Genomic DNA, 144,179 nt, shown 5'->3' with positions numbered 1-144,179 from the left:
GCTTTGGGGTTCCAGTTTGTATTCCGGGGGGAATGCATAAGCTGCAGACAATTACAGTCAAATGAAGTGAAAACTGTCTGGTAATGTCTCTGTTCTGTTAAGGTCAAGGGGAGACAAGTAGGCGCCAGTGCATCAGATATGGACACCATAAACCACTTCAGGACTCAGGTTGAAATCATTCTTCTTGACCTTTCCCTCAACCTCATCTCATGGCTCAAACTGTCCACTTGAAGCTTCAGATTTCATCCGTCTTCAGTCTAATCGAGTATCCAGAGGGCAGAGAGGTTGATGACGACATCGCTCATCTGGACCCGCTTCCATGACTTGAAGAGACACTCGGCGACACAACAGGAACATTTATCCTGCAGGATGTGCAGATTACAGGATGGCAGCTCTGAGAGGTTTGATTATTCTGTTATCGTGGCCAATTTAAAAGCTGTCAAGTAACCTTCACATTGTGGTTCACATCACCTCAGGATGAGCAGTAATTTCTCAAATATACTGATCGGCATTGAAAGATAAAGAATATTTAAACTACTACTATAACAAGAAGAAGAAGAGCAATAATAATCATAATTGTATGTATATTCCATTTTTTGGATGTTTTTAATAATAGTAATAGTAATAATAATAATAATAATAATAATAATAATAATAATAATAAGACAAAGAAGAAGAAAATGAAGAACAATAATAATCATAATTGTATGTATATTCCATTTTTAGGATGTTTTTAATAATAGTAATAGTAATAATAATAATGACAAAGAAGAAGAAAATGAAGAACAATAATAATCATAATTGTATGTATATTCCATTTTTAGGATGTTTTTAATAATAGTAATAGTAATAATAATAATGACAAAGAAGAAGAAAATGAAGAACAATAATAATCATAATTGTATGTATATTCCATTTTTAGGATGTTTTTAATAATAGTAATAGTAATAATAATAATAATAATAATAATAATAATAATAAGACAAAGAAGAAGAAAATGAAGAACAATAATAATCATAATTGTATGTATATTCCATTTTTAGGATTTGTTTAATAATAGTAATAGTAATAATAATAATAATAAGACAAAAAAGAAGAAAATGAAGAACAATAATAATCATAATTGTATGTATATTCCATTTTAGGATTTTTTTTTAGTAATAATAATAATAAGATGAAGAAGAAGAAGAAGAAGAAGAAGAAGAAGCTGCAAATCAACAGATGGAAATTAGCCGATGGCTGTAATCTGGCCTGTTTATTTGACTGTATGGTGATGGACATGAACTTACACTGTCCCTTCATGGACCCATATAAGGAGGTGAGTGTTGATGTTGTTCTTCTTCTTCTGTCGGCCGCCTCTTTATTGTTCAGGGTCGCCACTGCAGGGCCAGTATTGAGCCCCACCTTTGGCACAAGTTTTACACCAGATTTCCTTCCTCATGCAACGCCAGTCTTACCTGGAGAAACACACACAGCCCCTGGTCTTCCTAAGAGGTCTCCCTGCTTAGGTTCTGAGATCCAACAGGATCAAGCTTACACAATGCAGAGTGGCTGCTTGTTTGCATTTCTGTGTAGTCCACACAAATATGTTACACTGAGTGTCATGAGGTGAAGTTGAACAAACTAACTGCATTGATACCAGTTAGGTAGAGCAAAGAACAACACTGTTCAACATCATAGTAGTTATATTTAAAAAAAATCTCTTTTTTTCAAAGTATAAATGGCCAAAATAAATTGACTGACTTCTTATTGGGGGTCTTAATTTACAATCCGAGACAGAAAGAGTTGGATGACATGGAAAATGCAAATTAAACAAAACAGTTATTCTTACATTTACTTTGATAGACAGTATGAACCCAAGATATTTCATGTGTTAATATGTTCCATGTTTAAAAGCAATGTTCCTCAAAGAAAGATTGGAGGGGGTTTACATATTTTTCTCTCTACAGTGTGTAAAATCATGAAATGATTCATGAAATCTCGAGGAATTTCAGTGACTAAACTGCATCAAGAACAGTCATTCATCAATAGCTGATATAACCACATGGGCAAGGGAGTACTTTGGGAAACCTTTGCTAAGCACTACATTGCAGAGTTACATTTACAAATGAAACTTAAAAGTTTACTGTGCAAAAAAGAAGCACTATCTTAACCTTGTCCAGATGTAGCATAGACTTTGAAGCAGAGTTTGGAGGCATCTGGGTCTGTCTATCACACTCTGGAAACATGTTCAATGATCAGAGGAATCAGTATTCCACATCATGTTTGGATGAAACAAAGGCCACATTGCTCCAGACCAAAGGCAAAGAGAACCAATCAGACTGTTATCAACAGCAAGTCCAAAAGTCTGGGTCTGTCATGATATGGGGTTGTGTCAGTGCCCTACGTATTTACAGGATTAATGCAGAAATGTAAAATTTTAGTGCAGCATATGTTGCTTTGAAGACGACATTGTTTCCAAGGACATTCATGCATTTTTCAGCAAGACAGTGCAAAACCACATTCTGCACACATTACAAAGACATGGCTGCAGAGGTAGAGCATGCAGATACTGGATACCCTAACAGAGAAGAAAAAAAATACAATTACAACCCCTTGCTGTTGTACATGTTAAGGATTTTATAGGACAAATTAGACAAAATATCACCAGAAATGCTTCATCCTCATCATCATCGAGGCTATCCCTCGGTGGCAAGGAAGATGGTCTCTTGATCAATTCCTGGACAGGATGCTGGGCGTGGAGATGACAGGACAGACCCAGACTTGACGTGCACTGCTTCTGATAGAAGCTTCTGTCGGTCAGGATCTTGCTCTCTCTCCTTCCTCTTTCTCCTCCTTTTTTTGAAGACTTCTCCTCCCTTGTGGATCATTGCTCACCAGCTGGTTTGTGTCCTCATATGTTCTTCCCAGGTCATGAACCAATAACTCACATCACCGACACCCTCCTATTTTTAGAAACTCTGTGAAGTCATGTAAATGATGACTGGAGCCTTTCTGTGGATGAGATACCTGCAGCAGCAGCAGCCTCGATTAATGAAAATGTCACTTTGATGGGTTTTGTCTGGCATGACACTATAATTGATGTCTGGCTCCGATATTAAAGGGCTGGTTAGGAATCACTGTGAATTTGGCTTTCATTGAATGCACTCGGCTGTGGGAATTAGCATATAGAACCCAAACAGAGAAGCAGACGTTTGCAGCCTTAATGAGTCGTAACCTCTCATGCAGGTCATGATGATGAGCTGTAATAAGCTGGGCTACATGCGGAACCTCAGCCGTGCTCGGAGAGCAATCAGAACCTTTGTTGGATGGCAGCACTCATGGCGTAGAGATAGAGTGATGATGGATGAGTTGGTATGAGTTTTACCCAGGAATTCTCGTGTGTTTTTCATAAGCAGCAGAGATGTAACGCTCTGCTCACAGCTCGTCTCCTGGTCTGGTCATCATAAACACCTGACCTTAAGATGATTTCATGCTGACAGATCCATGCATGCACAGACATAGTTTTCCTTTTTTGAAATGATTAATATGAGAGTAAGATTTTACTGTCACCTCCACGAACGCCGAGCAGCTGATGAGAACTGACACGGTGCGACAACGCACAGCGCACTTAGCGATCTGCTTTTTCCACGACCTTGCATGAGTCACCGATATTTTTAAGACTTCATTCTTTTGATTTGTCACAACTTCAAGTTGTGCTTGTCCAGAGAAAGTCTGTCCATCCGGCCAGGTTTCGTATCTTAAAACTCAAGAATTGTAAAACTCCCAATATTGAAATTTTATACATTAATACTAGGAGGTCAAAGCTCTGTGTGTGAAAAATAATCATGCATTTCTGACATTGATAAATTCCTTTTTTACTGAAATTTGGGTTTCTAGACAGAAATGTACCAGAAGCCTTGAAAGTCACACATTGCCCACTAGATGGTGTAATAAATCGTTCAAATGTGTGGCAAGGTCTCGACTGTTTATTCATTTGACAAGTTAACATTTTCTGAAAATAAGATTAACGTACAGTTGTGTCCCTTGACTTACTTGTGTATCAGTGGAAGAGTAGTAAATTATCATATTTTCCAGATTATAAGTCATAGTTTTTCTGGTTTATCTGCTCTTTCATTTAATTTTTTTTTCTTTGCATTATTGTAGTGCCCTTTTTTTGTTATTGTCATTATTCTTTAAAGCTTTACCGCCTTTTAAATTTCACCAAACTGGCTAAATTTTGTTTCTACAGACATCCAAGCATTATAATGTGGGCTCATTTTAATGAAGACAACAAATTTATCTGAGGGAAATTTCATGACCAATATTGTCTTTTTCTTCATGGCCGTCATGCAGAAGGATTGCAGGAGGAAATGCATGTGAGCATACGTGAGGTTTTGAGATGACCTTTGACCTGAGCCACTTGCTTAATGCGCGTTCCCGGGGCATGCACGCCAGCATCCATAAGATGTCTTGAAAATCACTTCAGAGGTGTTATATGGTTACAAAAACAATTTTAGATTAAGAAGTGTTTCTCACTAACCTTTACAAAATATATGAGGAACATCACAGATTTATACAGAGATAAGCTGTTTCTGAATGTTTTCTGCCATCTTGGGTTTTTTTAGCAAGCGAGCGCGCAGCCAGCTGATGTCACACTGTCTTTCTTTATTCTGATTGGTTGTTGCCATGTTGTTCCCAGCATGCTCGGGAAGATTGGGGGAAAACCCCATGTGATCTGTGATGTCGTTGCCAAATGTACGCTGTTGGCATTTTATCACTTGAATTCTCCCCTTCAGGGGTTGAAATTCTAAAGTGTTTCCAGATAGGGTGAATTTTATCATATTGGCAATATATTATGAATCCTTTATTTAAATGCTAAACAATAAAATTATAATGGTGCGAAAGAAAATTCTTCTTGTCACAATTCTGAAAAAACCCAAAGGCAGTACAGCTTTAATTCTAATTGGAGTTTATCTTGTTTTGTGCTTTGATTCCTGGTAAATTATAATAACTATAGTTTATATTTAAGTCCAGTTTGATGTAATTATACACAATGTGAATATTTCCATTTGCCATGGTCACTGCAAATGGGGAATATTTTGACTTGTTAAACAGGATGAACGTATGTTCTAAGACAGGGGTGGCCAAGTTCGGTCCTCGAGAGCTACCTTCCTGACACTCTTAGTTTTCTCCCTGCTTCAACACACCTCCAATGAAATCCAATACAATCAAAGACTCATTAGCAGACTTTTAATGAGCCTTTCATTGGATTCAGGTGTGTTGGAGAAGGGAGACAACTAAGAGTGTCAGGAAGGTAGCTCTCGAGGACCAAACTTGGCCACCCCTGTTCTAAGAGATTTGGTGTTTTAAACAAGCCTTCCCAAGTGGAAATGTTGACATTTCACTCACAAATGAAAAGAGTCGTCCTGTTCAGCTGCAACAAAGGTAAGAGGCTTCAGAATGACAGATTCTGTGCTGAAGCACACGCACACATTTTAGTCATGAGAACTTCAACAAGCCAATGATATGTTCATATTTGGCCAGGGGGAGCTGCAGAATTATTTAAACTGATTCTTCTTCTTCTTTCAGCTGTTCCCGTTAGGGGTCACCACAGCAGATCAGTCATTTCCATCTCACCCTGTCCTCTGTATCTTCCTCTGTCTCACCAACCACCTGCATGTCCTCTCTCAGCACATCCATAAACCTCCTCTTTGTCCTCCCTCTTCTCCTCCTGCCTGGTGGCTCCATCCTCAGCATCCTTCTCCCTATATACCCTGTGTCCCTCCTGTGCACATGTCCAAACCATCTCAGTCTCACCTCTCTGACTTTGTCTCCAAACCGTCCCACCTGAACTGTCCCTCTGATATGTTCATGATATGTTCATTCCTAATCTTGTCCATCCTCATCACTCCCAAAGAGAATCTCAACATCTTCAGCTCCGCCTCCTGTCTTTTTGTTAGTGCCACCATCTCTAAGCCATACAACATAGCTGGTCTCACTACTGTCTTGTAAACTTTCCCCTTCACTCTTGCAGATATTCTTCAGTCACAAATCACTCCTGCCACCTTCAGGGCTGTGAAATGAAAATTTTAAAATCCGAGGAAAATTCGCAGGTGGTCTGGGGGGCACAGCTCCCCAGGAGAGGGGGTCTAGGGCCTGGTGGGGCCCCAGAAACCAAATTAAATTTCATCTACTGATACATTTTCAACATCTCCTGAAAGAACAAATCTCAAATTAGTGCATATTTAAATGATTCTAGATTCAACCATTCATTTGAACCATCAATGATGATGTTGAAATAACAGAATATGACGTGGAAGTAGGACCTGGAATGATTTTCCTTTTAATTGTAAACCAAATTATGCATTAACTCAGAACAATTAAACTACATAAAATTCATGAAGACTGAAAAGACTGTTAAAGTATTTCAAAAACCACAGCTAAAGATTGTAGAATATTTGTTTAAATCAGGGGTAAAATATCAATAACATACCTTATAGTAAAAAGCCACACATTCTTGTGTAAATTCCTGTAAATCCACTCAAGCCACAGTGTCTTTTTTTCCCATGAAAAAAGTCTACATTAATAAAAATTAATTTAGATTCTTTTGTAAATTCATGTAGCCTAAATTCATTCAAAGCCAATGAAAAGAAAGTCTAGATTAATGAAAGAAAAAAAGGCACATAATCTTTTCTGAAATTCTGTTTGAACAGCACAATGTTTATTTTCCAGAGAGAGAAAAAAATTCTTACCAGTTCGCTTTTCCCGTTCATCTTTCAGGTGGTGTTCACGAAGCCAGCAACAATTCCATGGATTCTTGTCCTTATCAGACTTTTTCAAAACCGTCTTTCTCGCCATCTTCGCTCTGTCTGATGTCGCTCCGTGACACAGACATGCTGCAAAATTCTTCTTTTAAAAAACTTGAAAGTTCTAAAAGTGTGCGAAGTCCACATGTTTACGTTTAGCTAGCTTCGCACAGGAGAAACACAGCGTCACCCGCAGCAACCAACCAGTCCCGCTTTACGACAGCTGTCGTAACAGCCAGTTTTGAGTGGCATTTTTCCTCCGTGAATCTCCACGATCCGAAGAAACTGATATGTATCTGTAACACACAGATCAGTGTCCGCGGACTTATAAAACTTCACGATGTTGTAAAAAAAAGAACGCTTTGCGATAAGCATTTTAAAAACTCAGTAATGATCACGATTAAAGAGTACAACACTAACACCCCCCTGAAATCCGCGGAGTTTTCAGAGCCCTGCACTTTTCTCCACCCACTCCACCCTGCCTGCACTCTCTTCTTCATATCTCTACCACACTCTCCATTACTTTGGACAGTTGACCCCAAGTATTTAAACTCATCTACTTTCACCACTTCTACTCTTTGAAACTGCACTATTCCACTGGGCTGACTTTCATTCCCCTTCTCTCCAGAGCATACCTCCACCTCTCCAGGCTACACTCAACTTGATCTCTACTCTTACTACAGATAACAATGTCATTTGTAAGCATCATAATCCATGGAGTCTCCTGTCTGATCTCATCTGTAAATCAGGCAGTGACGGTGGTCATGCCTGCCGGCTCTCTCTCCTGATCAGGAAAGAAATCCAGTGTCTCCTGCGTGGTCATTCTCTGCAATAATTGAGCTGTCGCTTTTACCAGGTTTAACCCTGACACTGTCCGTCACCATTGCAAACAAGAAAGGACTCAGAAAATTTATAATAAGAAAGTGGAATATTGCTTGTTCAGGTTGAAAACTACATTTTATGAAGGAGGGGAAAAAACTGGGAAAGTATTGGCAAGACAAGTTAAAAAGGAGGATTTTTCAAATACTGTTCCTGCCATTAAACAAGGTAACTCTCTGGTGACCTCAGCAAAAGACATAAATGGTGTGTTCAGGCAATATTATGAAATACTATATACGTCAACAGTGTCTGAGGAGGAGAACCAGAGAGACTGTGAACACTTCTTCTCCAAACTCAGTCTACTGTCAGGAAAGATGACTTTAAGCTTGCTTTCAGCTTGTTTTCATCTTGGAATATAATACGTGCCATGGGATTAATGTACATGCTTTTGGATTAAACTGCACAGTGTTTGGTACCTTACAGGAGTAAGTGAGGTCATACTGGACTTTCCACTGCAAATGGGGAGGCCCACGGAATGAACTCAGTGGTGAAGACGATGGAATATGTCTAAAAGATGATTCTAACATGGCAAGTATAAGCAAATGAAGTATTAATGTGTTAAAATTAAGAGTTGATTAGAAAAAGTATGTTACAAATAAGTGAAATGAATGATTATATGAGTTGTTTTTCATAAAGAGTGCAGAGTCAGAGAAAGAAGAGGAAGTGAAGATGATGTCGCAAGCAGGGCAAGAAAAGCTGATGTTAAACAACTGATCAAATGATTAAGATGTTGGTAAAATATGAAATGAATAATAAGGAATGAAAATGTTTGTATATGATCATATGAATTGTTTTTATGTGAAAGAAAGTTGTAATGAAATGATTGAATATGAGTGATGTGATTCTAAAGAAATGATTTAAAAGAATGAATTCTCAGGAAAGCTGAAGTGTTAACAGAAAAGAGGAACTTGAGTAATAAGTTACTGGTAAGGAGCTGCAGAAGTTTCCAGTAAATGGAAGGAGAAGGGAGGAGGTTTTGAGTCAACAGCATCCCCATGGTAACCAAGATCATCTGAAGACAACAAGAGTCAAGCACATATATAACCTGTGAAACACCAGGAAACGGGTTATTCTTCCAGGGAGAGGTGCTGTTGCCACTTCTCTCCTGCTACGAGGAGATCACAAGAGTTGACCATCTTGTGAGCATCAATTGGAATTGTGGAGTGAGAGGATTGGAGCAATAAGATCGTTGAGAGACTTTTCAACTCCCACTCAGGCCGTCCAGATCACGGAGTAGCAGAACATTGGAGAATAATCACTGGCCTTAAGTCTGAGTGGGGAATGTTCAAACGTTTTCTCTCTCAAGGAACATCACAGCATACCAGAAGGATTAGATCAACATTTGGTTGATTGAAGAAGGGAATAAACTCTTATGTGGATTAACTTCCTGAAGGACTACAACATCACACAAGGATCGTGGTCAGCTAACGATTAATAGCTGATGAAGAGAAATCAAGTTCATCGAGCTGGGGACCCTAACCTCAAAACCTCCTTCCCTCACTCCTAGAAAAATTGTTAAGAAGTCAATCCAGTCCCAGTCAAAGTAAGAATCAGTCAGAATTATTGAATTAAAAATAAAAATCTCTGCCATCTTATTCTAATTATACTTGAATTACTGTTATGAAATTATCACCATATAATCTATGTGTGATTATGTTTATTGGCACTTGCAAAACCTGCAATAAATTTCCAGCATGCATTTAAAGTGTTAAGGCTCGGACATTGGATATTGATGCTTCTTAAGGTGTAAAAGTTAAAGTTTATTGGGTGTACAACATCAAAAAAGGGCTCTAAAAAGTTAGTCTGTTTTTTTAATGAAAATAACACATCCTGGGGAACTCGCTGTACGAGTCACTGAATTCAAAATCTAGCAACATTCCAAGAGCCTTGAGCCATAAGAGGAGAGCTGCCTTAACGGCGTGGCCGGTTCGTATCCTGGTTCCAGAGAAGGCTAGTCGACGGGTGCGAGATCAGCTTCAGCGGGGTGGACGTCCGGATGGAGGCAGTGAGCAGCTAGACGAATCTCCTCGCCACCAGCTTGAACAGCCTTTGTGCAGCCCTGCCGTTCTTCATCTGATAACATTAGGAAACTGTTGCACCTGATTGTGGCTGTGTCAGTCAAAGATGAGCCTGTAGCTGCCCTCTCCTTAGACGTGGAGAAGGCCTTTGATAAAGTTGAATGGGGCTTTCTTTTCTCAGCCTTGTTAAACTTTGGCTTTGGACCACATTTTATTAATTGGGTTAAAATACTATATAAGGACCCAAAGGCTGCAGTTATAACCAATGGGATTATTTCACCTTTTTTGGCCTATCACGTGGGACCCGACAAGGGTGTTTCTCTCAGCCCTTTGTTTTTATAGAAAGTTTAGCAGTGAGTATTAGAACAAACAAGGATATCAAAGGGATATTCAGGGGACCACAAGAAACACAAGCTGCTTCTTTACACAGATGATATTTTAGTACTTATCATTAATCCGCTTTTATCTTTAATATTCAAAGTTTCGGGTTACACAATTAATTGGACTAAGTCTGAGGCCATGCCATTGTCGGGTCTTTGTTATTCACATATGGTGGAAAAATTCAAATTAAGTGGAAACCTAAAGGCATGAAATATTTGGGATTACATTACGTCAACATTTGGAGGAATTACCCTTATTAAATTTCAACCCAGTGTTGTCAAAAATTAAAACAAATTTTGAAAAGTGGGAAACATTGAAACTGACATTGTGGGGCAAGATTAATATTATTAAAATGATTACAGCCCCGCAGTTTAATTATGTGGTTATGATGTTACCCATTACAATCCCATTGGATATTTTTAAAAGGTATGAAAAACTGATTAACAGTTCTTGTGGGGGGGGTAAAAGAGCAAGAATAAAACTGATCAATTATATGCTCCCAGAGAGAAAGGCAGACTGGACTTCCGGATTCAAAACTTTACTGCTTGTCATTTGAAATGGCTAAATTAGTTAAATATTGGGAGGGGGCTAAGAATAAACAAGATTGGTTAAACATTGAAATGGATATCTGTTTCACCATTTGATCCAAAACACAAATTGTCTCAAAAGATTGATACAACTAACCGGTTCTTATTAACTCTTGCGAGGTTTGGTCAAAGGCTCATAAAATGTTAAAGCTTTCACATCATACTCAGAAGTATGCGTCTCTCTGGAACAACCCTGCTATATGTATTGGTAAAACACCTGTGTTTTGGAGGCAGTGGCATTCACGTGGTATATGCACTATTGAAGATCTGTATAAGATGGACAATTTAGGTCCTATGAAGATTTAACTCATACATTTAAATTGGAAGGCAGAGCAAACGTCTGGAAATATTACAATTGAGACAGTGTGTTACCTCTAAATTTAAACATGCTGTTGAGAATGATACGATATTTTAGGTTATATTAAAATGCCGCATGATTTCCACACTGCCTCTCAGTTTCCTAAATTGCTTAACTATAGTTTAAGTGGTGAATCATCAAATATTAAACTTGTTTGGCAGCGGGATTTAAGAATAGAGTACACAAATGAAAAATGGTTAGACATCTTATCACGTAGTGGTAAATATGTGAAGGAGGCCAGAAGTAAATTTATACAATACAAGGTGCTGCATAGATATTATCACACTCCTACCAGACTGCACAGAATGAAACTAATGTCAGACAATTTGTGTTGGAAATGTAAAGATGACATAGGGACATACTTACACAATCTTTGGGATGCTCGTTGGTTTCACCCTTTTGGACTGAAGTCTTGGAAGTTCTAAGTGACTGGTGTGGATCAGAAGTCCTGCACACCCCAGAATGGTGTTTATTGGGAGACAGATCTCAAATGCCGAATGTTCCAAAGGAGTCCTTTCAGTTGTTATGGTCGGTCTTGTGACAGCATCTAGAATTATCTTAAGACACTGGAAGACCGCTGTGCGCCCTGAAACAAAGAACTGGATTAAATCAATGGCGGACACAGCCTCTTATGAGGCCATGCTCAGCAACTTGAAAGGGAACAGAGACATTGAATGGAATAGCTTTTGGGACACTCTTAAAAGTGGTATATAAGGCCTTTGTGATACTTGCGCTTGAAGGTTTTTGTTTTTTTTCTCTCTCTCCAGTTCATTGCAGATATTTGTTTTTGTAACTGTCTTACTGTAACCTGTATTGTGTGGTTATCCTGAATGGGAAGGGAGGGGGAAGGGGGTGCACCAGCCTTTGTTTCTACTTATGTTTGTTTCTGTTTGTTCATATCTGTTTTGGTAAATGTTGAAAACAATAAAAACTTAAATTACAAAAAAAGAAAGGACTCAGAGCTGATCCTTGGTGTAATCCCACCTCCACCATGAATGAATCTTTCATTCCTACTGCGCATCTCACCGCTGTCACATTATCCTTGCACATGTCTTGCACTATCTCACATACTTCTCTGCCACTCAGGAATTCCTCATACAATACCACAGTTCTTCTCTTGGCACTCTGTCATAAGCTTTCTCTAAATCCATAAACACACAATGTACATCCTTCTGACCATCTGTATACTTCTCCATCAGTATTCTCAGAGCAAATATTGCATCTGTAGTGCCCTTTCTCGGCATGAAACCATATTGCTGCTCACAGATTTGCCTCTGTAGTTATTCCAGCGCTGAACATTACCCTGGTTCTTAAAAATAGGAGCCAGCACTGCACTCCTCAGGCATCCCCTCATTTTCCAAGATTTTATTAAACAGATTGTTTAATCTGGTCATCATCTTCTTCTTTGTCTTTCGGCTGTTCCCGTTAGGGGTCGCCACAGCAGATCAATCGTTTCCATCTCCACCCTGTCCTCTGTATCTTCCTCTGTCACACCAACCACCTGCATGTCCTCTCTCAGCACATCCATGAACCTCCTCTTGGTCTCCCTCTTCTCCTCCTGCCTGGTGGCTCCATCCTCAGCATCCTTCTCCCTATATACCCTGGTCCCTCCTCTGCACATGTCCAAACCAGCTCAATCTCGCCTCTACTGTTTTGTAAACTTTCCCCTTCACTCTTGCTGATATCTTCGGTCACAAATCACTCCTGCCACCTTTTCTCCACCCACTCTCCACCCTGCCTGCACTCTCTTCTTCACCTCTCTACCACACTCTCCATTACGTTGAACAGTTGACCCCAAATATTTAAACTCATCTACTTTCACCACTTCTACTCCTTGTAACTGCACTATTCCACTGGACTGGTTGGGGCTGAGGGAGAGAATCAGGAAAAAGACATGCTGTGGAAGAAAGCAGAGATCAATCACTAATGATTAATGCCTTAATCATTAGTGCAGCCCTAACTATAAGCTTTTTCAAAAAGGAAAGTTTTAAGCCTAAGCTTAAAAGTAGAGAGGGTGTCTGTCTCCCTAATCCGAATTGGGAGCTGGTTCCACCGGAGAGGAGCCTGAAAGCTGAAGGCTCTGCCTCCCATCTACTCTTACAAACCCTAGGAACTACAAGTAAGCCTGCACTCTGAGAGCGAAGCGCTCTTTTGGGGTGATATGGTACTAAGAGGTCCCTAAGATAAGATGGGACCTGATTATTCAAAACCTTATAAGTAAGAAGAAGAATTTTAAATTCTATTCTGGAATTAACAGGAAGCCAATGAAGAGAGGCCAATATGGGTGAAATATGCTCTCTCCTTCTAGTTCCTGTCAGTACTCTAGCTGCAGCATTTTGAATTAACTGAAGGCTTTTCAGGGAACTTTTAGTGTCCTCTGGCTTCATGGATAGATAAAGCTGGGTATCATCTGCGTAACAATAAAAATTTAAGCAATGCTTTCTAACAATACTGCCTAAGGGAAGCATGTATAAAGTGAATAAAATCGGTCCTAGCACAGAACCTTGTGGAACTCCATAATTAACCTTAGTCTGTGAAGAAGACTCTCCATTTACATGAATAAATTGTAATGTAATTAGATAAATATGGTTCAAACCACTGCAGCGCAGTGCCTTTAATACCTATGGCATGCTCTAATCTCTGTAATAAAATTTTATGGTCAACAGTATCAAAGCTGCACTGAGGTCCAACAGGACAAGCACAGATGAGTCCACTGTCTGAGGCCATAAGAAGATCATTTGTAACCTTCACTAATGCTGTTTCTGTACTATGATGAATTCTGAAACCTGACCGAAACTCTTCAAATAGACTATTCCTCTGCAGATGATCAGTTAGCTGTTTTACAACTACCCTTTCAAGAATTTTTGAGAGAAAAGGGAAGGTTTATGTAATGGTTTAATTACTGCCACCTTAAAAGCCTGTGGTACATAGCCAACTAATAAAGATAGATTGATCATATTTAAGATCGAAGCATTAATTAACGGTATGGCTTCCTTGAGCAGCCTGGTAGGAATGGGGTCGAACATAAAGATATGTCTTTGGATGGTTATGAATAATTTTTTCTCTAATAGTTAAAATTTTATTAGCAAGTCATTACTAGTTAAAGTTAAAGGAATACTCGGCTCAATAGAGCTCTAACTCTTTGTCAACCTGGCTGCAGTGCTGAAAAGAAACCTGGGGTTGTTCTTATTTTCTTCAATTAGTGATGAATAGTAAGATGTCCTAGCTTTACGGAGGGCTTTTTTATAGAGCAACAGACTTTTTTCCCAGGCTAAATTAAGATCTTCTAAATTAGTGAGTCTCCATTTCCTCTCCAGCTTACGGGTTATCTGCTTTAAGCTGCAAGTTTGTGGGTTATACCACAGAGTCAGGCACTTCTGATTTAGGCTCTCTTTTTCAGAGGAGATACAGCATCCAAAGTTGTGCTCAATGAGGATGTTAGTTATTGACAAGATAATCTATCTTACTCACAGAGTTTAGGTAGCTACTCTGCACTGTGTTGGTATAAGGCATTGAAGAACATAACAAAGAAGGAATCATATCCTTAAACCTAGTACAGTACAGTAGTTCTTCATTTACAAAAACGTCTAGCTTTAGTATTACAGCAGCAGTTTGTTGCCCCTATAAACAGGTGATAACACACCAGTGTTATCACCTGTTTACACCAGAAGGCCAGTGACCTTGACCTCCGTTTCAAGGTCACCAGTGGTTGCATTTGTTTTGAAGGCTGATGGTGGCGACTTTTTATGGTCACTGTTTGTCACATCCGCTAAATAAATATGCCATCTCCAATTTTTTCATTGTATATCCCAGTTTACATCAAACACATAAGGCTTCAACCAAATACCCACCTCATACAAGTACATATTACTGCATTTTGCATGGAAAATAATACTGCATGCGGGGCATTTTATGATGAATCTGTAGTGTTTTTTTTTTTTTTTTTAAACTCTGAACCAAAACAATACAGTTAAAGTGATTTACGCTCACTTTATTTTTGTTTTTTCAGTTGTACAACAACAAGGTCTTCAACGTGCCATCATTGCAGGGAACAGACCCAACTACCTGTACCGGTACGACAATGTCACTCGTCGTCATCGAAAGGACACAGTTAAAGTTGGACTTAATGCAGTATATCATGAGACAGAATGAGTCTGTGCAGCAGGACATTAAATACATTTAAAATAAAGTTCATATCCGATGACGTTTTTCATCCGATTTTCTGATAAAGTTTAATTATTAACAATTATGTGTTCAACAGACATGAAACTATTTAATTCCACGATGGGTCATGTTCATGTAAGCAGTTTTAATGACCATGATTGAGTCTAATATGGGAGACTTTCTATTAAAAGTGCCCTAATTCAGATTCTGTAAAAATTTAGTGGCTTATGCCCCTTTCACACCGGGGCTGCTCCCAGTTGCTTCCTGTGGCGTCATGACCACGGAGGAATTTCTGCGTCAAGTGCTCGCAGCAGGGGGCAGAGAGGAGGTGAGAACGCAGCCTGCAGGGTTCTCTGCACAGAGAAGTCAGAATGCACAGTTTGGCTGCAGACAGACTGTGCACTCTTGACTTCTCTTCTACTTGTTGTTGTGCAGAGCTGCAGGGCTCCTTCCTCCTTTGACCGCGAGATGCACGTCGTGCGCGAACTAGAGTTCTGGAGTTCTACTTGATGTTGACATGTCCTGTCTCAGGACTTATGTCCTTTTTGTCCTTTTTTTAAACTGTGATGTGAGAGTTTGAGCAGAGAACAAGGAACTAATGCCTGCAGCCAGACTTTTTTTTTTCTTTTAATTGTTCACATGTGCGCGCGTGAACGAACGTCCAAGAGTGGACTAGAAATGTCCGGACCTTTTACTGGATATTCCTGCTGGAACAAAGCAGGAATCATAAATTGGCTTTCGAGTCACGCCGGGTAATGCCTCTTTGCGCTGGGAACCACTTCCTTTCTGCGTAGAGCACAGGACGCCCAAAAAATTAAACGGGTTTATTTTTCGGCGCCCGACTTGCTTCCGTCCTTTGCGCCCCTCGCGCTGTTGTGGCGCCGAGCGGCATCATGTCGGCACTGAGTTGCTTCCAGGCGGCGGCCTGATTACTGTGACTTTACAGTTTTTCTTTCATTCTGGTATGTATCAACATAATGTACCTAAATTCATGCAAAAACATAATATGAGTAGAAGTTTTGTTTTTTGTTTTTTTACTGTGAAAACCACAATGCATTTAACGAACCATTTTTATAACTTAAAATGTAAATATGAATTGTAAATTTCAAAACATGTACAAATGTTGCAGACAACAAAGTTATACACAACTATTTATATTAAATGCAGGAAATGCTTCAGTCGTTTTTTTTTTTCCAACTATTTACAAAACAATCTGATGTCACAATAAGCTTTAGAATGTAGAATTTAGAATTTGTGTCACTCAGAAGAAAAACAAAATTCCTGTCCAGCACAAAACACAGGAGCACATCACAGGCCTGAAACTTTCAGGGTGTTTCCCTCCTCCTGTTGTCCAGCTGGAGGCAGCTTTGGCACCTCAGTTTGCCTTTGGTGGATTTTTGGCCAGGATCTATGACTGGCACAGGAGCAATGTTCTGCTGATCTCACAGTGCAAGATGAATGCATTTGTGGTTGCAATGTCATGGAAGTGCAGCAACACAGTCCTGTACCAGTGAGCAGTTTTTCTATGGGTGGAGTACTACTGGATGAGCTGGTTGGACAGGTGCAGTAGTGTTCAGAATAATAGTAGTGCTATGTGACTAAAAAGATTAATCCAGGTGAAGCGATTTTGAGCGTTTTGCACGTTTGTGGCGCGATATTGCGTCGCCTCACGTCGCGTTGCCCTCCTCCCCAAGTTCAAAAATCTGAACTTTTTCGTCTCGTCGCGCCGCGATGACCAATCAGGGACTGAATATGTAGTGACTTATACGCAGGTGCAAAAAATTATAGGCTGTTCATCTACAATGATCTCCAATGCTTTCAAATGGACAAAAAAAAAAAAAACAGACACGTGGAAGAAAATGGAAAACAACCATCAAAATGGATAGAAGAATAACCAGAATGGCAAAGGCTCACCCATTGATCAGCTCCAGGATGATCAGAGACAGTCTGGAGTTACCTGTAAGTGCTGTGACAGAAGACAGTGTGAAGCTAATTTATTTTCAAGAATCCCCTGCAAAGTCCCTCTGTTAAATAAAAGACATGTGCAGAAGAGGTTACAATTTGTCAAAGAACACATCAACTGGCCTAAAGAGAAATGGAGGAATATTTTGTGGACTGATGAGAGTAAAATTGTTCTATTTGGGTTGGTCTCAAACTGGGTCCCGCAGAGGTGAAAGGACCGCTGAAAGCAGCCGTCACCCACACACAGCTCCTGCAGCAAATAATGATACCTCTGTATTGGGAGCTTTTCACAACAACTCGCTCCGTGTGATCAAGGTCCGTCATGTTAACTTGACTGACAACCAGAGCCAGCGAGCGGAATGGAAGCTCCTCCTATTTGATGACGCACCACGGCGAATTTTCGCAGCGAAAGTCCACCCAAGCAGAGCGACACACCAGGCGAAGGAGTGTGCATATCATGAATGCTTGGTCTTGTTGGATTTGTGAGAATCTACTGAATCTACTGGTGCCTTGTTTCCCATGTAACAATAAGAAATATACTCAAAACCTGGATTAATCTTTTTAGTCTCTGGTGGTTGGCTCTCACTGTGGTATTGTATCACTTCCTGTTCCGGAGCACAGTGGTGTTTTGCTGTATCTGTTCGCTGTTTAATCTGCATAGTTTGATTGATCTAGATAACTAGATAATGATTTGTTTCACAGTGTTCATCTTCACGTGCCTTAACTAAAGCACTCCCTCTGCTGAATCACCTCAATTATTTACACATTATTCACTTTGTGTGTTTTTAGGAATCCGCTAGCTTAGCACAGCTACTAGCTCTTAGCCGGTTTAGCATGGCGGCTTCTCCTGTCTCTCCCGCACTTCTCTGCTCTGGGTGTGAAATGTTTAGTTATTCCTCGGCCTCCTTTAGCAGTAATGGTACTTGTAATAAGTGTAGCTTATTCGTAGCTTTGGAGGCCAGGCTGGGTGAATTGGAGACTCGGCTCCGCACCTTGGAAAATCCTACAGCTAGCCAGGCCCCTGTAGTCGGTGCGGACCAAGGTAGCTTAGCTGCTGTTAGCTGTCCCCCAGCAGATCCCGAGCAGCCGGGAAAGCAGGCTGACTGGGTGACTGTGAGGAGGAAGCGTAGTCCGCGTGGTCATTACTGTGAGTTTCTCTGTGAATTTTCAGACCTTTTGTCTGACTTAGTGCTTAGCTCAGATAAGATAATTATAGTGGGCGATTTTAACATCCACATAGATGCTGAGAATGACAGCCTCAACACTGCATTTAATCTATTATTAGACTCAATTGGCAAAATGTAAATGAGTCCACCCACCACTTTAATCATACTTTAGATCTTGTTTTGACTTATGGTATGGAAATTCTTCAATTTGTGTGATCATTTCTTAATAAGATTTACATTTACTTGAATGGACTACCCAGCAGTGGGGAATAAGTTTCATTACAGTAGTAGTAGCTACCTAAGTAGCCACCTGCAGAGTAGCTACCTAAACTCTGTGAGTGAGATAGATTATCTCGTCAATAGTTTTACATCCTCATTGAGCACAACTTTGGATGCTGTAGCTCCTCTGAAAAAGAGAGCCTTAAATCAGAAGTGCCTGACTTCGTGGTATAACTCACAAACTCGCAGCTTAAAGCAGATAACCCGTAAGTTGGAGAGGAAATGGTGTCTCACTAATTTAGAAGATCTTCACTTAGCCTGAAAAAAGAGTCTGTTGCTCTATAAAAAAAAAAGCCCTCCGTAAAGCTAGGACATCTTACTACTCATCACTAATTGAAGAAAATAAGAACAACCCCAGGTTTCTTTTCAGCACTGTAGCCAGGCTGACAAAAAGTCAGAGCTCTACTGAGCCGAGTATTCCTTTAACTTTAACTAGTAATGACTTCATGACTTTCTTTGCTAATAAAATTTTAACTATTAGAGAAAAAATTACTCATAACCATCCCAAAGACGTATCGTTATCTTTGGCTGCTTTCAGTGATGCCGGTATTTGGTTAGACTCTTTCTCTCTGATTGTTCTGTCTGAGTTATTTTCATTAGTTACTTCATCCAAACCATCAACATGTCTATTAGACCTCATTCCTACCAGGCTGCTCAAGGAAGCCCTACCATTATTTAATGCTTCGATCTTAAATATGATCAATTTATCTTTATTAGTTGGCTATGTACCACAGGCTTTTAAGGTGGCAGTAATTAAACCATTACTTAAAAAGCCATCACTTGACCCAGCTATCTTAGCTAATTATAGGCCAATCTCCAACCTTCCTTTTCTCTCAAAAATTCTTGAAAGGGTAGTTGTAAAACAGCTAACTGATCATCTGCAGAGGAATGGTCTATTTGAAGACTTTCAGTCAGGTTTTAGAATTCATCATAGTACAGAAACAGCATTAGTGAAGGTTACAAATGATTTTCTTATGGCCTCAGACAGTGGACTCATCTCCGTGCTTGTTCTGTTAGACCTCAGTGCTGCTTTTGATACTGTTGACCATAAAATTTTATTACAGAGATTAGAGCATGTTAGACCTCAGTGCTGCTTTTATTACAGAGATTAGAGCATGTTAGACCTCAGTGCTGCTGTGACCACAGTGACCATCGTAACCAACGTGAACTCTGTGACCACAGTGACCACAGTGACCATCGTAACCAACGTGAACTCTGTGACCACAGTGACCACCATGACCACCAGCGCTGCCGGTTCATCTCGACAGTGTTCGTCCCGACAGTGTTCGTCTCGACAGTGTTCGTCCCGACAGTGTTCATCTCGACAGTGTTCGTCCCGACAGTGTTCGTCTCGACAGTTGACACTGACAGTTCACTTCAACCGCCTCTTCTCCTGGCGCTCCTCCATGTCTTTTAGCAACTTTTCCTTGTATTCGTTGGCCTCTTTTACCAGCTTTTCCTTGTACTCCTTGAGCTTTTTTAGCAGCTCTTCCTGGCGCTCCACCTGGTCTTTTAGCAGCTCTTCCTGGCGCTCCTCGTACTCTTTTAACTGCTTTTCCTCATCATCACTTTGTTTGAGGAATTCAGATTTCTGCCTTAACTCGTGACTCTGTTGTCGCTGTTTGTGGCTCTGCTCCTGATCCTTGTTTGTCTCCTTGTTTTGGTTATCAAGCCGCTGTGACCTCCGTGACCACCGGCGCTGCCGGTTCGTCTCAACAGTGTTCGTCTCGACAGTTGACACTGACCGTTCACACTGCTGACACTTCAACTGCATCTTCTCCTGGCGCTCCTTGCTGTCTTTTATCAGCTTTTCCATGTCCTCCTTGACCTTTTTTAGCCACTTTTCCTTGTACTCCTTGAACTCCTTGACAGCGTTCGTCTCGACAGTGTTCGTCTCGACAGTGTTCGTCTCGACAGTGTTCATCTCGACAGTGTTCGTCTCGACACTGTTCATCTCGACAGTGTTCATCTCGTCTCCAATAACACTTCTGTTTTGTGCTGTATTTTCTGAAAGATCCATACATTGAGGTTGAGGAATATTCTCATCCATCATGCTTCGTGATAACGTCTGTTTCTCTGTGATGATAAATATCTTTTCCACTGCTGTCAAATGTCTTCCAGACACTAATCTTTCTTGTTGTTCAGACTAGTCAATAACACATTAAAGGCAGGAGAAAAACATAAAAGTAAAGATCATAAATTAAAGTAAAGATCATATGATCTGTACTTTTATTCTTATTCTAAGATCAATACCAGGCCAAAACATAAAAAAAAGGTCCAAAATTCTAAAACTTGAATACAAAACAGGTAGTGATGTCATAAAGGGGTAGGTTTTTTTTGTTTGTTTGTTTGTTTTTTGTTTGGTCATATATACTGCTTGTAGCAAATTGTGCTCCTGGTAAATGTCAACACAGACACATTTACATATTTAAAAAAATAAACAAATGACTGATTCAATCAGTTACTTGTTTTTGATTCAGTTATCAGTTATTTGTTCACTGAATCAGTTATTTGTGTGTACATTATGTGATCAGTAAATTCCATTTCAGTTCAGTTTATTTTATTTATACTGCACCAAATCAACATTGCTGGCTCAAGGTGCTACACATGCGAGTAAGGCCCAACCTTCCCGATCTCTCAACCCTGAGCAAGCACATAGGTGGAACCTTTAAGGAAAAACTCCCTCTGGTGATAAAGAGGAAGAAACCTCAAGCAGACCAGACTTAGAGCGGTGACCCACTGCTTAGGCCATTCTAACACTTACAAGGTTTTTACAAATTATACAAATTTTACAAATTATCCCCCGGGGAACAAATGAATAGCTGCTCCCCCCCCTCCCCCCCACCAAACACACAATTTCAACATCATTTCTTTTTATTCTTTTAAATGTTAAGCACATTGTAAATACAGTATATTTCTGTTTTTAAGGAACTGTCTCTGCATTTACACATTTTACAGCCTTTGTAAATATTTTAAACAGGTTTTTAAAAATCTTTCTATTCTTTCACACATTTTACACCCTTATCAAACATTTTAAATGTGTTTTTTTTTTAAACTCTCTGTTCCTCTATTTTTACCTTTTGTCATATTTCAAACACATTTCATTGTGGCCATTCTAACACTTACAAGGTTTTTACAAATTTTACAAGAATTTCCTTACAAACAGAAAAACCAGAAAACAAAAACAAACAAACAAACAAACAAAAAACAGAAGAGCAACAAAAACAGAGTCTTTAATTGAAATAAAAACAAGCAGTCCATCATGGTTCTTCAGGAGGTTGAATAGGTAAGTCTTGTGTTTTTAAATGCCTTTGACACAACTAACACATTTTAATACTAGAAGCACTCAGAGAGTGCAAACCTCCGCCAAGGCCATGGGGTCACTGACGCCATAACATCTACACGCCTCATCTGCTGTGACTGGATAGCATGTATCCTTAGTGCTTGGCATCACAGTTTATTGCAACTTGCACCTTTCCCAGAAGCTACTGTCATCTGAGCACTCATATTGATATTGCATGTGCTTATAGACAAAAACAAATAAGAGACAAAATTCAATTTATTATTCAACTAAACTGCAAATATAATTTTTTAACATTTATGAAACACTTCTCTAAACAAGGCCATAGGGTCACTGACCCTAAAGAGATTCCCTCCTTGGCACAGTGATCTATTTCTTTTTGTCTCTTTCTCTAAAATTGTACATAATAATCATTAGATTATTATAATAAACAAAATAAATTTAAGAAATATTACAATTTGAAAACAAATGCACCAGAACGTGATGACAGCTGCAACTGCTTAATGCTAACTTTTAACACTGCAAATGCCATAGACATGCTAATGCGTTAGCATCGGGATCCGGATTGTGATCCGATCACCAAGACACCAAGCAAACCAAGACCCTCCTCTTCTTTTTTGGTTGCCCCAAACTCTGTGTTCTCACTGGTAGATTTACACACAAAAAAAAGTATCCATTTTGCTCCTGGCATGTCAGCTAACAGGCTCAGCGTGACCTTGCTGAAATGCCAGGCAGAGGTCGAAGGTCGGAGGACCTACCCATGTACTGACGAAATGGAAATTTGAGTTCTAAAGTTAGAGCGGGCATTGTTACGTCGATGTGGTCCACGGGTCCGAACGTCTGTATATTATTTGATGGTGTATATTACAACCCCAAACTGAGTTTTAAAGTTCACAAATAAATGTAGTACTTTTAAGTAGTGAACAAACCGGATCCCGTTTTGTTTAATTTACAAAAATAAAACCTCATTCTGATGACACACACCATTAATCACCGTTAATTGTACTGTTGTCTTTAAATCCGCTGAAATAAAAATCAACAAGTAACGGTAATTGACCGTAATTAAATGGGTTTTTTGAATTGTCTCACTTGTTTAACATTACTTCACCTACTTTAGTGCAACATATAGCCGACCATAAATATCAAATCAAATCAAATCAAATCAATTTTATTTATATAGCACCAAATCACAACAAACTGTTGCCCCAAGGCGCTTTATATTGTAAGGCAAGGCCATACAATAATTATGTAAAACCCCAACGGTCAAAACGACCCCCTGTGAGCAAGCACTTGGCAACAGTGGGAAGGAAAAACTCCCTTTTAACAGGAAGAAACCTCCAGCAGAACCAGGCTCAGGGAGGGGCAGTCTTCTGCTGGGACTGGTTGGGGCTGAGGGAGAGAACCAGGAAAAAGACATGCTGTGGAGGGGAGCAGAGATCGATCACTAATGATTAAATGCAGAGTGGTGCATACAGAGCAAAAAGAGAAAGAAACACTCAGTGCATCATGGAACCCCCAGCAGTCTACGTCTATAGCAGCATAACTAAGGGATGGTTCAGGGTCACCTGATCCAGCCCTAACTATAAGCTTTAGCAAAAAGGAAAGTTTTAAGCCTAATCTTAAAAGTAGAGAGGGTGTCTGTCTCCCTGATCTGAATTGGGAGCTGGTTCCACAGGAGAGGAGCCTGAAAGCTGAAGGCTCTGCCTCCCATTCTACTCTTACAAACCCTAGGAACTACAAGTAAGCCTGCAGTCTGAGAGCGAAGCGCTCTAATGGGGTAATATGGTACTATGAGGTCCCTAAGATAAGATGGGACCTGATTATTCAAAACCTTATAAGTAAGAAGAAGAATTTTAAATCCTATTCTAGAATTAACAGGAAGCCAATGAAGAGAGGCCAATATGGGTGAGATGCAATCCTAATTGGCTATTGTTACCATGAAAATTCGCTGGTGTCAGATAATGTGATACTAATTTACAAACATTACCATGGATATTTGCAAGTGTCTCATACCACAATGTTAACTGGCTAACATTATCATAAAAACTCACTAGTGTCACATAATGTGATGCTGTTTGGCTAATGCTATCATGGAAACTCACTAGTGTCACATAATGCGATGTTAACTGATTAATGTTGCAATGCTATTTGGTTACCATGAAAATTTACTAGCACCACATAATGGAAACCTAATTGGCTAATGTTACCATGAAAACATGCTAGTGTCACATATCACAGTATTAACAGGCTAATGTTAGTATGAATTGAGGTCCCAACATACTTCCAACTTCCATAATTCCAACATACTTCAAGTTCAAATTTTGCTTAGAAAAAAATTTTGGTTCCGAAGAAAATGTGACAATCCAACTATGCGTGTTTTTGGGGTTTTTTTTCTTTTTCATTTTTCACCGAACAAACTAAATTAACATGCAACAGACACACAGATTGGGACTCTGGAGAACTGCAGCACAAACTGAAAACATTTTATCAAAAACTAACAGTAAAAGGTCGCAGTGCTTTTGGTACATTTAAAATGGGTGGCATAGTTACAGAAAGTTCTTGTATCGACAGATATAGAAAATTTTGCAGCAGCTGTCAAATTTTAGTTGCAGATCCCTTGAAATTTACCTTTGATGGATATTTTGTTCTGTTGAGTAACAATGTGTGTTTGTGTGTGTGTGTGTGTGTGTGTGTGTGTGTGTGGGGTGTGTGTGTGTGTGTGTGTGTGTGTGGTGTGTGTGCGTGCGTGTGCGCGTGCACAGGCAGATTTACACGTGATGTGCATTTGGGCATGCATGCATGTGCACGTGTGCCTAGGACAGACACTTAAAGTCGTCCATTAGCTCGTCGTGAGGTGTTTCATTTGGCGCATTAAGCTGCTGTTGTTTTTGACTTTGTGGTGGAAAATCTATTTGAGGACATTTTCCCTTTCAAACTGTTGTTGAACCTGCTGCTTATATTTAAGTCCTAGGTGAAGACCAAAGTGTTTATTTAATCATTAACTGAAGGTGACCCTCATACACTCCATACAAAAGTGAATAATGATGGTACAAATGTCATTTAAAAGTGACATTTGATATTTCCCTGCTTCAAAACACACCCCTGCCATATTTATCCATGTAACTCATAACGTCTACAAAAAGCACAACCTGCTTATTTGATCCTATACCAAGAAAACTGTTTAAGGACCTGTGGCCCACTCTTGGGCCGACTGTGCTGGAAATGATTAATTTCTCATCATCTTGTGGATCTGTTCCTAAATGTTTCAAATCTGCAATGATTAAACCATTACTTAGGGCCCTTTCACACAGAGTGCAAATTTGGTTGATTTGCGCATAAAGTGCGCATGAAGCAGGAATCGTGTGCAAAACGTGTACAATCGTAGCTGCCTCGTACACCTGTTGCTACACCTATTTGTGCACATCAATGGCTGAAAGACAAAGTGTGCGCTGTGCGAGCCCATGGATCCCTCTTGCGGCAGGTGTCGGCCAAATTCCAGGTGACACACATGAACATCTAACACCGCACGTTTGGCACTTAGAAAATATGTGGCCATTCGTACTATCATCACGAAAACAGTAAGCAGGCAATCACTGTCGAGGTGGATGTGAAATTTGTCTAAGTTCCCCACAAGTGTGGCTTTGCAAAAACACACACTGACACGTTGGTGGGTGCGCTGAATTGACATGGGGCGTGGCCGCCAACAGACGCAGCTGTGGATCTGGACATACCAGCTGGACAACACGTCCTGGGTTTGGACAGGTATGGACTAACAACTGCCCATTGTGACATGCATGTGTCTGCTTTCTGTCCTTACATGGACATAAATAAAAACATATATGCTGTGACGACGGGCTGCAGCGAGCGAGCGCACACACGGCGTGGACATCGACAGGCTGCTCCCAGGTTGAAACGGACCATCAGATCATAATGCAATGGGCGATCTGAGTGTCACATCACCCACGTGAGCTCTGTTCCACATGATGCGGTGTCTGTCTTGTGGTGCGGCGTCCACAAGACAAGCGTTTCGGACAGAATACGCACGCGTGGCGACTGGACATACTGGACCAGTAGATGTGGACATGAAAAGAGTGAACTGCTTCTCATTTATGTCATTTCATGACTGTAGGTCTCTGATTATGAGTCATCTACAGAGGAACAGACGGATCATATTTGTATTGTCCGCTTGATACGAGGGATTCAATAAAATGTGGTGTTTTTATATAGTGTGCGATTTTATTTATTTTTTAAGCACGTCTATGTCTTTCCTGATATGATACACTTTCTCACAGTGGTTGTAGCTCAGTGGTAAAGTTTCTGACTGGCACTCAGAGCTTTTGGTGCAGGTTCGTTTCCCATGGGTGGCATGTAATTTCTTTTTTTTTTTTTTTCACGCAGCTGCTGTGAAAAGCTGCAGAGTGCACAAAACCATCGCAGCATGTATTTTTAAATTTTTTAGTAATTTTTTTCTTCACAGCAGCTTGTGCAGCTGGTGGCACTGTGTTACCGCGTGCACGCCTGCACAGATGATGCCCCAACTGCTGGCTGCTCGCCAACTCAAGTGCCTCCAATGAACCCTCCTTTTGCCCGATGTCCTCGTTGCCCTCTGACCACACAGATGCCCACTTGCTTGATGTTTCTTCCTCAAATCATCAGAGGGAGTTTTTCATTACCACTGTCGCCTGTGTGTTTGCTCTGGGGGTTGGTAAGATTAAACCTTACTTGTGTGAAGTGCCTTGAGGCAAGTTTGTTGTGAGCTGGCGCTACATTAATGAAAACAAATTGAAATTAAATTGAAATTTAAATGCGGAGTTGTGTCAAGAAGGCATCCGGCATTAAACTTGTGCTAAATCAACAAGCAGATCCTCCCAAGTGAAAACAAGGGAGCAGCCGTGTGTGCGCATGTGGGTGTGTGCGTGTGTGTGTGTGTGTTTTCTCTATGTAATACACACAAACAATCTAAGAGTTTTATTATTTTATGGTGTTTGGTTTCCTCTTAGCTCATTTGTTAAATCTAAATTATCCCTGTAATCCCAGAGGACCTGATCCACTCAGAAAACTTGCAGTGACACTGAATTCAGAGTACAAAGTACGGCAGTGCCACCTTGTGACTATCATAAGTACAGTTAAAGTGAAATTCAGCAGAACTAACACTACAGAACTCGATAACTGTGCTACTTTCAGCCTCATCCTCTGCACTTATTGTAGGTCGGCACGGTAATGTACAATAATCACTGTGACATCAGTGTGACGTCATTAACACACTTTGTTCATCACTCACACACATCCAGCTGTACGCTTTGTTAGTGAGGTAATAAAGCCTCCCTTTTGATTTAAAGCAAAAGGAACAAAAGCAAAGGGAGGCTTTGTACAAATTTTGTTTGTCAAATGCCCCTCATGTCCGCTTCATTACAGAAATGTGACCCTGATTGTGACTTAAAGGGGTGATAATGTCCAACGTTTTATCTTATTTTTATAGTTAAAGCTACAGTATGTAGGATTTAGGGGCGTTTATTAGTAGAAATGGAATACAGCGTTTAGAACCGTCTGTTCATTCATGTTTATCTGCAAAAACTAATCAATGTGTTTTCAAGAGCTTAAAATAAGCCCTCCATGGGAGAACATCTGCATGGTTTTATGGCAGCTTGTTTATCATGAAACAAACAGAAAGAGCCGTTACTATGAGCCAGATCCACATTAATGCTTCCGATTCACCTTTTGATCTCAGTCCTTTGATGCATACTGATCTTAATCTGACTTCATTCCAGCACAAGACACTCGTCTTAAATCAGGACAGTGAATCCTGTTAAAAGACTGTAGAATCTGGAATGTGGCTGACGCCTGAGCCGTGCTGACATTTACAAATCAGTCTTTGAGTTCTGATTACTGGACTGTCTAAACATGACTTCTGACCCACGGCCTCTGCTGGTTACGTGTTTGTTCTGTTGGGGGTGAGATGGTTCACCCCTGTTATTGACACTCAGCATACCATGAGTAAAAGAGATAAGAAATGTTGCCCTTTAAGCCTGCTGATTCAATATTTGTGGAAATGAAAATCAGTAAGTTCCAGTAATTCCCCCATGCATTATTTATTTATTGATTCATTTATATATTCGTCTATTTATTTTCAGAAAGATTTGTGTCAGTGGCCTCACAGTTTTCGCTCTTTTCATCCACACAGAGTTCAAAGATTTACAAGTTAAACTAGATGGACACTCAGAACAGCTCGTGCATGCAGTAAGACCCAGAATTCCAAAATACAGTTTTAACAAGATGCCAGATTTTCACTAAAATTCTCCTTTTAAACTTTAACACAATGTTGACGGCTGTGTGTCAGAGTACACCCCCATGAGATCAGGCAGCAACTAATCTGGACTTGAAAATTGCCAGAACATAAGGTGACATATCCCCCCACCTGGTGCAAAGGACTGCACGTCGCACTTCACCTTACAGTTTGGCTGTTTCCCCTCAGGGAGCCTTGGTGTCCGCTGTCTGCTGGTGCACATTGACAGCTGGGTGCAGATCGGTTGGATGTGCACAGAGTTACGCTGCTGTAAACAACCTGTTTGGTGAAGGTGATAAAGGAAAGAAAACCCTCTGTGTGGTGGATTTGTCAGTCATGCATGAACCCTGGTGTCCTTTAAATAAGTGTACGAGACAGATATTGCAACACGGTATTTGCACAGGCTGCATATCAATCTGCCCCTGCACATCTGCCATAGACTGTTTATTTTGTTACAACAAAGGTCAAAGTTTGCCCAACTCAGGTACTAAAAAACAAAAAGTTTCAGAACAATGTTTTTTTTTTTTATGACTTAAAAAGGTTTTATTAAAGGTTTGTGAACAAATTAAATTTTCATCTACTGATACATTTTCAACATCTCCTGAAAGAACAAATCTCAAAATTAGTGCATATTTAAATGATTCTAGATTCAACCATTCATTTGAACCATCAATGATGATGTTGAAATAACAGAATATGACGTGGAAGTAGCCTGGAATGATTTTCCTTTTAATTGTAAACCAAATTATGCATTAACTCAGAACAATTAAACTACATAAAATTCATGAAGACTGAAAAGACTGTTAAAGTATTTCAAAAACCACAGCTAAAGATTGTAGAATATTTTTTAAATCAGGGTAAAATATCAATAACATACCTTATAGTAAAAAGCCACACATTCTTGTGTAAATTCCTGTAAATCCACTCAAAGCCACAGTGTCTTTTTTTCCATGAAAAAAGTCTACATTAATAAAAATTAATTTAGATTCTTTTGTAAATTCATGTAGCCTAAATTCATTCAAAGCCAATGAAAGAAAGTCTAGATTAATGAAAGAAAAAAAGGCACATAATCTTTTCTGAAATTCTGTTTGAACAGCACAATGTTTATTTTCCAGAGAGAGAAAAAATTCTTACCAGTTCGCTTTTCCCGTTCATCTTTCAGGTGTGTTCACGAAGCCAGCAACAATTCCATGGATTCTTGTCCTTATCAGACTTTTTCAAACCGTCTTTCTCGCCATCTTCGCTCTGTCTGATGTCGCTCCGTGACACAGACATGCTGCAAAATTCTTCTTTTAAAAACTTGAAAGTTCTAAAAGTGTGCGAAGTCCACATGTTACGTTTAGCTAAGCTTCGCACAGGAGAAACACAGCGTCACCGCAGCAACCAACCATCCCGCTTTACGACAGCTGTCGTAACAGCCAGGTTTTGAGTGGCATTTTTCCTCCGTGAATCTCCACGGATCCGAAGAAACTGATATGTATCTGTAACACACAGATCAGTGTCCGCGGACTTATAAAACTTACACGATGTTGTAAAAAAAAGAACGCTTTGCGATAAGCATTTTAAAAACTCAGTAATGATCACGATTAAAGAGTACAACACTAACACCCCCCTGAAATCCGCGGAGTTTTCAGAGCCCTGCACTTTTCTCCCCACACCCTCCACCCTGCCTGCACTCTCTTCTTCATATCTCTACCACACTCTCCATTACTTTGGACAGTTGACCCCAAGTATTTAAACTCATCTACTTTCACCACTTCTACTCTTTGAAACTGCACTATTCCACTGGGCTGACTTTCATTCCCCTTCTCTCCAGAGCATACCTCCACCTCTCCAGGCTACACTCAACTTGATCTCTACTCTTACTACAGATACAATGTCATTTGTAAGCATCATAATCCATGGAGTCTCCTGTCTGATCTCATCTGTAAATCAGGCAGTGACGGTGGTCATGCCTGCCGGCTCTCTCTCCTGATCAGGAAAGAAATCCAGTGTCTCCTGCGTGGTCATTCTCTGCAATAATTTGAGCTGTCGCTTTTACCAGGTTTAACCCTGACACTGTCCGTCACCATTGCAAACAAGAAAGGACTCAGAAAATTTATAATAAGAAAGTGGAATATTGCTTGTTCAGGTTGAAAACTACATTTTATGAAGGAGGGGAAAAAACTGGGAAAGTATTGGCAAGACAAGTTAAAAAGGAGGATTTTTCAAATACTGTTCCTGCCATTAAACAAGGTAACTCTCTGGTGACCTCAGCAAAAGACATAAATGGTGTGTTCAGGCAATATTATGAAATCTATATACGTCAACAGTGTCTGAGGAGAGAACCAGAGAGACTGTGAACACTTCTTCTCCAAACTCAGTCTACTGTCAGGAAAGATGACTTTAAGCTTGCTTTCAGCTTGTTTTCATCTTGGAATATAATACGTGCCATGGGATTAATGTACATGCTTTTGGATTAAACTGCACAGTGTTTGGTACCTTACAGGAGTAAGTGAGGTCATACTGGACTTTTCCACTGCAAATGGGGAGGCCCACGGAATGAACTCAGTGGTGAAGACGATGGAATATGTCTAAAAGATGATTCTAACATGGCAAGTATAAGCAAATGAAGTATTAATGTGTTAAAATTAAGAGTTGATTAGAAAAGTATGTTACAAATAAGTGAAATGAATGATTATATGAGTTGTTTTTCATAAAGAGTGCAGAGTCAGAGAAAGAAGAGGAAGTGAAGATGATGTCGCAAGCAGGGCAAGAAAAGCTGATGTTAAACAACTGATCAAATGATTAAGATGTTGGTAAAATATGAAATGAATAATAAGGAATGAAAATGTTTGTATATGATCATATGAATTGTTTTTATGTGAAAGAAAGTTGTAATGAAATGATTGAATATGAGTGATGTGATTCTAAAGAAATGATTTAAAAGAATGAATTCTCAGGAAAGCTGAAGTGTTAACAGAAAAGAGGAACTTGAGTAATAAGTTACTGGTAAGGAGCTGCAGAAGTTTCCAGTAAATGGAAGGAGAAGGGAGGAGGTTTTGAGTCAACAGCATCCCCATGGTAACCAAGATCATCTGAAGACAACAAGAGTCAAGCACATATATAACCTGTGAAACACCAGGAAACGGGGTTATTCTTCCAGGGAGAGGTGCTGTTGCCACTTCTCTCCTGCTACGAGGAGATCACAAGAGTTGACCATCTTGTGAGCATCAATTGGAATTGTGGAGTGAGAGGATTGGAGCAATAAAGATCGTTTGAGAGACTTTTCAACTCCCACTCAGGCCGTCCAGTCACGGAGTAGCAGAACATTGGAGAATAATCACTGGCCTTAAGTCTGAGTGGGGAATGTTCAACGTTTTCTCTCTCAAGGAACATCACAGCATACCAGAATGGATTAGATCAACATTTGGTTGATTGAAGAAGGAATAAACTCTTATGTGGATTAACTTCCTGAAGGACTACAACATCACACAAGGATCGTGGTCAGCTAACGATTAATAGCTGATGAAGAGGAAATCAAGTTCATCGAGCTGGGGACCCTAACCTCAAAAACCTCCTTCCCTCACTCCTAGAAAAATTGTTAAGAAGTCAATCCAGTCCCAGTCAAAGTAAGATCAGTCAGAATTATTGAATTAAAAATAAAAATCTCTGCCAATCATTATTCTAATTATACTTGAATTACTGTTATGAAATTATCACCATATAATCTATGTTGATTATGTTATTGGCACTTGCAAAACCTGCAATAAATTTCCAAGCATGCATTTAAAGTGTTAAGGCTCGGACATTGGATTATTGATGCTTCTTAAGGTGTAAAAGTTAAAGTTTATTGGGTGTACAACATCAAAAAAGGCTCTAAAAAGTTAGTCTGTTTTTTTAATGAAAATAACACATCCTGGGGACTCGCTGTACGAGTCACTGAATTCAAAATCTAGCAACATTCCAAGAGCCTTGATCCATAAGAGGAGAGCTGCCGTTAACGGGCGTGGCCGGTTCGTATCCTGGTTCCAGAGAAGGCTATTCGACCGGGGTGCGAGATCAGCTTCAGCGGGGTGGACGTCCGGATGGAGGCAGTGAGCAGCTAGACGAATCTCCTCGCCACCAGCTTGAACAGCCTTTGTGCAGCCCTGCCGTTCTTCATCTGATAACATTAGGAAACTGTTGCACCTGATGTGGCTGTGTCAGTCAAAAGATGAGCCTGTAGCTGCCCTCTCCTTAGACGTGGAGAAGGCCTTTGATAAAGTTGAATGGGGCTTTCTTTTCTCAGCCTTGTTAAACTTTGGCTTTGGACCACATTTTATTAATTGGGTTAAAATACTATATAAGGACCCAAAGGCTGCAGTTATAACCAATGGGATTATTTCACCTTTTTTTGGCCTATCACGTGGGACCCGACAAGGGTGTTCTCTCAGCCCTTTGTTTTTATAGAAAGTTTAGCAGTGAGTATTAGAACAAACAAGGATATCAAAGGGATATTCAGGGGACCACAAGAACACAAGCTGCTTCTTTACACAGATGATATTTTAGTACTTATCATTAATCCGCTTTTATCTTTAATATTCAAAAGTTTCGGGTTACACAATTAATTGGACTAAGTCTGAGGCCATGCCATTGTCGGGTCTTTGTTATTCACATATGGTGGAAAAATTCAAATTTAAGTGGAAACCTAAAGGCATGAAATATTTGGGGATTACATTACGTCAACATTTGGAGGAATTACCCTTATTAAATTTCAACCCAGTGTTGTCAAAAATTAAAACAAATTTTGAAAAGTGGGAAACATTGAAACTGACATTGTGGGGCAAGATTAATATTATTAAAATGATTACAGCCCCGCAGTTTAATTATGTGGTTATGATGTTACCCATTACAATCCCATTGGATATTTTTAAAAGGTATGAAAAACTGATTAAACAGTTCTTGTGGGGGGGTAAAAGAGCAAGAATAAAACTAGATCAATTATATGCTCCAGAGAGAAAGGCAGACTGGGACTTCCGGATTCAAAACTTTACTGCTTGTCATTTGAAATGGCTAAATTAGTTAAATATTGGGAGGGGGCTAAGAATAAACAAGATTGGTTAAACATTGAAATGGATATCTGTTCACCATTTGATCCAAAACACAAATTGTCTCAAAAGATTGATACAACTAACCCGGTTCTTATTAACTCTTGCGAGGTTTGGTCAAAGGCTCATAAAATGTTAAAGCTTTCACATCATACTCAGAAGTATGCGTCTCTCTGGAACAACCCTGCTATATGTATTGGTAAAACACCTGTGTTTTGGAGGCAGTGGCATTCACGTGGTATATGCACTATTGAAGATCTGTATAAAGATGGACAATTTAGGTCCTATGAAGATTTAACTCATACATTTAAATTGGAAGGCAGAGCAAACGTCTGGAAATATTTACAATTGAGACAGTGTGTTACCTCTAAATTTAAACATGCTGTTGAGAATGATACGATATTTTAGGTTATATTAAAATGCCGCATGATTTCCACACTGCCTCTCAGTTTTCTAAATTGCTTAACTATAGTTTAAGTGGTGAATCATCAAATATTAAACTTGTTTGGCAGCGGGATTTAAGAATAGAGTACACAAATGAAAAATGGTTAGACATCTTATCACGTAGTGGTAAATATGTGAAGGAGGCCAGAAGTAAATTTATACAATACAAGGTGCTGCATAGATATTATCACACTCCTACCAGACTGCACAGAATGAACTAATGTCAGACAATTTGTGTTGGAAATGTAAAGATGACATAGGGACATACTTACACAATCTTTGGGAATGCTCGTTGGTTTCACCCTTTTGGACTGAAGTCTTGGAAGTTCTAAGTGACTGGTGTGGATCAGAAGTCCTGCACACCCCAGAATGGTGTTTATTGGGAGACAGATCTCAAATGCCGAATGTTTCCAAAGGAGTCCTTTCAGTTGTTATGGTCGGTCTTGTGACAGCATCTAGAATTATCTTAAGACACTGGAAGACCGCTGTGCGCCCTGAAACAAAGAACTGGATTAAATCAATGGCGGACACAGCCTCTTATGAGGCCATGCTCAGCAACTTGAAAGGGACAGAGACATTGAATGGAATAGCTTTTGGGACACTCTTAAAAGTGGTATATAAGGCCTTTGTGATACTTGCGCTTGAAGGTTTTTGTTTTTTTTCTCTCTCTCCAGTTCATTGCAGATATTTGTTTTTGTAACTGTCTTACTGTAACCTGTATTGTGTGGTTATCCTGAATGGGAAGGGAGGGGGAAGGGGGTGCACCAGCCTTTGTTTCTACTTATGTTTGTTTCTGTTTGTTCATATCTGTTTTGGTAAATGTTGAAAACAATAAAAACTTAAATTACAAAAAAAGAAAGGACTCAGAGCTGATCCTTGGTGTAATCCCACCTCCACCATGAATGAATCTTTCATTCCTACTGCGCATCTCACCGCTGTCACATTATCCTTGCACATGTCTTGCACTATCTTCACATACTTCTCTGCCACTCAGGAATTCCTCATACAATACCACAGTTCTTCTCTTGGCACTCTGTCATAAGCTTTCTCTAAATCCATAAACACACAATGTAACTCCTTCTGACCATCTGTATACTTCTCCATCAGTATTCTCAGAGCAAATATTGCATCTGTAGTGCCCTTTCTCGGCATGAAACCATATTGCTGCTCACAGATTTGCCTCTGTAGTTATTCCAGCGCTGAACATTACCCTGGTTCTTAAAAATAGGAGCCAGCACTGCACTCCTCAGGCATCCCCTCATTTTCCAAGATTTTATTAAACAGATTGTTTAATCTGGTCATCATCTTCTTCTTTGTCTTTCGGCTGTTCCCGTTAGGGGTCGCCACAGCAGATCAATCGTTTCCATCTCACCCTGTCCTCTGTATCTTCCTCTGTCACACCAACCACCTGCATGTCCTCTCTCAGCACATCCATGAACCTCCTCTTTGGTCTCCCTCTTCTCCTCCTGCCTGGTGGCTCCATCCTCAGCATCCTTCTCCCTATATACCCTGGGTCCCTCCTCTGCACATGTCCAAACCAGCTCAATCTCGCCTCTACTGTTTTGTAAACTTTCCCCTTCACTCTTGCTGATATTCTTCGGTCACAAATCACTCCTGCCACCTTTCTCCACCCACTCCACCCTGCCTGCACTCTCTTCTTCACCTCTCTACCACACTCTCCATTACGTTGAACAGTTGACCCCAAATATTTAAACTCATCTACTTTCACCACTTCTACTCCTTGTAACTGCACTATTCCACTGGACTGGTTGGGGCTGAGGGAGAGAATCAGGAAAAAACTGCTGTGGAAGAAAGCAGAGATCAATCACTAATGATTAATGCCTTAATCATTAGTGCAGCCCTAACTATAAGCTTTTTCAAAAAGGAAAGTTTTAAGCCTAAGCTTAAAAGTAGAGAGGGTGTCTGTCTCCCTAATCCGAATTGGGAGCTGGTTCCACAGGAGAGGAGCCTGAAAGCTGAAGGCTCTGCCTCCCATTCTACTCTTACAAACCCTAGGAACTACAAGTAAGCCTGCACTCTGAGAGCGAAGCGCTCTTTTGGGGTGATATGGTACTAAGAGGTCCCTAAGATAAGATGGGACCTGATTATTCAAAACCTTATAAGTAAGAAGAAGAATTTTAAATTCTATTCTGGAATTAACAGGAAGCCAATGAAGAGAGGCCAATATGGGTGAAATATGCTCTCTCCTTCTAGTTCCTGTCAGTACTCTAGCTGCAGCATTTTGAATTAACTGAAGGCTTTTCAGGGAACTTTTAGTGTCCTCTGGCTTCATGGATAGATAAAGCTGGGTATCATCTGCGTAACAATAAAAATTTAAGCAATGCTTTCTAACAATACTGCCTAAGGGAAGCATGTATAAGTGAATAAAATCGGTCCTAGCACAGAACCTTGTGGAACTCCATAATTAACCTTAGTCTGTGAAGAGACTCTCCATTTACATGAATAATTGTAATGTAATTAGATAAATATGGTTCAAACCACTGCAGCGCAGTGCCTTTAATACCTATGGCATGCTCTAATCTCTGTAATAAAATTTTATGGTCAACAGTATCAAAAGCTGCACTGAGGTCCAACAGGACAAGCACAGATGAGTCCACTGTCTGAGGCCATAAGAAGATCATTTGTAACCTTCACTAATGCTGTTTCTGTACTATGATGAATTCTGAAACCTGACCGAAACTCTTCAAATAGACTATTCCTCTGCAGATGATCAGTTAGCTGTTTTACAACTACCCTTTCAAGAATTTTTGAGAGAAAAGGAAGGTTTATGTAATGGTTTAATTACTGCCACCTTAAAAGCCTGTGGTACATAGCCAACTAATAAAGATAGATTGATCATATTTAAGATCGAAGCATTAATTAACGGTAGGGCTTCCTTGAGCAGCCTGGTAGGAATGGGGTCGAACATAAAGATATGTCTTTGGGATGGTTATGAATAATTTTTTCTCTAATAGTTAAAATTTTATTAGCAAGTCATTACTAGTTAAAGTTAAAGGAATACTCGGCTCAATAGAGCTCTAACTCTTTGTCAACCTGGCTGCAGTGCTGAAAAGAAACCTGGGGTTGTTCTTATTTTCTTCAATTAGTGATGAATAGTAAGATGTCCTAGCTTTACGGAGGGCTTTTTTATAGAGCAACAGACTTTTTTCCCAGGCTAAATTAAGATCTTCTAAATTAGTGAGTCTCCATTTCCTCTCCAGCTTACGGGTTATCTGCTTTAAGCTGCAAGTTTGTGGGTTATACCACAGAGTCAGGCACTTCTGATTTTAGGCTCTCTTTTTCAGAGGAGATACAGCATCCAAAGTTGTGCTCAATGAGGATGTTAAGTTATTGACAAGATAATCTATCTTACTCACAGAGTTTAGGTAGCTACTCTGCACTGTGTTGGTATAAGGCATTGAAGAACATAACAAAGAAGGAATCATATCCTTAAACCTAGTACAGTACAGTAGTTCTTCATTTACAAAAACGTCTAGCTTTAGTATTACAGCAGCAGTTTGTTGCCCCTATAAACAGGTGATAACACACCAGTGTTATCACCTGTTTACACCAGAAGGCCAGTGACCTTGACCTCCGTTTCAAGGTCACCAGTGGTTGCATTTGTTTTGAAGGCTGATGGTGGCGACTTTTTATGGTCACTGTTTGTCACATCCGCTAAATAAATATGCCATCTCCAATTTTTTCATTGTATATCCCAGTTTACATCAAACACATAAGGCTTCAACCAAATACCCACCTCATACAAGTACATATTACTGCATTTTGCATGGAAAATAATACTGCATGCGGGGCATTTTATGATGAATCTGTAGTGTTTTTTTTTTTTTTTTTAAACTCTTAACCAAAACAATACAGTTAAAGTGATTTACGCTCACTTTATTTTTGTTTTTTCAGTTGTACAACAACAAGGTCTTCAACGTGCCATCATTGCAGGGAACAGACCCAACTACCTGTACCGGTACGACAATGTCACTCGTCGTCATCGAAAGGACACAGTTAAAGTTGGACTTAATGCAGTATATCATGAGACAGAATGAGTCTGTGCAGCAGGACATTAAATACATTTAAAATAAAGTTCATATCCGATGACGTTTTTCATCCGATTTTCTGATAAAGTTTAATTATTAACAATTATGTGTTCAACAGACATGAAACTATTTAATTCCACGATGGGTCATGTTCATGTAAGCAGTTTTAATGACCATGATTGAGTCTAATATGGGAGACTTTCTATTAAAAGTGCCCTAATTCAGATTCTGTAAAAATTTAGTGGCTTATGCCCCTTTCACACCGGGGCTGCTCCCAGTTGCTTCCTGTGGCGTCATGACCACGGAGGAATTTCTGCGTCAAGTGCTCGCAGCAGGGGGCAGAGAGGAGGTGAGAACGCAGCCTGCAGGTTCTCTGCACAGAGAAGTCAGAATGCACAGTTTGGCTGCAGACAGACTGTGCACTCTTGACTTCTCTTCTACTTGTTGTTGTGCAGAGCTGCAGGGCTCCTTCCTCCTTTGACCGCGAGATGCACGTGTGCGCGAACTAGAGTTCTGGAGTTCTACTTGATGTTGACATGTCCTGTCTCAGGACTTATGTCCTTTTTTGTCCTTTTTTTAACTGTGATGTGAGAGTTTGAGCAGAGAACAAGGAACTAATGCCTGCAGCCAGACTTTTTTTTTTCTTTTAATTGTTCACATGTGCGCGCGTGAACGAACGTCCAAGAGTGGACTAGAAATGTCCGGACCTTTTACTGGATATTCCTGCTGGAACAAAGCAGGAATCATAAATTGGCTTTCGAGTCACGCCGGGTAATGCCTCTTTGCGCTGGAACCACTTCCTTTCTGCGTAGAGCACAGGACGCCCAAAAAATTAAACGGGTTTAATTTTTCGGCGCCCGACTTGCTTCCTCCTTTGCGCCCCTCGCGCTGTTGTGGCGCCGAGCTGCATCATGTCGGCACTGAGTTGCTTCCAGGCGGCGGCCTGATTTACTGTGACTTTACAGTTTTTCTTTCATTCTGGTATGTATCAACATAATGTACCTAAATTCATGCAAAAACATAATATGAGTAGAAGTTTTGTTTTTTGTTTTTTTACTGTGAAAACCACAATGCATTTAACGAACCATTTTTATAACTTAAAATGTAAATATGAATTGTAAATTTCAAAAACATGTACAAATGTTGCAGACAACAAAGTTATACACAACTATTTATATTAAATGCAGGAAATGCTTCAGTCGTTTTTTTTTTTCCAACTATTTACAAAACAATCTGATGTCACAATAAGCTTTAGAATGTAGAATTTAGAATTTGTGTCACTCAGAAGAAAAACAAAATTCCTGTCCAGCACAAAACACAGGAGCACATCACAGGCCTGAAACTTTCAGGGTGTTTCCCTCCTCCTGTTGTCCAGCTGGAGGCAGCTTTGGCACCTCAGTTTGCCTTTGGTGGATTTTTGGCCAGGATCTATGACTGGCACAGGAGCAATGTTCTGCTGATCTCACAGTGCAAGATGAATGCATTTGTGGTTGCAATGTCATGGAAGTGCAGCAACACAGTCCTGTACCAGTGAGCAGTTTTTCTATGGGTGGAGTACTACTGGATGAGCTGGTTGGACAGGTGCAGTAGTGTTCAGAATAATAGTAGTGCTATGTGACTAAAAAGATTAATCCAGGTGAAGCGATTTTGAGCGTTTTGCACGTTTGTGGCGCGATATTGCGTCGCCTCACGTCGCGTTGCCCTCCTCCCCAAGTTCAAAAATCTGAACTTTTTCGTCTCGTCGCGCCGCGATGACCAATCAGGGACTGAATATGTAGTGACTTATACGCAGGTGCAAAAAATTATAGGCTGTTCATCTACAATGATCTCCAATGCTTTCAAATGGACAAAAAAAAAAAAAACAGACACGTGGAAGAAAATGGAAAACAACCATCAAAATGGATAGAAGAATAACCAGAATGGCAAAGGCTCACCCATTGATCAGCTCCAGGATGATCAGAGACAGTCTGGAGTTACCTGTAAGTGCTGTGACAGAAGACAGTGTGAAGCTAATTTATTTTCAAGAATCCCCTGCAAAGTCCCTCTGTTAAATAAAAGACATGTGCAGAAGAGGTTACAATTTGTCAAAGAACACATCAACTGGCCTAAAGAGAAATGGAGGAATATTTTGTGGACTGATGAGAGTAAAATTGTTCTATTTGGGTTGGTCTCAAACTGGGTCCCGCAGAGGTGAAAGGACCGCTGAAAGCAGCCGTCACCCACACACAGCTCCTGCAGCAAATAATGATACTCTCTGTATTGGGAGCTTTTCACAACAACTCGCTCCGTGTGATCAAGGTCCGTCATGTTAACTTGACTGACAACCAGAGCCAGCGAGCGGAATGGAAGCTCCTCCTATTTGATGACGCACCACGGCGAATTTTCGCAGCGAAAGTCCACCCAAGCAGAGCGACACACCAGGCGAAGGAGTGTGCATATCATGAATGCTTGGTCTTGTTGGATTTGTGAGAATCTACTGAATCTACTGGTGCCTTGTTTCCCATGTAACAATAAGAAATATACTCAAAACCTGGATTAATCTTTTTAGTCTCTGGTGGTTGGCTCTCACTGTGGTATTGTATCACTTCCTGTTCCGGAGCACAGTGGTGTTTTGCTGTATCTGTTCGCTGTTTAATCTGCATAGTTTGATTGATCTAGATAACTAGATAATGATTTGTTTCACAGTGTTCATCTTCACGTGCCTTAACTAAAGCACTCCCTCTGCTGAATCACCTCAATTATTTACACATTATTCACTTTGTGTGTTTTTAGGAATCCGCTAGCTTAGCACAGCTACTAGCTCTTAGCCGGTTTAGCATGGCGGCTTCTCCTGTCTCTCCCGCACTTCTCTGCTCTGGGTGTGAAATGTTTAGTTATTCCTCGGCCTCCTTTAGCAGTAATGTACTTGTAATAAGTGTAGCTTATTCGTAGCTTTGGAGGCCAGCTGGGTGAATTGGAGACTCGGCTCCGCACCTTGGAAAATCCTACAGCTAGCCAGGCCCCTGTAGTCGGTGCGGACCAAGTAGCTTAGCTGCTGTTAGCTGTCCCCCAGCAGATCCCGAGCAGCCGGGAAAGCAGGCTGACTGGGTGACTGTGAGGAGGAATCGTAGTCCGCGTGGTCATTACTGTGAGTTCTCTGTGAATTTTCAGACCTTTTGTCTGACTTAGTGCTTAGCTCAGATAAGATAATTATAGTGGGCGATTTTAACATCCACATAGATGCTGAGAATGACAGCCTCAACACTGCATTTAATCTATTATTAGACTCAATTGGCAAAATGTAAATGAGTCCACCCACCACTTTAATCATACTTTAGATCTTGTTTTGACTTATGGTATGGAAATTCTTCAATTTGTGTGATCATTTCTTATAAGATTTACATTTACTTGAATGGACTACCCAGCAGTGGGGAATAAGTTTCATTACAGTAGTAGTAGCTACCTAAGTAGCCACCTGCAGAGTAGCTACCTAAACTCTGTGAGTGAGGATAGATTATCTCGTCAATAGTTTTACATCCCATTGAGCACAACTTTGGATGCTGTAGCTCCTCTGAAAAAGAGAGCCTTAAATCAGAAGTGCCTGACTTCGTGGTATAACTCACAAACTCGCAGCTTAAAGCAGATAACCCGTAAGTTGGAGAGGAAATGGTGTCTCACTAATTTAGAAGATCTTCACTTAGCCTGAAAAAGAGTCTGTTGCTCTATAAAAAAAAAAAGCCTCCGTAAAGCTAGGACATCTACTACTCATCACTAATTGAAGAAAATAAGAACAACCCCAGGTTCTTTTCAGCACTGTAGCCAGGCTGACAAAAAGTCAGAGCTCTACTGAGCCGAGTATTCCTTTAACTTTAACTAGTAATGACTTCATGACTTTCTTTGCTAATAAAATTTTAACTATTAGAGAAAAAATTACTCATAACCATCCCAAAGACGTATCGTTATCTTTGGCTGCTTTCAGTGATGCCGGTATTTGGTTAGACTCTTTCTCTCTGATTGTTCTGTCTGAGTTATTTTCATTAGTTACTTCATCCAAAACCATCAACATGTCTATTAGACCTCATTCCTACCAGGCTCTCAAGGAAGCCCTACCATTATTTAATGCTTCGATCTTAAAATATGATCAATTTATCTTTATTAGTTAGCTATGTACCACAGGCTTTTAAGGTGGCAGTAATTAAACCATTACTTAAAAAGCCATCACTTGACCCAGCTATCTAGCTAATTATAAGGCCAATCTCCAACCTTCCTTTTCTCTCAAAAATTCTTGAAAGGGTATTGTAAAACAGCTAACGGATCATCTGCAGAGGAATGGGTCTATTTGAAGACTTCAGTCAGGTTTTAGAATTCATCATAGTACAGAAACAGCATTAGTGAAGGTTACAAATGATTTTCTTATGGCCTCAGACAGTGGACGCATCTCCGTGCTTGTTCTGTTAGACCTCAGTGCTGCTTTTGATACTGTTGACCATAAAATTTTATTACAGAGATTAGAGCATGTTAGACCTCAGTGCTGCTTTTATTACAGAGATTAGAGCATGTTAGACCTCGTGCTGCTGTGACCACAGTGACCATCGTACCAACGTGAACTCTGTGACCACAGTGACCACAGTGACCATCGTAACCAACGTGAACTCTGTGACCACAGTGACCACCATGACCACCAGCGCTGGCCGGTTCATCTCGACAGTGTTCGTCCCGACAGTGTTCGTCTCGACAGTGTTCGTCCCGACAGTGTTCATCTCGACAGTGTTCGTCCCGACAGTGTTCGTCTCGACAGTTGACACTGACATTTCACTTCAACCGCTCTTCTCCTGGCGCTCCTCCTGTCTTTTAGCACTTTCCTTGTATTCGTTGGCCTCTTTTACCAGCTTTTCCTTGTACGTCCTTGAGCTTTTTTAGCAGCTCTTTCCTGGCGCTCCACCTGTCTTTTAGCAGCTCTTCTTCTGGCGCTCCTCGTACTCTTTTAACGCTTTTCCTCATCATCACTTTGTTGAGGAATTCAGATTTCTGCCTTAACTCGTGACTCTGTTGTCGCTGTTTGTGCTCTGCTCCTGATCCTTGTTTGTCCTCCTTGTTTTGTTATCAAGCCGCTGTGACCCTCCGTGACCACCGGCGCTGCCGGTTCGTCTCAACAGTGTTCGTCTCGACAGTTGACACTGACCGTTCACACTGCTGACACTTCAACTGCATCTTCTCCTGGCGCTCCTTGCTGTCTTTTATCAGCTTTTCCATGTCCTCCTTGACCTTTTTAGCCACTTTTCCTGTACTCCTTGAACTCCTTGACAGCGTTCGTCTCGACAGTGTTCGTCTCGACAGTGTTCGTCTCGACAGTGTTCATCTCGACAGTGTTCGTCTCGACACTGTTCATCTCGACAGTGTTCATCTCGTCTCCAATAACACTTCTGTTTTGTGCTGTATTTTCTGAAGAATCCATACATTGAGGTTGAGGAATATTCTCATCCATCATGCTTCGTGATAACGGCTGTTTCTCTGTGATGATAAATATCTTTTCCACTGCTGTCAAATGTCTTCCAGACACTAATCTTTCTTGTTGTTCAGACTAGTCAATAACACATTAAAGGCAGGAGAAAAACATAAAAGTAAAGATCATAAATTAAAGTAAAGATCATATGATCTGTACTTTTATTCTTATTCTAAGATCATACCAGGCCAAAACATAAAAAAAAGGTCCAAAATTCCTAAAACTTGAATACAAAACAGGTAGTGATGTCATAAAGGGGTAGGTTTTTTTTTGTTTGTTTGTTTGTTTTTTGTTTGGTCATATATACTGCTTGTAGCAAATTGTGCTCCTGGTAAATGTCAACACAGACACATTTACATATTTAAAAAAAATAACAAATGACTGATTCAATCAGTTACTTGTTTTTGATTCAGTTATCAGTTATTTGTTCACTGAATCAGTTATTTGTGTGTACATTATGTGATCAGTAAATTCCATTTCAGTTCAGTTTATTTTATTTATACTGCACCAAATCAACATTGCTGGCTCAAGGTGCTACCATGCGAGTAAGGCCCACCTTCCCGATCTCTCAACCCTGAGCAAGCACATAGGTGGAACCTTAAGGAAAAACTCCCTCTGGTGATAAAGAGGAAGAAACCTCAAGCAGACCAGACTTAGAGCGGTGACCCCTGCTTAGGCCATTCTAACACTTACAAGGTTTTTACAAATTATACAATTTTACAAATTATCCCCCGGGGAACAAATGAATAGCTGCTCCCCCCCCCCCCCCCCCACCAAACACACAATTTCAACATCATTTCTTTTTATTCTTTTAAATGTTAAGCACATTGTAATACAGTATATTTCTGTTTTTAAGGAACTGTCTCTGCATTTACACATTTTACAGCCTTTGTAAATATTTTAAACAGGTTTTTAAAAATCTTTCTATTCTTTCACACATTTTACACCCTTATCAACATTTTAAATGTGTTTTTTTTTTAAACTCTCTGTTCCTCTATTTTTACCTTTTGTCATATTTCAAACACATTTCATTGTGGCCATTCTACACTTACAAGGTTTTTACAAATTTTACAAGAATTTCCTTACAAACAGAAAAACCAGAAAACAAAAACAAACAAACAACAAACAAAAAACAGAAGAGCAACAAAAACAGAGTCTTTAATTGAAATAAAAAACAAGCAGTCCATCATGGTTCTTCAGGAGGTTGAATAGGTAAGTCTTGTGTTTTTAAATGCCTTTGACACAACTAACACATTTTAATACTAGAAGCACTCAGAGAGTGCAAACCTCCGCCAAGGCCATGGGGTCACTGACGCCATAACATCTACACGCCTCATCTGCTGTGACTGGATAGCATGTATCCTTAGTGCTTGGCATCACAGTTTATTGCAACTTGCACCTTCCCAGAAGCTACTGTCATCTGAGGCACTGATATTGATATTGCATGTGCTTATAGACAAAAACAAATAAGAGACAAAATTCAATTTATTATTCAACTAAACTGCAAATATATGAATTTTTTAACATTTATGAAACACTTCTCTAAACAAGGCCATAGGGTCACTGACCCTAAAGAGATTCCCTCCTTGGCACAGTGATCTATTTCTTTTGTCTCTTTCTCTAAAATTGTACATAATAATCATTAGATTATTAATATATAAACAAAAATAAATTTAAGAAATATTACAATTTGAAAACAAATGCACCAGAACGTGATGACAGCTGCAACTGCTTAATGCTAACTTTTAACACTGCAAATGCCATAGACATGCTAATGCGTTAGCATCGGGATCCGGATTGTGATCCGGATCACCAAGACACCAAGCAAACCAAGACCCTCCTCTTCTTTTTTGGTTGCCCCAAACTCTGTGTTCTCACTGGTAGATTTACACACAAAAAAAAGTATCCATTTTGCTCCTGGCATGTCAGCTAACAGGCTCAGCGTGACCTTGCTGAAATGCCAGGCAGAGGTCGAAGGTCGGAGGACCTACCCATGTACTGACGAAATGGAAATTTGAGTTCTAAAGTTAGAGCGGGCATTGTTACGTCGATGTGGTCCACGGGTCCGAACGTCTGTATATTATTTGATGGTGTATATTACAACCCCAAACTGAGTTTTAAAGTTCACAAATAAATGTAGTACTTTTAAGTAGTGAACAAACCGGATCCCGTTTTGTTTAATTTACAAAAATAAAACCTCATTCTGATGACACACACCATTATCACCGTTAATTGTACTGTTGTCTTTAAATCCGCTGAAATAAAAATCACAAGTAACGGTAATTGACCGTAATTAAATGGGTTTTTTTGAATTGTCTCACTTGTTTAACATTACTTCACCTACTTTAGTGCAACATATAGCCGACCATAAATATCAAATCAAATCAAATCAAATCAATTTTATTTATATAGCACCAAATCACAACAAACTGTTGCCCCAAGGCGCTTTATATTGTAAGGCAGGCCATACAATAATTATGTAAAACCCCAACGGTCAAAACGACCCCCTGTGAGCAAGCACTTGGCAACAGTGGGAAGGAAAAACTCCCTTTTAACAGGAAGAAACCTCCAGCAGAACCAGGCTCAGGGAGGGGCAGTCTTCTGCTGGGACTGGTTGGGGCTGAGGGAGAGAACCAGGAAAAAGACATGCTGTGGAGGGGAGCAGAGATCAATCACTAATGATTAAATGCAGAGTGGTGCATACAGAGCAAAAAGAGAAAGAAACACTCAGTGCATCATGGGAACCCCCCAGCAGTCTACGTCTATAGCAGCATAACTAAGGGATGGTTCAGGGTCACCTGATCCAGCCCTAACTATAAGCTTTAGCAAAAAGGAAAGTTTTAAGCCTAATCTTAAAAGTAGAGAGGGTGTCTGTCTCCCTGATCTGAATTGGGAGCTGGTTCCACAGGAGAGGAGCCTGAAAGCTGAAGGCTCTGCCTCCCATTCTACTCTTACAAACCCTAGGAACTACAAGTAAGCCTGCAGTCTGAGAGCGAAGCGCTCTAATGGGGTAATATGGTACTATGAGGTCCCTAAGATAAGATGGGACCTGATTATTCAAAACCTTATAAGTAAGAAGAAGAATTTTAAATCCTATTCTAGAATTAACAGGAAGCCAATGAAGAGAGGCCAATATGGGTGAGATGCAATCCTATTGGCTATTGTTTACCATGAAAATTCGCTGGTGTCAGATAATGTGATACTAATTACAAACATTACCATGGATATTTGCAAGTGTCTCATACCACAATGTTAACTGGCTACATTAGCATAAAAAACTCACTAGTGTCACATAATGTGATGCTGTTTGGCTATGCTATCATGGAAACTCACTAGTGTCACATAATGCGATGTTAACTGATTAATGTTGCAATGCTATTTGGTTACCATGAAAATTTACTAGCACCACATAATGGAAAACCTAATTGGCTAATGTTTACCATGAAAACATGCTAGTGTCACATATCACAGTATTAACAGGCTAATGTTAGTATGAATTGAGGTCCCAACATACTTCCAACTTCCATAATTCCAACATACTTCAAGTTCAAATTTTGCTTAGAAAAAAATTTTGGTTCCGAAGAAAATGTGACATCCAACTATGCGTGTTTTTGGGGTTTTTTTTCTTTTCATTTTCACCGAACAAACTAAATTAACATGCAACAGACACCAGATTGGGACTCTGGAGAACTGCAGCACAAACTGAAACATTTTATCAAAAACTAACAGTAAAGGTCGCAGTGCTTTTGGTACATTTAAAATGGGTGGCATAGTTACAGAAAGTTCTTGTATCGACAGATATAGAAAATTTGGCAGCAGCTGTCAAAATTTAGTTGCAGATCCCTTGAAATTACCTTTGATGGATATTTTGTTTCTGTTGAGTAAACAATGTGTTTGTTGTGTGTGTGTGTGTGTGTGTGGTGTGTGTGTGTGTGTGTGTGTGTGTGTGTGTGTGTGTGTGTGTGTGTGTGTGTGTGTGTGTGTGTGTGTGTGCGTGCGTGTGCGCGTGCACAGGCAGATTTACACGTGATGTGCATTTGGGCATGCATGCATGTGCACGTGTGCCTAGGACAGACACTTAAAGTCGTCCATTAGCTCGTCGTGAGGTGTTTCATTTGGCGCATTAAGCTGCTGTTGTTTTTGACTTTGTGGTGGAAAATCTATTTGAGGACATTTTCCCTTTCAAACTGTTGTTGAACCTGCTGCTTATATTTAAGTCCTAGGTGAAGACCAAAGTGTTTATTTAATCATTAACTGAAGGTGACCCTCATACACTCCATACAAAAGTGAATAATGATGGTACAAATGTCATTTAAAAGTGACATTTGATATTTCCCTGCTTCAAAACACACCCCTGCCATATTTATCCATGTAACTCATAACGTCTACAAAAAGCACAACCTGCTTATTTGATCCTATACCAAGAAAACTGTTTAGGACCTGTGGCCCACTCTTGGGCCGACTGTGCTGGAAATGATTAATTTCTCATCATCTTGTGGATCTGTTCCTAAATGTTTCAAATCTGCAATGATTAAACCATTACTTAGGGCCCTTTCACACAGAGTGCAAATTTGGTTGATTTGCGCATAAAGTGCGCATGAAGCAGGAATCGTGTGCAAAACGTGTACAATCGTAGCTGCCTCGTACACCTGTTGCTACACCTATTTGTGCACATCAATGGCTGAAAGACAAAGTGTGCGCTGTGCGAGCCCATGGATCCCTCTTGCGGCAGGTGTCGGCCAAATTCCAGGTGACACACATGAACATCTAACACCGCACGTTTGGCACTTAGAAAATATGTGGCCATTCGTACTATCATCACGAAAACAGTAAGCAGGCAATCACTGTCGAGGTGGATGTGAAATTTGTCTAAGTTCCCCACAAGTGTGGCTTTGCAAAAACACACACTGACACGTTGGTGGGTGCGCTGAATTGACATGGGGCGTGGCCGCCAACAGACGCAGCTGTGGATCTGGACATACCAGCTGGACAACACGTCCTGGGTTTGGACAGGTATGGACTAACACTGCCCATTGTGACATGCATGTGTCTGCTTTCTGTCCTTACATGGACATAAATAAAAACATATATGCTGTGACGACGGGCTGCAGCGAGCGAGCGCACACACGGCGTGGACATCGACAGGCTGCTCCCAGGTTGAAACGGACCATCAGATCATAATGCAATGGGCGATCTGAGTGTCACATCACCCACGTGAGCTCTGTTCCACATGATGCGGTGTCTGTCTTGTGGTGCGGCGTCCACAAGACAAGCGTTTCGGACAGAATACGCACGCGTGGCGACTGGACATACTGGACCAGTAGATGTGGACATGAAAAGAGTGAACTGCTTCTCATTTATGTCATTTCATGACTGTAGGTCTCTGATTATGAGTCATCTACAGAGGAACAGACGGATCATATTTGTATTGTCCGCTTGATACGAGGGATTCAATAAAATGTGGTGTTTTTATATAGTGTGCGATTTTATTTATTTTTTTAAGCACGTCTATGTCTTTCCTGATATGATACACTTTCTCACAGTGGTTGTAGCTCAGTGGTAAAGTTTCTGACTGGCACTCAGAGCTTTTGGTGCAGGTTCGTTTCCCATGGGTGGCATGTAATTTCTTTTTTTTTTTTTTTTCACGCAGCTGCTGTGAAAAGCTGCAGAGTGCACAAAACCATCGCAGCATGTATTTTTAAATTTTTTAGTAATTTTTTCTTCACAGCAGCTTGTGCAGCTGGTGGCACTGTGTTACCGCGTGCACGCCTGCACAGATGATGCCCCAACTGCTGGCTGCTCGCCAACTCAAGTGCCTCCAATGAACCCTCCTTTTGCCCGATGTCCTCGTTGCCCTCTGCTGACCACACAGATGCCCACTTGCTTGATGTTTCTTCCTCAAATCATCAGAGGGAGTTTTTCATTACCACTGTCGCCTGTGTGTTTGCTCTGGGGGTTGGTAAGATTAAACCTTACTTGTGTGAAGTGCCTTGAGGCAAGTTTGTTGTGAGCTGGCGCTACATTAATGAAAACAAATTGAAATTAAATTGAAATTTAAATGCGGAGTTGTGTCAAGAAGGGCATCCGGCATTAAACTTGTGCTAAATCAACAAGCAGATCCTCCCAAGTGAAAACAAGGGAGCAGCCGTGTGTGCGCATGTGGGTGTGTGCGTGTGTGTGTGTGTGTTTTCTCTATGTAATTACACACAAACAATCTAAGAGTTTTATTATTTTATGGTGTTTGGTTTCCTCTTAGCTCATTTGTTAAATCTAAATTATCCCTGTAATCCCAGAGGACCTGATCCACTCAGAAAACTTGCAGTGACACTGAATTCAGAGTACAAAGTACGGCAGTGCCACCTTGTGACTATCATAAGTACAGTTAAAGTGAAATTCAGCAGAACTAACACTACAGAACTCGATAACTGTGCTACTTTCAGCCTCATCTCTCTGCACTTATTGTAGGTCGGCACGGTAATGTACAATAATCACTGTGACATCAGTGTGACGTCATTAACACACTTTGTTCATCACTCACACACATCCAGCTGTACGCTTTGTTAGTGAGGTAATAAAGCCTCCCTTTTGATTTAAAGCAAAAGGAACAAAAGCAAAGGGAGGCTTTGTACAAATTTTGTTTGTCAAATGCCCCTCATGTCCGCTTCATTACAGAAATGTGACCCCGATTGTGACTTAAAGGGGTGATAATGTCCAACGTTTTATCTTATTTTTATAGTTAAAGCTACAGTATGTAGGATTTAGGGGCGTTTATTAGTAGAAATGGAATACAGCGTTTAGAACCGTCTGTTCATTCATGTTTATCTGCAAAAACTAATCAATGTGTTTTCAAGAGCTTAAAATAAGCCCTCCATGGGAGAACATCTGCATGGTTTTATGGCAGCTTGTTTATCATGAAACAAACAGAAAGAGCCGTTACTATGAGCCAGATCCACATTAATGCTTCCGATTCACCTTTTGATCTCAGTCCTTTGATGCATACTGATCTTAATCTGACTTCATTCCAGCACAAGACACTCGTCTTAATCAGGACAGTGAATCCTGTTAAAAGACTGTAGAATCTGGAATGTGGCTGACGCCTGAGCCGTGCTGACATTTACAAATCAGTCTTTGAGTTCTGATTACTGGACTGTCTAAACATGACTTCTGACCCACGGCCTCTGCTGGTTACGTGTTTGTTCTGTTGGGGGTGAGATGGTTCACCCCTGTTATTGACACTCAGCATACCATGAGTAAAAGAGATAAGAAAATGTTGCCCTTTAAGCCTGCTGATTCAATATTTGTGGAAATGAAAATCAGTAAGTTCCAGTAATTCCCCCATGCATTATTTATTTATTGATTCATTTATATATTCGTCTATTTATTTTCAGAAAGATTTGTGTCAGTGGCCTCACAGTTTTCCGCTCTTTTCATCCACACAGAGTTCAAAGATTTACAAGTTAAACTAGATGGACACTCAGAACAGCTCGTGCATGCAGTAAGACCCAGAATTCCAAAATACAGTTTTAACAAGATGCCAGATTTTCACTAAAATTCTCCTTTTAAACTTTAACACAATGTTGACGGCTGTGTGTCAGAGTACACCCCCATGAGATCAGGCAGCAACTAATCTGGACTTGAAAATTGCCAGAACATAAGGTGACATATCCCCCCACCTGGTGCAAAGGACTGCACGTCGCACTTCACCTTACAGTTTGGCTGTTTCCCCTCAGGGAGCCTTGGTGTCCGCTGTCTGCTGGTGCACATTGACAGCTGGGTGCAGATCGGTTGGATGTGCACAGAGTTACGCTGCTGTAAACAACCTGTTTGGTGAAGGTGATAAAGGAAAGAAAACCCTCTGTGTGGTGGATTTGTCAGTCATGCATGAACCCTGGTGTCCTTTAAATAAGTGTACGAGACAGATATTGCAACACGGTATTTGCACAGGCTGCATATCAATCTGCCCCTGCACATCTGCCATAGACTGTTTATTTTGTTACAACAAAGGTCAAAGTTTGCCCAAACTCAGGTACTAAAAAAACAAAAAGTTTCAGAACAATGTTTTTTTTTTTTATGACTTAAAAAGGTTTTATTAAAGGTTTGTGAAATTTCTCATGCACAACACAACAATGTTCCCATTTCCAGTTTATTCCAACTCCACACCATCCGCGCTGACTCCTGTGGCCTTACTTAGTCCTGTGGAATGACACTCACAGAGTTAAAACGTCCACAGGACATAGGTGTCCCAGCCGTTGGACCAGGCTGAGGACCTGTCAATGACCGTGTGTTTGTCAGTCAGTATGCAACGGCATTACCACTTACAAAAAAAAAAGAAAAAAACAGTCAGGCATCTCTAGGTTGACACCCCCCCCCCCCCCCCCCCGATCTTCTGCATTGCGCTGAACACCCACAGTGATCAGCAAAGAGTGATGGAGCAGGACTGTAAGGCGCTGAGCTCTGACCCACCACGGAAGCAGCAAATGTGTGATGTAGTCGTTAGACCCTTGGAAGAAGCAGGACGGTTTTTCAACAGCTTCATCTGCGACTGAGCAGCCCTGTTTAGGATCAGAGAGGACCACCAGAACCATTGGGAGAAATGGAGTAGATAACTGCAACGTCAACAGTACCCTGCTTCTCACAACGTGCACCAAACACAATCTCGACATCACCAACGCCATCGTCGGGCCAAAGCAAAAGTTCAAAGTCTTCTGGCAACACCCGCGCTCAAAGCATTGCCAACTGCTCAACAACACAATCGTCTGAATGTGTGACCAAAAAAATGTCGTATCCACCAAGGCAATGACTAGATGACTACTGTAGACAACTGTTGGACAGATCATCATCCGATCTGTAAAACTTTCAAACGATTCAACATCACCAAGCTTGAAGCCCCAGAAACAAAACCGGTATCAACAGTGCTTGATGAAGAAACTCTCCACTAGGTCCTCTATTTCACCTCCTAAACATTGGGAGGAGCTCAAGATGGCCAAAACAACAGCCTGCCAAGAAGCACTTGGACACCAGAAGAGGAAGCACCAGGAAAGTTTATTACCGTTTATATTTATTATTATTGTGCAGCCGTTTATTATCCTCTTGTGCAGAACAACTAGGCCCAGTCGTTTTTGATATATTTCAAAGGTCAGTCAACGAACAGGGGGTTCCTAATGTTTGGAAACAAAGCACAATAATCCCTGTGGCCAACATCAAATCCCCCAAGGTCTTCAATGACTTTAGACCTGTGGCTCTGTCTTCACTAGTTATGAAATCTTTTGAAAAATTGATGAAGAACGAACTTCTTTCCCAGATAGAGCATTTACTCGACCCTCTTCAGTTTGCTTATAGGGCTGGTCGAGGCGTGGAGGATGCTACTGCCACCCTCTTAAATTTGGTCCTGAAGCATTTAGAAAGTCCTAAGGCACATGCATGTCTTCTTTTTTTAGACTTTTCTTCTGCTTTTAACACTATCCAACCACATATTTTAATAAATAAGCTTGTTAAGGATTTTAAACTGGATTTTACTATGGCAGGTTGGATTTTGAACTTTTTAACAGGGAGATTTCAGTGAGTGAGGGTAAATGGTTGCCTTTCTGATGTTTTGTTTTCCTCAACTGGCTCACCACAGGGTTGTGTGCTGTCCCCTGTCTTGTATATTTTGTATAAAAATGACTGCCGCAGCCACTATAAGAATCCCCATATATTAAAATTTGCAGATGATTCTGTTATAATCAGTCTCCTGCATGGTGATGAAAGGGAACATGGCCCCAGATATGGTTCAGTGGTGTTACGACTCCTTGCAGCTGAATGTTGTCAAGACAAAAGATATGGTTATTGACTTTCGGAAATGGATGATCTCACCCAAAACCACTACAATCAATGGCCAACAGGTGGAGCATGTGGACAACTATAAATACTTGGGAATGCTGATAGATAGCAAGCTGAACTTTGACAATGCAGATCTGCTGTATAAGAAGGGTCAGCAGCATCTGTTTTGTCTTCATAAGTTGTCATGTTTTCAAGTGGACAGGACAATAATGACCCTGTTTTATAAATCTTGTGTTGAATCGGTTTTAACTTTTTCGATGATGTGCTTGTACAGAAACCTCAGCATTAAAGCAAGGAAGCCACTTCACAACATTGTAAAATTGTGCAGCAAGCTCTTGGGGGCCCAGCAGACCTCACTGTCTGACTTGTTTTCCAGACAGATGAGGAGGAAAGCTCAGAGGATCTTCTCTGATCGGCCCACCCTCTCCATGGTTTGGAATTTTGTTATTTTCCATCTGGAGCAAGGCTTAGCTTTCCTACAGTGAGGAGCAACAGATATACAGTAGTGTTCAGAATAATATTAGTGCTATGTGGCTAAAAAGATTAATCCAGGTTTTGAGTATATTTCTTATTGTAACATGGGAAACAAGTAGATTCAATATATTCTCACATATCCAACAAGACCAAGCATTCATGATATGCACACTCTTAAGGCTATGAAATTGGGCTATTAGTAAAAAAAAAAAAAAAAAGAAATTCAATTTCAATTTTCAATTTATTTTCATTTATATAGCACCAAATCACAACAGAGTTGCCTCAAAGTGCTTCACACAGGTAAAGTCTAACCTTACCAACCCCCAGAGCAACAGTGGTAAGGAAAAACTCCCTCTGAGGAAGAAACCTCAAGCAGACCAGACTCAAAGGGGTAACCCTCTGCTTGGGCCATGCTACAAACATAAATTACAGAACAATTCATGGACAAATATACAAGAAATGCTATTGGCGCACAGGACAGGATCGCCAACACGAACACAACTCCCATCTCTGGATGAAGCTGCACCTTAAACATAGAGAAAAAACAGAATCAGGCATCAGAAAGACAAAAAAAACACTGTATAATTTGCCAGCATTAAACAACAAGAAAAACAGGAAATACTAAGGTGATCGCCGGCCACTAGCCCTAAACTTCAATAAAAGACCCAGAATTTAGGTAAAGTTGAGGCCGCGGCCCGCTCCAATTACTAATAAATGAATTAAAAGAGTAAAAAGTGTAAAACAAAACTGTACCAGTATGCTAGTCATATGAAAGTGAAAATAACTGCGTCTTAAGTCTGGACTTGAAAGTCTCCACAGAATCTGACTGTTTTATTGATGCAGGGAGATCATTCCACAGAACAGGGGCACGATAAGAGAAAGCTCTGTGACCCACAGACTTCTTATTCACCTTAGGGACACAAAGTAGTCCTGCACCCTGAGAACGTAAAGCCCGGGCTGGTACGTTAGGTTTAATTAGGTCAGCTAGGTAGGGAGGTGCCAGTCCATGAATAATTTTATAGGTTAGTAGCAGAACCTTAAAATCTGATCTTACTGGGACAGGAAGCCAGTGAAGGGATGCCAAAATGGGTGTAATGTGGTTGAACGTTCTGCTTCGTGTCAAAAGTCTGGCTGCAGCATTTTGAACCAATTGGAGAGCCCTAATGCTAGACTGCGGTAAACCAGAAAATAGAACATTGCAGTAGTCCAATCTAGAAGAGATAAATGCATGGATCAGGGTCTCAGCATCAGCCATAGACAGGATGGGACGAATCTTCGCTATATTTCGCAGGTGGAAGAAAGCAGTCCTAGTAATATTTCTAATGTGGAGTCCAAAGGACAACGAAGGATCAAAAATTACCCCAAGGTGCCTCACTTTGTCAATGTGATGTATGACACACGAGCCAAGGCTGAGCATTAACTGGACCAAGAACCATCATTTCATCATTTGTATAACTGAGTATCATCTGCATAGCAGTGAAAGGTAATCCCAAAACGCCGCAATATGTGGCCAAGGGGTGCTATATAAAGGGAGAAAAGCAGGGGGCCTAAGACAGACCCCTGTGGAACCCCAAATTTCATGTCAGTAAGGTTAGAGGTAGTGTTACTGTACAAAACACAGTGAGAACGACTGGTCAAGTGTGACGTCAGCCATGCAAGGGCACTCCCAGTAATCCCAAAATGATTTTCCAGCCTATCAAGTAGAATATGATGATCCACTGTATCAAATGCAGCACTGAGATCTAACAGCAACAGAATCGTAGTGGTGTCCGAATCCATTGTAAGCAGAAGATCATTCACCACTTTAGTGAGAGCCATCTCTGTGGAATGATATTTTCTAAAAGCAGACTGCAGTGGCTCAAAGAGATTATTCTCAGTAAGATAGTCTACGAGCTGCCGTGACACCACTTTTTCCAGAATTTTAGAGAAAAATGATAGATTTGATATCGGCCGATAGTTTGTCAATACACTAGGGTCAAGATTAGGTTTCTTAAGTAATGGTTTAATCACTGCAGATCTGAAACATTTAGGAACAGATCCAGAAGTTAAAGAAAGATTAATAATTTCCAGCACAGTCGGCCCAAGAGTGGACCACAGGTCCTTAAACAGTTTTGTTGGTATAGGATCAAATAAACAGGTTGTGCTTTTTGTTGACGTTACGAGTTTTGTCAGTATGCCTAGTGAGATACTATCAAATTCTGTAAATCTAGGTAATACCTCAGTAGTGGCGCCCACCTCAATAGCAGGGTGTAGTGGCTGGATTAAGGCATGTTGGGATATGTTTAACCTGATGTCTTCTATTTTCTTCCCAAAGTAATCCAGGAAATCTTGTGCTGTAAAACGAGAGCAAACTACAGGTGGTTGTCCATGCATAAGTGTTGCCACCGTGTTGAACAAGAACTTTGAGTTATGCTTGTTTTTGTTGATCAAATCAGAGTAGTAAGTCTGCTTTGTAGCCAGTAATGCATGCTTATAGTCTAAGATAGCATCACGCCACGCAAGGTGAAATACTTCTAATTTTGAACGACGCCATTTCCGATCTAGACCTCTTGCTTTATGCTTGAGGTCACGCAAATAATCATTGAACCAAGGTGACTGTGATTTGGGGGAGCGTAGTTTTAACACAGGTGGTGCAATCATGTCAAGTGTAGTTTTGAGCACTGAGTTTAAACTATCCACAAGTCTGTCTACTGACTGGGTATTTGTCAAATGCGAAGCTAAGACATCAGGCAGTCTAGCTTTGAGTTCAGTCTTAGTTGAGGAGTTGATGCATTGCCGTAATGATATATAAGGTTGTTGTTCCACTAAACATGGCAGCGAAACTGTAAACTTAATAAGTGAGTGATCAGACACCACTGATGTAAGAGGCATGATGTCAATATTCGTGACAGCAATACCACGTGCGAGAACCAGATCCAGGGTATTTCCACTAATGTGCGTTGAATCCCGAATGCATTGCCGAAATCCTAATGCATCCACAATTTCCATAAATGATTTGCAGAGGGGATCAGAAGGCTTATTTATATGAATGTTAAAGTCACCAATGATCAGAATGTTATCTACACTAGTTGACAAGTTAGAGATGAACGCACCAAATTCATTGAAGAATTCAGAATATGGGCCAGGAGGCCTATATACAGTGACAAAGTAATAAAACTGATTTTTATTCTTCTGACCTTGGCAATGTGTAATATCCTGAGCAGAGTGGAGAATCAGATGCTCAAACGAGTGATATTTGTAACCCCCAACAGCTAATAAGCTAAACCTAGATTTATTAATAAGGGCAACACCCCCGCCTTGCTTCGCATCACGAGGGATGTGAGTAAATGTATAAGCTGGTGGGCAGGCTTCATTTAAGGGGAGGACAGCTGTAGGTTTAAGCCAGGTTTCACATAGCCCAATCATATCTAAGTGATGATCAATAATTAGATCATTGATCAACAATGATTTTGAGGACAATGATCTTATGTTAATGAGACCCAGTCTAAGGACCTCAGTGGGGTTGACAGTTGAACTGTTTTGGTTTAGGGGTGGTTCCAGAGTAGCATATGTAAGATGCCTAGAAGTAGGTTTAAGTTTAAGACATTCCACTCGCGTTGTAGGTAGCAGACACGAAATCTTTGCTATTGCTGGAACAACCACTGGGCCATCCTCAATTTCAACATCATCCAATATAGTAATGGGTATTAAGTTTGAAAAGCATATCCCTCTATGATTTTTATGGACATGACTACGGAAGCAGTACCCTATCTTCCAACATCACGCAGGATTTACGGAGGGTGTAAAGTAGAATTAGTAGTGTATCTGTGTAGGCTCTCAGTTGTCCAGGTGGTTTCCATAGTAGAGAAGCTTGAATCTTCGACTGGACTGGGTTGCTTGACGTGAGGACGTTTCGCTTCAAATCGCAGAAGCTTCCTCAGCTAAAATTCTTGCTCTGGTGGTCTGACTTCTGTCTTGACTCTTGTAGAGAAGAATTTTCTTCAAGCTTCTCTACAATTAGTAGTGTACTTTGTGCACTAAGAAATTCAAGAATGTAGCCAAGCAAACACGAGCTAACCAATAATGGATAAGCTAACCACTCCTAAGGCTCACACAGACGCAAATAAATTTATTAAAATTCACAGCAGTTACACTGAAAAGCTAACAGAAGTATTAAACAGGTAAAAAGCAGCGGCTATAAAATACACTAAACAGTTAATTAACTAACAGGAGTGTAAAAAAATGAAATGAAAAAATGATGATGGGGGTCCGAAATAGCTAACGCAAGCTAACTGCTAGCGAAAATGCTAGCCGCTCCTAAGATTTTACACAGGAGTAAAATAATTACTTAAAATTCACAATAATGTTCACAATAATAGTAGTGTGGCATTCAGTCATTGAGTTTGTCAATTTTGTGGAACAAACAGGTGTTAATCAGGTGTCCCCTATTTAAGGATGAAGCCAGCACCTGTTGAACATGCTTTTCTCTTTGAAAGCCTGAGGAAAATGGGACATTCAAGACATTGTTCAGAAGAACAACGTAGTTTGATTAAAAGTTGAATGAAGAGGGGAAAACTTATACGCAGGTGCAAAAAATTATAGGCTGTTCATCTACAATGATCTCCAATGCTTTAAAATGGACAAAAAAAACAGAGACGCGTGAAAGAAAATGGAAAACAACCATCAAAATGGATAGAAGGATAACCAGAATGGCAAAGGCTCACCCATTGATCAGCTCCAGGATGATCAAAGACAGTCTGGAGTTACCTGTAAGTGCTGTGACAGTTAGAAGACGCCTGTGTGAAGCTAATTTATTTGCAAGAATCCCCCACAAAGTCCCTCTGTTAAATAAAAGACATGTGCAGAAGAGGTTACAATTTGCCAAAGAACACATCAACTGGCCTAAAGAGAAATGGAGGAATATTTTGTGGACTGATGAGAGTAAAATTGTTCTTTTTGGGTCCAAGGGCCGCAGACAGTTTGTGAGACGACCCCCAAACTCTGAATTCAAGCCACAGTTCACAATGAAGACAATGAAGCATGGTGGTGCAAGCATCATGATATGGGCATGTTTCTCCTACTATGGTGTTGGGCCTATATATCACATACCAGGTATCATGGATCAGTTTGGATATGTCAAAATACTTCAAGAGGTCATGTTGCCTTATACTGAAGAGGACATGCCCTTGAAATGAGTGTTTCAACAAGACAATGACCCCAAGCACACTAGTAAACGAGCAAAATCTTGGTTCCAAACAAACAAAATTAATGTTTTGGAGTGGCCTGCCCAATCCCTGGACCTAAATCCAATTGAGAACTTGTTTCTGAAGCAAAACTAAGAAATGTGAGTTGGTTGACTCCATGCCTTGCAGATGTGATGAAATCATGAAAAACTGTGGTTATACAACTAAATACTAGTTTAGTGATTCACAGGATTGCTAAAAACGCAGTTTGAACATAATAGTTTTGAGTTTGTAGCGTCAACAGCAGATGCTACTATTATTGTGAACACCCTGTTTTCTACTTTTTTTTTTTTACTAATAGCTCAATTTCATAGCCTTAAGAGTGTGCATATCATGAATGCTTGGTCTTGTTGGATTTGTGAGAATCTACTGAATCTACTGGTACCTTGTTTCCCATGTAACATTAAGAAATATACTCAAAACCTGGAGTAATCTTTTTAGTCACATAGCACTACTATTATTCTGAACACTACTGTAACCACTCCTTTGTACCTGTGGCTATCTCTGTTCTGAATGCTGACCAGAGGAGAGAAGCAGGTACTTTGGGTTGATGGCAAATCATGTTAGGTAACTCGGTTCCATTTCCATCAATTCAGGTCTGTACTGTGTCTCCCTTGTGTACTGAATGTCTGGTGTGTTTTTCTTTTCTTTTTATTTTGTACTTTTCTGTATACCCATTGCTGTACAGCTCGTTGCTCCTTTGGAGACATTGAATAAATAAAGTGACAGTGAAGTGAGGACCGGTTTGATGAGAATGACCAGGTCCCCCAATGACTCATCAACCAAACGCGAAAAGGTTTCCTCAACCTCCAGAAAAATCAGACCTCGCAAGAGATAAAGTCTTGACTTCAACAATCAAAGCAAAACTCTCAAGCTGAAAAATCCATGGTGGATCTACAAGGCTGCTGAAGTCCAAGCACTTGCCGATAAAATGACAGCAGAGGCTTTTTCAATGCCCCAAAGAAATTGACACCTATATTTGTATATAGCTGGATGCACCAGTGTTAAATGCAAAATCACCAGTGTTAAATTAACACTGGTGATTTTGCTGTGCAGGTGGAAATTCTATTGCAGTAATTTTGTTGTTGTTTATAAACTGGCTGTGTGGAATAGAAATGGTCAGATGTTTAGGATGATGTTTAGGGAGGTTCAGAAAGTCGCACAATCTAGCAACAAAGTCTTTACATTAGCAACACGTGAATCCTGAGTCCTCAGTGTGATGTAACTCGTCATATGACAGCGTGACCAATCATGGCTGGGGGGGAGGAATGTGGCGTAGAAAACAAAGAGCAACAAACAAAGAGCTCTTCATCTCGTGGTCGGACACAGTGAGTTCACACAAATCAGAGAAGCTGCAGCTGAGAAAGTGGAGTTTTTGTTTAGCGGGAATCGCTGTCAGCCTGACATTTGTCGCGATCGACCTCCAAAGAAAGAACTCGACTGCAGAGCAGAAGTCAGCACACAATCCCGATTAATTAGCAGACTGATCAACTGGTGCAGCATTCCTCAGATAGGAGCTTGAAGGTACAGTTGTGTGTGTGTCTGCAGCTGTGGGGGTTAAAGGTTATATTTACCTGAGGACAGAGGGTCAGTGATGATGTGATGATGAGCGAGTGGGTGGACGTCCTGCAGCGAACAGCTGCACGGTATAAAAGCTCGAGTTTCACAAGTCATTCCATTCGGCACCATGAAGCACTTTGTGTTCATGTCCCTGGTGTTAGCGTTGTCTCACGTGCACGTCCACGGCGCACCGGTGGATCAGCCGCAGATGGAGCCGGGTTCATGCAAAGACCCGGTGGTGCTTGGAGCTGCAGAGCAGGCCATGACCAAGATCAACAGCAACCTGGTGGAAGGCTACATCCTGAAACTGCTCCGTGTGTCCAACGTCCACACCACCAAACACGTGAGTCCCAAAGAGACCAGAGTGTCTCAAACCAAAAGACTGAAGAGACTGTCTCAACAAATCTGAGGTCAAGCAATTTGAATCCAGATTGAAGCAACATTTGGAGCTTTTAAAACCAATTATACAATCTTACAGGGTAAAACAGGATCTGCAGTCACATGTGCTCTCATCATAGTGTTAAATCAGCTCCGTCACAATGTTAAATCGGCTCCATCACAGTGTTAAATCAGCTCCATCACAATGTTAAATCGGCTCAATCGCAGTGTTAAATCGGCTCCGTCAGTGTTAAATCCGCTCCATCACAATGTTAAATCGGCTCAATCGCAGTGTTAAATCGGCTCCATCACAGTGTTAAATCAGCTCCATCACAGTGTTAAATCGGCTCCGTCACAATGTTAAATCAGCTCCATCACAGTGTTAAATCGGCTCCATCACAGTGTTAAATCAGCTCCATCACAGTGTTAAATCGGCTCCATCTCAATGTTAAATCAGCTCCGTCACAATGTTAAATCGGCTCCATCGCAGTCTTAAATCAGCTCCTTCACAGTGTTAAATCAGCTCCATCGCAGTCTTAAATCAGCTCCTTCACAGTGTTAAATCAGCTCCTTCGCAATGTTATATCAGCTCCATCGCAGTGTTAAATCGGCTCCATCGCAGTGTTAAATCAGCTCCGTCACAATGTTAAATCGGCTCCGCCACAATGATAAATCGGCTCCGCCACAATATTAAATCTGCTCCATGACAGTGTTAAATCAGCTCCATCACAGTGTTAAATCAGCTCCGTCACAAAGTTAAATCAGCTCCATCACAGTGTTAAATCAGCTCCATCACAGTGTTAAATCCGCTCCATCACAATGTTAAATCGGCTCAATCGCAGTGTTAAATCGGCTCCGTCAGTGTTAAATCCGCTCCATCACAATGTTAAATCGGCTCAATCGCAGTGTTAAATCGGCTCCGCCACAATGATAAATCGGCTCCGCCACAATATTAAATCTGCTCCGTCACAGTGTTAAATCAGCTCCGTCACAGTGTTAAATCAGCTCCGTCACAGTGTTAAATCAGCTCCATCACAGTGTTAAATCCGCTCCGTCACAATGTTAAATCAGCTCCGTCACAGTGTTATATCAGCTCCGTCACAATGTTAAATCAGCTCCATCACAGTATTAAATCAGCTCCATCACAATGTTAAATCGGCTCCATCGCAGTGTTAAATCAGCTCCGTCACAATGTTAAATCGGCTCCATCACAGTGTTAAATCAGCTCCATCACAGTGTTAAATCCGCTCCATCACAATGTTAAATCGGCTCCGTCAGTGTTAAATCAGCTCCGTCACAATGTTAAATCGGCTCCATCGCAGTGTTAAATCAGCTCCTTCACAGTGTTAAATCAGCTACCTCACAGTGTTAAATCAGCTCCGTCACAATGTTAAATCGGCTCTGCCACAATATTAAATCTGCTCCATCACAGTGTTAAATCAGCTCCATCACAGTGTTAAATCAGCGCCGTCACAATGTTAAATCAGCTCCATCACAGTGTTAAATCAGCTCCATCACAGTGTTAAATCAGCTCCTTCGCAATGTTACATCGGCTCCATCACAGTGTTAAACCAGCTCCAACACAGTGTTAAATCAGCTCCACCAGAATGTTAAATCAGCTATGTCCCAGTGTCAAATCAGTTCCATCACAGTGTTAAACCAGCTGCATCATACTATAAAATAAACTCTATAATAGTGGTAAACCAGCTCCATCACAGTATTAAATCAGCTCCATCACAGTGTTAAATCAGTTCGGTCACAATGTTAAATCAGCTCCATCACAGTGTTAAATCAGCTCCGTCACAATGTTAAATCAGCTCAGTCACAGTGTTAAATCGGCTCCGTCACAGTGTTAAATCGGCTCCGTCACAGTGTTAAATTGGCTCCGTCACAGTGTTAAATCATCTCTGTCGCAGTGTTAAATCAGCTTCATCACAGTGTTAAATCATCTCTATCACAGTGTTAAATTAGCTCCATCACAATGTTAAATCAGCTCCATTATACTCTAAAATAAACTCTATAATAGTGTTAAACCAACTCTATCACAGTGTTAAATCAGCTCCATCATACTGTAAAATAAACTCCATAATAGTGTTAAACCAACTCTATCACAGTGTTAAATCAGTTCCATCACAATGTTAAATCAGCTCCATTATACTCTAAAATAAACTCTATAATAGTGTTAAACCAGCTCCAACACAGTGTTAAATCAGCTCCACCAGAATGTTAAATCAGCTATGTCCCAGTGTTAAATCAGTTCCATTACAGTGTTAAACCAGCTGCATCATACTATAAAATAAACTCTATAATAGTGGTAAACCAGCTCTATCACAGTGTTACATCAGCTCCATCATACTGTAACATAAACTCTATAATAGTGTTAAACCAACTCTATCACAGAGTTAAATCAGTGCCATCATACTGTAAAATAAAGTGTATAATAGTGTTAAACCAACTCTATCACAGTGTTAAATTAGCACTATCACAATGTTAAATCAGCTCCATTATACTCTAAAATAAACTCTATAATAGTGTTAAACCAACTCTATCACAGTGTTAAATCAGCTCCATCATACTGTAAAATAAACTCCATAATAGTGTTAAACCAACTCTATCACAGTGTTAAATCAGTTCCATCACAATGTTAAATCAGCTCCATTATACTCTAAAATAAACTCTATAATAGTGTTAAATCGGCTCCATCACAGTGTTAAATCAGCTCCATCACAGTGTTAAATCAGCTCCGTCACAATGTTAAATCAGCTCCGTCACAATGTTAAATCGGCTCAATCGCAGTGTTAAATCGGCTCCATCACAGTGTTAAATCAGCTCCATCACAGTGTTAAATCGGCTCCATCACAATGTTAAATCAGCTCCATCACAGTGTTAAATCGGCTCCATCACAGTGTTAAATCAGCTCCATCACAGTGTTAAATCCGCTCCATCTCAATGTTAAATCAGCTCCGTCACAATGTTAAATCGGCTCCATCGCAGTCTTAAATCAGCTCCTTCACAGTGTTAAATCAGCTCCATCGCAGTCTTAAATCAGCTCCTTCACAGTGTTAAATCAGCTCCTTCGCAATGTTATATCGGCTCCATCGCAGTGTTAAATCGGCTCCATCGCAGTGTTAAATCGGCTCCGTCACAATGTTAAATCGGCTCCATCACAGTGTTAAATCAGCTCCATCACAGTGTTAAATCCGCTCCATCACAATGTTAAATCGGCTCCGTCAGTGTTAAATCAGCTCCGTCACAATGTTAAATCGGCTCCATCGCAGTGTTAAATCAGCTCCTTCACAGTGTTAAATCAGCTACCTCACAGTGTTAAATCAGCTCCGTCACAATGTTAAATCGGCTCCGCCACAATATTAAATCTGCTCCATCACAGTGTTAAATCAGCTCCATCACAGTGTTAAATCAGCGCCGTCACAATGTTAAATCAGCTCCATCACAGTGTTAAATCAGCTCCATCACAGTGTTAAATCAGCTCCTTCGCAATGTTACATCGGCTCCATCACAGTGTTAAACCAGCTCCAACACAGTGTTAAATCAGCTCCACCAGAATGTTAAATCAGCTATGTCCCAGTGTCAAATCAGTTCCATCACAGTGTTAAACCAGCTGCATCATACTATAAAATAAACTCTATAATAGTGGTAAACCAGCTCCATCACAGTATTAAATCAGCTCCATCACAGTGTTAAATCAGTTCGGTCACAATGTTAAATCAGCTCCATCACAGTGTTAAATCAGCTCCGTCACAATGTTAAATCAGCTCAGTCACAGTGTTAAATCAGCTCCGTCACAGTGTTAAATCGGCTCCGTCACAGTGTTAAATTGGCTCCGTCACAGTGTTAAATCATCTCTGTCGCAGTGTTAAATCAGCTCCATCACAGTGTTAAATCATCTCTATCACAGTGTTAAATTAGCTCCATCACAATGTTAAATCAGCTCCATTATACTCTAAAATAAACTCTATAATAGTGTTAAACCAACTCTATCACAGTGTTAAATCAGCTCCATCATACTGTAAAATAAACTCCATAATAGTGTTAAACCAACTCTATCACAGTGTTAAATCAGTTCCATCACAATGTTAAATCAGCTCCATTATACTCTAAAATAAACTCTATAATAGTGTTAAACCAGCTCCAACACAGTGTTAAATCAGCTCCACCAGAATGTTAAATCAGCTATGTCCCAGTGTTAAATCAGTTCCATTACAGTGTTAAACCAGCTGCATCATACTATAAAATAAACTCTATAATAGTGGTAAACCAGCTCTATCACAGTGTTACATCAGCTCCATCATACTGTAACATAAACTCTATAATAGTGTTAAACCAACTCTATCACAGAGTTAAATCAGTGCCATCATACTGTAAAATAAAGTGTATAATAGTGTTAAACCAACTCTATCACAGTGTTAAATTAGCACTATCACAATGTTAAATCAGCTCCATTATACTCTAAAATAAACTCTATAATAGTGTTAAACCAACTCTATCACAGTGTTAAATCAGCTCCATCATACTGTAAAATAAACTCCATAATAGTGTTAAACCAACTCTATCACAGTGTTAAATCAGTTCCATCACAATGTTAAATCAGCTCCATTATACTCTAAAATAAACTCTATAATAGTGTTAAACCAACTCTATCACAGTGTTAAATCAGCTCCATCATACTGTAAAATAAACTCCATAATAGTGTTAAACCAACTCCATCACAGTGTTAAATCAGCGCCGTCACAATGTTAAATCAGCTCCATCACAGTGTTAAATCAGCTCCTTCGCAATGTTACATCGGCTCCATCACAGTGTTAAACCAGCTCCAACACAGTGTTAAATCAGCTCCACCAGAATGTTAAATCAGCTATGTCCCAGTGTCAAATCAGTTCCATCACAGTGTTAAACCAGCTGCATCATACTATAAAATAAACTCTATAATAGTGGTAAACCAGCTCCATCACAGTATTAAATCAGCTCCATCACAGTGTTAAATCAGTTCGGTCACAATGTTAAATCAGCTCCATCACAGTGTTAAATCAGCTCCGTCACAATGTTAAATCAGCTCAGTCACAGTGTTAAATCAGCTCCGTCACAGTGTTAAATCGGCTCCGTCACAGTGTTAAATTGGCTCCGTCACAGTGTTAAATCATCTCTGTCGCAGTGTTAAATCAGCTCCATCACAGTGTTAAATCATCTCTATCACAGTGTTAAATTAGCTCCATCACAATGTTAAATCAGCTCCATTATACTCTAAAATAAACTCTATCACAGTGTTAAATCAGTTCCATCACAATGTTAAATCAGCTCCATTATACTCTAAAATAAACTCTATAATAGTGTTAAACCAGCTCCAACACAGTGTTAAATCAGCTCCACCAGAATGTTAAATCAGCTATGTCCCAGTGTTAAATCAGTTCCATTACAGTGTTAAACCAGCTGCATCATACTATAAAATAAACTCTATAATAGTGGTAAACCAGCTCTATCACAGTGTTACATCAGCTCCATCATACTGTAACATAAACTCTATAATAGTGTTAAACCAACTCTATCACAGAGTTAAATCAGTGCCATCATACTGTAAAATAAAGTGTATAATAGTGTTAAACCAACTCTATCACAGTGTTAAATTAGCACTATCACAATGTTAAATCAGCTCCATTATACTCTAAAATAAACTCTATAATAGTGTTAAATCGGCTCCATCACAGTGTTAAATCAGCTCCATCACAGTGTTAAATCAGCTCCATCACAATGTTAAATCAGCTCCGTCACAATGTTAAATCGGCTCAATCGCAGTGTTAAATCGGCTCCATCACAGTGTTAAATCAGCTCCATCACAGTGTTAAATCGGCTCCATCACAATGTTAAATCAGCTCCATCACAGTGTTAAATCGGCTCCATCACAGTGTTAAATCAGCTCCATCACAGTGTTAAATCCGCTCCATCTCAATGTTAAATCAGCTCCGTCACAATGTTAAATCGGCTCCATCGCAGTCTTAAATCAGCTCCTTCACAGTGTTAAATCAGCTCCATCGCAGTCTTAAATCAGCTCCTTCACAGTGTTAAATCAGCTCCTTCGCAATGTTATATCGGCTCCATCGCAGTGTTAAATCGGCTCCATCGCAGTGTTAAATCAGCTCCGTCACAATGTTAAATCGGCTCCGCCACAATGTTAAATCGGCTCCGCCACAATATTAAATCTGCTCCATCACAGTGTTAAATCAGCTCCATCACAGTGTTAAATCAGCTCCATCACAGTGTTAAATCAGCTCCGTCACAGTGTTAAATCAGCTCCGTCACAGTGTTAAATCCGCTCCGTCACAATGTTAAATCAGCTCCGTCACAGTGTTATATCAGCTCCGTCACAATGTTAAATCAGCTCCATCACAGTATTAAATCAGCTCCATCACAATGTTAAATCGGCTCCATCACAGTGTTAAATCAGCTCCATCACAGTGTTAAATCCGCTCCATCACAATGTTAAATCGGCTCCGTCAGTGTTAAATCAGCTCCGTCACAATGTTAAATCGGCTCCATCGCAGTGTTAAATCAGCTCCTTCACAGTGTTAAATCAGCTCCCTCACAGTGTTAAATCAGCTCCGTCACAATGTTAAATCGGCTCCGCCACAATATTAAATCTGCTCCATCACAGTGTTAAATCAGCTCCATCACAGTGTTAAATCAGCTCCATCACAGTGTTAAATCAGCTCCATCACAGTGTTAAATCAGCTCCTTCGCAATGTTACATCGGCTCCATCACAGTGTTAAATCAGCTCCGTCACAATGTTAAATCGGCTCCTTCGCAATGTTATATCAGCTCCATCGCAGTGTTAAATCGGCTCCATCGCAGTGTTAAATCAGCTCCGTCACAATGTTAAATCGGCTCCGCCACAATGATAAATCGGCTCCGCCACAATGATAAATCGGCTCCGCCACAATATTAAATCTGCTCCATGACAGTGTTAAATCAGCTCCATCACAGTGTTAAATCAGCTCCGTCACAATGTTAAATCAGCTCCATCACAGTGTTAAATCAGCTCCATCACAATGTTAAATCAGCTCCATCACAATGTTAAATCAGCTCCGTCACAATGTTAAATCGGCTCAATCGCAGTGTTAAATCGGCTCCATCACAGTGTTAAATCAGCTCCATCACAGTGTTAAATCGGCTCCATCACAATGTTAAATCAGCTCCATCACAGTGTTAAATCGGCTCCATCACAGTGTTAAATCAGCTCTATCACAGTGTTAAATCAGCTCCATCGCAGTCTTAAATCAGCTCCTTCACAGTGTTAAATCAGCTCCTTCGCAATGTTATATCGGTTCCATCGCAGTGTTAAATCGGCTCCATCGCAGTGTTAAATCAGCTCCGTCACAATGTTAAATCGGCTCCGCCACAATGTTAAATTGGCTCCGCCACAATATTAAATCTGCTCCATCACAGTGTTAAATCAGCTCCATCACAGTGTTAAATCAGCTCCGTCACAATGTTAAATCAGCTCCATCACAGTGTTAAATCAGCTCCGTCACAGTGTTAAATCCGCTCCGTCACAGTGTTATATCAGCTCCGTCACAGTGTTATATCAGCTCCGTCACAATGTTAAATCAGCTCCATCACAGTATTAAATCAGCTCCATCACAATGTTAAATCGGCTCCATCACAGTGTTAAATCAGTTCCATCACAGTGTTAAATCCGCTCCATCACAATGTTAAATCGGCTCCGTCAGTGTTAAATCAGCTCCGTCACAATGTTAAATCGGCTCCATCGCAGTGTTAAATCAGCTCCTTCACAGTGTTAAATCAGCTCCCTCACAGTGTTAAATCAGCTCCGTCACAATGTTAAATCGGCTCCGCCACAATATTAAATCTGCTCCATCACAGTGTTAAATCAGCTCCATCACAGTGTTAAATCAGCGCCGTCACAATGTTAAATCAGCTCCATCACAGTGTTAAATCAGCTCCATCACAGTGTTAAATCAGCTCCTTCGCAATGTTACATCGGCTCCATCACAGTGTTAAATCAGCTCCGTCACAATGTTAAATCGGCTCTGTCACAGTGTTATATCAGCTCCATCACAATGTTAAATCGGCTCCATCACAGTGTTAAATCCGCTCCGTCGCAATGTTAAATCAGCTCCATCACAATGTTAAATCAGCTCCGTCACAGTGTTAAATCGGCTCCATCACAATGTTAAGTCAGCTCAGTCACAATGTTAAATCAGCTCAGTCACAGTGTTAAATCAGCTCTGTCACAGTCTTAAATCAGCTCCGTCACAGTGTTAAATCGGCTCCGTCACAATGTTAAATCGGCTCCGTCACAGTGTTAAATTATCTCTGTCGCAGTGTTAAATCAGCTCCATCATAGTGTTAAATCATCTCTGTTGCAGTGTTAAATCAGCTCCGTCACAATGTTAAATCACCTCCATCACAATGTTAAATCAGTTCTGTCACAGTGTTAAATCAGCTCCATCACAATGTTAAATCAGCTCCATTATACTCTAAAATAAACTCTATAACAGTGTTAAACCAACTCTATCACAGTGTTAAATCAGCTCCATCATACTGTAAAATAAACTCCATAATACTGTTAAACCAACTCTATCACAGTGTTAAATCAGTTCCATCACAATGTTAAATCAGCTCAGTTATACTCTAAAATAAATTCTATAATAGTGTTAAACCAGCTCCAACACAGTGTTAAATCAGCTCCACCAGAATGTTAAATCAGCTATGTCCCAGTGTTAAATCAGTTCCATCACAGTGTTAAACCAGCTGCATCATACTATAAAATAAACTCTATAATAGTGGTAAACCAGCTCCATCACAGTGTTAAATCAGCTCCATCACAGTGTTAAATCAGCTCCGTCACAATGTTAAATCAGCTCCATCACAGTGTTAAATCAGCTCCGTCACAATGTTAAATCAGCTCAGTCACAGTGTTAAATCGGCTCCATCACAGTGTTAAATTGGCTCCGTCACAGTGTTAAATCAGCTCCATCACAATGTTAAATCAGCTCCATTATACTCTAAAATAAACTCTATAACACTGTTAAACCAACTCTATCACAGTGTTAAATCAGCTCCATAATACTGTAAAATAAACTCCATAATAGTGTTAAACCAACTCTATCACAGTGTTAAATCAGTTCCATCACAATGTTAAATCAGCTCAATTATACTCTAAAATAAATTCTATAATAGTGTTAAACCAGCTCCAACACAGTGTTAAATCAGCTCCACCAGAATGTTAAATCAGCTATGTCCCAGTGTCAAATCAGTTCCATCACAGTGTTAAACCAGCTGCATCATACTATAAAATAAACTCTATAATAGTGGTAAACCAGCTCCATCACAGTGTTAAATCAGCTCCATCACAGTGTTAAATCAGCTCCATCACAGTGTTAAATCAGCTCCATCACAGTGTTAAATCAGCTCCGTCACAATGTTAAATCAGCTCAGTCACAGTGTTAAATCAGCTCCGTCACAGTGTTAAATCGGCTCCATCACAGTGTTAAATTGGCTCCGTCACAGTGTTAAATCATCTCTGTCGCAGTGTTAAATCAGCTCCATCACAGTGTTAAATCATCTCTGTCACAGTGTTAAATCAGCTCCATCACAATGTTAAATCACCTCCATCACAATGTAAATCAGTTCTGTCACAGTGTTAAATCAGCTCTATCACAGTGTTAAATTAGCTCCATCACAATGTTAAATCAGCTCCATTATACTCTAAAATAAACTCTATAATAGTGTTAAACCAACTCTATCACAGTGTTAAATCAGCTCCATCATACTGTAAAATAAACTCCATAATAGTGTTAAACCAACTCTATCACAGTGTTAAATCAGTTCCATCACAATGTTAAATCAGCTCCATTATACTCTAAAATAAACTCTATAATAGTGTTAAACCAGCTCCAACACAGTGTTAAATCAGCTCCACCAGAATGTTAAATCAGCTATGTCCCAGTGTTAAATCAGTTCCATCACAGTGTTAAACCAGCTGCATCATACTATAAAATAAACTCTATAATAGTGGTAAACCAGCTCTATCACAGTGTTACATCAGCTCCATCATACTGTAACATAAACTCTATAATAGTGTTAAACCAACTCTATCACAGTGTTAAATCAGCTCTATCATGCTGTAAAATAAACTCTATAATAGTGTTAAACCAACTCTATCACAGAGTTAAATCAGTGCCATCATACTGTAAAATAAAGTGTATAATAGTGTTAAACCAACTCTATCACAGTGTTAAATCAGCTCCATCTATCACTGAAAAAGTGTGTGTGTGTGTGTGTGTGTGTGTGTGTGTGTGTGTGTGTGTGTGTGTGTGTGTGTGTGTGTGTGTGTGTGTGTGTGTGTGTGTGTGTGTGTGTGTGTGTGTGTGTGTGTGTGTGTTGCAGGGGGAGGGTGGTGTGGTTTTCTACTTGAACCTGGACGTTGTGGAGAGCACCTGTCACGTTGTCAGCAAGAAGGACTGGAAGACGTGTGAAACACGATCATTTGCCCAAACAGCGGTACAGTTTGACTGGATTTTTTTCACTAAAAAGTCAAATTATAATTTTCTGATCTTCAATTTCAATTTTAATTTTTACTGTACTGTTGGTGTTTGTACAAATGAAACTGAATTTTTGATATCTTGTGAGAACCGTGTGGGGGGTTTTTTTAAAGCGTGTGTGTGTGTGTGTGTGTGTGTGTGTGTGTGTGTGTGTGTGTGTGTGTGTGTGTGTGTGTGTGTGTGTGTATGTTCAGGTTTATGGACAGTGCAATGCTGTTATCTTCATAAACAAGGTGAAAAGAATGGTGCAACTCTATAAATATGACTGTTCCATCAGACCAGGTACAAGATTTTATGTCACTGTAGTTAAGGTGTAGTAAGTTGCATTGCATTGTGTGTATGTTGTCATCATTAACTTTCATGGAGCAATTTGTGACATTCATGAGACTCAAGTGAATAATTATGAAAAGATGATATGATGTCATATCACTGCAATTAACCTGGCATGCCATACACAGCCGGTACATTTTAATTGAAAAAACATGTGCCTTAACTTGCATGCAGCGTGCGCTGGCCCGTTCGGATTGCAATTAGTGGAGTGCACCCTAGCCAGCTGCTATATAGTAAGTAAAGTGTGATGCTGCTACCTGACCTGAGTGCCACGTGAACTGCAAAAATTAGTGCTGCAGTGAGCGGGGCGTGATGTAATATATAAGGCTGACCATGTGTGTGTGTGTGTGTGTGTGTGTGTGTGTGCGCGCGCGCACGTACTCTTACATATCTAACACACATGCTCTCTGTTTGCAGTTTCAGCAAAAAAGTTGTGGGCAGTGTGTCCGGACTGTCCAAGCTTTCTTGACAAGCAAAGCCCTGAGATTCAGAAAACTATTGATCTGTCTCTGAAGAAGTTCAACACAGAGAACAATTACACCAACTACTTCACTCTGCACCATATCTCCCGCGCCCTCGCTCAGGTCAGCTCTCAGCTCTACACGTACAAATACCAAAACATCAAATCAGCCACTCGGCCACAAGATCCACCTGGCTCGTTGGCTGCTGCTGATCGAATATCTAATGGTGCAGAATTTTTGGTGAAGGGTTTCTTTCTGTGTGTGTCTTCAGTTTGGCATAGCAGAGATTTACATTGCAGAATACATCATCCAAGAGACCACCTGCAAGAAGAGTGCAGAGAACCTGACGGCTGAGAACTGTCCACCTATGGACTGCGAGTTTGCTGTGAGTTACACCGAAGGATTTTGTTCATCACTTAAAGGTCAACAGACAGAATTGTTGCTGTTAATATAATGTTTTGTAAAAGTGAAAGTGGGCTTGTACAACCATAGAACACTTTCTAAAGAAACCTCTGGTGGAAAGTCCTCTGATCATGACAATAAATCTTCTCTGGACGGCTGAACTGCCAAATATGACTTGCTAGATCAACTTAAAAACATGTTCTTAAGGAGTGCCTTAAAATGTTATATTACTGTGTTTTTGGAGTATAAATTTCACCTGTTACAAAATGCAGTGTGAAAAGGAAAAAACATAGTTACACCACAGGGCTGTATATAGGAATGAAAGGGGAAAGGGGGGGTTCAAATCCTTGAGTTGGGGGTCCAGTGGGCCGCAGGGCCCCCGGTGGGGTCAAGGGGCAACGCCATCGTGGGGGGCTCAGGGGGGCAAAGCCCCCCGAAGCAGAAGCTTTTTGAGGATTTCAAGGGGTAAAAAGCTACATAAATTTCATTTGAAACCCAAAATGTATCATTTTAGGAAATACATTTTTATAAAATAGTCCTTGCTTGGGATTGGATCAGTTGCCATAAGAACCACCCAGAAAGAACCAAGATAACATTAATGCAGACTTTATACCTGCCTGTCGGTTGCGAATGACGCAATAACGCATGCGCACGAAGGTTCAAGTTTGGCTGATGCAAGCACACATGATTCAAATCCATATAGTTTTTGCAAAAAATAAAAAGGTCGGATAGTTTTCTAACAGACCTCGTATTTAGCGGTATTAATATTTGCGTTTACATTATGAATATGTACGTATATGTACGTTATGTATTAAAATAGCGATATTTAATTTGGCGACCTTGTTTAACTCGCGAAATTCGCATAATAAATCCCACGCGAATATTTGCACCTTTACAGTATTTGCAAGTCGAAGGAGAAGCTCCCTTTATTTCTCAGCTTATACATACAAACATGTTTTTATAAACCAGACAAGTGTAATTGTGTGTCTACATGGGTATTTAGAAGCCTACTAATCTGTTTGATATCAGAGGAGGATAGGGACCAGGGAGCAAAAATTCTCAACCCCCATGGGAAATTTTATCTAGCAGTTTCCCCTTTCATCACTTAAGGGATTACTCTGGCAGAGGAAATTGAAACTTGAGGGTGTGTGATAATAGCTGTGTAACAGTTAGTGCTTGTTGCTTATTATCAATGAAAAGAAAATACATAACATTGATATCCAGATCAGAAAAAAATCAGCAGAAAAAAATCTGCAGAATTCTCGGGGGGGGGGGGTTCGGGGGTTCCTGAACCCCCTCTATATACAGGCTTGCACCAGAATTTATATCAGGTTTTTTGTTTTTTTTTCTTCTGTATGTGGAACTCATTTTGTAACACAGTGTTTCCCCTGAGGGCAAGTTTAACAATGGACAAAAGCTCAGTTTAGCACTTGTGCACATCACAGCCTGTGTTGTTACTTAACACAAGGACTTTTAAATCCCTAAAATATACAAGAGGAAAAGATAAACATGCAGTGGACAACACATTTTATTGGATGCATTTTAGTAAAAAAGAAATTGCTGGATGGACACAGATTGCTGGTCCACACCAACATGGAGAGGCAACCAGTGAATTTATGAAGGAGGCAACAACCTTTTTGTGTATCTCAACAACCAAGCAACACACATCAAATGTCTGCCTGGATGGCTGCTATCCAGGACCCAAAGCGGTTCCATGGTGTTGTGGGTACGGTGAAGCACAGCACCAGCGCATGTTCACAGACTTTACTTGATTTGAACAACCAAGAAGCCGAGATGGATGAAAGCTGTGTGGAATATTGTTCATATAGAGATGTTGAGGTGATTACATTGTGGAGTAGTTTGGCCAAAAGTCAAATGTCAAAATCGAGGAAAACTTGAACTGAAAAACTTTTTTTTTTTGTATCTCTCAACAACCAAGAAGCCTAGATGGATGATGAAAAGCATACACTGATTAGCAAAATATTTGTGATTGAATGACTTCATGATTGAATGTGTATGAATGAGTTTATAATGAAGTCACACAAAGCTCATAGGATGAAGTCATACATAATCAGCAACTGATGCCTTTCATTGCTTTCAGAAATAACTTTTTAAGCTATACCGACATGCAAGTCTGGCATCTCTGCACTAAAATATTTAATCTCTGGCTGTACACCGTTCATCATCAGTGAACCTGTAACAAGCAAAAAGATATCAAAATTGTGGTATTTCATGTCTTTGGTGTCACTCTACCATGCAGTCAGTTTCATCTCTTTCTTCATAAATAATGCTTCATGTAGGAAAGAGGTGTTGAGCAGGAATAAGTTTAAGAATAGTGCAAACAAGGTCTAATATTTCGAGTTGATATCAATGATAAGCAAGAGATTTTTCTTGCATGTTCATTTTGACTTGTAAATGTCATCATAGCATAATCCCTCTCCGCTCTTGTGTCTTTGTTATTGTGTTTTCCTCTGTGCAGCACAAAGGTTTCTGCAAGGGTTCTCATTACCATCCGCAGTTTCTAGTTGGTCCTGTTGGCATTCATGATAATGATACAGTCAATGTGGAGTGTGAGATCTATGAATCAGAGGTAAACCATATCTTGTCTCTTCAATGTTTACCATGCCTTGATGCAAGTAACATTTTTTGACCAATTTTTTCTAATTTACCTTTGACTAATCTTTGAAATGGCAGAATAGCACAGGGGAGAACATCTTAAAAGGGACTTTTTGTGTCTGGAGTGCTTAGGCTTCCTCAGAAAGACAGAAAGGAGATTCCCCATATGAGGAGAAACCTCACATTCAAGAAGAACAAGAACGAACAAGTGTATATTAAATATCCCCTGTTGGTAATTTACTGCAGCTTAGTGTTGGCTTGGTGACTTGGGTGGTGAGCATCCCATAAAGGTCAACCACTGGGCCTACTGGAGATAAAGAGCCTTGCTTAAGGGCACCTTGGTAGTAGTAATAAGGGTATTACTTTGGTTAAAAGTAAGAAGAAAGTCCTATATAGACCCTGAGGCCCGTTGGTGCTGGTGTTTATTCCTCGGGACAATAGTGTGAAAGGGATAACCCCATCTGGGCAGGATGCTAGTCTGACCCAGGTTACTTCCCCAGCTAAGGCCACTAACCAGTTACAGGTGGGTGGGTTTGGGACAATGCAGATGAAATGTCAAACCAGAACTTGAAGCTTGGTCTATGTATTGGTCCCAACTCCTCATACCTGCTCTGCAGTTGCAAGGTTAATTCTTGAACATTTTGGGGCACCAAAAAATAGCTGATAGTTATTTTTAGACAGAACAGCCAGATGGCCTTACATAAAAATTGTAGAATTAGCAAACTGTTGTATTTTGGTGACTAATTCTGTCGTAATCTTTTTTCCAGGCTGCTGAACATGAGAAAAAGATGCACAATCTTGGTGGACAAACTGATCACCCTCACAATGACACGAAAGCACATGACCCAAACAATAACCATGACCACATGCACGACCATACCAAGAGCCATGAACATCATGACAGCGTCCACAAGCACAGTAATACCAGTGACCACCATCACACTCATGACCACAGTACAGGCAGTGCATTCAGGCACGCTCATGACCACTCTCACGACCATGGCCACAACCATGACCACGTCCACGCTCACCATGCACAGGCAGAAGATCACAGCGGTGACTCGCCAAACCACCATCACAACTACCACCACGATGCTAGTGTGCCAACCCATGACCACGACCATGAGATCGCACTGGACCATGACCACAAGCATGCTCACCTACATGACCATGAGCACCACCACCATCATCATACACACCCCCATGAAACCACCCACCATGACCATCCAGAGGGCAATGTGACGGTACTGCCTGCCTTGGACGTGGACGTGCCTATGGTCATCCCCTCCTTTCCTGATCAGCCCGCTGCAGACCCCGACGCCGCAGTCGCTGATGCTCCAGCCCCTGACGAGCCAACTACGATGTCCATCATCCAAGATCCACATAGCTCTGGAAAAGCAGAATCCACAATCCTGCCTTTCCCTACCTCCACGGCGGCTGGCTGCCCCGCTGTTAAGCTTGGAGGCTCCATGTTGGAGGATGTCATGGCTGAAGATCCAATGTTCAAGCAGCCAGCGTAGTCCTCTGTTTTAGCTATATTGCAATAAAACATAGTCCACCTCAGAGTCTTTCCTTGTCATTTTTAGGTAAAATGTGTGCTAACATTTTTCTTGAATGTGAACCCATGTCATGTTTTGATAATAGATTAAAATGTGCGGCCACTAGTGAAATCCCCGTGGATAAATCCACTCTGATATAGCCAAAAGTCCCAAAAATAAGAATACTTAAAATATATATTTTATTAACGATATGTTAATAGCCTAAGTTTAGCATGAAAAATTGCTAGAGCTGCTGCATTTTACAGTGCTAACAGGCATCACATAACATGATGATAATGGGGTAATGTTAGCATGAAAACTCACTCTTGTCACCTAATGCTACACTACAGCCCCATTGTGAACAGGGGAGAAGTAATGGAGGAACTTGGCAGAGGACTGGAATGTTCAGCTCAATGTCCTGAAAGTCAGTGCTGAGTCATCAGCCCAGTGGGGTGGCTTTAGGAATCAAAATGTCTTTGGCAGTGTGATTATGTACCACCAAGTGAGTTGTCCAGTTTCTGAGGCTCAGAAGGGTAGCTTCAAGGGACAGTCCCAACTTGGTGAAAAGCTTGGATGGCTGGGAGACAACCTGTTGGTGTTGGAGCCGTTGTCCCGGATGTATCACGAGGCGGAGCGGTGCATTCTTCAGGTTGGCGGGTATAGTGATGTGACCATCACTCATCACCTGACATGCATCAGGGATCAGTTGGCCTGACTTTAGATACTCTGGATCGGAGTAGGTGGGGTCCTCGTGTCAGAGACCAGAGGACCTGATTGATTCTGTTCACCTGTACTTCCAATCTGACAAGGAGGTCACCTCTGATATAAACTGAGTGTGGTAGGTCTGGAATGACTAAGAATGAGTGACTCAATCCCCTTCAGCATGTTTTGAGAGTACAGATCCTAGTGGTGCATACAAAATGTCAGGATTGAATTGGCTCAGTGAGTCAAACAGACTTTGACTTATATCTGATCTTCCAGACCAAGAGCCAGAGCTACATCAGCAATGTGTGTGTTTTCCAAATGGAGACCGTCTACCACCAGAGGGCAGTACTCTGTTTCATTAGTGTCCTCTGGCAGCTTGCAGAGGAAAGTATCCTTCTCAGCCAACAGTGCATCTGGAGGCCATAAGGCATTCAGGGGGTCTACAGTCGGCTGGATGTTCGCTGTGACCATGCTACGTGGGCTTTTCATATCATCAGGGATCAGAGTCTCAAAAGCATAACATTGGGGTTCTGTTGGTTGGGTCACCTCAGGTGGGAGATGTTGATGGACCTGTGCCCACAGTTTCAACCATATGAAATCGATGAGCGGTTCAAAAAGGTTGAGAAAATCTTTCCCTAAATGGTAAATGGACTGCATTTATATAGTGCTTTTCCATCTGCATCAGACGCTCAAGGCGCTTTACAAATAATGCCTCACATTCACCAGAAAAGGCAATGTTCAAAGCTTCTATTGCTGAAAATGCAGGGGGGAGCTGTGGCCTGAAGGTCTTAGTTGTCTCAAGGGGCGGCAACCCTCAAACACCGTGGTGGGCACCGGTGGTCAGGGAAGCCATCCGACTGAAGAAGTAGTCCTTCTAGGATATGTTATCTTGGAGGACTCCGGGGGCAGTTGCAAGGTACCGACAGGCCCGAAGGGCAGCAGCCTCTACTGTGGGGGAGGCAAAGCACAGGGGGTGGGAGGATTTCGGAGCAACCACAAAGAAGGACTTGCGGTCAGCACCAAGGTGCTTCTGTGGACCATGAGTCACCTCAAGAGGGGAAAGCGGGGAACCATCCAAGCTGTCTACAGTAAGGATGGGACTCTGTTGACCTCAAATGAGGATGTAATCTGGAGCTGGAAGGAACACTTTGAGGAACTCTTCCCTCTATAGTACGGGCAGAGCTGGAAGCTGATAGGGGATTTTCATCAATTTTCCTGGTGGAAGTCACTGAGGTAGACAAACAATGCCACAGTGGCAAGGACCCAGGGGTTGATGAGATCCATCCAGAAATGCTGAAGGTTTTGAGTGTTCTGAGTGTGGAGGGATAAGACGTCTCTTCTAGGATATCTGCCCCTCCCTGAGCCTGGTTCTGCTGGAGGTTTCTTCCTGTTAAAAGGGAGTTTTTCCTTCCCACTGTCGCCAAGTGCTTGCTCATAGGGGGTCATTTTGACCGTTGGGGTTTTTCTGTGATTATTGTATGGCTTTTGCCTTACAATATAAAGCGCCTTGGGGCAACTGTTGTTGTGATTTGGCGCTATATAAATAAAATTGATTTGATTTGATTCGATTCCTCAGTAATGGTACTTGTAATAAGTGCAGCTTATTCGTAGCTTTGGAGGCCAGGCTGGGCGAATTGGAGACTCGGCTCCGCACCGTGGAAAATTCTACAGCTAGCCAGGCCCCTGTAGTCGGTGCGGACCAAGGTAGCTTAGCCGCCGTTAGTTCCCCCCTGGCAGATCCCGGGCAGTCGGGAAAGCAGGCTGACTGGGTGACTGTGAGGAGGAAGCGTAGCCCTAAACAGAAGCCCCGTGTACACCGTCAACCCGTTCACATCTCTAACCGTTTTTCCCCACTCGACAATACACTCGCCGAGGATCAAACTCTGGTTATTGGCGACTCTGTTTTGAGAAATGTGAAGTTAGCGACACCAGCAACCATTGTCAATTGTCTTCCGGGGGCCAGAGCAGGCGACATTGAAGGAAATTTGAAATTGCTGGCTAAGGCTAAGCGTAAATTTGGTAAGATTGTAATTCACGTCGGCAGTAATGACACTCGGTTACGCCAATCGGAGGTCACTAAAATTAACATTAAATCGGTGTGTAACTTTGCAAAAACAATGTCGGACTCTGTTGTCTTCTCTGGGCCCCTCCCCAATCAGACCGGGAGTGACATGTTTAGCCGCATGTTCTCCTTGAATTCCTGGCTGTTTGAGTGGTGTCCAAAAAATGAGGTGGGCTTCATAGATAATTGGCAAAGCTTCTGGGGAAAACCTGGTCTTGTTAGGAGAGACGGCATCCATCCCACTTTAGATGGAGCAGCTCTCATTTCTAGAAATCTGGCCAATTTTCTTGGATCCTCTAAACTGTGACTGTCTAGCGTTGGGACCAGGAGGCAGAGCTGTGGTCTTATACACCTCTCTGCAGCTTCTCTCCCCCTGCCATCCCCTCATTACCCCATCCCCGTAGAGACGGTGCCTGCTCCCAGACCACCAATAACCAGCAAAAATCTATTTAAGCAAAAAAATTCAAAAAGAAAAAAATAATAGCACCTTCAACTGCACCACAGACTAAAACAGTTAAATGTGGTCTATTAAACATTAGGTCTCTCTCTTCTAAGTCCCTGTTGGTAAATGATATAATAATTGATCAACGTATAGATTTATTCTGCCTAACAGAAACCTGGTTACAGCAGGATGAATATGTTAGTTTAAATGAGTCAACACCCCCGAGTCACACTAACTGTCAGAATGCTCGTAGTACGGGCCGGGGCGGAGGATTAGCAGCAATCTTCCATTCCATCTTATTAATTAATCAAAAACCTAGACAGAGCTTTAATTCATTTGAAAGCTTGTCTCTTAGTCTTTTCCATCCAAATTGGAAGTCCCAAAAACCAGTTTTATTTGTTATTATCTATCGTCCACCTGGTCGTTACTGTGAGTTTCTCTGTGAATTTTCAGACCTTCTGTCTGACTTAGTGCTTAGCTCAGATAAGATACTTATAGTGGGCGATTTTAACATCCACACAGATGCTGAGAATGACAGCCTCAACACTGCATTTAATCTATTATTAGACTCTATTGGCTTTGCTCAAAAAGTAAATGAGTCCACCCACCACTTTAATCATATCTTAGATCTTGTTTTGACTTATGGTATGGAAATAGAAGACTTAACAGTATTCCCTGAAAACTCCCTTCTGTCTGATCATTTTTTAATAACATTTACATTTACCCTGATGGACTACCCTGCAGTGGGGAATAAGTTTCATTACACTAGAAGTGTTTCAGAAAGCGCTGTAACTAGGTTTAAGGATATGATTCCTTCTTTATGTTCTCTAATGTCATATACCAACACAGAGCAGAGTAGCTACCTAAACTCTGTAAGGGAGTTAGAGTATCTCGTCAATAGTTTTACATCCTCATTGAAGACAACTTTGGATGCTGTAGCCCCTCTGAAAAAGAGAGCTTTAAATCAGAAGTGTCTGACTCCGTGGTATAACTCACAAACTCGTAGCTTAAAGCAGATAACCCGTAAGTTGGAGAGGAAATGGCGTCTCACTAATTTAGAAGATCTTCACTTAGCCTGGAAAAAGAGTTTGTTGCTCTATAAAAAAGCCCTCCGTAAAGCTAGGACATCTTTCTACTCATCACTAATTGAAGAAAATAAGAACAACCCCAGGTTTCTTTTCAGCACTGTAGCCAGGCTGACAGTCAGAGCTCTATTGAGCTGAGTATTCCTTTAACTTTAACTAGTAATGACTTCATGACTTTCTTTGTTAACAAAATTTTGACTATTAGAGAAAAAATTACTCATAATCATCCCAAAGATGTATCGTTATCTTTGGCTGCTTTCAGTGATGCCGGTATTTGGTTAGACTCTTTCTCTCCGATTGTTCTGTCTGAGTTATTTTCATTAGTTACTTCATCCAAACCATCAACATGTTTATTAGACCCCATTCCTGCCAGGCTGCTCAAGGAAGCCCTACCATTATTTAATGCTTCAATCTTAAATATTATCAACTTATCTTTGTTAGTTGGCTATGTACCACAGGCTTTTAAGGTGGCAGTAATTAAACCATTACTTAAAAAGCCATCACTTGACCCAGCTATCTTAGCTAATTATAGGCCAATCTCCAACCTTCCTTTTCTCTCAAAGATTCTTGAGAGGGTAGTTGTAAAACAGCTAACTGATCACCTGCAGAGGAATGGTCTATTTGAAGAGGTTCAGTCAGGTTTTAGAATTCATCATAGTACAGAAACAGCATTAGTGAAGGTTACAAATGATCTTCTTATGGCTTCGGACAGTGGACTTATCTCTGTGCTGTTCTGTTGGACCTCAGTGCTGCTTTTGATACTGTTGACCATACAATTTTATTACAGAGATTAGAGCATGTCATAGGTATTAGGGCACTGCGCTGCGGTGGTTTGAATCATATTTGTCTAATAGATTACAGTTTGTTCATGTAAATGGGGAATCTTCTTCACAGACTAAAGTTAATTATGGAGTTCCACAAGGTTCTGTGCTAGGACCAATTTTATTCACTTTATACATGCTTCCCTTAGGCAGTATTATTAGACGGTATTGCTTAATTTTCATTGCTACGCAGATGATACCCAGCTTTATCTATCCATGAAACCAGAGGACACACACCAATTAGCTAAACTGCAGGATTGTCTTACAGACATAAAGACATGGATGACCTCTAATTTCCTGCTTTTAAACTCAGATAAAACTGAAGTTATTGTACTTGGCCCCACAAATCTTAGAAGCATGGTCTCTAACCAGATCTTTACTCTGGATGGCATTTCCCTGACCTCTAGTAATACTGTGAGAATCTTGGAGTCATTTTTGATCAGGATATGTCATTCAAAGCGCATATTAAACAAATATGTAGGACTGCCTTTTTGCATTTACGCAATATCTCTAAAATCAGAAAGGTCTTGTCTCAGAGTGATGCTGAAAAACTAATTCATGCATTTATTTCCTCTAGGCGGACTATTGTAATTCATTATTATCAGGTTGTCCTAAAAGTTCCCTAAAAAGCCTTCAGTTAATTCAAAATGCTGCAGCTAGAGTACTGACGGGGACTAGCAGGAGAGAGCATATCTCACCCGTGTTGGCCTCTCTTCATTGGCTTCCTGTTAATTCTAGAATAGAATTTAAAATCCTTCTTCTTACTTATAAGGTTTTGAATAATCAGGTCCCATCTTATCTTAGGGACCTCGTGTATCATATACCTCATTAGATCGCTTCGCCTCTCAGACTGCAGGCTTACTTGTAGTTCCTAGGGTTTGTAAGAGTAGAATGGGAGGCAGAGCCTTCAGCTTTTCAGGCTCCTCTCCTGTGGAAACCAGCTCCCCAATTCGATCAGGGAGGAAAGATACCTCTCTACTTTTAAGATTAGGCTTAAAACTTTCCTTTTCGCTAAGGCTTATAGTTAGGGCTGGATTCAGGTGACCCGGACTATCCCTTGGTTATGCTGCTTTAGACGTAGACTGTGGGGGGGTTCCCATGATGCACTGTTTCTTTCTCTTTTTGCTCTGTATGCATCACTCCGCATTGAATCATTAGTGATCGATCTCTGCCCCCTTCCACAGCATGTCTTTTTCCTGGTTCTTTCCATCAGCCCCAACCAGTCTTGGCAGAAGACTGCCCCCTCCCTGAGGCCTGGTTCTGCTGGAGGTTTCTTCCTGTTTAAAAGGGAGTTTTTCCTTCCCACTGTAGCCAAGTGCTTGCTCACCGGGTGTCTTTTGACCGTTGGGTTTTTTCCTAATTTATTGTATGGCCTTGCCTTACAATATAAAGCGCCTTGGGGCAACTGTTTGTTGTGATTTCGCGGCTATATAAAAAAAAGTTGATTGAGTTGATTGATTGATCGATCTTCAACATTGCGTTGAGGTCTGGGACAGTGCCAAAGGAAGTGGCAAACTGACGGTGGTGGTCCCCATATTTACAGGGGGGGGACCAGAGAGTGTGTGCCAACTACAGGGGCATCACAATACTCAGCCTCCCTGGTAAAGTTTATTCCAGGGTGCTGGAAAGGAGGGTTCAGCCAATAGTCGAACCTCTGACTGAAGAGGAACAATGCATGTTCCATCTGGTTGTGGAACAACCGACCAGCTCTTCAACTCTCACAAGGATCCTGGAGGGTGCCTGGGAGTATGCTTAAGGTCTGAAACACATTCCAAACAAAGTTGGGATGCAAAAGCATTTGCCAGCTTGTATTGATGCCATTCCTTCCTAAAATGCTTGAAAGACATTTTTACCATTGCAGATACAAAACAAACTCATCTTCAACCGCTTACTGCAGTTGTTCACCACAGTGTCATTTGAGGGCGGGCGCTAAAGGAGTAAAATATGATGCATACAAGGTCTGTCAATAAAGTAACGGTCCTTTTTATTTTTTTCAAAAACTATATGGATTTCATTCATATGTTTTTACGTCAAACATGCTTGAACCCTCGTGCGCATGCGTGAGTTTTTCCACGCCTGTCGGTGACGTCATTCGCCTGTGAGCACGCCTTGGGAAGGAGTGGTCCCGCCCCATCGGATTTTCATTGTCTGGAAATGCGGAATGAAAAGGACTTTTTTCCCATCAGAATTTTTTCAGAAGCTGTTAGAGACTGGCACCTGGAAAACCATTTGAAACATTTATCTGGCTTTCGGTGAAAATTTTCGGAGGCTTCGCGCGTCCGACCGATTCGCTTTGGAAGCGAGACAAAGGAACACCTCCGTTTCGGTGTGTCAGAGGACAAGTTTGGACATGTCCAGCTCTCCACAATTTCACTGATACTTACTGGACTGGTAAGCATGGAAAGCCGAGATAGACATGTCCAAACTTGTCCTCTGACACGCCGAAACGGAGGTGTTCCTTTGTCTCGCTTCCAAAGCGAATCGGTTGTGATGCACGAAGCCTCCGCGCGGCTTTCCATGATAAAATATATTGTTAAAAGTGAAATCTGACGGAAAATGGCTGATGTCCAGCTCTTGTGATAACCAGAGAAAGAGCACATGACGGTCTCGTATCCACAGAGCCATCCGTTTAGAAATGGTCCGGCGGCTTGTGCCGCGTCGTCGCAGCTCGGAGCGTGGCACGCCGAGCGTCCTTAAAGGGGTCCTTAAAGCTGTAGTAACAGACCTTATTCTCTGTGAAGCCCGTAAAATTTTCACCGAAAGCCAGATAAATTTTTTCGAATGGTTTCCAGGTGCCAGTCTCTAACAGCTTCTGAAAAAATTCTGATGGAAAAAAAGTCCTTTTTCCGCCATTTCCAGACAATGAAAATCCGACGAGGGGGCGGGACCATTCCTTCCCAAGGCGTGCTCACAGGCGAATGACGTCACCGACAGGAGTGGAAAAACTCACGCATGCGCACGAGGGTTCAAGCATGTCTGACGTAAAAACATATGAATGAAATCCATATAGTTTTTGAAAAAAATAAAAAGGACCATTACTTTATTGACAGACCTCGTATGATGTAATTTCTCTACTTCCGGGGACAGAAACACTGTACTTTGAGTTTTGGGGCAAATTACATGCAAACAAAGTGAAAATGCAAAGAAAAAGTGATGATGTGGTGGAAAGTGGACATGTGTTGCAGTTTGTTTTATAACCCAGAGCACAAACGTGTTGAGGCGGTTTCGCATGTGAGAGAACACAGCTACTCTGGTTAGCTGTGTAGGCTAATACTTACTGACATGACCGCTCACATTTACCTCATCTTTCCTTCTCCACCGAACCGAAAACTTTTCACGACCGCTTCAGTAATTGCAGCCAAAAATGGTACACCATTTTCCAGTGTGAATTTTTGTGTATATATTGCACAACCGGAAAGGTTGTCCCCATAAGTGGCCAAATCTAGCGATATCATGCAGGATTCAAACAACACTGTGCTGCCCTGTTAAGGGTCACAGGTGAGCTGGTGCCTATTCCAGGAGTCATAGGGGTACACAAATGTCAGGGCCAAAGATGTGGCACATGGACAACACTGTGCATGATCTGTGTGAGATGAAGGAAACCCGAGCACATCCTCATCTTTGAGTCAAAATTCAAGCTAAGCTAACAAGCTAACCTCAGTGTTTATTACATCATATTGTTGGAAACTGAGTGGTGGTTCACAAAACTGTTTCCTTTGGCATGAGGATTAAAAATTATGACCTGCTTATTTTTTTCAGTAATTGTGCATTAAAGTGACCTAATGTATCAAGTAATCAGTATTTGCTAAATGTGCTAATGCAGTTAGCATACAACATTAAATGAGACAACAATTTCACTCAGTACAAATATTAATGCACAGACATCTTTGATGATCTGATATATTTCACCACACAACAAGCCAAAGTATCACAGATATTTGTAATAAAAAGCTCAATGCGACAGACACAACCCCACAACAGCTAGCAGCTACAGCTAGCGACCTTTGAGTAACTGGCATTCTGAGTCTAAAGTCTCAATTCAGCGAGCTGTCACTCAAAGTGACCACACCCCAAATTATGCATAATTTAATGGTTTAAAACATCTGAAACTAAGAAGTTAGAAAAAAATCACCCCATTAAAGTTGCCATGGTTGGGGAAACTTACTATTTAGACCAAAAACGTTTTTGAACCAGGCTGCAAACACATTTATTTCTGTTCTAAATTTGGACATTTTAACATGGACTTGAATGGGAACCAGCTCATTTTTGGTGCCAACCTCACGAGACAGACAAGGAACTACACCTTTTTCCTTTTTCCAGGTATGCCTTATTTGGTACAATCAAAGCTTACAGCTTCGTCTGTTCTCTCCACTGGGGTCACACTGCTGTATTCACTATTACACCTGAGTGCTGTTCATGCAAAGAGAAACACGTCACATGTCTAAAATGTCAAAGCTGATGCTCCTTCACAAGAGATACTTCTCATCTGAGTTTCCCTAAGTCACCTTTCAATTGACACAAACTCATTCCATTCAACTGGTACCAAAGGAACCTCCAAAGAGACCTAGTACCAAAGACATCTTAGGTCACTGGTTCCAATCCAAGTCTCACAACCATACAGTAAGAGAGGAAGCAACAATACATGAAGACTTGGACCTTCATTCTTCCGCAAAGATATCAGCATGGTTTGACAGTGTCTTGGTCACAAAAATGCTGCTGCTGTATTTTTGTCATTTTTAATGGATTATATATCAGAGAAAAACTCAGCCACATGGGGTGTGCAGCCACATTCTGAATGCCAGCCCCAAGCCCAGATAAATGAGTAGACTTCATCAGGAAGGGCATCCAACATAAAACAAGCCAAAATCATGAGGGATGGGATGACTAGTTGTAATTGTCGACTATGACTAGCCAACATCTGACTAGTCGACTATTTTTATTAGTCAACTAGTCGAAAGACATTTCTTAAGTTAATTTAGCCCTCAAAAGAATAGACCTGCTGGACCTTGGAGGCAGGAATTAGTCAGGTAGCTATGCCTAGTAAATGAATGCAGGTCTTTATGCTAATGTTTTTGTTTTTTGTATTTGTGATTTTGTGCTCATATTTGTGAAAATAAATGTCACGATGAAGATTCAAAATGGGCTGAATTCATTCAATGTCAAATTTAGTCATCGACTAGTCGATGACTAATGGTACCCAACTCATCGACTAATGTTTTTCATTCATCATCCCAACCCTAGAAATGATCATGAAGAGTACAAATCAAATTTCCATACCCAATTGGTTGAAGCCCAGGTTAACAACAACTGAGGGAGACAGTTAGGAAGGTACTGGGTGTCTGGGAAAGCATAAGGAGAAAGAGGTTGGCAAAAAAGAATTGGGATAGTCGTAGGAGATGAAGAAAGTAGACAGGAGTACAAGGAGATGCGGCATAAGGCAAAAAGAGAAGTGGCAAGGCTAGGGACAAGGCATATAGTAAGCTGTACAAGATGTTGAATAGTAAGGAAGGAGAAAAGGATTTGATTTATACTGATTGGCCAGGCAAAGGGTGGAGCCACCAGGCAGGAGAAGAAGGAGGCCAAAGATGAGGTTTATGGATGTACTGAGGGAGGACATGCAGGTGGTTGGTGTGACAGAGGGAGATACAGAGGACAGGGTGAGATGGAAACGATTGATGTACTGTGGTGCCCCCTAATGGGAGCAGCCGGAAGAAGAAGAAGATGAAGGTAACTTTAGGTTATCACGGAAAAATTAGTGTCATCGTTAGACAGAATTGTATCATATTGAACTGGATCCACAATAAAAAAAAAAGTATCATTCCAGAATCACATGTACTGTTTGGAGAGATGCACACCCTTATTATTAATCCTCCCTGTTGGAAAACTGACTTGCATAACTGCATTGTGGGTAAGTGTTCACCCAGAGGCTTCCAAACTTTTCCTTTATGTACATCTGGAATTTATTGGGTATGGTGTCATGCCACCATCTGAAAAAAGTGCCTTTATGACCAGTGGCTGATTCTGTCATTGTGTGTTTTAGTCTGCTGACAGTGTGAATGACCACTGCCTTCTGAGTTGTGAAACTGTTCTGTCATCAGTTACAGAATAACCCAAAATACAGACAGTAGCCACACAGGATGTAAAGGGAAAACAAAGGCGATTTATTTACGATTTAGAAGTCCAGTCCCACAAACAGAAAGTGTCCAAATGAGCACAACAGGAGTAAATGTAGAACTCAAACAAAAACGCGGACAGCGGAAGACAGCACACAACTATGATTAGATAAAAGGCAGTTAATACAAAGATGTCACGAATAGCAAACTCACCAGAAGTGACAAAGAATCATCTGGCAAACTCAAAGGGGAACAGTGCAGGACTAAACGGTGACACAAACAAACAGATGAGCGACAGGTGGTGTGATTGGAAATGTGCCCCACCTGTGGGGAGACCGGGTGACAGCGGCATACCACGAACACACAGAAACTGACAAAGATGTGTCACAAACCTCAAGGAACCCTGGGGGTTGATAGAAAACAAACATAAACTAAAAGGGGAACCACAAGGGGAAAGAAATCCACAAACCAAAGAACAAAAGGCTAACAACTATGGTGGAACTCAAAAAAGGCTAACGGGTGTTTTTCTAGTCTTTGCATTGTATTTCATTTAAATTCATCCAAATAAAGACAACATGTCCAAAGATATAAACTCATAACTTCACAAATTTCTTTTTTTAAATTGTTACATTGTATTTCTACTTTATTTTGTTTTTAAGTTGATACACTTGCAGTGGCTTATATGTGCAGCTATGAGAAGCGTCTTCAAGTAACACATAAATCACTGGCTGCTAACTTGGACTTTAAGGTCTTAGAGTTAGAGAGGTGGGCTTATGACCAAAAAAACCCTGCCTCAAATCTTGATCAAACTGGAGAATCATGAAGGTACCTTGGGTTAGTGTACATTGATTAACTAAAAAGTGGGTTATAAGTGTATCACTACTACCTATAACCTCCCTTGCACTGTAAAATAATACTAGCTGTGCACTAAAACTTTCAAGCATGAATGTGGGACTAGTGCTGGTAACCGTGCTTTGAATATAATACAGAGTTTGTTAATACAGTTCAGTATTTGCAAACTACATAGTGCGTATTGGTTTATTTTGAGGAGTTCTGAATGTAATTTCTTCACAACTGTAAGTTATGCCTTTCAGGAGAAATTTCACCCTTCCATACATCCTGCCAGCAAACTTTTGTATCTTAAAACTCCACAACCGTAAAACTGTCAAAATAAAAAATTTTATACATTAGTACTGGGGCGTCAAAGCTTTCTGTGCCAAAAAAAAAAAAAAATCATGTATTTCTGACATTTATAAATGCCTTTTTTTTCACTGAATTTTGGGTGTCGAGTAGGAAATGTACCAGAAGCGCTGAAATGCTCACACTGCCCGCTAGATGGCGACAAAACTGCTCAAGTGTGTGGCAAAGTCTCGACTGTTTATTCATTTGAGAAGTTCATTTTGATGAAAATAGATCAACAAAATAACAAAATAACAAAAATCAACTTACAATTGACCTTATGGACAACTTATTGTTGTAGATTGTTTCTAAATGAAGAAACGGTGAGTACAAATAAGAAAGCCACATGTTGACTAACTCGTGCTCCTTTTAGTTGGTGTTGTTGGCGTTGACTGTATATATCACAGTGAGCACAAACACGTCAATGTTAACACTTTAGAAGAACCAGTTGCAGCTTCTGGTGGATGGTTACTGCGTCTGCCGTTGTCTTGTCACAGCGTTCCACTGCAGACAACAATGATTCTGCTGTAAGACCTCACAATGACAAACATTCAAACAAATAATGACAGTTCATAAAAAAAAGGAAACAAAGTTCTAAAACAATCACAGTGTCCTTCTACGAGCACGAAAATTTATCTGGTGTTTTGTCGATGTGGGTTTTAGGAAGACATGAGTCACTTGGTTATGTTTGCCTGCAGGGGTTTGCTTTGCCACTGCAACCCACTCAGGGTCACTGACCCCCAGTTCAGTGACCCTGAGTGGGCTCAGCCTCCAGTGAACATTAACGGGGTATAAAATCACGTCCTTCACTGTGTCCTGTGGTCATTCCTGTTGCCATCATGAAGCAGGTTGTGCTCTTGTCTCTGTTGTTGGTGTACGTGCACGTCCACTGTGCACCCGATGTGCAACCGTCGGCCCTCTCGTGCAAGGACGAGGCGGCCATTTCTGTCGCAGGAGAGGCCCTCGACATGATCAACAAAGATCGTCAGGAAGGTTATATCTTCACACTGCTCCGTCTGGCCAACATCAACACCAAGACATATGTGAGTGCTGACGAGTCGGACTGCAACAAACGACTGTTTTCTCCTTTGTACTATTTCACAATTATCCATGTTTTTAAAAAAAAAAAACATCATTTTTAATCCATTATTTTAAAAAAACTGTCCAAAATACACAGAAATCTCTCTGTTTGAGTTTCAGCAAAAAGTTTGGGCAGTGTGTCCGGACTGTCCAAGCTTTCTTGACAAGCAAAGCCTGAGATTCAGAAAACTATTGATCTGTCTCTGAAGAAGTTCAACACAGAGACAATTACACCAACTACTTCACTCTGCACCATATCTCCCGCGCCCTCGCTCAGGTCAGCTCTCAGCTCTACACGTACAAATACCAAAACATCAATCAGCCACTCGGCCACAAGATCCACCTGCTCGTTGGCTGCTGCTGATCGAATATCTAATGGTGCAGAATTTTTGGTGAAGGGTTTCTTTCTGTGTGTGTCTTCAGTTTGGCATAGCAGAGATTTACATTGCAGAATACATCATCCAAGAGACCACCTGCAAGAAGAGTGCAGAGAACCTGACGGCTGAGAACTGTCCACCTATGGACTGCGAGTTTGCTGTGAGTTACACCGAAGGATTTTGTTCATCACTTAAAGGTCAACAGACAGAATTGTTGCTGTTAATATAATGTTTGTAAAAGTGAAAGTGGGCTTGTACAACCATAGAACACTTTCTAAAGAAACCTCTGGTGGAAAGTCCTCTGATCATGACAATAAATCTTCTCTGGACGGCTGAACTGCCAAATATGACTTGCTAGATCAACTTAAAAACATGTTCTTAAGGAGTGCCTTAAAATGTTTAATTACTGTGTTTTTGGAGTATAAATTTCACCTGTTACAAAATGCAGTGTGAAAAGGAAAAAACTAGTTACACCACAGGGCTGTATATAGGAATGAAAGGGGAAAGGGGGGGTTCAAATCCTTGAGTTGGGGGTCCAGTGGCCGCAGGGCCCCCGGTGGGGTCAAGGGGCAACGCCATCGTGGGGGGCTCAGGGGGCAAAGCCCCCCGAAGCAGAAGCTTTTTGAGGATTTCAAGGGGTAAAAAGCTACATAAATTTCATTTGAAACCCAAATGTATCATTTTAGGAAATACATTTTTATAAAAGTCCTTGCTTGGGATTGGATCAGTTGCCATAAGAACCACCCAGAAAGAACCAAGATAACATTAATGCAGACTTTATACCTGCCTGTCGGTTGCGAATGACGCAATAACGCATGCGCACGAAGGTTCAAGTTTGGCTGATGCAAGCACACATGATTCAAATCCATATAGTTTTTGCAAAAAATAAAAAGGTCGGATAGTTTTCTAACAGACCTCGTATTTAGCGGTATTAATATTTGCGTTTACATTATGAATATGTACGTATATGTACGTTATGTATTAAAATAGCGATATTTAATTTGGCGACCTTGTTTAACTCGCGAAATTCGCATAATAAATCCCACGCGAATATTTGCACCTTTACAGTATTTGCAAGTCGAAGGAGAAGCTCCCTTTATTTCTCAGCTTATACATACAAACATGTTTTTATAAACCAGACAAGTGTAATTGTGTGTCTACATGGGTATTTAGAAGCCTACTAATCTGTTTGATATCAGAGGAGGATAGGGACCAGGGAGCAAAAATTCTCAACCCCCATGGGAAATTTTATCTAGCAGTTTCCCCTTTCATCACTTAAGGGATTACTCTGGCAGAGGAAATTGAAACTTGAGGGTGTGTGATAATAGCTGTGTAACAGTTAGTGCTTGTTGCTTTTATCAATGAAAAGAAAATACATAACATTGATATCCAGATCAGAAAAAAATCAGCAGAAAAAATCTGCAGAATTCTCGGGGGGGGGGTTCGGGGGTTCCTGAACCCCCTCTATATACAGGCTTGCACCAGAATTTATATCAGGTTTTTTGTTTTTTTTCTTCTGTATGTGGAACTCATTTTGTAACACAGTGTTTCCCCTGAGGGCAAGTTTAACAATGGACAAAAGCTCAGTTTAGCACTTGTGCACATCACAGCCTGTGTTGTTACTTAACACAAGGACTTTTAAATCCCTAATATACAAGAGGAAAAGATAACATGCAGTGGACAACACATTTTATTGGATGCATTTTAGTAAAAAAGAAATTGCTGGATGGACACAGATTGCTGGTCCACACCAACATGGAGAGGCAACCAGTGAATTTATGAAGGAGGCAACAACCTTTTTGTGTATCTCAACAACCAAGCAACACACATCAAATGTCTGCCTGGATGGCTGCTATCCAGGACCCAAAGCGGTTCCATGGTGTTTGGGTACGGTGAAGCACAGCACCAGCGCATGTTCACAGACTTTACTTGATTTGAACAACCAAGAAGCCGAGATGGATGAAAGCTGTGTGGAATATTGTTCATATAGAGATGTTGAGGTGATTACATTGTGGAGTAGTTTGGCCAAAAGTCAAATGTCAAAATCGAGGAAAACTTGAACTGAAAAACTTTTTTTTTTGTATCTCTCAACAACCAAGAAGCCTAGATGGATGATGAAAAGCATACACTGATTAGCAAAATATTTGTGATTGAATGACTTCATGATTGAATGTGTATGAATGAGTTTATAATGAAGTCACACAAAGCTCATAGGATGAAGTCATACATAATCAGCAACTGATGCCTTTCATTGCTTTCAGAAATAACTTTTTAAGCTATACCGACATGCAAGTCTGGCATCTCTGCACTAAAATATTTAATCTCTGGCTGTACACCGTTCATCATCAGTGAACCTGTAACAAGCAAAAAGATATCAAAATTGTGGTATTTCATGTCTTTGGTGTCACTCTACCATGCAGTCAGTTTCATCTCTTTCTTCATAAATAATGCTTCATGTAGGAAAGAGGTGTTGAGCAGGAATAAGTTTAAGAATAGTGCAAACAAGGTCTAATATTTCGAGTTGATATCAATGATAAGCAAGAGATTTTTCTTGCATGTTCATTTTGACTTGTAAATGTCATCATAGCATAATCCCTCTCCGCTCTTGTGTCTTTGTTATTGTGTTTTCCTCTGTGCAGCACAAAGGTTTCTGCAAGGGTTCTCATTACCATCCGCAGTTTCTAGTTGGTCCTGTTGGCATTCATGATAATGATACAGTCAATGTGGAGTGTGAGATCTATGAATCAGAGGTAAACCATATCTTGTCTCTTCAATGTTTACCATGCCTTGATGCAAGTAACATTTTTTGACCAATTTTTTCTAATTTACCTTTGACTAATCTTTGAAATGGCAGAATAGCACAGGGGAGAACATCTTAAAAGGGACTTTTTGTGTCTGGAGTGCTTAGGCTTCCTCAGAAAGACAGAAAGGAGATTCCCCATATGAGGAGAAACCTCACATTCAAGAAGAACAAGAACGAACAAGTGTATATTAAATATCCCCTGTTGGTAATTTACTGCAGCTTAGTGTTGGCTTGGTGACTTGGGTGGTGAGCATCCCATAAAGGTCAACCACTGGGCCTACTGGAGATAAAGAGCCTTGCTTAAGGGCACCTTGGTAGTAGTAATAAGGGTATTACTTTGGTTAAAAGTAAGAAGAAAGTCCTATATAGACCCTGAGGCCCGTTGGTGCTGGTGTTTATTCCTCGGGACAATAGTGTGAAAGGGATAACCCCATCTGGGCAGGATGCTAGTCTGACCCAGGTTACTTCCCAGCTAAGGCCACTAACCAGTTACATGGGTGGGTTTGGGACAATGCAGATGAAATGTCAAACCAGAACTTGAAGCTTGGTCTATGTATTGGTCCCAACTCCTCATACCTGCTCTGCAGTTGCAAGGTTAATTCTTGAACATTTTGGGGCACCAAAAAATAGCTGATAGTTATTTTTAGACAGAACAGCCAGATGGCCTTACATAAAAATTGTAGAATTAGCAAACTGTTGTATTTTGGTGACTAATTCTGTCGTAATCTTTTTTCCAGGCTGCTGAACATGAGAAAAAGATGCACAATCTTGGTGGACAAACTGATCACCCTCACAATGACACGAAAGCACATGACCCAAACAATAACCATGACCACATGCACGACCATACCAAGAGCCATGAACATCATGACAGCGTCCACAAGCACAGTAATACCAGTGACCACCATCACACTCATGACCACAGTACAGGCAGTGCATTCAGGCACGCTCATGACCACTCTCACGACCATGGCCACAACCATGACCACGTCCACGCTCACCATGCACAGGCAGAAGATCACAGCGGTGACTCGCCAAACCACCATCACAACTACCACCACGATGCTAGTGTGCCAACCCATGACCACGACCATGAGATCGCACTGGACCATGACCACAAGCATGCTCACCTACATGACCATGAGCACCACCACCATCATCATACACACCCCCATGAAACCACCCACCATGACCATCCAGAGGGCAATGTGACGGTACTGCCTGCCTTGGACGTGGACGTGCCTATGGTCATCCCCTCCTTTCCTGATCAGCCCGCTGCAGACCCCGACGCCGCAGTCGCTGATGCTCCAGCCCCTGACGAGCCAACTACGATGTCCATCATCCAAGATCCACATAGCTCTGGAAAAGCAGAATCCACAATCCTGCCTTTCCCTACCTCCACGGCGGCTGGCTGCCCCGCTGTTAAGCTTGGAGGCTCCATGTTGGAGGATGTCATGGCTGAAGATCCAATGTTCAAGCAGCCAGCGTAGTCCTCTGTTTTAGCTATATTGCAATAAAACATAGTCCACCTCAGAGTCTTTCCTTGTCATTTTTAGGTAAAATGTGTGCTAACATTTTTCTTGAATGTGAACCCATGTCATGTTTTGATAATAGATTAAAATGTGCGGCCACTAGTGAAATCCCCGTGGATAAATCCACTCTGATATAGCCAAAAGTCCCAAAAATAAGAATACTTAAAATATATATTTTATTAACGTATGTTAATAGCCTAAGTTTAGCATGAAAAATTGCTAGAGCTGCTGCATTTTACAGTGCTAACAGGCATCACATAACATGATGATAATGGGGTAATGTTAGCATGAAAACTCACTCTTGTCACCTAATGCTACACTACAGCCCCATTGTGAACAGGGGAGAAGTAATGGAGGAACTTGGCAGAGGACTGGAATGTTCAGCTCAATGTCCTGAAAGTCAGTGCTGAGTCATCAGCCCAGTGGGGTGGCTTTAGGAATCAAAATGTCTTTGGCAGTGTGATTATGTACCACCAAGTGAGTTGTCCAGTTTCTGAGGCTCAGAAGGGTAGCTTCAAGGGACAGTCCCAACTTGGTGAAAAGCTTGGATGGCTGGGAGACAACCTGTTGGTGTTGGAGCCGTTGTCCCGGATGTATCACGAGGCGGAGCGGTGCATTCTTCAGGTTGGCGGGTATAGTGATGTGACCATCACTCATCACCTGACATGCATCAGGGATCAGTTGGCCTGACTTTAGATACTCTGGATCGGAGTAGGTGGGGTCCTCGTGTCAGAGACCAGAGGACCTGATTGATTCTGTTCACCTGTACTTCCAATCTGACAAGGAGGTCACCTCTGATATAAACTGAGTGTGGTAGGTCTGGAATGACTAAGAATGAGTGACTCAATCCCCTTCAGCATGTTTTGAGAGTACAGATCCTAGTGGTGCATACAAAATGTCAGGATTGAATTGGCTCAGTGAGTCAAACAGACTTTGACTTATATCTGATCTTCCAGACCAAGAGCCAGAGCTACATCAGCAATGTGTGTGTTTTCCAAATGGAGACCGTCTACCACCAGAGGGCAGTACTCTGTTTCATTAGTGTCCTCTGGCAGCTTGCAGAGGAAAGTATCCTTCTCAGCCAACAGTGCATCTGGAGGCCATAAGGCATTCAGGGGGTCTACAGTCGGCTGGATGTTCGCTGTGACCATGCTACGGGGCTTTTCATATCATCAGGGATCAGAGTCTCAAAAGCATAACATTGGGGTTCTGTTGGTTGGGTCACCTCAGGTGGGAGATGTTGATGGACCTGTGCCCACAGTTTCAACCATATGAAATCGATGAGCGGTTCAAAAGGTTGAGAAAATCTTTCCCTAAATGGTAAATGGACTGCATTTATATAGTGCTTTTCCATCTGCATCAGACGCTCAAGGCGCTTTACAAAATGCCTCACATTCACCAGAAAAGGCAATGTTCAAAGCTTCTATTGCTGAAAATGCAGGGGGGAGCTGTGGCCTGAAGGTCTTAGTTGTCTCAAGGGGCGGCAACCCTCAAACACCGTGGGGGCACCGGTGGTCAGGGAAGCCATCCGACTGAAGAAGTAGTCCTTCTAGGATATGTTATCTTGGAGGACTCCGGGGGCAGTTGCAAGGTACCGACAGGCCCGAAGGGCAGCAGCCTCTACTGGGGGAGGCAAAGCACAGGGGGTGGGAGGATTTCGGAGCAACCACAAAGAAGGACTTGCGGTCAGCACCAAGGTGCTTCTGTGGACCATGAGTCACCTCAAGAGGGGAAAGCGGGGAACCATCCAAGCTGTCTACAGTAAGGATGGGACTCTGTTGACCTCAAATGAGGATGTAATCTGGAGCTGGAAGGAACACTTTGAGGAACTCTTCCCTCTATAGTACGGGCAGAGCTGGAAGCTGATAGGGGATTTTCATCAATTTTCCTGGTGGAAGTCACTGAGGTAGACAAACAATGCCACAGTGGCAAGGACCCAGGGGTTGATGAGATCCATCCAGAAATGCTGAAGGTTTTGAGTGTTCTGAGTGTGGAGGGATAAGACGTCTCTTCTAGGATATCTCCCTCCCTGAGCCTGGTTCTGCTGGAGGTTTCTTCCTGTTAAAAGGAGTTTTTCCTTCCCACTGTCGCCAAGTGCTTGCTCATAGGGGGTCATTTTGACCGTTGGGGTTTTTCTGTGATTATTGTATGGCTTTTGCCTTACAATATAAAGCGCCTTGGGGCAACTGTTGTTGTGATTTGGCGCTATATAAATAAAATTGATTTGATTTGATTCGATTCCTCAGTAATGGTACTTGTAATAAGTGCAGCTTATTCGTAGCTTTGGAGGCCAGGCTGGGCGAATTGGAGACTCGGCTCCGCACCGTGGAAAATTCTACAGCTAGCCAGGCCCCTGTAGTCGGTGCGGACCAAGGTAGCTTAGCCGCCGTTAGTTCCCCCCTGGCAGATCCCGGGCAGTCGGGAAAGCAGGCTGAGCTGGGTGACTGTGAGGAGGAAGCGTAGCCCTAAACAGAAGCCCCGTGTACACCGTCAACCCGTTCACATCTCTAAACAGTTTTTCCCCACTCGACAATACACTCGCCGAGGATCAAACTCTGGTTATTGGCGACTCTGTTTTGAGAAATGTGAAGTTAGCGACACCAGCAACCATTGTCAATTGTCTTCCGGGGCCAGAGCAGGCGACATTGAAGGAAATTTGAAATTGCTGGCTAAGGCTAAGCGTAAATTTGGTAAGATTGTAATTCACGTCGGCAGTAATGACACTCGGTTACGCCAATCGGAGGTCACTAAAATTAACATTAAATCGGTGTGTAACTTTGCAAAAACAATGTCGGACTCTGTTTGTCTTCTCTGGGCCCCTCCCCAATCAGACCGGGAGTGACATGTTTAGCCGCATGTTCTCCTTGGAATTCCTGGCTGTTTGAGTGGTGTCCAAAAAATGAGGTGGGCTTCATAGATAATTGGCAAAGCTTCTGTGGGAAACCTGGTCTTGGTTAGGAGAGACGGCATCCATCCCACTTTAGATGGAGCAGCTCTCATTTCTAGAAATCTGGCCAATTTTCTTGGATCCTCTAAACTGTGACTGTCTAGCGTTGGGACCAGGAGGCAGAGCTGTGGTCTTATACACCTCTCTCAGCTTCTCTCCCCCTGCCATCCCCTCATTACCCCATCCGTAGAGACGGTGCCTGCTCCCAAGACCACCAATAACCAGCAAAAATCTATTTAAGCAAAAAAATTCAAAAAGAAAAAAATAATAGCACCTTCAACTGCACCACAGACTAAAACAGTTAAATGTGGTCTATAAACATAGGTCTCTCTCTTCTAAGTCCCTGTTGGTAAATGATATAATAATGATCAACGTATAGATTTATTCTGCCTAACAGAAACCTGGTTACAGCAGGATGGAATATGTTAGTTTTAAATGAGTCCACACCCCCGAGTCCACACTAACTGTCAGAATGCTCGTAGTACGGGCCGGGGCGGAGGATTAGCAGCAATCTTCCATTCCATCTTATTAATTAATCAAAAACCTAGACAGAGCTTTAATTCATTTGAAAGCTTGTCTCTTAGTCTTTTCCATCCAAATTGGAAGTCCCAAAAACCAGTGTTTATTTGTTATTATCTATCGTCCACCTGGTCGTACTGTGAGTTTCTCTGTGAATTTTTCAGACCTTCTGTCTGACTTAGTGCTTAGCTCAGATAAGATACTTATAGTGGGCGATTTTAACATCCACACAGATGCTGAGAATGACAGCCTCAAACCACTGCATTTAATCTATTATTAGACTCTATTGGCTTGCTCAAAAGTAAATGAGTCCAACCCACCACTTTAATCATATCTTAGATCTTGTTTTGACTTATGGTATGGAAATAGAAGACTTAACAGTATTCCCTGAAAACTCCCTTCTGTCTGAATCATTTTTTAATAACATTTACATTTACCCTGATGGACTACCCTGCAGTGGGAATAAGTTTCATTACACTAGAAGTGTTTCAGAAAGCGCTGTAACTAGGTTAAGGATATGATTCCTTCTTTATGTTCTCTAATGTCATATACCAACACAGAGCAGAGTAGCTAACCTAAACTCTGTAAGGGAGTTAGAGTATCTCGTCAATAGTTTTACATCCTCATTGAAGACAACTTTGGATGCTGTAGCCCTCTGAAAAAGAGAGCTTTTAAATCAGAAGTGTCTGACTCCGGTGGTATAACTCCACAAACTCGTAGCTTAAAGCAGATAACCCGTAGTTGGAGAGGAAATGGCGTCTCACTAATTTAGAAGATCTTCACTTAGCCTGGAAAAAGAGTTTGTTGCTCTATAAAAAAGCCCTCCGTAAAGCTAGGACATCTTTCTACTCATCACTAATTGAAGAAAATAAGAACAACCCCAGGTTTCTTTTCAGCACTGTAGCCAGGCTGACAGTCAGAGCTCTATTGAGCTGAGTATTCCTTTACTTTAACTAGTAATGACTTCATGACTTTCTTTGTTAACAAAATTTTGACTATTAGAGAAAAATTACTCATAATCATCCCAAAGATGTATCGTTATCTTTGGCTGCTTCAGTGATGCGGGATTTGGTTAGACTCTTTCTCTCCGATTGTTCTGTCTGAGTTATTTTCATTAGTTACTTCATCCAAACCATCAACATGTTTATTAGACCCCATTCCTGCCAGGCTGCTCAAGGAAGCCCTACCATTATTTAATGCTTCAATCTTAAATATTATCAACTTATCTTTGTTAGTTGGCTATGTACCACAGGCTTTTAAGGTGGCAGTAATTAAACCATTACTTAAAAAGCCATCACTTGACCCAGCTATCTTAGCTAATTATAGGCCAATCTCCAACCTTCCTTTCTCTCAAAGATTTCTTGAGAGGGTAGTTGTAAAACAGCCAATGATCACCTGCAGAGGAATGGTCTATTTGAAGAGGTTCAGTCAGGTTTTAGAATTCATCATAGTACAGAAACAGCATTAGTGAAGGTTACAAATGATCTTCTTATGGCTTCGGACAGTGGACTTATCTCTGTGCTGTTCTGTTGGACCTCAGTGCTGCTTTTGATACTGTTGACCATACAATTTTATTACAGAGATTAGAGCATGTCATAGGTATTAGGGGCACTGCGCTGCGGTGGTTTGAATCATATTTGTCTAATAGATTACAGTTTGTTCATGTAAATGGGGAATCTTCTTCACAGACTAAAGTTAATTATGGAGTTCCACAAGGTTCTGTGCTAGGACCAATTTTATTCACTTTATACATGCTTCCCTTAGGCAGTATTATTAGACGGTATTGCTTAAATTTTCATTGCTACGCAGATGATACCCAGCTTTATCTATCCATGAAACCAGAGGACACACACCAATTAGCTAAACTGCAGGATTGTCTTACAGACATAAAGACATGGATGACCTCTAATTTCCTGCTTTTAAACTCAGATAAAACTGAAGTTATTGTACTTGGCCCCACAAATCTTAGAAGCATGGTCTCTAACCAGATCTTTACTCTGGATGGCATTTCCCTGACCTCTAGTAATACTGTGAGAAATCTTGGAGTCATTTTTGATCAGGATATGTCATTCAAAGCGCATATTAAACAAATATGTAGGACTGCCTTTTTGCATTTACGCAATATCTCTAAAATCAGAAAGGTCTTGTCTCAGAGTGATGCTGAAAAACTAATTCATGCATTTATTTCCTCTAGGCTGGACTATTGTAATTCATTATTATCAGGTTGTCCTAAAAGTTCCCTAAAAAGCCTTCAGTTAATTCAAAATGCTGCAGCTAGAGTACTGACGGGGACTAGCAGGAGAGAGCATATCTCACCCGTGTTGGCCTCTCTTCATTGGCTTCCTGTTAATTCTAGAATAGAATTTAAAATTCTTCTTCTTACTTATAAGGTTTTGAATAATCAGGTCCCATCTTATCTTAGGGACCTCGTAGTATCATATTACCTCATTAGAGCGCTTCGCTCTCAGACTGCAGGCTTACTTGTAGTTCCTAGGGTTTGTAAGAGTAGAATGGGAGGCAGAGCCTTCAGCTTTCAGGCTCCTCTCCTGTGGAACCAGCTCCCAATTCAGATCAGGGAGACAGATACCCTCTCTACTTTTAAGATTAGGCTTAAAACTTTCCTTTTCGCTAAGGCTTATAGTTAGGGCTGGATCAGGTGACCCTGGACTATCCCTTGGTTATGCTGCTTTAGACGTAGACTGTGGGGGGGTTCCCATGATGCACTGTTTCTTTCTCTTTTTGCTCTGTATGCATCACTCCGCATTTAATCATTAGTGATCGATCTCTGCCCCCTTCCACAGCATGTCTTTTTCCTGGTTCTTCCCTCAGCCCCACCAGTCTTGGCAGAAGACTGCCCCTCCCTGAGGCCTGGTTCTGCTGGAGGTTTCTTCCTGTTAAAAGGGAGTTTTTCCTTCCCACTGTAGCCAAGTGCTTGCTCACAGGGTGTCGTTTTGACCGTTGGGGTTTTTCATAATTATTGTATGGCCTTGCCTTACAATATAAAGCGCCTTGGGGCAACTGTTTGTTGTGATTTCGCGCTATATAAAAAAAAAGTTGATTGAGTTGATTGATTGATTCGATCTTCAACATTGCGTTGAGGTCTGGGACAGTGCCAAAGGAGTGGCAAACTGAGGTGGTGGTCCCCATATTTAAAGGGGGGGGACCAGAGAGTGTGTGCCAACTACAGGGGCATCACAATACTCAGCCTCCCTGGTAAAGTTTATTCCAGGGTGCTGGAAAGGAGGGTTCAGCCAATAGTCGAACCTCTGACTGAAGAGGAACAATGCATGTTCCATCCTGGTTGTGGAACAACCGACCAGCTCTTCACTCTCACAAGGATCCTGGAGGGTGCCTGGGAGTATGCTTAAGGTCTGAAACACATTCCAAACAAAGTTGGGATGCAAAAGCATTTGCCAGCTTGTATTGATGCCATTCCTTCCTAAAATGCTTGAAAGACATTTTACCATTGCAGATACAAAACAAACTCATCTTCAACCGCTTACTGCAGTTGTTCACCACAGTGTCATTTGAGGGCGGGCGCTAAAGGAGTAAAATATGATGCATACAAGGTCTGTCAATAAAGTAACGGTCCTTTTTATTTTTTTCAAAACTATATGGATTTCATTCATATGTTTTTACGTCAAACATGCTTGAACCCTCGTGCGCATGCGTGAGTTTTTCCACGCCTGTCGGTGACGTCATTCGCCTGTGAGCACGCCTTGGGAAGGAGTGGTCCCGCCCCATCGGATTTTCATTGTCTGGAAATGGCGGAATGAAAAGGACTTTTTTCCCATCAGAATTTTTTCAGAAGCTGTTAGAGACTGGCACCTGGAAACCATTTGAAACATTTATCTGGCTTTCGGTGAAAATTTTCGGAGGCTTCGCGCGTCACGACCGATTCGCTTTGGAAGCGAGACAAAGGAACACCTCCGTTTCGGTGTGTCAGAGGACAAGTTTGGACATGTCCAGCTCTCCACAATTTCACTGATACTTACTGGACTGGTAAGCATTGAAAGCCGAGATAGACATGTCCAAACTTGTCCTCTGACACACCGAAACGGAGGTGTTCCTTTGTCTCGCTTCCAAAGCGAATCGGTTGTGATGCACGAAGCCTCCGCGCGGCTTTCCATGATAAAATATATTGTTAAAAGTGAAATCTGACGGAAAATGGCTGATGTCCAGCTCTTGTGATAACCAGAGAAAGAGCACATGACGGTCTCGTATCCACAGAGCCATCCGTTTAGAAATGGTCCGGCGGCTTGTGCCGCGTCGTCGCAGCTCGGAGCGTGGCACGCCGAGCGTCCTTAAAGGGGTCCTTAAAGCTGTAGTAACAGACCTTATTCTCTGTGAAGCCCGTAAAATTTTCACCGAAAGCCAGATAAATTTTTTCGAATGGTTTCCAGGTGCCAGTCTCTAACAGCTTCTGAAAAAATTCTGATGGAAAAAAAGTCCTTTTTATTCCGCCATTTCCAGACAATGAAAATCCGACGAGGGGGCGGGACCATTCCTTCCCAAGGCGTGCTCACAGGCGAATGACGTCACCGACAGGAGTGGAAAAACTCACGCATGCGCACGAGGGTTCAAGCATGTCTGACGTAAAAACATATGAATGAAATCCATATAGTTTTTGAAAAAAATAAAAAGGACCATTACTTTATTGACAGACCTCGTATGATGTAATTTCTCTACTTCCGGGGACAGAAACACTGTACTTTGAGTTTTGGGGCAAATTACATGCAAACAAAGTGAAAATGCAAAGAAAAAGTGATGATGTGGTGGAAAGTGGACATGTGTTGCAGTTTGTTTTATAACCCAGAGCACAAACGTGTTGAGGCGGTTTCGCATGTGAGAGAACACAGCTACTCTGGTTAGCTGTGTAGGCTAATACTTACTGACATGACCGCTCACATTTACCTCATCTTTCCTTCTCCACCGAACCGAAAACTTTTCACGACCGCTTCAGTAATTGCAGCCAAAAATGGTACACCATTTTCCAGTGTGAATTTTTGTGTATATATTGCACAACCGGAAAGGTTGTCCCCATAAGTGGCCAAATCTAGCGATATCATGCAGGATTCAAACAACACTGTGCTGCCCTGTTAAGGGTCACAGGTGAGCTGGTGCCTATTCCAGGAGTCATAGGGGTACACAAATGTCAGGGCCAAAGATGTGGCACATGGACAACACTGTGCATGATCTGTGTGAGATGAAGGAAACCCGAGCACATCCTCATCTTTGAGTCAAAATTCAAGCTAAGCTAACAAGCTAACCTCAGTGTTTATTACATCATATTGTTGGAAACTGAGTGGTGGTTCACAAAACTGTTTCCTTTGGCATGAGGATTAAAAATTATGACCTGCTTATTTTTTTCAGTAATTGTGCATTAAAGTGACCTAATGTATCAAGTAATCAGTATTTGCTAAATGTGCTAATGCAGTTAGCATACAACATTAAATGAGACAACAATTTCACTCAGTACAAATATTAATGCACAGACATCTTTGATGATCTGATATATTTCACCACACAACAAGCCAAAGTATCACAGATATTTGTAATAAAAAGCTCAATGCGACAGACACAACCCCACAACAGCTAGCAGCTACAGCTAGCGACCTTTGAGTAACTGGCATTCTGAGTCTAAAGTCTCAATTCAGCGAGCTGTCACTCAAAGTGACCACACCCCAAATTATGCATAATTTAATGGTTTAAAACATCTGAAACTAAGAAGTTAGAAAAAAATCACCCCATTAAAGTTGCCATGGTTGGGGAAACTTACTATTTAGACCAAAAACGTTTTTGAACCAGGCTGCAAACACATTTATTTCTGTTCTAAATTTGGACATTTTAACATGGACTTGAATGGGAACCAGCTCATTTTTGGTGCCAACCTCACGAGACAGACAAGGAACTACACCTTTTTCCTTTTTCCAGGTATGCCTTATTTGGTACAATCAAAGCTTACAGCTTCGTCTGTTCTCTCCACTGGGGTCACACTGCTGTATTCACTATTACACCTGAGTGCTGTTCATGCAAAGAGAAACACGTCACATGTCTAAATGTCAAAGCTGATGCTCCTTCACAAGAGATACTTCTCATCTGAGTTTCCCTAAGTCACCTTTCGATTGACACAAACTCATTCCATTCAACTGGTACCAAAGGAACCTCCAAAGAGACCTAGTACCAAAGACATCTTAGGTCACTGGTTCCAATCAAGTCTCACAACCATACAGTAAGAGAGGAAGCAACAATACATGAAGACTTGGACCTTCATTCTTCCGCAAAGATATCAGCATGGTTTGACAGTGTCTTGGTCACAAAAATGCTGCTGCTGTATTTTTGTCATTTTTAATGGATTATATATCAGAGAAAAACTCAGCCACATGGGGTGTGCAGCCACATTCTGAATGCCAGCCCCAAGCCCAGATAAATGAGTAGACTTCATCAGGAAGGGCATCCAACATAAAACAAGCCAAAATCATGAGGGATGGGATGACTAGTTGTAATTGTCGACTATGACTAGCCAACATCTGACTAGTCGACTATTTTTATTAGTCAACTAGTCGAAAGACATTTCTTAAGTTAATTTAGCCCTCAAAAGAATAGACCTGCTGGACCTTGGCAGGGGAATTAGTCAGGTAGCTATGCCTAGTAAATGAATGCAGGTCTTTATGCTAATGTTTTTGTTTTTTGTATTTGTGATTTTGTGCTCATATTTGTGAAAATAAATGTCACGATGAAGATTCAAAATGGGCTGAATTCATTCAATGTCAAATTTAGTCATCGACTAGTCGATGACTAATGGTACCCAACTCATCGACTAATGTTTTTCATTCATCATCCCAACCCTAGAAATGATCATGAAGAGTACAAATCAAATTTCCATACCCAATTGGTTGAAGCCCAGGTTAACAACAACTGAGGGAGACAGTTAGGAAGGTACTGGGTGTCTGGGAAAGCATAAGGAGAAAGAGGTTGGCAAAAAGAATTGGGATAGTCGTAGGAGATGAAGAAAGTAGACAGGAGTACAAGGAGATGCGGCATAAGGCAAAAAGAGAAGTGGCAAGGCTAGGGACAAGGCATATAGTAAGCTGTACAAGATGTTGAATAGTAAGGAAGGAGAAAAGGATTTGATTTATACTGATTGGCCAGGCAAAGGGTGGAGCCACCAGGCAGGAGAAGAAGGAGGCCAAAGATGAGGTTTATGGATGTACTGAGGGAGGACATGCAGGTGGTTGGTGTGACAGAGGGAGATACAGAGGACAGGGTGAGATGGAAACGATTGATGTACTGTGGTGCCCCCTAATGGGAGCAGCCGGAAGAAGAAGATGATGAAGGTAACTTTAGGTTATCACGGAAAAATTAGTGTCAACGTTAGACAGAATTGTATCATATTGAACTGGATCCACAATAAAAAAAAAAGTATCATTCCAGAATCACATGTACTGTTTGGAGAGATGCACACCCTTATTATTAATCCTCCCTGTTGGAAAACTGACTTGCATAACTGCATTGTGGGTAAGTGTTCACCCAGAGGCTTCCAAACTTTTCCTTTATGTACATCTGGAATTTATTGGGTATGGTGTCATGCCACCATCTGAAAAAAGTGCCTTTATGACCAGTGGCTGATTCTGTCATTGTGTGTTTTCTAGTCTGCTGACAGTGTGAATGACCACTGCCTTCTGAGTTGTGAAACTGTTCTGTCATCAGTTACAGAATAACCCAAAATACAGACAGTAGCCACACAGGATGTAAAGGGAAAACAAAGGCGATTTATTTACGATTTAGAAGTCCAGTCCCACAAACAGAAAGTGTCCAAATGAGCACAACAGGAGTAAATGTAGAACTCAAACAAAAACGCGGACAGCGGAAGACAGCACACAACTATGATTAGATAAAAGGCAGTTAATACAAAGATGTCACGAATAGCAAACTCACCAGAAGTGACAAAGAATCATCTGGCAAACTCAAAGGGGAACAGTGCAGGACTAAACGGTGACACAAACAAACAGATGAGCGACAGGTGGTGTGATTGGAAATGTGCCCCACCTGTGGGGGAGACCGGGTGACAGCGGCATACCGACGAACACACAGAAACTGACAAAGATAAAGTGTCACAAACCTCAAGGAACCCTGGGGGTTGATAGAAAACAAACATAAACTAAAAGGGGAACCACAAGGGGAAAGAAATCCACAAACCAAAGAACAAAAGGCTAACAACTATGGTGGAACTCAAAAAAGGCTAACGGGTGTTTTTCTAGTCTTTGCATTGTATTTCATTTAAATTCATCCAAATAAAGACAACATGTCCAAAGATATAAACTCATAACTTCACAAATTTCTTTTTTTAAATTGTTACATTGTATTTCTACTTTATTTTGTTTTTAAGTTGATACACTTGCAGTGGCTTATATGTGCAGCTATGAGAAGCGTCTTCAAGTAACACATAAATCACTGGCTGCTAACTTGGACTTTAAGGTCTTAGAGTTAGAGAGGTGGGCTTATGACCAAAAAAACCCCTGCCTCAAATCTTGATCAAACTGGAGAATCATGAAGGTACCTTGGGTTAGTGTACATTGATTAACTAAAAGTGGTTATAAGTGTATCACTACTACCTATAACCTCCCTTGCACTGTAAAATAATACTAGCTGTGCACTAAAACTTTCAAGCATGAATGTGGGACTAGTGCTGGTAACCGTGCTTTGAATATAATACAGAGTTTGTTAATACAGTTCAGTATTTGCAAACTACATAGTGCGTATTGGTTTATTTTGAGGAGTTCTGAATGTAATTTCTTCACAACTGTAAGTTATGCCTTTCAGGAGAAATTTCACCCTTCCATACATCCTGCCAGCAAACTTTTGTATCTTAAAACTCCACAACCGTAAAACTGTCAAAATAAAAAATTTTATACATTAGTACTGGGGCGTCAAAGCTTTCTGTGCCAAAAAAAAAAAAAATCATGTATTTCTGACATTTATAAATGCCTTTTTTTTCACTGAATTTTGGGTGTCGAGTAGGAAATGTACCAGAAGCGCTGAAATGCTCACACTGCCCGCTAGATGGCGACAAAACCTGCTCAAGTGTGTGGCAAAGTCTCGACTGTTTATTCATTTGAGAAGTTCATTTTTGATGAAAATAAGATCAACAAAATAACAAAAATAACAAAAATCAACTTACAATTGACCTTATGGACAACTTATTGTTGTAGATTGTTTCTAAATGAAGAAACGGTGAGTACAAATAAGAAAGCCACATGTTGACTAACTCGTGCTCCTTTTAGTTGGTGTTGTTGGCGTTGACTGTATATATCACAGTGAGCACAAACACGTCAATGTTAACACTTTAGAAGAACCAGTTGCAGCTTCTGGTGGATGGTTACTGCGTCTGCCGTTGTCTTGTCACAGCGTTCCACTGCAGACAACAATGATTCTGCTGTAAGACCTCACAATGACAAACATTCAAACAAATAATGACAGTTCATAAAAAGAAAAGGAAACAAAGTTCTAAAACAATCACAGTGTCCTTCTACGAGCACGAAAATTTATCTGGTGTTTTGTCGATGTGGGTTTTAGGAAGACATGAGTCACTTGGTTATGTTTGCCTGCAGGGGTTTGCTTTGCCACTGCAACCCACTCAGGGTCACTGACCCCCAGTTCAGTGACCCTGAGTGGGCTCAGCCTCCAGTGAACATTAACGGGGTATAAAATCACGTCCTTCACTGTGTCCTGTGGTCATTCCTGTTGCCATCATGAAGCAGGTTGTGCTCTTGTCTCTGTTGTTGGTGTACGTGCACGTCCACTGTGCACCCGATGTGCAACCGTCGGCCCTCTCGTGCAAGGACGAGGCGGCCATTTCTGTCGCAGGAGAGGCCCTCGACATGATCAACAAAGATCGTCAGGAAGGTTATATCTTCACACTGCTCCGTCTGGCCAACATCAACACCAAGACATATGTGAGTGCTGACGAGTCGGACTGCAACAAACGACTGTTTTCTCCTTTGTACTATTTCACAATTATCCATGTTTTTAAAAAAAAAAAAACATCATTTTTAATCCATTATTTTAAAAAAACTGTCCAAAATACACAGAAAATCAGCATTTTAAATCAGATAGATAGATAGATGTCAGGCTGAGAGGAAGTGAGGCGCTGACAGAGGCTGGACACAACATGCAGACTGACAGGCAGGACGTACGAGTAGAAAAAGGTAGGATCTTTAATGCTGACAAGGGTATGGTACACAGGTAAGCAGTCCACAGTGCAAAAGTAACAGGCAAGGACGAGGGTTCAGTATGCGGGCAATCAGAGCAGAGGCAAAAAGCAGGTTAAAAAACAAAGCAGGGGTCAAAATACATGGCTGGGCAAACAACAGAACTGTGACGAGAGCTGGTAAGTTGGTTCACATGGCAGGATAATTAGGCCGATATCTGACCCGATCTTCCCCTTCCGACAAACTTAAGGACGCCCCGACAATCGTGATGACGCTAAAGATAATCTTATCAGATATTCTTGTCGTGTGTGGTGTATTAAGAGCGCTCTGATCTGCTTGGAAAGACGTCAGGAGCGCTCCGATCGCAAATCGGGGATATTCAACATGTTGGATTTTTTTGGCCCGATATCGCAGCGTGTGGTGTCCTCTGACCAAAACGAGCACGCAGCCTGCTGAATGTGACGTACAGCCAATCAGAAAGCGATGTGACGGACATACAGAGCAGAAATTAAAATCAAAACAGCTGTTCTGACTTACCAGAGTAGTCCGGTGGTCGCGCTGTCTCCACTCCTTTAAAGAACACCTTTTCTTTTTCTTTTTGTACTGTTTTTCCCTCTGTTTTAAACAGTCCACAAAGTACCTCCATTTGTTTACTCTGAAGTCACGTTTCATCTCGAGAGATTTTGCGAGATTTCCTGTCTGAGCTGAGAATGTCTGTGTGTGAAATCTGTTCGTGTGTGGTGTTGTTGTTCTTACCGTGTGGCTGAACACCACACATTGTACGACCAAACCTGTTAGATCCATGATTTTCTATCTTCATATGTGTGGTCTCTCAGGTTTTGGAGACTAAAGATAATTTTAAAATCCTGCCATGTGAACCAGGCTTTAGTCAACAAACGAGCAGGGAAGAAGAGAATAGAATCAGTTTAAATAAGGAAAGGTGGTGAATGGATGATGAGATGCACGTGGTGGGAGAAGGATTTGGAAAGGAGGTGTGGTCAGGTGAATCCAAGAGGGGAAAAGAGAGGCAAGAGAGAGAGAGAGTGAACATGGCAGATAGAGATAAAGATGAAACAGGCAGGTGCAAGAGTGTGAGTGCATGAAAGAGACAGATGAAGACAAAGATGAAACAGGCAGGTGCAAGAGTGTAAGTGCATGAAAGGCAGACGAAGACAAAGATGAAACAGGCAGGTGCAAGAGTGTAAGTGCATGAAAGGCAGACAAAGACAGAGATGAAACAGGCAGGTGCAAGAGTGTAAGTGCATGAAAGAGGCAGACAAAGACAAAGACGAAACAGGCAGGTGCAAGAGTGTAAGTGCATGAAAGAGGCAAAGACAGGATGAGACAGGTAAGTGAGAAGGGAAAGCATTTCTAAAGATGACAACAGAGAGTACAATCAGTGACTACACAAAGAAAACACAATCTTGCAATACAAACTGGAACAGAAGTGAAAAGTGAACCATCAGAAAACAAACAAAACTGCATTGAAACTGATAAGAGAACAATAAGAAAATAAACACTAAGACAAAACTAAACTGGAACTAAGACTAAAAACTAAGTGACTAAACAAACTATAAGTAAAACAGAGACTAAGTGATTAACAGAAAACAAAACCTGATACTACAACATAACTGATAATATCACAAATGAGAAGAACAAAATATACAAGTGATAAACTCATGATAAACAATGAAAACACAGACTGGCTGAACAAAACAAGAACAGAACTCAACCGTGGCTATGGAGTATGACCATACTCCTGTGGTCATACATGGTACTCCTATTGACCAGGTCAGCTCATACAAGTACTTGGGGCTGCACATAGACAACACTCTCAGCTGGACTGTACATGTGGATAGTCTGTGTTCTCGACTCCATCAGAGACTCTACTTCCTCCGCAGACTTCGTTTGTATGGAGTCAATCAAAAAATAGTGTTGTTGTTTTACCAGGCAGTTCTAGAGAGCCTAGTCAGATATGGCATGACTGCCTGGTACGGCAACCTCTCTGTAAAACTTAAAACAAAACTTAACAGACAAATTGACAATGCAATGAAGATAATTGGAAAGAAACAATATCAGTCCCTCAGTATCCTCTGTTCTGAAAGCAGCTCAGAGGATACTGACGGATACAGCTCATGTCCTCCACACAGAGTACACTCTCCTTCCCTCTGGGAGAAGGTATAGAGTCCCTCGGAGCAGACTGAATAGACTCAAAAATTCATTCGTCCCCATGTCTATCAAATTGCTAAACAATAATGTCTAAAACCGGAATTGTGCAACACTTAATTTAATTTAATTTAATTTAATTAGCTTATAATGTGCCAAATCACAGCAAAAGCCGTCTCAAGGCGCCTTACATAAAACAAGTCAACATAAAATTGAATAAATAATTAAAAATGAATAAAAAATTCAAATACATAAATAAAAACAGAAGTAAAAGAATAAAACAAATAAAGATAAAAACTATCCATAAGAAAGAGAATAAAAATAGGTTTTGAGTCTTGACTTAAAAATGTCCACAGACATTTTTAAGAAACACTTATGGTGTTTCTCTTGATTTCCTGTGATGTTAATTTGTTATAGATGTGGTTGTGTTTTTACTTGTATTTGTTTGTTTTCCTTTTGTAAAGGCACTTAGCATGAGTCCAACACAAATTTCCCTAAGGGGATAATAAAGTGTATCGTATCGTATCGTAAAGTATGAAAAGTAATAAGGATACAAAGTGGCAAAACAAAACAAAATAGAGAATAAACAAGTGACAAAAAATAAAACACTAATAAATCAAGGCCAGGGCAGACAGAGGGCCAAAGAAAGGGGGAAAAATAAAACCATAACCCAGATCAGGGCTGAAACCTGACAGTAGATAGATAGATAGATAGATAGATAGATAGATAGATAGATAGATAGATAGATAGATAGATAGATAGATAGATAGATAGATAGATAGATAGATAGATAGATAGATAGATAGATAGATAGATAGATAGATAGATAGATAGATAGATAGATAGATAGATAGATGATAAAAATAAATGGTCACCCAGAAGATAGAACAAAATGGAAAAAAAAATTAAATGCTCATCCTAAAAAAAGAAAAATAAATAAATAATATGTCGTAACTAACAATTACTGGAAATGACATACTTCATACAGAACACTGGAGCAATGGTGACAACCACAAATATCCATCCATACATCTATTTTCTAAGCACTTAATTTATAACTTAATTTATATTTTTTCTCATTCAAAAAAAGGAATATACGAGGGCTGTCAATAAAGTATAGGTCCTTTTTATTTTTTTCAAAAACTATATGGATTTCATTCATATGTTTTTACATCAGACATGCTTGAACCCTCGTGCGCATGCGTGAGTTTTTCCACGTCTGTCGGTGACGTCATTCACCTGTGAGCACTCCTTGTGGGAGGAGTTGTCCAGCCCCTCGTCGGAATTCCTTTGTCTGAGAAGTTGCTGAGAGACAGGCGCTTTGTTTGATCAAATTTTTTTCTAAACCTGTGAGACACATCGAAGTGGACACGGTTCGAAAAATTAAGCTGGTTTTCAGTGAAAATTTTAACGGCTGATGAGAGATTTTGAGGTGATACTGTCGCTTTAAGGACTTCCCACGGTGCGAGACGTCACTCAGCGCTCTCAGGCGCCGTCGTCAGCCTGTTTCAAGCTGAAAACCTCCACATTTCAGGCTCTATTGATCCAGGACGTCGTGAGAGAACAGAGAAGTTTCAGAAGAACTCGGTTTCAGCATTTTATCTGGATATTCCACTGTTAAAGGAGATTTTTTTAATGAAAGACGTGCGGACGGGTCCGCGCGTCGGGACGCAGCCGGCGCGGTGCGGCAGCACAGGAAAAACACCTCCGTGTTGATAACCATTTGTAAAATCCAGGCGGCTTTTGATGGCTTTCAGTGGAGTGAGTATATGAGAAATTGTTTAACAGCTGGACATGTTCCAACTTGTCCTTAAGGCTTCCAACAGAGGTCTGGGACCTGGGACCGCTGCGCGACGTCTCGCTCCATGGGAAGTCCTTAAAGCGACAGTATCACCTCAAAATCTCTCATCAGCCGTTAAAATTTTCACCGAAAACCAGCTTAATTTTTCGAACGGTGTCCACTTTGATGTGTCTCACAGGTTTAGAAAAAATTTTGATCAAACAAAGCGCCAGTCTCTCAGCAACTTCTCAGACAAAGGAATTCCGACGAGGGGCTGGACGACTCCTCCCACAAGGAGTGCTCACAGGCGAATGACGTCACCGACAGGCGTGGAAAAACTCACGCATGCGCACGAGGGTTCAAGCATGTCTGACGTAAAAACATATGAATGAAATCCATATAGTTTTTGAAAAAATAAAAAGGACCTATACTTTATTGACAGACCTCGTATATGCTCCTTCGATTTTTCATATGCAGTGCATCGTCTTTCAGTAATTGATATATTTAAAAAAAAATATTCAGATTACATTGTAAGTAATCTAAAAGTATTCTGATTATATTGTGTTGCATTTGATATTCATTAACTGATTACATTTCAAAGTGTTCTTACCAAACTCTGTGGATAGATGGGTATTTTATTCACTTTTTTGGTGAAATTCAGGTATCCCGTAACTCTTTTTGTGCAGTTTGGTTCCATTTATTATTCATTTTAGTCCCATACATTTCATTTTACTTGAACAAGTCCGCTATGTTTTCGTAAAAATGCATCCATGATAGGAGCAAGCTACTTACAGCACATGAACTTTTCTTGATCTATGTAGGTGTCATATAAAACAAATAATGAGTCTTTTCTATTCATACAATGGAAATATTTTAATTTGTTGATAAATAGAGCATTTCACCTTTAAACTCCTGCAAACCTTCCTACCATTGCACTCATAAACATTCATTAACTGTGTCCCACTGACGGAGGTGTTACAAAGTCTGATGGCCACGGGAACAAAGGATCTGTGATAGTGGCTTTGAAATGCATTCAACATGTCTGTTGTTGTAGAAAAGTTTAAACCAATTTATTTTGGCCAGATGAACACACATGTGAGACTTCTGTTTGTTCAGAGCTGGTTTGAAACAGTGTTTGCAGTGGTTTTGATGATTTATTTCTTGGTTAGTGGTTTTGCTCATTGACTAATGACCTATTCAGGGGGGTAGAATTCGGTGGGTTCTGCTTGGGACTCCGGCGAGGGCAGTCGCATCTCCTCCTCTCTCCTCTATCTCTGCTGCAACCTTCAAGTCCCTACTTCACTGGACTGTGAATTCTTCAAACTATATTGGATTAACCATGGAATTGATCAGCTGGTGTCTGAACCCTATTGACACCATTTTTTCAACAAGGAAATCAGGGCCGGGGGACCCTGTGTGCCCAGATGGAACCTACCCCATGGGCTATGTTCTTGATGCCTGGGAGAAATGGCGTGTCGCATGCTTGGTGCCATTCTCTGTGGAGGACATTGAATATCTATTTATATTTGGTTTTATCGTAGGAGGGCTGGTACTTATTGGTTTATGTGCTGCCCTGACCTACCAGAGAATTGGCAAGACGGCTGTCACCAGAACCACGACCCCTTCACCTATCCGTCATGATTAATGAGTTGGGCGAGGCGATACATTCTCAGACTGCGTTAACCCTTGAACTCAGACGCAAATTGGATAACATCTCGGAACAAATACACACCTTGCAAAGGAAGAATTTCTACGGCCTTGGTGAACCATTCAGCTGCCTTCTTTCTTATCTTCTGTAACTCCAGCACACACGGACAGAAACTGACATAAACGTAACTCATTTGCCACTCACACATGGACAGAGACTGATACACATGCTTTGGCTTTTGCTTTTTTTAACTATATATTTACCTTCTTATTTGTTTATACTCATATTTGTTGCAGGGAGACAATGGTATAATTTACTACTTGACTCTGGATGTTCAGGAGACAACGGCTCATGTTTTCACCAAAGCGGACTGGAAGAATTGTACAGCTCGTGCTGACAGTGACATGCCGGTTAGTAATCTCACACACACACACACACACACACACACACACACACACACACCTTTCAATTTCACAAAAAAAAATAAAAATTCTGTCAAAAGTCTATGCTGCGGTCACTGTGCCTCAGAAAAAGAACAGTTCAAAGAAATAACTGTAAATTATTGCCATTAAGATAAGCTAAGACTTTATTGATCTCACAGTGGAGAAATTCACATGTTACGTCAACTCTTAAAAAAACACACAAGATGGGTGCGAGGAAAATGTGCATCAAACAGCGTGTGCAAGGATAAGCAATAATAATACTTGTAATAATACAATGAAATGAGAAAATGAGGTAGAAATAGAATATATATATATATATATATATATATATAAGTACATATGCATATATAAACACGATTGGAATTGCAAAAAAAATAGGAGCATCTTATTTACAATATGTGAAGTGGAATTTAGATGTGATAAGGTGACATTAGTGCTGGGATTTGTAAACGAGTTGTTATTGCACATGATTTGTGGACATATTATTGCATGTGGTTATTTCACAGTGTTATTGTACAGCCCAACAGCAGCAGGGAGGGACAACCTGCGATATCGTTCCTTCTTGCACTGAGGGTGCCTCAGTCTGTCACTGAAGGAGCTGCTCAGCTCCACTACAGTCCGGTGCAGAGGGTGAGAGGAATTGTCCATGATAGATTTGAACTTGGCTAACACCCTCCTCTCAGCCACCTCCTCCAGAGAGTCCAGAGGACAGCCCAGGACAGAGCTGGACTTCCTGACCAGCTTATTCAGTCTCTTTCTCTCCCGCTCTGTGCTGCCCGGGACCCAACAGACGACAGCATGGAGGAGAGCAGAGGCTACAACAGTCGTAGAAGGTCTTAAGCAGAGGCCTGCGCACTCCAAAGGATCTCAGTCTCCTCAGGAGGTGGAGGCGACTCTGACCTTTTTTGTACAGGGCATCAGTGTTGTGAGTCCAGTCCAGTTTGTTACTGAGGTGAACACCCAGGTACTTGAAACTGTCCACGGTCTCTATGTCCTCCCCCTGGATGTTCACCGGTGGGTGAGGTGGTGGTTTCCTCCTGAAGTCGATCACCATCTCCTTCGTCTTACTGGTGTTGAGACACAAGTGGTTGCGCTCACACCAGTCCACGAAGTCTGTGATGACTGACCGGTACTCCAGCTCGTTCCCTTCAGACACACGACCCACAATGGCGGAGTCATCAGAGAACTTCTGGAGATGGCAGCTGTCTGTGTTGTAGGTGAAGTCTGAGGTGTAGAGGGTGAAGAGGAAAGGCAAGAGGATGGTGCCCTGGGGAGCCCCGGTGCTGTACCTTACCACCTCAGACTGACAGCCACGCAGCCACACGTACTGCGGGCGGTCAGTGAGGTAGTCGATGGTCCAGGCGGTGAGATGTCCATCCACACCTGCGTCCTCCAGTTTCCCCCGCAGCAGCGCCGGTCTGATGGTGTTGAACGCGCTGGAGAAATCAAAGAACATGTCTCTCACAGTGCTCCCGCCGGTCTCCAGGTGGGTGAGCACTTGCTGCAGCAGGTAGATACAGCGTCATCCACCCTGATGTTGGGCCTGTAGGTGAACTGCAGTGGGTCCAGGATGTCGCTCACCACAGTGCGGAGGTGAGACAGGACGAGCTGCTCCATGGTCTTCATGAGGTGGGAGGTCAGGGCAACTGGTCTGTCATGGGCTGGTTCCTTGGCATGCGGTGTTTTGGGAACCAGGACCATACAGGAGGTCTTCCACAGGGTGTGGACCACCCCCAGGCTGAGGCTCATGTTGAAGATGTGGCTGAGGACCTCACAGAGCTCATCTGCACAGGTCCTCAGCAGCCTCGGGGAGATCCCATCAGGTCATGCTGCTTTCCTCTGCTTCAGCCACAGGAGCTGGCCTCTCACCTCAGTCGAAATCACAGTGAGGTTGGGGGGGGGCTGAGGTGTAAGCTCGGGTGGGCTGGCACTGAATACAGTCCGGGGAGAGGAGGGACAATGTCCGGGATGCAGTGGGGGTGACCAGGGGGAAGAAGGTGGGGGATCAGAGGGACTGGTGGACTGGCTGCTGGAGACGTGTGGAGAGCCTGGAGCAGGCAGGGGGGCAGGCGTGGAGGAGCCAAAACGGTTAAAGTAGCTGTTTAGCTCCTCTGCAAACCGAGAATCTCCATCTGCAGTCCTGCTGGCACCCTGCCCAAATCCGGAGGCGGTCTTGAGGCCTCTCCACGCGTCCCTGACGTTGTTCTGGGCCAGCTGCTCCTCCATCTTCCTTCCATACTCCTTCTTGGCTGCCCGGATCCTCCACTGGAGTTCCTCTTGGACTCTACGCTGCTCCTCTCTGTCTCCCGAGTTGAAGCCCTCTTCTTCTGGTTCATCAGGACATTCAGCTCGGGGGTCACCCAGGGGTGGTTGTTAAGCTAAATTTATAAAGATTCTTAGTCATCCACGTACAATGTCCACTGATTGGGTCAAGTTTTGATTTTCCAAGTTGTTTTGCCATTTTATGGAATTTGTAAAATCTTATCAAGACTGAAGACACCACCGGGATGAGTGGTGAAGTATGACAGATTTGAAGCAGAAGATTTTTTTTCTGTGTCGTTTTTAATGTCAAAATAAATAAATAAAGCACTGAATTGTGGCTGCTGAGTCAGCAAACTTCATCAAAACATCTCAAAAGTAAGTTTCACAAAAAATAGCTTGACTGTCTGACTGACTCACTTTGATAAATTGGACCAAAACCAGTTCATGACTGATTCGTTACATCCTAACGCCTCAAGTTTCTGTAAGAGGATCCAAAAAGCCTAAGTCAAGGAGTACCATTCCTGTATAATGGCCTTCATCTTGCTCCATTTTGGTATAAACAGTGAGATTGGCTAAACACGGTTTAGATGAATAAGCAGATGTGAAACCTGATTGATATTCGTGTAAAAGCTTATGAACTGTGAGATTTTCATCCAGTTGGATGCAAACGACTCTCTCAAATATTTTTGTTATTGGTAGTTACTTGTATCTAATTTATGATTTTTATTATAAATAGGCATCACCCAATCCATGTTTGGGCCATCCAGAATACTTCCTGATGAAAAGGAAAGGTGCAGAATACATGTAATAGGAGACACAATGAGCTTTGCACCATCTTTTACAAATCTGGGTGACAACTGGTCCAAACAAACCAAGTCGCCTTGCTTTGACTTAGATCAGAGTTGATCTTAAGTACTGCACCCTCTGCAACCTCTGCAGGTTTAAAACATCCGTAGGAACATTAAAAGGACCTATAATATTGCTTAATATGAGTTAACCCACATTTGCCAGCTGCAGGTGGAAGCTTGTTGACGAGTGTAGAGGTGATGGTCGCAAAAAATTGATTGAACTGCTCGGCTACTTTAGACTTGTTAAATGTAATAGTTCCTTCAATATTCAGACCAGTATTTCCAGACTCAGTGCAACATTGCATTGACCTCCCAAGGTTTTTGAGTATTTACTAGTTTTTACCTTGGCCAGTGAAGTTGGAGGAGGTTATGTTATCGCACCTGGTTGTCTCTCTTGTTGTTTTTCATATATCTTATGAATTTTTTACTGAAGATTCATGTCCTGATAGGCACCAACTGACTCACTTCTCAAGGTCATAGATTAAAGTCAGGAAAAATCTTGGAAAATTGGAAAAATCCCTATGTTTAACATTGAACTCATTTTCAAAAATTCATAACTCTGTCAAAAAAAGATCAAAGTTCTTTCACTACAAAAACTGTCCCTCTCAAAATAAACCAAATAATCTAAAATCTACCCAAATATTCTTGCATTAAGCAAAAAAAAAGGACTTTGACCTTGAAACTTTTTTCCAAGGTAAAAATTTGTGGAATTGGAAACTAGAGTTGGCGGAGGTTTGTGCTCTATGCCCACGGTGCTCGAGTTTAGGGTTGTTTCTGAAGTCATCAACTTTATTTCTGAGAAAATCAGACTGTGCCTGTTTCTTTTTATACTGAACCTGATTTTGAAGATAAATGTACTTATCATACCAACTGTGGTCATGAGTCTTCTTAAATTTGCCAAACATTGGGGAGGTGATGGTCTAGTGGTTAAGCGTTGGGCTTGAGACCAGAGGATGCTTGGTTCAAATACCAGCCTGACCGGAAAATCATGAAGGGCCCTTGGGCAAAGTCCTTAATCCCCTAGTTGGTCCCAGTGTGTAGTGAGCGCCTTGTGTGGCAGCACCCTGACATTGGGGTGAATGTGAGGCATTATTGTAAAGTGCTTTCAGCGTCTGATGCAGATGGAAAAGTGCCATATGAATGCAGTCCATTTACCATTCTACCAAAGCGTTCAGAAAAAATATAGTAAGCATTTGCTCCCCCCAGTGGTAGTAATGAGCCAAATGTAGTGGGTCTGCCCTACACACACACACACACACACACACACACACACACACACACACACACACACACACACACACACACACACACACACACAATTGATTCTGTTCTTCCCTGACCAAAGGATTGCCCCTAAACACAGTCTCATTGAAATGTTTTATACATTTTGAGATATGTTGGACAAAAACAAATTTGGTGATGTCAAAAACCTCCATCCTCTTCTCTTTTGTGGTGTGAGTAATTACATCTATTTGTACTGTTTATTTGGTAGTCAGACCAGAATGAAGGTGAGTTAGACAATGACGTAGGCCCAGCAAAAAAATAAGTATCATCTAAAAAAAAAAATGTGTCTTTCTTTATTTATCTTTTCAGGTTTATGGGCAGTGCAAAGCAACCTTCTTCATCAACAAGCCTCAAAGAGTCGTGCGCCTCTACAAATACGACTGTATAATCAGACCAAGTAAGTAACAAGAAGAATTTAGTTTCAACTGCTCCTGCAAGTAAGGACACAGCTGAGGACCCCTGAACAGAGAACAACACCAGTTTGCAAAATCAGCAGTTTCATTTACCGCATTAACAACAGGAACAGTCAGCGCACCCAGGTGCACCACCAGCCGATCCCCAACTCCAGAAGTAGCCATGTACAGTACGTTCAGAACGTATTCACAACACTTCACTTTTCCCACATTTTGTTATGTTACAGCCTTATTTTAAAATGGAGGAGATTTATTTTTTTGTCCATCAAAATTCTACACACATCACCCCATAATGACAACATGAAAAAGTTGTTGGTTTTTTTTGAAAATTTATTAAAAATAAAAAAAAACAAGAAATCACATGTACACAAGTATTCACACCCTTTGCTCAATACTTTGTTGATGCACTTTTGGCAGTAATTCCAGCCTCAAGTCTTCTTGAATATGATGCCACAAGCTTGGTGCACCTATCTTTGGGTAGTTTGGTCCATTCCTCTTTGCAGCACCTCTCAAGCTCCATCAGGTTGGATGGGGAGCATCGGTGCACAGCCATTTTCAGATCTCTCCAGAGATGTTCAATCAGATTCAGGTCTGGGCTCTGGCTGGACCACTCAAGGACATTCACAAAGTTGTCCTGAAGCCACTCCTTTGATATCTTGGCTGTGTGGTTAAGGTCATTGTCCTGTTGAAAGATGAACCGTGCCCCAGTCTGAGGTCAAGAGCGCTCTGGAGCAGGTTTTCATCCAGGATGTATCTGTACATTGCTGCATTCATCTTTCCCTCAATTCTGACTAGTTTCCCAGTTCCTGCTGCTGAAACACATCCCCACAGCATGATGCTGCCTCCACCAGCTTCACTGTAGAGATGGTGCCTGGTTTCCTCCAAACATGACATCTGGCATTTATACCAAAGAGTTCAATCTTTGTCTCATCAGACCAGAGAATTTTGTTTCTTATGGTCTGAGAGTCCTTCAGGTGCCTTTTGGTAAACTCCAGGTGGGCTGCCATGTGCCTTTTACTAAGGAGTGGCTTCCGTCTGGCCACTCTACCATACTGGCCTGATTGGTGCAGGGATGGTTGTCCTTCTGAAAGGTTCTCCTCTCTCCACAGAGAAATGCTGGAGCTCTGACAGAGTGACCATTGGGTTCTTGATCACTTCCCTGACTGAGGCCCTTCTCCCCCGTTCACTCAGTTTAGACGGACAGCCAGCTCTAGGAAGAGTCCTGGTGAATCCAAACATCTTCCATTTATGGATGATGGAGGACACTGTGCTCATTGGGACCTTCAGAGCAGCAAAAATGTTTCTGTACCCTTCCCCAGATTTATCCGTCCAGACAATCCTGTCTTGGAGGTTGACAGACAATTCCTTTGACTTCATTCTTGGTTTGTGCTCTGACTGTCAACTGTGGGACCTTATGTGTAGACAGTTGTGTGTCTTTCCAAATCATGTCCAATCCACTGAATTTACCCCAGGTGGACTCCAATTAAGCTGTAGAAACATCTCAAGGATGATCAGTGGAAACAGGAGGCACCTGAGCTTAATTTTGAGCTTCTTTGAGCTTTTTAATAAATTTGCAAAAATCTAAAAAAAAAAAATCACATTGTCATTATGGGGTATTGTGTGTAAAATTTTGACCAAAAAAAAAAGAAAGAATTTCACCCATTTTAGAATAAGATTGTAACATTCCAAAAAAAAACAATGTGGAAAAAGTGAAGGGCTGTGAATACTTTCTGTATGCACTGCATCTGTGGCCGTGCCCTTGGTGTTTTCCATATGATGGAGTCATCAGTACTGAGGCACGTGCATGCTGGATCATGCTAACATTCTCTCACGATGCACGTGGCACTCCTCATCTGCGTCTCTTTAAGTAATCGCTCATTTGACACAAAGTAAAACCAGTGAAACCCAAGGATGCTCTGAAAAGATCTTGTACCAAAGGCATCCAGCCATCAGACAGGAAGCACCAAGACCTTCTTTCCCTTCCAAAGACACTGGCACGACCAACCACCTCAGTTTGCATCAGAGCAGGAAGGAATGGCAAATGTGGACGGTGGGTGAATTCCAGGAGAAAAGCTGGTGCCGTCATGATCATTCAGTTCACTAATCCAGATGAAGTATGATACCCATACTGCATGAAACCATCAGAAAAGCCATGTGATTGGAAAATAGAAATGTTGGTGAACCATGTTGTTGCATCTAAATGAAGATGAATGATTTGCGATGTGAAACAATTTTTCCATCTGCAGTTCCTCCAAGAGCAATTTTGAGGCGATGTCCAGACTGTCCGATTTTAGTTAGCGTGACAGACCCAAGCATTCAGAGAACTGTGGCTGGATGCCTGAAGAAGTTCAACAATGACTATGCGATGGGCAAAACTTTTTCTCTGACGAACGTGGCCCGAGCCAAAATACAGGTGAGTTCTGATGACACAAAGTGATTATTTGACATACACTATACAACAAGCACACACACACACACACACACACATATATTTATATATATATATATATATATATATATACACACACACACTGTGTATATGCATTCTGAATAGCTTTCCTTCTGTCTTTGAATGCAGCGTGGCATTGCAAAATTTGACATTGTAGAGTTCACCATCATGGAGACAACCAACAAGGTAACCAATACGTGCACCCTCATCGACTCCAAATGTTCTGCGAGTCATCACAAAGTAGTTTTGTGCAACACTGTCAAATTTAATTCAAATGTATTATTAGACAGGAACAGGATAATCCTCATAAATGATCCACAGATACTCAGCATACAGTCGCTTGCAAAAGTATTCACCCACTTGGGCTTTTATCCATTTTAATTTGTTTATGTTATTTCAAACACAAAAAGTCAATTAGGATTCTCTAAATTAAAATTTCAAAAATTATCCTCTTTGAACTCAAACTGAAAGCAAGACTTGATATATTAAATATAAATATCAAAAACAAGATGATGGGTTGCACAAGTAACAACCCCGTTTTGTGTAACAAAAGTAAATTGTCCATTTTACTGGCTGTTTTCCAGTTAGGAGATGGATACATGTACATTTCCTAGTCACCAAACATGTCTCGTATTTTATTTACGTCAGTCATTAAAAAATACAAGCAGTGTGGTACTCTATGGTAAATCTGTCTGGAGTAGGCATTTCTCAAAAACAGAGTGACTGCACAAAAAGGAGACTGGTGAGGGAAGCCACCAAGGCATGCATGACAACTGAAAAAGTTGCATTCTTCTCAGGTTGCAATTAGAGAATCTGGGAATGGGGCACATTTTGTTATTTTGTATCACCAGAGTGGAGAAGAGAAGCACTTTCTGGAAAAAATCAGACTGGAAAGTTCACCTGCAGTTTGCTGGGAGGCATATGGAAGACTCAAGCCTAGATATGAGCTCTTCCTTTTTGTGAAGCTTCTTCTCTGTTCAGCTGTACCAAGAACTTGTGAGTGGTGATGCAACAGGCCAAATTTGTCCTCTGCACAGTCTCTCCAATAACATACACAGAAGCCTACAACTCCTTCAGAGTTGTCATATGTGTCTTGGTGGCTTTCCTCGCTATTCACTCAGATTTTGAGAACTGCCTGTTCCACACAGATTTACCATACAGTACCACACTGTTTGTATCTTGTAATGACTGATGTAATTGAAGTATGAAACATAAAGTGAGGAAAATAAGTATTTGAACACCCTGTGATTTTGCAGGTTCTCCCACTTAGAAATCATGGAGGGGTCTGAAATTTTCATCTTAGGTGCATGTTCACTGTGAGAGACATAATCTAAAAAAAAAAAAAAAAAAAAAAAATCAGGAAATCACAATGTATGATTTTTTTAATAATTTATTTGTATGTTACTGCTGCAAATAAGTATTTGAACACCTGTGAAAATCAATGTTAATATTTGGTACAGTAGCCTTTGTTTGCAATTACAGAGGTCAAACATTTCCTGTAGTTTTTGTCCAAGTTTGCACACACTCCAGCAGGGATTTTTGTCCACTCTTCCATACAAATCTTCTCTAGATCTTTCAGGTTTGGAGTTTCAGCTCCCTCCAAAGATTTTCTATTGAGTTCAGGTCTGGAGACTGGCCAGGTCACTCCAGGACCTTGAAATGCTTCTTACGGAGCCCCTCCTTAGTTGCCCTGTCTGTGTGTTTGGGGTCATTGTCATGCTGCAAGACCCAGCCATGATTCATCTTCAATGCTCTTACTGAAGGAAGGAGGTTGTTTGTCAAAATCTCGCAATACATGACCCCATCCATCCTCCCTTCAATATGGTGCAGTCGTCCTGTCCCCTTTGCAGAAGCGCACCCCCAGAGTATGATGTTTCCACCCCCATGCTTCACGGTTGGGATGGTTTTCTTGGGGTTGTTCTCATCCTCTAAACATGGTAAGTGGAGATGATTCCAAAAAGCTCTATTTTGGTCTCATCTGACCACATGACCTTCTCCCATGCCTCCTCTGGATCATCCAGATGGTCACTGGTGAACTTCAAATGGGCCTGGACATGTGCTGGCTTGAGCAGGGGAACCTTGCTGCCCTGCAGGATTTTAAACCATGACAGCATCATGTGTTACTAATGTAATCTTTGTGACTGTGGTCCCAGCTCTCTTCAGGTCATTGACCAGGTCCTCCTGTGTAGTTCTGAGCTTTCTCAGAATCATCCTTACCCCACAAAGTGAGATCTTGCATGGAATCCCAGACCGAGGGAGATTGACAGTCATCTTGTGTTTCTTCCACTTTCTAATAAATAATCATATCAGTTGTTATCTTCTACCAAGCTGCTTGCCTGTTGTCCTGTAGTCCATCCCAGCCTTGTGCAGGTCTACAGTTTTGTCCCTGGTGTCCTTAGACAGCTCTTTGGTCTTGGCTATGGTGGACAGGTTGGAGTGTGATTGATTGTGTGAACAGGTGTCTTTTATACAGGTAACAAGTTCAAACAGGTGCAATTAATACAGGTGAAGAGTGCAGAATAAGAGGGCTTCTTAAAGAAAAACTAACAGGTCTGTGTGAGCCAGAATTCTTGCTGGTTGGTAGGTGTTCAAATACTTATTTGCAGCAGTAACATACAAATAAATTATTTTAAAAAATCATACATTGTAATTTCCGGATGTTTTTTTTTTTTTTTAGATTATTTCTCTCACAGTGGACATGCACCTAAGATGAAAATTTCAGACCCCTCCATGATTTCTAAGTGGGAGAATTTAGAAAACCACAAGGTGTTCAAATACTTATTTTCCTCACTGTATTTGGTGACTTGGAAATGTACATGTATCCATCCCCCTGACTTGTCAAAAGAAAACTGACAATAAAAATGATGATTTACATGTTTTATACAAACGGGTGTCATTACTAATGCAACCCATTATCTTGGTGTTGGTGTTTTTATTTAATTTATATCAAGTTTTTGAGATTTTCTTTGAGTTTGAGTTTAAGGAGGATAATTTTAGACATTTTCAATATACAGACGCCTGAATTACTTTTTGTCAAAATGTGTAAAAGGGGACTGAATACTTTTGCAAGGCACTGCAACATTTCTGATGAGAAAAGAAGTTGGGCTTTGAACCACAAAGTTACTATATTATATTTTTCAGTGTTGTCCATCTCCTGGTTCTTCTTATGACCCCATAAAGGGAAGCTACATCGATAAACTGTTCTTTTTTCCATAATGTTCAGGCAACATGAAGACTGTTACAAAACCCAACTCTTATTATTATTATTATTATTATTATTATTATTATTATTATTATTATTATTATTCTTTTGACCCAAATCAGAGCACGGGCTTCTGTAAGGGGAACCGGTATCAACCGCATGTGCCCACATTGGAAGGTGACGTCTACAAAGTGAGCTGTCAGATCTTTGAGGTAATGTTGAGTCAAAATAAAACACAAACTCTGTTCACATTTACATTATGTAACGTTATCATAAAAAAATTGTACCATTTAAACCCTCACATGTTCCTTCTTTAACAGAATCAAAAGCATGTTTTATTTGTCACGTCCGCCAAGGATGTAAAAAAAATCATCAGTGTTGATTTATTTTTCTGTCTGTCTGTTAGCACGATTACGTCAAAACTGCAGCATGGATTTTGATGAAATTATCCAACCCAATCTCACGGGATGTCATGATTCAGCAGCACGAAATATGCATTAATTAGGCCATAAAGCAGGGGTAGGCAACCTGTTCCAGAAAGAGCCATGAGGGTGCAGGTTTTCTTTGCAGCCACTGACTCCACCAGGTGATTTCACTGATTAACTGATTCCATCTGCTCAAAGTGATATTAATCAGTAAAATCACCTGGTGGAGTCAGTGGCTGCAAAGAAAACCTGCACCCTCATGGCTCTTTCTGGAACAGGTTGCCTACCCCTACCATAAAGGAATCCCTTAAATTTTGGAGGTGATCCAGATCTGGATTCTGGATCAAGATTTCACTTTATATAGGCTTTGAAGGTTACAGCTAAAACTACTTAAGGGATTCTCACCAAATTTTCACCACGGATACATATTAGGCCATGGAGGAATCCCTTAAATTTTGGAGGTGATCCAGATCTGGATTCTGGATCAAGATTTCACTTTATATAGGCTTTGAAGGATTACGGCCAAAACTACTTAAGGGATTCTCACCAAATTTTCACCACGGATACATATTAGGCCATGGAGGAATCCCTTAAATATTGGAGGTGAGCCGGATCTGGATTCTGGATCAAGATTTCACTTTAAATGCTTTGAAGGATTACAGCCAAAACTACTTAAGGGATTCTCACCAAATTTTCACCACAGATACATATTAGGCCATGGAGGAACCCCTGAATTTTGGAGGCGATCCGGATCTGGATTCTGGATCAAAATTTCACTTTATATAGGCTTTGAAGGATTAAGGCCAAAACTACTTAAGAGATTCTCACCAAATTTTCACCACAGATACATATTAGGCTATGGAGGAATCCCTTAAATTTTGGAGGTGATCCAGATCTGGATTCTGGATCAAGATTTCACTTTATATAGGCTTTGAAGGATTACGGCCAAAACTACTTAAGGGATTCTCACCAAATTTTCACCACGGATACATATTAGGCCATGGAGGAATCCCTTAAATTTTGGAGGTGATCCAGATCTGGATTCTGGATCAAGATTTCACTTTATATAGGCTTTGAAGGATTACAGCCAAAACTACTTAAGGGATTCTCACCAAATTTTCACCACGGATACATATTAGGCCATGGAGGAATCCCTTAAATTTTGGAGGTGATCCAGATCTGGATTCTGGATCAAGATTTCACTTTATATAGGCTTTGAAGGATTACGGCCAAAACTACTTAAGGGATTCTCACCAAATTTTCACCACAGATACATATTAGGCCATGGAGGAACCCCTGAATTTTGGAGGCGATCCGGATCTGGATTCTGTATCAAAATTTCACTTTATATAGGCTTTGAAGGATTAAGGCCAAAACTACTTAAGGGATTCTCACCAAATTTTCACCACGGATACATATTAGGCCATGGAGGAATCCCTTAAATATTGGAGGTGAGCCGGATCTGGATTCTGGATCAAGATTTCACTTTAAATGCTTTGAAGGATTAATGCCAAAACTACTTAAGGGATTCTCACCAAATTTTCACCACAGATACATATTAGGCCATGGAGGAACCCCTGAATTTTGGAGGCGATCCGGATCTGGATTCTGGATCAAAATTTCACTTTGTATAGGCTTTGAAGGATTAAGGCCAAAACTACTTAAGGGATTCTCACCAGATTTTCACCACGGATACATATTAGGCCATGGAGGAATCCCTTAAATTTTGGAGGCGATCCGGATCTGGATTCTGGATCAAGATTTCACTTTATATAGGCTTTGAAGGATTAAGGCCAAAACTACTTAAGGGATTCTCACCAAATTTTCACCACGGATACATATTAGGCCATGGAGGAATCCCTTAAATATTGGAGGTGAGCTGGATCTGGATTCTGGATCAAGATTTCACTTTATATAGGCTTTGAAGGATTACGGCCAAAACTACTTAAGGGATTCTCACCAAATTTTCACCATGGATACATATTAGGCCATGGAGGAATCCCTTAAATTTTGGAGGTGATCCAGATCTGGATTCTGGATCAAGATTTCACTTTATATAGGCTTTGAAGGATTACAGCCAAAACTACTTAAGGGATTCTCACCAGATTTTCACCACGGATACATATTAGGCCATGGAGGAATCCCTTAAATTTTGGAGGTGATCCAGATCTGGATTCTGGATCAAGATTTCACTTTATATAGGCTTTGAAGGATTACGGCCAAAACTACTTCAGGGATTCTCACCAAATTTTCACCACAGATACATATTAGGCCATGGAGGAACCCCTGAATTTTGGAGGTGATCCGGATCTGGATTCTGGATCAAAATTTCACTTTATATAGGCTTTGAAGGATTAAGGCCAAAACTACTTAAGGGATTCTCACCAGATTTTCACCACGGATACATATTAGGCCATGGAGGAATCCCTTAAATTTTGGAGGCGATCCGGATCTGGATTCTGGATCAAGATTTCACTTTATATAGGCTTTGAAGGATTAAGGCCAAAACTACTTAAGGGATTCTCACCAAATTTTCACCACAGATACATATTAGGCCATGGAGGAATCCCTTAAATATTGGAGGTGAGCCGGATCTGGATTCTGGATCAAGATTTCACTTTAAATGCTTTGAAGGATTAATGCCAAAACTACTTAAGGGATTCTCACCAAATTTTCACCACAGATACATATTAGGCCATGGAGGAACCCCTGAATTTTGGAGGCGATCCGGATCTGGATTCTGGATCAAAATTTCACTTTATATAGGCTTTGAAGGATTAAGGCCAAACTACTTAAGGGATTCTCACCAGATTTTCACCACGGATACATATTAGGCCATGGAGGAATCCCTTAAATTTTGGAGGCAATCCGGATCTGGATTCTGGATCAAGATTTCACTTTATATAGGCTTTGAAGGATTAAGGCCAAAACTACTTAAGGGATTCTCACCAGATTTTCACCACGGATACATATTAGGCCATGGAGGAATCCCTTAAATTTTGGAGGCAATCTGGATCTGGATTCTGGATCAAGATTTCACTTTATATAGGCTTTGAAGGATTAAGGCCAAAACTACTTAAGGGATTCTCACCAAATTTTCACCACGGATACATATTAGGCCATGGAGGAATCCCTTAAATATTGGAGGTGAGCCGGATATGGATTCTGGATCAAGATTTCACTTTAAATGCTTTGAAGGATTAATGCCAAAACTACTTAAGGGATTCTCACCAAATTTTCACCACAGATACATATTAGGCCATGGAGGAACCCCTGAATTTTGGAGGCGATCCGGATCTGGATTCTGGATCAAAATTTCACTTTATATAGGCTTTGAAGGATTAAGGCCAAACTACTTAAGGGATTCTCACCAGATTTTCACCACGGATACATATTAGGCCATGGAGGAATCCCTTAAATTTTGGAGGCAATCCGGATCTGGATTCTGGATCAAGATTTCACTTTATATAGGCTTTGAAGGATTAAGGCCAAAACTACTTAAGGGATTCTCACCAGATTTTCACCACGGATACATATTAGGCCATGGAGGAATCCCTTAAATTTTGGAGGCAATCTGGATCTGGATTCTGGATCAAGATTTCACTTTATATAGGCTTTGAAGGATTAAGGCCAAAACTACTTAAGGGATTCTCACCAAATTTTCACCACGGATACATATTAGGCCATGGAGGAATCCCTTAAATATTGGAGGTGAGCCGGATCTGGATTCTGGATCAAGATTTCACTTTAAATGCTTTGAAGGATTAATGCCAAAACTACTTAAGGGATTCTCACCAAATTTTCACCACAGATACATATTAGGCCATGGAGGAACCCCTGAATTTTGGAGGCGATCCGGATCTGGATTCTGGATCAAGATTTCACTTTATATAGGCTTTGAAGGATTAAGGCCAAAACTACTTAAGGGATTCTCACCAGATTTTCACCACGGATACATATTAGGCTATGGAAGAATCCCTTAAATTTTGGAGGCGATCCGGATCTGGATTCTGGATCAAGATTTCACTTTATATAGGCTTTGAAGGATTAAGGCCAAAACTACTTAAGGGATTCTCACCAGATTTTCACCACGGATACATATTAGGCTATGGAAGAATCCCTTAAATTTTGGAGGCGATCCGGATCTGGATTCTGGATCAAGATTTCACTTTATATGCTTTGAAGGATTAATGCCAAAACTACTACACGGATTCTCACCAAATTTGCACCACAGATAAATATTAGGGTATGGAAGACTCCACTGAATTTTGGAAGTAATCTGGATCCGGTTTGGTGGACATCAGAAATTCCGATTGCTCTTGTTTAGTATTGATGAACTCTTCAGTTCGTAAACTATAATTGAGGTGCATCAGCAGAGTTCGCTTCAGTCTTTCACGATGTCCTCATAGGATGTGCAAATTTCAAATTAGCATTTTTTAAATCACTTGTTGAATCGTTTAAAGATTAAATGCAGAATGGACTCATACTCAGTGCTGGTCAAACGCCACCAGTTTTCATCCTCGTGTGTGTTGATCATATCACATCATGCACTGAGGGCCAGGAGGGGTTCACGCTCCTCTGGAGGGGGTCCAGTTGATGTAACGTAGTCTGGCATTTGGTGTGAGGTGCACAGCTGTGTGTCCACTGTCTAATTTTGTCATTATGTGTTTTCCAGGCTGATAATGATACACACACACACAACAACTCCCACAGTCACCATAACGACAGTGACCACCACCACCATCACCACCACCACCCAGTGGGCAAAGTGAAGATGCTCCCTCCAATGAATCTGGACTCGCCCTCTGGACCTGTTCAACTCCCCACACCTCCACATATGCCGGTCACACTGCCATCCTTTCCCAATATGCAGATACCATTAGGGAACGAGCCCTCTATCTCAACATTCCCCCCCTCAGTGGCAGCCGGCTGCCCTGCCGTGGAGTTGGGACACACAATAGTGGAGGAAGTCTTCGACAAAGATCCATTGTTTAAGGTGGCACAATCCAAGCAGTGATCATTAAAGTGAAATGAGGGAAGAAATGACCATAAAACTTCATCTGTTTGTTCCAGACAGAATCCAATAAAATGTAGCACCTCAGACGCTTTCTTGGGTCATTATTTGGGGGTAAAGTGGTGCCATTTTTGCCAGTGAGACATCTTGGGCTTGAATGTGGACTTGTTTTTTTTTGTTGTTGTTGTTGTTTGTTTGTTTTTTTACTTTTTTAATCTTTGCATTGAGTTGCATTAATTTTTGTTAAATTAAAAACAAAGTGGTCAATAGGATGAATTCACACCAATAATAATTTGTATTTATGATTGTGTTGGACCAAGACTACAAGCCAACGGCTTCAGGCAAGATCTGGACTCAGCCATCAGATGTTTATAGATTAATGGGAACTTAAAGGTTTATATAATAGATTAAATCTATAATGTGGCCTTGTATTTCATTTTTTACATTTCACTTCTTTCACAGATGTGAGACAATCTGCTGAAACTCATAGATACAAAATAATAACCTAATAAATGTTTTATTATTATTATTATTATTATTATTATTATTATTATTATTATTATTATTATTATTATCATTATCATTATTATTATTATTATTATTATTATTATTATTATTGCTGCTGCTGTTGTAAGGCTGAAATGTGTTAAGAAATCAGGTGACATTTCTGATTTTTCTTTGTTTTATTTATTTATTTATTTTAAGGCTTCTCTGGCTTTGTGATGTATTTCATATTTTAGCCATAAGGTGTCAGCCTATTCCATTTTTAAAAAGAATAAACTAATGCACTTGTACTAGTAGTAGTAGTAGTTGTTGTTGTAGTAGTAGTAGTATATGACTGATGTGTGAAGTTATAATAACTAAAAAAATGTTAAAAATGATATAGAAGGCCACATTATTAGAATGTATTATAAATATATTATAAATGTTACTTAATCATTTTTAAGTGTAATAATTTCTCAGTTCTTTCAGACATTTTAAATAGTCTGGTGAACTACACAGAAACAAAATAATAAAGTATTACAGATTATTATTATTATTATTATTATTATTATTATTGAATTGTATTTATTTCAGCACACATGGATCCAAGCAATTAACAAAACATACAAAGAAAGAAAAACAGAAAATAGTCCAACAAAGAAAAACAGAAAATAGTCCAACAGCACACCCATGTGGCCGACGTTAGGCAGAAGCAAAGCTTGTTGATGCCTACCCCATTAACCAAAGAAATAAAAATTGTACATATGTATATAAAAAAATTATACATCCATCCAGTTAAATCTAGTCCAAAAAGGAGTGAGGGGGCAAAAACAAAAAAATCCATTTATTCCCACTTCCTATTTCAACCGCTCAGTCACTGCAACTCAAGGGACACAATCCCAGTGTTACTGAACAAACTACATTCACAATTCAGCAGCTCATAGAGCACAAAGTCATTTTTCTTCATCAGTCACATATCTAGAGAACATCATTTCTTTATATTGATATTTGAACTGAATAATATTTGGACATCGCTTGAGTTCCTCCGTCAGTTTATTCCATATTTTAGGGCCACAAATGGAGACACAGAAGCCTTTCCTGGTGGCCCGAGCCCCTGCAATTTTAAAATAATACAAGCCCCTTAGATTATATTTTCCCTCTCTCTCCGTGAAAAATTATTGAATTCTAAAGCGTAGTTGCTTATTTTTCACTTTATACATTATTTGAATAGTCTTAAACGCAGTCATTTCATGGAGTTTTAATATTTGAGATTTAATGAACAAAGGGTTGGTGTGGTCTCGATAACCTGCATTGTAAATTGTCCTTAATGCTCTTTTTTGAAGAATTAATAATGGTTGCAATGTAGTTTTAGAATTGTTGCCCCAAACTTCAGCACAGTAAGTCAGGTAGGGTGCAACCAATGAACAATACAGAGTATGAAGTGCTCTGCAATCAAGAACATGCTTTGCCTTATTTAATACTGCAATACTTTTTATACTTTCTTTTGAATATGTTGAATATGAGCTTTCCAATTAATTAATTACTATTGGCTTTGTGTTGCACTTCATATTTTGTCCATAAGGTGTCACCCTTTTTTCGTTTTTCCTGGCTGAATTCATATAAACTAAAAATGCAGCATGTTGTTCTCACTTTTTTTTCTTCAGATGTCAAAGTACATTGAAGCCCACCCCCACCCCCTTGGAATTTGATGACGTTTGAATTTGCACTTTTTGTTGTTCAAGGTTTAACATTTGTGTGGAGTTACATAGTTGGACAGTACAGTGGTTTGCACTGTTGCCTCAGCAAGGTCATGAGATCGATTCCCATCTGTGGCCTTTCTGTGTGGAGTTTGCATGTTCTCCCCGTGTTTTGTGTGGGTTCCATCCAGGTGCTCCGGCTTTGTCCTACATCCAAAGACATGCAGGTTAGGTGAACTGAAATCTTTATAACTGTCCAGATCTCCCTTGTAACTGACATCTAGATCTCAGTTAGACTGGCCTGGTTAAATAAAGGCAAAATTTTAAAAAAGTTCATGCCCACTGAAATTTCCTACATCATGATTTAAAAACTGTATTACAACAGTTCACAATACAAGCATTAAAAAAAATACAAAAAGCTGCAAAATTAAAAAATAAAATAACATAAAATCAAAATTCTCACAGCATTCATGGCATCAAACTGCTTGTATTATGAAGTGACTTTTTGCACTTCCTGCAAAAATGCAGCCGTGGCCACCTAGGCTTAGAAAATAAACAACATAAAAAACCTGACCAAGCTGCATGTAATTTCATCCACAGCTGCTCCTAATTTCCATCATGCATGTGATGATAATTACCTGCAAAATACCAGATGTGTCCAGCAGGTGGCGGATAAGTATAGGCATGTTATATAAGCAAAAAAAAACGTGCTGAATTTTCATCAGTTTATCATCAGTGTGTGTATTTTTCATTTGGAGACTAACAAGATGACAGCAGTTATTAATTTTGTGTTATCGTGTGAACATTTCGGAGGGGTTCCATTCATTTATCTCCACACTGAAAGCATTTCACATGGTGTTTCCTCTGCATTTTTTCCAGAGTCTGGGAATGGGAATCAGTCAGCAAGGTGCTGCTGCTACAAAAACAGATCACTGCTCATACATTAAAAAAAAAAAAAAAAAATCTAAAAAAATCTTTCCAAGTCACTGTTACTTGAATATGAAACAAAGCAAATTCCACGACACCACACAGATGTGATATATTTTGTAAAACATCTCGCTGCCGTCATCTGTCCTGCAGCTTTACATCTCTTCCATCCGCAACATTGTCCCGGGAGAAGTGTGTCGTGCCCCACATTCTCTGAAAATCTCTATTATTATTATTAATTCATCTCAAGAGGCCCTCCAGACTTCACGTGCACATGAACAATGCCTATTTAAAAAAACAGCCTCTCAGGTTTTATGACATTCAAGTACAATCTGCAAAGATTTAGCATTTCATATATACATTTATACATTTACACATTTTATCTTCAAACTGCTCTATCTGAGGCTGGTGCACGTGTAATTTCACTGTGCATGCACAATAAAGTCAACAAAATCCAAACTAAACTTTTCCACACAATCTTCAGTCTGTGGTGTTAAATCAACTCCTAAAGCTTGGAGTTATTGTCTTGCTGGAAAACAAATCATCTCCCAAAGTCTCTTGCACACTGGTTTGGGTTTTCCTGCAGGATTTTAAATTCCTGCTGGGTCCCCCTGACCCTCACTCAGATTATTACTCTGCCTTCCTGCTGCAAAGCAGAATTCCCACCACACGGTGCTGCAACTTCCACACTTCACACTTGGGATGGTTTGCTGTTTCTTATTTCTACTCCCCCAAAAGCTCGATCTTGGTGTCAACCAGACGGGGAACCTTGCCATCAGAGTTGCTCTCGTGCCTTCTGACAAACTCCCCTGATGAAACAATGGTTGCTGACTTCTCAAGCATCTGCATTTAAAGCCAATGAAGCTTCTAACTGAGAATTGCCAGGGGTGACCTTGGTGGCTTCCCTCACCAGTCTCATTCATGCACATGATTTTGTGTATCTTCAGCTTCTTTTTAATTACGTTGGAGAAATTTGCTTTCACTTTAACATGTGTGGTATTTTGTTTTGTTTTGTTTTTTTTCATAAAATAATACATAAAATTGAACTGATTGTTTTTTAATTGATGGCATGAATAAATAAAACTATGTAAAATCCAAAGGGGGTGTAATAACTTTTGCAAGAGCAGCATGTGCATTCATGTGTGCATGTTTTATGTTCTTGCAGCAGATGATGGGGTGCGGGGGGGGCAGGGGCAGGTTATCTAAAGTTCAGGTGACCCCACAGCGGCTTTTGTGCATTAGTGAGACATGTCAGATATTAAGAAGGGGTTAAAAAGTCTTGTCTATAACCCTTAATCATCAGTTTTTTGAAAACATTTAACCTGCAACAAAAAAGTACAATCACCTTTTAGGTTCAGTCTCACCCAGGGGTCAGGGGACACCAGCCTTGCCCCTCCCTGTATGTTCTCTATGTGGTCTTGCTGCACCCACAGCTGAGTGTTTTTAGTATTTCACAGTCTGATGTGTCCTCACTCCTGATTGGCTGAGCACACCTGGCTGAGTTCATTAGCAGTGGGCGGGGCAAGGAGGGACAGATGACCTCCAGCAGCAAGGTTGGTGACATCATGTTGAAAGTCCTGAGACATGTGAGGACCAAAGAAGAGACGTGTCCTGAAGGACTTGGAGCTCCTCCCAAATCAATGCCATCAGAGAGACGACTATTTGGACACTCCCCGACACTTTAAACCTTCCTGATTTAGGTCAAGGTTACCACCCTCTGAACTCATGACACAGGAATGTGAGACAAACTTTCATATCAAATATTTTGGGTCTATCAACATTTGGTGTTGGGGAACCCACAGACACACACAGGAGAGAGAGAGGAAGGTTCAACTTTAGCAAGGAGTGTTCAAGTGTTCAGATAAAGAGCAGAGTCGTCAAATCCATCCTGAATATCACAGGAAGGCAGGACGGGGTCAAGGGCACGGGGCCAGCGCACAGAGTCCAGGACACGTGGGCCGGCACACAGGGGCCAGGACAGGGGGGCTGGGATACGGGGTCCAGGACATGGGGGCCAGCACACAGGGGCCAGGACACGGAGGCCGGGATACGGGGTCCAGGACACGGGGGCCAGGACACAGGGGCCAGCACACAGGGGCCGGGATATGGGGTCCAGGACATGGGGGCCAGCACACAGGGGCCGGGATACGGGGTCCAGGACACAGGGGCCAGCACACAGGGGCCGGGATACGGGGTCCAGGACACAGGGGCCAGGACACAGAGGCCGGGATACGGGGTCCAGGACACAGGGGCCAGGACACAGAGGCCGGGATATGGGGTCCAGGACACGGGGGCCAGGACACAGAGGCCAGCACACAGGGGCCGGGATACGGGGTCCAGGACACGGGGGCCAGGACACGGAGGCCGGGATACGGGGTCCAGGACACGGGGGCCAGCACACAGGGGCCGGGATACAGGGTCCAGCACACGGGGGCCAGGACACAGCGGCCAGCACACAGGGTGTTGTGAAAGTGTAGGAACACGGACCCACAACAGGGGGCATAAAAGAACGGGCAATGGATAAGCCAAACAGAAACAATTTAATGTTGTAAATTGTGCACAACGGAATACAGACAACAAGTTTGGAACTACAGTCAATTACACGTTGGGTGACGTGTGGGCAGGCTTGAGGATAGGAGACGCCCGTCCAGAACCGAGCCGGATCCCACACGGCCCTCACCGCCAGCGTATTTGAAGAACACCGGAGCCGCCAAGTCCTGAGTCCCCAGGTGGTCACCGTCTCCAGCTGTCAGACCTGGCACTGCTGGCAGAGAACAGAAACAGCACAGGGGAGTGTGAGTACGCACACTCAGTAATCCCACAGTCTGTGTTCTTTTGGGAGGGAGCACCTCCACCTCCAGTCACACACTCGTGCAGCTCCTGTCTAACCACTTATCTGGTTGGGGTGTGAAGCGAAGCCGTTGCTGATCACACTAAATGCCAATCCCACAGATAAGGCAACACCCACAGGAAAACAGCTGCAAAGAAGTTCAGACTATTAGTCAGCGTTAAATACAGCAGAGAAATTACCTCCAAGGTAGCTGATTTCTTGGCGGGGAGGTGGAGTTGCAGTCCGGCCTTTAAGGTGGTGGTGATGTGGATGAGTGACAGCTGGTGCTGATGACGAGTAACAGCTGTCACTCCCGGTTGCTATGACGCCCTCTCCTGCTTGAAGCCCGCACTTCAAGCAGGGCGCCATCTGGTGGTGGTGGGCCAGCAGTACCTCCTCTTCAGCGGCCCACACAACACAGGGGCTGGGATATGGGGTCCAGGACACGGGGGCCAGGACACGGGGCCCAGGACATGCACTCCAGGACATGGGGGCCAACACACAGGGTCCAGGACACGGGGTACAGGACACGGGGCCCAGGACACGGGGACCAGGACACGGGGTCCAGGACACAGGGACCAGAACACGGGGCCCAGCACACATGGGCAGGGACACAGGGCCCGGGATACGGGGTCCAGGACACATAGTCCAGGACACATAGTCCAGGATATGTGGTCCAGGACACGGGGGCCAACACACAGGGTCCAGGACACGGGGCCCGGGACATGGGCTCATCTGGGCCAAAAGTAAAACATCTGGCTGCTGCAGTCTGGAAAACCTGAAAGTACAAAAACATAAAATCTTGCCAAGTGTATTTGTCTTATTTCAAACCAAAATATTTAATTAAACCCAATATGAGACAAAAATCACTGAGCAAGTGTTTTTTTTTATCAGTGATTACAAAAGAAAATAATCATATTTTAAACTTACAAACCTCATTTGAACAATACAAGGCAAAAAACAGATTTATTTGTAGACAGTTGCAGAATTCTCATTTGCTCAATCATAAAACAACCATAAACCATAAAAAAATCTGATAAAAAAATACAATTTTTTTATCATATTTTTTTTTTTTTTTGCATTTTTTGTGTTTTTTTTGTTTTAAGTTTATAATTTCTTAGAGACTTTACATGTCTGCTAACAATGATCTGTTTTTTAACAGTTAAAAGTGGTCTCACATTTTACACGTTCTTATTTGGTGATAAATAAAAGCAGTTTTTTTGTGTATATTTTTTACATGCACAGTACTTAACAGCACTACGGTGTCGCGGCACTTACTGGACTTTAGCTTTAAGTGGATCCATGGTCCTCCAGTTTTTATGGCCCACTTTAAGGAACATGTGCTTAAAAAGCCAAAGCTCTAATCAGCAGATCAGCACATATTTGAAGACCTGGCAGAGATTAGGTTTCATTCCATCCTTTTTAAAGAACCTTAAGAACACGTGGGGGTCCTGAGAGGGGATCTGGCTGCATTCGGCAATAACACCTCACGCAGAGACGCCAGCTGTTCTTGTCTGCCAATCTGACACCAGAGGACAATGGTCACGACCTGTGGAGGCTTCGAAAGAATGAAGACTGTAAATACAGACACTGGGTTTGGGGATATTCTTTAAAAACAAAATGTCAGTGTGAGTGAGAGATGAAGAATATTTGGAAAATGCAAGACAGAGTCTGAAACCTCCAAGTATCAGTTCCAAACCTCTCCACCTACACAGCTGATCTGCAGCTGGAGTCCAACAACGCAGGAACACGGTGGACAACTTTACCTCCTGTCCAAACTATGACAGCAGAACAGGTGGGATGAGAAGGTTGACTCCTGTTATGTAGATCTGGGTTTGATTCCTGGTGGGACTCTCTGTCTGTGTCCTTGGATGAGGCACTTGTATCTGTATTCCATTGTGTTGTCCAACCTGTTTCTGAGTGATGCATATGACTCCGTTTATGACCCATCAATTTGTTCAAGGGGTTTATGGTTGAATGGTTTAGGGGTGAATGGTTTTAGCCACGTCACCAGAAACACGCTGAGTCTCACAAGGAGCCTCTGCCATTTTCCACCAGGAGCATGGAATTAAAAAACCCAGAAATTTACAAAGAAAATCCTCAAGTAATTTGTGAGACTGTCCTATTTTTCAGACTATAGTCTAGGGTGGTAATCTTGGTGCCTATGTCCAGGTTTTCAAGAACAAAAAAATCCAATAGAATTTAAAAAAAAATTGAAATATGGGGGAACACTGGGTTGCTATTGGTTGATGCTTAGCCGCTACTAGGGTACCCCCTAAATGGATTCACAACGCCCTGTTTAAACCAGTTTATTCATGTTATCTCTCCATTTGAAGTTCCACAGATGTCAAGGATTTGGAAAAAGTACTGGGGAAGTAACCTGTATTGGACTGGTGTCCCATCTGGGGAGGGGGTCATAAATTCTGTTTCACACTACAGAATCCAGCAATAAGTACCGGCTCCAAGGCGCCTCAGGACCTACGTAGGGATAGCACTGTTTTCTTAGGATTCTGGCTCCGAATGTGAATTTGACACAGCTTTGACACCAAATGCCCGTCCTGATACTAACTACAAGACTGAGAAAGGTGTGTTTTGAACCCTGGACCTTTTTGCTGGGTGACAAGGCTACAGAACTCAACTCCTCACCAATGTTGATCAAATGTGTGCTCTTGATCCTGTACACTCAGTGGCCACTTTATTAGGTACACCTTGCTAGTACTAGGTTGGACCTCTTTTACCTTCAGAACTGCCTTGATTCTTCATGGCATAGATTCAACAAGGTTTTGGAAACATTCCTCAGAGATGTTGGACCATATCGGCATGATGGCATCACGCAGTGGCCCATTCAACCAGCCTGTCCATTCTCCTCTGAAATCAACAAGGCATTTTTGTCCACGCAACTGCCACTCAGTTGGATAGCATCTCTTTTTTTGGCCCACTCCATGTAAACCCTAGAGATGGTTGTGCGTGAAAATCCCAGCAGATCAACAGTTTCTGAAATAGTCAGACCAGCTCGTCTGGCACCAAAATCCATGCAACATTAAAAGCCATTTAAATCCTCGTTCTTCCCCATTCTGATGCTCAGTTTGAACTTCAGCAAGTCGTCTCCACCACATCAAGAAGCCTAAATGCATTGAGTTGCTGCCATGTGATTGGCTGTTTAGCTATTTGTGTTAAGCAAATGAACAGGTGTACCTAATAAAGTGGCCGGTGAGTGTACATCATGAGTCAGAAGAGAAGTCTGACTCTGTTCAAGTCATTGCAGGATATTGCTGAACAGTCTCAATGAGAATAAGACTTTATTCACCAAACACAAAATTTTATTTTGTTATATAACACAAAATAGCAAATTAAACAGCCACATCTCTAAGACTGTTATTCTATGCTGACGACATAGTAATGTCAAATCATGACATACAGAAAATTTACATATCAGAGACACCAAATGCTTACAAAAAATGATGCAGAGGAACGATAAATACAAGAAAAAGGGGACAAAATACATTACAGAAGAACCATGTCATATATCTGCCTAAATAATGAGACCCATTTTTACACCCTGAAAATAATACAGTAACCTTGACCTTTGACTTTCTGAGCCCACAATCATTATTGTTCTGGGAGTCTCACTACATAACACACAGAGGTGATTATGTAGGTACAGCAGAGGTAATTGTGCTCATATAAGTAAATTTTAGGTTTTAAAAACTGGCCTGAGTGACTATGACCTTTGACCCCAAAATAAACATGCTTTGTGGTAAACGTGTGGAACAGGATGCATTGACAAGCAGATGTGCTATTGAGGCTGTAACACCTCTGTAGCCTCAGGGAGCAGAGGACCTTTTAGTGATTGAACTGTGCCCCATCTGTATGACGCAATAATTAGAAAAATAGGCTCCAAATGCATGCACAGTTTGTGGAAAAACACAATTATGAATCATAGCATAGACGCAGTCTTTGTAGTGCACGGTGGATCTCCATATGGTAAATATGGGAATATAGCTTTATGCTCTTTATTTCCATTTTAATTGGGCTGTGTAGCATGCAGTGAGACGGTAATTGTGCAGGAGAGCGAAATAGGTTTTGTGACACAGCTTGGTAGATGGCACAACAACATCCAGAGTAGATGATATGAGCACTGAGCCCTCAGGACACCATTAGCAGCAGGATTTGATACAATCCAAAAGAGGTGATGTCTGCTGCACCGCTCACCGCTGACTCCCAGCTGAGGAGCGCCTCGAGGGGAGTGCAGCATCTTTAGTTGCAGGATGACACAGATGTTCGGTGTACTGGACGTCATACAAAATTATACAGTTGACCATATATCAGACCACTGTGGGTACTTTTATTTCAGTTACATGAGCACAAGCTGCAGAAGAATCATGTCTATGGTGCATTACTTAAAGCTACAGTGTGTGGGATTAAGTGCCATCTACTAGTAATGTTGCAGACTGCAATTTGCATTACATATGCATGCATTATGGTTTTTAGTGTGTTGGTCAGAGCCACTAATTTGGCTCATAACCACTAGTTAGGGAGGTAAATGCTGACTATATGTTTCTGAAAGCTACTTCGCGCCGGAGTTCATGATAGCAATCAATACTGTGTAGCTTCTTGAGTTCAAAGCCTTTCAAAGTGACGCCACTATTAACCAAAATTTTACTGTGGTTGATGGGGGCCCAAAGGATTTGAGAGGAGTTGGGCAACAAACACAGAGAGGCAGCCATGTCCTTTTTCGCTAATGACTGACCTCAAATGTGACCTCATCTGGGCAATTCAAAAACCCAACATCCATATGTTTGTTAAGTTTGGCACGAATCAGAAAAAAAAAATGTTTAGTTTTGACCATTGATCCCGATGATTGACCTTTGGCAAATTTAATGTCATCTGGGCAATTCTTGAACCCACCTCCATATGTGCACCAAATTCAGTGTGCATCAGAGTGTAAATATTATTTTTGACCTTTGATCCCATGACCTTGACCTTTGCCAAAATGAACCCTTAGTCTTAGGACTGGCTGTCATCCACATATCAAGTTTGGTGGAAATCAGCCAAACGACCTGGGAGAAGTCTCTGACAAAGGGGCAGACCAACCAAATTTTCAACCTTTGAGCCCAATGACCTTGACCTTTACCAAAGCAAACCCTTTAAGGGCAATTCTTTGTCATCTACCTATCAGGTTTGGTGGAAATTAGCCAAACGACCTGGGAGAAGTCTTTGACGAACAGACAGATCAACTAAAATTTTTACCTTTGACCCCAATGACCTTGACCTTTGCCAAACCAAACCCTTAGTTTTAGGGCTGGCTGTCATCTACATATCAAGTTTGTTGGAAATCAGCCAAATGACCCGGGAGAAGTCTCTGACAAATGGGCAGACCAACAAAACGTTTTGACCTTTGAGCCCAATGACTTTGACCTTTGCCAAAATAAACATTTAAGGGCAATTCTGGGATTGGCTGTCATTCACATATATCAAGTTTTCTGGAACTCAACCAAACCACCAGGGAGATGTGGGTGATAAACAGACAGACAAAGCAATTTTTTTTACCTTTGACCCCAATGACCTTGACCTTTACCAAAACAAACTCCTAAAGGGCAATTCTGGGGCTGATCTTCATGCAAACAGCAGGTTTGATGGAAATGGGCAAAAGCACCTTAGAGGAGTAGTGGAACAAACAAACAAATGAATTTTATGAAAATAGAATCTGGTGTAATTTTTCCTGAGACATTCTTGTTGCCTGCAGATGTTCGTATCTGTGGTTTGTTGTATTTTCTTTCTTTCTTTCTTTACTGATACTGGCAAAAATGTCCACTAGTTGGTAGTCTCTCCTTTTTTTTATTTTATTCAGAGGCAGAGGATAGAACTAAACAGCAGCTGTGAGATCATATTAACTTTTTTAACTCATCAGAACAGAGCAGATAACTGCTGATTTTTTAAAATGCAAATAAACATCTTCAATGTGATATATAAATAAAAAAATAAACCAGTTTCTTACAATTCTCCCATTAAAATGACACAAATTAATTTTTGCACTTGCTCACAGGTAATTTCCACCTAAAATACTTAATAAGTGAGCTGTGTTAATAAAAAAAAAAAATGCATGTTTTAATTAATAAAATAGAAATTGTTTTTCAGATCTCCATAATGCTTTGATGTGTGATTCCTCAAATAGAGACGCTTCAGGTATTCATGTGATATTTTACTGAGAGGCACAATTGCTGGCTGGATATGTGAAGCTTGTGTGGGAGGATGTTTTGGTGGCTGGAAACATAGCTGGAAGAGATCCTGGAAGAACAAGAATGGAAGCAGGTTTTCAGTGAAGTTGCCACACTGCTGCACAGGACAAAATGTTCCTGTCAGTGCAGCTGGGATTCACCACGTAACACCGATTTATGAAGGAATCCGACACTTTTTAAGGCTGCATGTGCATGCATGGGCAGTCCTCAGCTCAGTGGAAGCTGTGGGATTTTCATCCACATGATGGGTCAGGGGATCAAATCCCACTTAACTTATGCCTGGCAAACAAACAAGACAAAAAACATTGAATTTTTCCGTCCCTGGTTGAGTTCCATCTGCATCTGAGTTTGCAGGTGATTCAGCTTGATGATTCAACTTTTTTTCCCAGTGGCGGATCCAGACTGGGGGGGGGGGGGGGGGGGTTGTTGATGGGCTTGCACCTCAAAGCCACTGACCAAAGGTGTGATTAAAATATGGGAAAATTTGCGCATTAGCAAAGCGTGATTGATGAACATTGCTGTGTGTATAATTACATTTACAGTGTTTACAATAAAAATTGTGTTTTAAAAATGATGAAAAGAGTGCATATCTAAGCATACCAGGTTGCCTTAGACTGCAGGAAAAAGGCTATAGACTTTTTTTAATTTTCTTAGAGGGTATGTCCTCAGATCCTCTAGTAGGCTGCCAGTCACATAATGCATACAATAAAGATGAATAAGAATTGAACATACATACATCATACACAAATTCAAAATACTACAATAGACATATTGGATATACATTATTATATGATATCAGTTTTGGACTTAAATGTAATAATAAAATCACCTCTTAAAGTAAATAGACATTATTGCTACAACTTAAATAATTCAGTTAAGGTTATGAAAGAATAACCTCAGAAAGATGGCATAATTAACTATTCTTATTTCGAGGAAATAAAAATAAAATAGACAAAGAAAACTTATATATATATATATATATATATATATATATAATTGAATAAGTCACATAAAATTTACACATAAAATTTAAAATCAATAATATTAAAATATTGCAAAAAAAACAAAACATACATTATATAATCAACAAGGGTACCAGTTATATGTATGCAAATCCACTTGGCATTGTCAGTAAAATGTGTATGTAGAAAAAAAGTTCAGAAGTCCTGAAGTTATTATTACTAATATCAATAATAAATAAAATACAATAATAAAAGATTAAAACAAATAAAATATACTGCTACAACTACTACTAATAATAGATAGATAGATAATGTCTTAATGATTATAAAAATAAAAGGAAGATAGAATAAAATGGAAAAAATGAAAATACTTGCCCTGAAAAGAAAAATCAATAAATATAAAATGTAATAATTAAAGAATCACATGTCCCCTCCCCACCCATCCACCTTGACCCTTAATTGTAATAAGAAAACGAATGAATGAAGGAAGGAAGCGGCTATTTGTAGCTGTATTAACAACCTCAAATTCTATGTGTATGTCGTGGAGCTTTGTTATTGTTATGGTTAGGGTTAACAGTTGTGATTATCGTATTTTAGGAATCCATGTATCAGCAGGAAATAACATGCAGAATTATGTAACCTC

The 144,179-nt window shown here is 41.1% G+C and overlaps 2 protein-coding genes across 2 annotated transcripts; both read left to right on the top strand.

The window, feature by feature from the left end:
* Positions 1-60,373: 60,373 nt before the first annotated feature.
* Positions 60,374-94,782, top strand: LOC117518323 (fetuin-B-like). Its single transcript, XM_034179424.1, has 8 exons — positions 60,374-60,628; positions 71,087-71,200; positions 71,436-71,523; positions 71,989-72,155; positions 72,304-72,417; positions 74,914-75,024; positions 75,818-76,396; positions 94,542-94,782. Exons 1-8 carry the CDS (start codon positions 60,413-60,415, stop codon positions 94,743-94,745), a joined length of 1,593 nt encoding a protein of 530 aa, XP_034035315.1. The 5' UTR covers positions 60,374-60,412; the 3' UTR covers positions 94,746-94,782.
* A 13,197-nt stretch (positions 94,783-107,979) lies between these two features.
* LOC117519465 (fetuin-B-like) lies at positions 107,980-130,482 on the top strand. The gene is made up of 7 exons (XM_034180806.1): positions 107,980-108,209; positions 114,355-114,468; positions 119,205-119,292; positions 121,555-121,721; positions 121,887-121,943; positions 125,082-125,171; positions 130,060-130,482. Exons 1-7 carry the CDS (start codon positions 108,006-108,008, stop codon positions 130,399-130,401), a joined length of 1,062 nt encoding a protein of 353 aa, XP_034036697.1. The 5' UTR covers positions 107,980-108,005; the 3' UTR covers positions 130,402-130,482.
* Positions 130,483-144,179: the final 13,697 nt, after the last annotated feature.

The sequence above is a fragment of the Thalassophryne amazonica genome, chromosome 10 (genome assembly GCF_902500255.1).
Source record: "Thalassophryne amazonica chromosome 10, fThaAma1.1, whole genome shotgun sequence".
NCBI classification, from domain to species: Eukaryota; Metazoa; Chordata; class Actinopteri; order Batrachoidiformes; family Batrachoididae; genus Thalassophryne; species Thalassophryne amazonica.
This window is presented reverse-complemented; position numbering and strand designations above follow the sequence as displayed.

Bases quoted from the DNA above. Each gene is read 5' to 3' on its own strand.
- LOC117518323 (XM_034179424.1), top strand. From the start codon at position 60,413: ATGAAGCACTTTGTGTTCATGTCCCTGGTGTTAGCGTTGTCTCACGTG. The intron at 72,156-72,303 runs GTCAGCTCTCAG...GTGTGTCTTCAG, and splicing joins TCTCCCGCGCCCTCGCTCAG to TTTGGCATAGCAGAGATTTA. The intron at 75,025-75,817 runs GTAAACCATATC...TCTTTTTTCCAG, and splicing joins GTGAGATCTATGAATCAGAG to GCTGCTGAACATGAGAAAAA.
- LOC117519465 (XM_034180806.1), top strand. From the start codon at position 108,006: ATGAAGCAGGTTGTGCTCTTGTCTCTGTTGTTGGTGTACGTGCACGTC. The intron at 114,469-119,204 runs GTTAGTAATCTC...TTATCTTTTCAG, and splicing joins GTGCTGACAGTGACATGCCG to GTTTATGGGCAGTGCAAAGC. The intron at 121,944-125,081 runs GTAACCAATACG...GACCCAAATCAG, and splicing joins TCATGGAGACAACCAACAAG to AGCACGGGCTTCTGTAAGGG.